This window comes from Pituophis catenifer, unplaced genomic scaffold (genome assembly GCF_029215685.1).
Source record: "Pituophis catenifer annectens isolate HBS135680 unplaced genomic scaffold, rPitCat1.0.hap2 SCAF_1, whole genome shotgun sequence".
Taxonomy (NCBI): domain Eukaryota; kingdom Metazoa; phylum Chordata; class Lepidosauria; order Squamata; family Colubridae; genus Pituophis; species Pituophis catenifer.
In genome coordinates this window covers 299,670,506-299,814,684 of record NW_027256881.1, presented here as the reverse complement: position 1 = coordinate 299,814,684, position 144,179 = coordinate 299,670,506, and the positions used below count along the sequence as shown (strand labels likewise).

At 39.3% G+C, this 144,179-nt stretch overlaps 1 protein-coding gene across 6 annotated transcripts; it reads right to left on the bottom strand.

The window, feature by feature from the left end:
• Positions 1-22,910: 22,910 nt before the first annotated feature.
• On the bottom strand, positions 22,911-141,738 carry ADCK1 (aarF domain containing kinase 1). Of its 6 annotated transcripts, XM_070931445.1 has the most exons (11): positions 141,721-141,738; positions 138,261-138,404; positions 135,392-135,475; positions 88,014-88,217; positions 52,944-53,102; positions 46,388-46,546; positions 38,006-38,122; positions 26,643-26,792; positions 25,863-26,060; positions 24,608-24,801; positions 22,911-23,247 (listed from the first exon to the last, which is right to left on the bottom strand). In XM_070931445.1, exons 2-11 carry the CDS (start codon positions 138,393-138,395, stop codon positions 23,079-23,081), a joined length of 1,569 nt encoding a protein of 522 aa, XP_070787546.1. In that variant the 5' UTR covers positions 138,396-138,404; positions 141,721-141,738; the 3' UTR covers positions 22,911-23,078. The 6 variants fall into 6 exon arrangements, with proteins under 6 accessions (XP_070787546.1, XP_070787543.1, XP_070787540.1 ...); XM_070931442.1 differs by lacking the exons at positions 25,863-26,060; positions 141,721-141,738 and having other exon boundaries at positions 138,261-138,395; XM_070931439.1 differs by lacking the exons at positions 38,006-38,122; positions 141,721-141,738 and having other exon boundaries at positions 138,261-138,395.
• Positions 141,739-144,179: the final 2,441 nt, after the last annotated feature.

Below are 144,179 nucleotides of genomic sequence, written 5' to 3'. Positions count from 1 at the left end.
AAACTATAGCCATTATCTCCCTCCTTGCTGCTGCTTTAGCATTTTTTTTATGAGAAGGAGACAAGGAGTTTTGTCTTTAATGTGATATGCTTGATCAGATAATCTAGATTAGGATATATTGGCTAGACGTCACAGATGAATATAAAAATATTACAATATTGGCTATTTTATTTTCAGTGAATTGCTGTCCAAGGATACAAACAATCCCACATCCTAATAAATTTCAGGCTTGACGATTGCCTGATAATTCCCAGTATGAAATTTAGCCTTGTCACTGGTTGCATACTGAATCAGAAGATTCTTATAAAAGTGATGCATATTTTATTTATATTTATCAGACACATTTACATGGAATTCTCAGTGAATCTTTCTCCAGATGGAGGTCTCAACCTATATCATTTTACCTTAATATTCAGCTGTACATCTCCACCCCAGACCACCCCAACGATGCCCTTGATGTGATGTCTCGCTGCCTGGAGGCCGTGCGGGTCTGGATGGGGAGGAACAGGCTCAGACTCAACCCATCCAAGACCGAGTGGCTGTGGCTGCCAGCGTCCCGATATAGTCAGCAGGTGCCATTGCTGACTATTGGGGGTGAATCTTTGCCCCCCACAGAGAGGGCTCGCAATCTGGGTGTCCTCCTGGATGCACGGCTGTCTTTAGAAGAGCATATGACGGCCGTGGCCAGGGGGGCCTTTTATCAGGTTCGCCTGATCCGCCAGTTGCAGCCCTTTCTGGACCGGGACGCCTTGCGCACGGTCACTCACGCCCTTGTCACCTCCCGGCTGGACTATTGTAATGCTGTCTACATGGGGCTCCCCTTGAAGAGCACTCGGAGGCTCCAACTGGTCCAGAATGCGGCCGCATGGGTGGTTATGGGCGCAACTCGTTGTGCCCGCGTGACACCCCTCCTGCACAAACTGCACTGGCTCCCAGTGGTCTTCCGGGTGCGATTGAAGGTGTTGGTCATCACCTTTAAAGTGCTCCATGGCACAGGACCCGGGTACCTTCGAGACCGACTTCTGCCACCAATAGCCACCCACCAGCCAGTTCGCTCCCACAGAGAGGGTCTCCTCAGGGTGCCATCAGCCAAGTTATGTCGGCTGGCGACACCCAGGGGGAGGGCCTTCTCTGTGGGAGCCCCAGCCCTGTGGAATGAACTGCCCCTGGAAATACGCAAGATCTCCGACCTCCGGGTGTTTCGCTGCGCACTGAAGACCCTGTTGTTCCGCCAGGCCGGGCTATCAATATAATAATTTTAAATTGGGGTATTTTAAATTTTGGGGGTTTTAAACCGGCCAAATCTATTTAATTATTTTAATTTTTAATCATTGTTGTGTCTTGTGTTTTTAAATTGGCTGTACACCGCCCTGAGTCCTTCGGGAGCAGGGCGGTATAGAAATAAAATTATTGTTATTGTTATTGCTATTGCTATTGCTATTGCTATTGCTATTGCTATTGCTATTGCTATTGCTATTGCTATTGTTATTGTAATAGATGTTTCAAGTCATTTCTTGGGCTTTCAGTTTAAATGTGCAAAAAATGGGTCCATTCAGAAGACTATGGGGATAGCAGAAATGTGATCTCCAATAGCGTCAGCATAAGCCTAACTGGTTCTCTCCAAATATGTTAACATCTGTATGTAATACAAAAATATGTAAAACATGTGAAGAATGGCTACAGCAGTGGTGAAATGTAAAATTGGTTACTACTAGTTCTGTGGGCATGGCTTGGTGGGGGGGGAGTAATGTGACTGGATGGGCATGGCCAACTTTTTTTTTTTTTTACTTTTAAAACATTTTTTCTACAACCTCTTCAGCCGAAGAGGTTGTTTAAAAAAATGCTTTTAAAAGTCTCTGACAATCCCAGCTGAGCCGCATGATCATCAGAGGCTTTTTTTTTTAACTTTTAAAAGCATTTTTTCGGCCAAAGAGGTTGTAGAAAAAATGCTTTTAAAAATTAAAAAAAAGCCTCTGATGATTGCGTGGCTCAGCTGGGCATGGTGGGGGGGCAGGGATTTTTGCTACCAGTTCTCCAAACCACCTGCCGCCATCGCTATCAGATCGGGCGATCCGGTCCGAACCAGGAACATTTCATCCCTGGGCTACAGGGGTTGAGTATGGCTAGTCTAGAGAAAAGAAGGACTAAGGCTGACATGATAGTAGTATTCCAGTATTTGAGGGGGTCAACTTATTTTCCAAAATCCCAGAGGGCAGGACAAGAAACAATGGATGGAAATTAATCAAGGAGAGAAGCATCCTGGAATTGAGGAGAAACTTCTAACACTGAGAACAATTAACCAGTGGAACAGCTTGCCTTCAGAAGCTGTAGGTGCTTCATCACTGGAGGTTTTTAAGAAAAGACTGGACAGCCACTTGTCTGAAATGGCATGGGGTCTCCTGCTTGAGCAGGTGGTTGGACTAGAAGACCTCCAAGGTCCCTTCCAACTCTATTCTGAATCAAAAATTCTTGTTCACAGCATGACTCTTCCTCTCTCACATGTATATCAGCCAACAGCTCATTTATTCCTCCTGACCTTGCTTCTCTATAAATATTTTTAGGCGAGAATTTTTGTCATTGCATAGGAAGTATCCAGAATCTTCCTATATTTGTGTGACTTCTCAGCTTGCTTCCAGTCTCTTAGTCATTAACCTAACAGCTCCTCTACTGCTGAGTGCCAACAATTTAGTTGAGGCTAGAACAATCACAATTTCCAGCCAGTGTGGTAGAGCTATTAAGGAAAGTTTCCCTTTGTCCCTCTGCTTTCTAAATCAGGGGTGTCAAATTCAAGGCCCGAGGGCCAGATCTGGCCTGCGGGGTTTTAAATCTGGCCCATAGGGCTGCCCTGGAAACAGCAAAGGACCAGCCTTGGTGGTTCTGCCAGGGAAAATGGAGATGCGGCCCTCCCGAGCTCCGTTTTTGCTGGCAGAGGGTTGCAAGAAGCTGTCACAGCCGAAAACAGAGCTCAGGAGCCTGTTTTCGCTGGCAGAGTGCTCGGGCCACTACCTGCGCCCCAACACGAGTGATGTCCAGCTGGCCATGCCCACCCTGGCCACACCCACCAAGGTCAAGCACAACCCTGATGCGGCCCTCAAAAAAATTGAGTTTGACAACCCTGGTCTAAATTATTAAGCAAGGTTATCTTATTTTTCATCTATTGCTCCCCAAATAAGATGGAAGATGTTCTCTTCTGTCTCAAGTGACTGACAGGCATTTAGTAATAGGCCTATGTAGTGATTCTCCTGTTTTCAGTTCTCATTTACTGAAAATGCCTGTTAAAGAAACAACTAATTCCTTCTTAGTGAGAGTACATAGCTGTTTTATTGAACATTTGCATCTTGCTCACAGTTAGCAAGAATTCAAAGCTTTTTACACTAACTTTTACTATCCAAGGCTAAGTTAAAACTGCCTACCACCTCCTACAGGCCCATCTGGCTCGTTAAAGATGCAATGGTGCACCAAAATAAAACCAGCTACAAAGCTTGGTATCCCTCCCCCAATGTATTTTGTGCAAAGGATGAATGCTTTTTCTGCACTTTCTCTGGAGAAAGTGAAGTTGTGGGACCCTTCTAATTTTGTCTTGTGGGAGATGGTGGGTGAGGGTTAGGGATAAAGAAAGATATGGATCAAAAATGGTGATTTTATCACAGAATGGATATGGGAAATGCAGTTGCTTGTTATGTTTTGAAACGAAAAGTCTCAGAAAAGCAGCCCATGTTTACTAAGTGTCAGGATTTACTTTCAATGTGGTAGATGTTTTAAGCCAAACTGAAGAGCTAGCTAGTACAAATCATGGCCAGAAATATTATTTACCATTCATTCTTTAACAGCAGCAACATAGTCCTGTGCTCCTGTAGGAGAAGGAATGGCAGAACCTGGGAGCAGAGTTAAAACAGAGATAAACCTAGAATTTCTACAGAGCTACAAACTAAGTTTCACCTCCCTTGAATTCCATTGACTCTTATCTGATCCCAAGCAGGTATTAACCATTAGTTGAGAAGTGTCTTGTGCATAGTCACGATTAGCAATAAATCAGTTTAATTGACTCTTCATCTGTTAACCTGATCTTACCCTGTTTCCCCAAAAATAAGATATCCCCTGATAATAAGCCCAATCAGGTTTTAAGCACATGTGCTAAAATAAGCCTCCTCCCAAAAATAAGCCCTCCCCGAAAATATTTAAATGCAGAGCTGGAAATCAGGTAAGATGGCAAGAGGAGCCCCATCTTGCTCCATGCGCCCCAAAATAATAAGACCTCCCTGAAAATAAGGCCAAGTGCTTATTTTGGGGTTCAAAAAAATATAAGACAGGGTCTTATTTTCAGGGAAACATGGTACACGCCTGACAATTCCTGGCATTTAGCTTTGTCTTTCAAAAGCCACTTAGCCACTATTTTAGTCCTACTTTTATTAAAGTTAGAAGCACCATAGGACATCAGCTGCTTTAACACTAGTTTAAGGTAATTACTTCACCCAGTCATAACCTTGGGAGATGTAAATATCTGAACAAAAACACTAAGTGCACAGTTTGCAAGTAAAACATACCCTGGAGCCAGGGGTGGGTTCTACTTATCTTTACTACTGGTTTGCAACGGGGCTGCGCACGTGCTCTTGCTTCGCTTGCGCTCGCACTCTTCTGGGCATGCGCAGAAGCTTCTGCACATGTGCAGAAGCGTCCTGATGACGTTGGTGTCAGTGGGCAGAGCCTCCTGCTGGTTTTACTACCAGTTCTATAGAACCAGTCCGAACCGGGGGTAACCCACCACTGCCTGGAGCATTCATCCATAGGGAAAAACAGTTTTACCACAATCAGGGCAAATAGTGAGCTATTCAAGTGCATTTAAAAATAATCAACTCGTATTCAAAAGTTCTCTTTCCCAAGTAGTTTTAATCTTCAAATTGTGTGTGTGTGTGTGTGTGTGTGTGTGTGTGTGTGTGTGTGAGAGAGAGAGAGAGAGAGAGAGAGAGAGAGAGAGAGAGAGAGAGAGAGAAAGAGAGAATTAATTAATTAATTAATTAATTAGAATAGGTCCTTTATTTGGTTAGCTGACAATTTCAGTACTGATATTTCTGATATCTGTCTTTTACCTCAGATCAATGGACTAGTGCCATTGTAATTTAACACTGGATATGAAATCCAAAAAGTTACTCCATGCTTTGCATGTGGCAAAATTTATAGTGGAGTGCAAATGATCTCTTCTTTCTCAAACTGGTGCTTTCTAATATGATTATGTCTGCGCCTTCCAGATTCCTAGTTAACTCTGTGATAGTTCTGAATGTTGGATCATTCAATCATATACACAGAGAGAAATATACAAACTGGAGATAGATATCAGCATACAATTCTAGTAGCTATTCAATAATACTGAGTAAATAACATTAAAATATAACTGGGGTTTTTGTGTGTGTGTGTGATGATAATAGAACCTTGTATAAAGTGGAAATAATTACATACCTTACCTATTATTTAGCAAGGATTAGCAATCTAATGTCCTTCAAATGTTTTGGATAACAGCTCCTACAAGCTTTCGCCATTGCTCAGGGCTGTGAGAATATCCTTGGGAAATAGAAGGAAGAGCTGTAGTCTGGACAATGATCTGACAAGAGATATTTCAATCCACAAAAAGAATGGGGGTGGCATCTCAGAAAGGACCCTACCTAGGTCTGAGGAATGTAAAAGCAAGAGAATAGAAGTGGTTTTGGACTTGTAAGATTCTGTTACTGTAATCTGTAAACAAAGGTAGTATTAGTACATATGGGTTTGGTTTCCTGTCTGGACTATTTCAAAGGACTGGCATTAGATTTTGAGGGCCAATGACAGCAACAAGCCAAAAAATCTGGTGTAAGGAGTTTCTTAACACATTCAACTGAACATGCTTGGAAACCTCCCCACATCATTGTCCCAAAGGCACTTTTTCAAAAGGCAACCAGACTTTGTTTGTTCTTCCTTGAAGACAAATTTCAGTTGCCTTTTGAAAAAGCACCTTTGGGACAACCATGACTTGGATGACTGAGAATCTCCATAGACACTCCCCACACCATTATCAATAGTGAAGATGCTTCTAAATGTTGCCAGTGGAGTGAATTTAGAATCTCATTTTAGAGATTTATGCTGAATTCATAAGGGTCAAGGTGGAGGTAAGGCACACATGGAAACATGGAGGGCAGAGACAATATATATTAATCCATGTACTGTAAATCTACCTCTGTTTGATATTTTATTCCAAAGCACAGTTCTACTCATCTGGTCTCCTTTCCAGGTGACTTTTTCACTTCTCCAATAGATGTATTATTATCAGTTATAGCAGTGACCCTTGTGAATGCATTGTTGCTGCTTAGATAGATTTCATTTCATGCCAACAAAGTTATTATTACTATTAGATGAGGCTGGATTTCAGCAAATCAGTTTAAGTTCACCATGAACCCAAGCAGAAATGTTCTTCGGTTCTGAACAGAACCCCAAGTGGCCAATGCAGAAGAATCAGAGATTAGAAGAGATAAACGCATATTTGGTTCTTTCAGATTTATTTTTCATGTATATTATTATTATTATTATTATTATTATTATTATTATTATTATTATTATTATATTAGAAGGGGTTGGAACAGAACAGAAAATATACAGTGCAATAAAATAAAATAAAATAAAATAGAATTATATAAGCTGTATTAGTTGGATCTCTTTAAATAAGCTTGAAATTTGATGTAGTGTGGGCATATCATTGAGGCTTAACATGCCATCTTAACTGAACTGCACATACCTTGCTGTAAAATGATTTGCAACACTTTTCAGGGTTCCCATTCATTTTAATGGGCCTTGCATTAAAGGTTACTCTGGGATGGAATCCAATTTTTACGATAGTTAATATGAAAAGGGTGGATAGATGAAAAAGAAGACTGGAATAAGTTGAGTGAGGAAAGACTTGGAATACTGTTAGGTCATATCCTGCAAAAGTAAAATGCAATATATATATATATATATATATTTGTTTGTCTATTTATTGTTTGTCTATTTATCCAAGTGGATATGCTGGGGTCAGACTGGAGTAAATTGAATGGGGTTTATACCTCATTGCATTTCTTACGAATTTCAATTTAACTCTAGTTCAATTCAATTACTTAGGACATTTGTTTCTATTTCTCATTTTATAGGGCTAACATGATTAATGATTGTCAGAATCAGTTGTTGTCCAATTTAGATATTATTCTTGACTTTGCTAAGTATGAGCTTGGCTAGAACCTAGTAAACAACCAGATCGTATCTATTAAAATTTGAATATATTATCTGAAAATCAATGATAGATTATTAAAGGCATTAAGGAATTCTATTGCAGATTGTAAGAGACACTAAATGTAGCATCAATAATTAGAATGCAAAAGTTGGGCAAATGGAAGAAACTAGAATCGTAGGAACTTCTAGATTTTGGAAATACAATATTGTAGAGAAATACAATATTGTATAAGAGAATTGATTTTGATGGACAACATTGGAACCAAAACTTCTATGTAATTCATAGATAGAGGTATGCAATCCAATCAACTAACATATTTCCAAGTGCAGTTTATAGAACATGAATTGCTGGTTCAAATCTATATACTAAACTTGGAATTTTAAAGATGTTTGCAGGATGCAACCTGGGAAACATATCGTTGAAATATACAGTCAGATTAAGCAACTCATTTGTTTTGCTTGTCTTATGCCCAATTTGGGAAACAATGGGAAAAGATATGTCCTAAAAATAAAGCAGGGAGAAAAATTCTTAAAATTTCAAAGAGGAAAAGATTCAAATAGTTTTGAAATCAAAGTTTCATAATATCCAGATTCCAGGGAAAGGCAGAGGACAAAAAACATGAACAATGAGGAGGACATAGGATGACTGAATGTAAATTTTCAATGTTAAGCAAACATGCAATCTGTCTAAAAATGCATTTAAGAAGGAAGGGGAAATGAAGATCAGAGAAACCATAGACATTTACAGCTAAGGTAGGAATATTCAAAAATAAACATAGAAAAAAGAAAGCTGACAGAAGCAATTGAGATCAAATGAAAACAATAGTTAACTGAAACACTTCGTAAACAAGTTTATAGAATGGCAGAAACATTTTTAGAGAATGTTTCTGACTTCATTATAAAGTGAGGCATGGCACACAATGCATAACCCAATCAATCAGCAAAGCAGCAGACACACCAGTCAATCAGCAAAGCAGCAGAGACAAGTAAAATATCCATTGAAGTGCTCAAACCTTCAGGAAATGAGCCAGTTAAAGTGCTAACTCCACCATGTTAACAAATATGGACAAAAACTGTGTGTACTGTATTTGAAAAGATCAGAATATGTACTGGAAAAGATAGATATAAGAGAATTCACAAATTACAACAAGGCTCTGTGGCATAAAGACTGGGAAAACATTGGTGACTATATCAGTATCAAAGAAAGGAGATGCAAAGGAATGAACAATTTATTGAACTACTGTAATAATTCCTGACACAAATGACATTAAGATTAAGAGAGAGAAAAAGATTACCAGAAATCCTTTGACCGTGTAGGTTACATAGGATTGTAGAATACAGTAAGACCAGTGGTAGGTTTCAAAATTTTTTACTTCCGGTTCTGTGGGTGTGGTTTGGTGGGCGTGGCATGGCATGGCATGGCATGGCATGGCATGGCATGGCTTGGTGGGTGTGGCTTGGTGGGTGTGGCAGGGGAAGGATACTGTAAAATCTCCATTCCCTGCCCAATCCAGGGGAAGGTTACTGCAAAATCCCCATTTCCTCCCAATCAGGTGGGACTTGGGAGGCAGAGAATAGATGGGGGTGGGGCCAGTCAGAATTTTTACTACCGGTTCTCCGAACTACTCAAAATTTCTGCTACCAGTTCTCCAGAACTAGTCAGAACCTGCTGAAACCCACCTCTGAGTAAGACTAATAGATACCTAGATTATTTTGCTGAGGAAACTTTACAGTGAGCAAGACACTACCATAAGGACTGAATTGGGAGAAATAAAGTATTTCAGAATAAAGGAAGGGAGCAGATAAGGATTCATATGGCTTCCGTGTCATTTAATATATCCAGCAGATATAAGAATAGAAGGATTGGAAGGAATGACAGTTGTAATCAGAATAAGAGGTTGATTTGACGTAACCTCTTTGTCAAATGAAAGTAAATTACTCTTGTAAGAATTTTACAAAAAACCATTGATATATAATCATTATAAAAATAAAAAGTTTAAGAAAACAGAGTCAATGTTAAATATTAAGAAAATGTAACATCAACTTGTACCTTACAGAATTTACAGTTGATTTTGAGGAAATTAAAATAATAGATAAATTTAAAGTTCATTGGGAAGTATAAAAGAAATCAATCTTCGAGAGGAAGGCAATGACAAACTTAAAGAAGATCATGAAAGTAAGGAGATTTCAGTGTCAATAAAGATCAAAATACTTAAAGCAATGGTCATTCCATTAGTATCCAATAGATTCTCAGAAAGGGTGAGAAAATTTAGACAGACACCTTGAAGTTATTGATTTGGTAGATGGTTACTAAGTGTATCATGAAATGCAATAAGAACCAATCCTTGGATCATATAAAGGCTGATGGCAGGCAGAAACCCATATACTTTGAGCATCTGATACAGATAATGAATTAGAAATAGAAATAGATAATGAATTAGAAATATACAGTATACTATGCTTGGCAAAGTTAAGGATGGCAGAAAAAAAGAAGGAAAAGGCAACAGAGAGGTTGAGTGGCAGGATAAAATAGATTACTATAATATCCTTGGAAGAATTCTAAGATTGTCATCAGAATCAGGAGAAAATGGTGATCATATGTTCTTCTGAACAATTAAAACTTGGACCACATGTTTTCTGAATAGTTTTTATCCCAGAGCTATAATTGCACTCAACAATGAACTAAAGGGCCACCATCAGTGAGCTGTTGGACAGCATTACTTGGTCTGTTGTGTGGATGTTTGGGTGGTTTAGGAGTGGGGAATTGTGGTGGGTGGGAGTGTGTTTGGGGATTGTTATATGGACCTCGTCTTTGGGTGTTAAGTGAATTTTGTTGTATGGATATACTGTGTATACATGTACAATGACAATAAAGTTATTATTATTATTATTATATATTCACCAGGAGTTAAATCCAATTTGATGACATTTGACTCATTAATAACATACTTCTAATGTTAAGTCTGAAAACAATTCTCTGCTTTTTCTATTGAAAGATGTTCTAAATTTTCAGATTCCTCTAAATACCTGCTGTATTTTGATCCCATATTTTCCACTGATTGCACAGAAAATGAATATACTTCTGGGTTTTCCTTACTCTTGTACTTCTTCGTTCTTGCTCAGACAGTGCAGCAAAAAGCAAAAATATCCACTTTGTCAAGACTATTATCCCCTTGCTGTTTTAATACCCTTCTTGTTGATGCCAGTAGAATTGCTGGTAGATTACTCTCAGGGCATAAGAGTAAGAAGAAGCAAGGAACAAATGTGTCTGAAAATAGTGTGGAGATGAGAGAAAGGGTTCAAAGGGACCACAAAAAGGCCAATAAATCAGTCTTTTTCAACCTCCTGCCAAATGTGACAGACTACAATACCCATAGTTCAACATATCTAGGGATCTACTAAGATAGTAGCAATAAATCAGTCTCTTTTCCCAGAATATTAATACTGTACCATAGAATCCATTTTTTCCTGTACAAAATGTATCATATATTAATATAGGATGGAATGGAATGGATTGTCTAAAATATATTTTAGCCTTTGTTTTTATAAATTAATGAGCATATTAATGCCTATACACACACACACACATACTTATCTTCCCTACCGGTTCAGAAGTGCACATGCCACTCGCGCGCACACATCACATGCGTGCGCGGACCCTCTGCACATGCACATACCCTTCTGCGCATGCACAGAGGGTAAAAAACAGGTTAACAGAGGGCAAAAAACAGGTTAAAACCAGGAAGTAACAACGACCAGGCGGGTGGGTGGAGCCTCGCACTGCCATCGCTACCGGTTCTCTGAAGCACCCGCCACCATCTCTACCGGTTCGGTTGAACCAGTCCAAACCGGTAGCATTTCACCCCTGTACGGTATATATAGTGCATCCTCATGTAGAATGCTATGCACTTACTTTTCTTTAAACAGTTCTTAGTACAGACTGATTTCTTTAAAAAGAGCCTTGGTAGTACAGTGGTCTAAGGCACCCTGTTATTAAGCTGGTTATTAAGACCAGCTGCCTGCAATTACTGCAGGTTTGAATCTCGCCAAGGCTCAAGGTTGACTCAGCCTTCCATCCTTTCTAAGGTAGGTAAATTGAGGACCCAGTTGTGGGGGCAATAAACTGACTTTGTATAAATATACAAAAGGATGAAGGCTATTGCTGAACACATTGTAAGCCACCCTGAGTCTCCGGAGAAGGGCAGCATATAAATCAAATTAAAAAAAAAAAGTTACATTTCTGCCAAATCATCTACAGGTAGTTCAAATGCCTGCTTTTAAACAATCTGAAAATAATATCTCAAAATAAAACAACAAATCTAACAGTAAAATAAAATTCAAACTTAAATTCTATGAAGTTTAATTCTTTAATACTGACCCAGAACTTAAAGAGAAGATACCAGGTTTGCTTAGAAAAAAAAAATGTTGAAGAAATTTTGAAGTGCTTCATTATAGAAGAACAGTTTCTGCCCTTAATGGCAAGCATCTTCAATTCTGAAGGCACTTAGCTCACAGTCTCAGACTAAATAAACAGGCAGTTTTATGAGGTCATAAGAACTAAACTAAAATGTTATCTGTTCTCCAAACAAGTTCTAAAACTAGATAAAGAGTTTTACCTAATATGTACCTTTGGATCATTTGGGATCAATAAATGAACAAGTATAATATTTTGACTCATTTGTTTAATTATCTTTATCTATTTTTAGGACTTGTGTTGTTAACATAACACATTTTAGGTAATATTGATGCAGAAATATTAAAAATTTAAAAGGTTTCACAAACCTTTAAGCACAACTGTAGCATTAATCAAATTTGCAATCACCCACAGCCAGAGCTGTGGAGTCGGGAGATAAATGTTCCGACTCCGACTCCGACTCCGACTCCTCAGTTTTTTGTACTTCCGACTCCGACTCCGACTCCGACTCCCCGACTCCGACTCCTCTGTATTAATATGCGAATGTATTTTATACATTCCTTGAAGGAAAGAAAGGCAACATACATGTCATTACCACAGGACTACTGGCTGGGAAGCCAACAGTCTACTGTATTGAACAGTTTAAGCAAAAGACAAACACAATGAAAACAACAAAGTTTTATTAATTTTTTTTTATTAATTTAATTAATCAAGTTGCTGGATAGTAGCAGCAGGCATAAACATCAGGAACAGGAACTTTACCAGTTCAAAAATACAAACCACATTATTTGGTTGTTTTAGAACAAAAACAAAGCTTATCTATATGAACCAAAAACAAAATCTGTAAAACCTAGAAATGGTTTATATTAATCTTGAAATGTAGTTATAGGCTTAGCAAATGCAAATCAATTCAATGTAGAGTTCTAAGGAAGAGAATTGCCTCTGCCAGATCCTCTTTCATAGAGGCTCTTAAGTCAGACTTTATTATTTTTAGGGCTGAAAATAATCTTTCGACACTGACTTGGGTGGGTGGCATTGCAGTAACTATTCTGGCCACATCACTAACGATCTCTGGATAAACAAGGATGGCTTCTTCAACAGTAAGTTTTGATGAGCGATCATACTTTTCAACTTCTTTTAGTGCTTTATAAAACTCCTGTTGGAATTTTTTTATTTGGACATTTACTGGTTCTGTAACGCTTATGCGACGTCGCTTTCCTTTAGCAACTTCCATTTTGTCTAAGAAGGAATCAAAGTCTAATTCTTCGTTTGAAGAAGATGATTCTGAGTTACCACTATTGCTTAAAAGAACTCCATCCTCCTGTGGAGGTATTTCAGGTCGTAATCCCTTCATGCGAACTGCTACATCATAGAGGGCCTTTTTCCCAGTAGCAATCTGTTTACTGTTCAATAAAAGTCGGCTCATTGGGTCGACATAAATAGCCGCTAACAAGATTTCATTTTCCAGCAAAAGACTCTCTCTTTTCATCATTGAAGATGCAATGCCCTCAGCTATTAACCCTCCATTTTTGTTCAGGCGATATAACAGGCTCTTCCATTCCAAGAGGAATTTACCCGGGGTTAGATCATCACATTGCAACCTCTTGGTGACAGTGAAGGGGTGAGAAAGAAGGTTCTCCAGCTCTTTTGTTTGTGTCCACTGGCTTGCAGTTAATGCAAGATTTTCATTGTCCATTTCTTCTATGAAGTCTTTAAGTTCAAGCAAACGCTTCACCATTAAATAAGTGCTTCCCCAGCGAGTTGTTTGATCCAAAATGGCTCCTTTTCCTGCACGTCTTTTCAAAATTGCATCTGTTTTTGGGGCCCTGGCTGCAACAGTTACTTGCCGTAATTTGCCAATTAATGTAGCTGCATGGCGATCTTTTAATCCATCTCTTATGGCAAGTTGCAGTGTATGAACAGCACATCGCATATGATGAATAGTAGCAAGCTTCAATGCTTCTTCAACAAAGTTGTCTAAAAAAATGTCAGCATTCTCTTCAGTTTCTAAACTTTCTCTAATACTTGCAGAGCTGTCTTCCTCTAAGTCTAATATCTGTTTGATACCTTCTTCATCTGCCTTCATCTTCTCAATTGTGCTCAACATGTTAGAAGCGTTATCTGTCACAACACATAAAATCTGTTCCTTTTTAATTTCAAAATCTTCTAGAACACCCTCCACTAACTTCTGAAGGTAATCACTGGTGTGATGTGCCTGAGTGTCCTTTACTCCGAGGGTCCGTGTTATTGTTTTGTTATTTTCATCCACAAATCTAACATTAATAGCGAAATAATTGACTCTGTGACGTGTGCATGCATCCATTTTAAGGAAGACAAAACGTCCTTTCATAACTTTCTGTAGTTCTTCCTTTTTACATTTGGCCTCCTCAATTATAAGTTTCCTTATACTTTCTCTTTCCAGAGAAACACCAAGTTTTTTTGCCATTTCTCCATTTAGGCCTAAAAAGGCTGTCTGTGAAAAGAAGGATAGTGGTACACTATTCTTTACTACCATTTCAATAATGTGGTGTTTGAATTTTTCTGGTGTCATCCTTATGGTAACTTTGTCAGATATAAAGAATTTTCTTATTTGTGATTGTTCTCCAGTAGATTTCTGAACGTTTTTTGTCACAGAAGTAGATGCAATGTTTTCATTGCTATCTTTCTCATTCACGGCTTCTAACACTTTGGGATGAAAACGCTATAAGTGTCTTTTCAAATTTGATGCTCTTGTAGGTGCATTTTTATCAGGCCCACTGAAACTGCTAATTTTTGTATCACATTGTTTTTCACCATCATCATCTTTTCTAATACATTGGCACACGTAATGTTTTCCATCACTTGATAATGCAAAGTGCTCATAAACAGTAGACTTTGTTGTGTTTGTTGTTAGCAGTCTTTTTGCCATTGTTTAGGATGCCTCTTTCCCTAAAATATAAAATATGTTATACTAACTGGCATATAATTAGATTTTTAATATCAACATACACAGTCTTGTAAGTTGTACGTACATGGCTTTATACAAACAAATAAGCTATATATCCCAGCACTAAACCTAGACATGATTTGTCCTATACAATATAAACACTTACAGTTGAATCCAAGAAGCTGTTCCACCAAGTTCTTCTAAGCCAGTGGTTCTCAACCTTCCTAATGCCGCGACCCTTTAATACAGTTCCTCATGTTGTGGTGACCCCCAACCAGGGGTGGGTTCTAAATTTTTTTACTACCGGTTCTGTGGGCGTGGTTTATTTTGTGGGCATGGCTTGGAGGTTATGTGACTGGGTGGGTGTGGCTAGCTGGTCATGTGACCGGGTGGCCATGGCTATGTGTATAGAGGGCTGAAAAAAGTCATTTCTGACAGGTCCTCGCACTTTTGACTGGTCCTCACACTTATGACCATCCTCACATTTATGCCCGTGCAGCATTTTTAACAACCATGTCACTCATTTCACAACTGCTTCTCTTCACCATGGTAACAAGATAGGGCAAAAACGTAAAATGTGAGGACAGTCGTAAGTTCGAGGACTGGTCAAAAGGGAGAGGACCAGTCAGAAATAACTTTTTCAGCCCTCTGAGTAGTCCATATACATAAAAGGATACAGCAATAGAGAGGGATGAAGGAAGGGAAGGGAAATTAGAGTAGGAGTGAGGGTAAGAGAGGGAGGAAGAGAGGAGGAGAAGGAGAAAGGAAGAGGAAGTAGGGAGGAGAAGAAGAGGGTGAGGAAGAGAAAGTAAGAAGGAAAGAAAAGAGAGAGGTGGTAGGTTTGAGGAGAAAGATTGCTGTACAATAAAAAAGATGAAAGGGAAGAAAGCCAACCCCAAACAAATATAAAGATATTAAGATAAAGAATGAATTGTTAAACTTTAAAGAATAAAAGAGAACAAATATGAATAAATAACAATAATTAGAGGCTAGGTTACCCATGGGCGCTGCGTTCCCTGTAACAGCAGAACACAACACTATGGAAAGTATAAGTATTGCCACTCCTAATTGTGTGTTGCGTGCCTTATAGTGAAGCACATGAAAAGCATGCTTCTTCACGGTCACTTAACGTGTTCATTTTGCGGTTACGTGAGGCACTGCATGCATTGGTCTTTATTCTTACAGTAGAGAAGTCATTAATTATAACTTTTTGTGAATTGGGACATTTAAACTTGCTTTTTTTAAAATTCCAATCTAAATTTAGTAGGAGTCGGAGTCGGAGTCGGTGCATTGTTTGCCGACTCCGACTCCGACTCCAGGTACCCAAAATTTCCTCCGACTCCGACTCCTCGACTCTGACTCCGACTCCGACTCCACAGCACTGCCCACAGCTACATTTTACCAAACAACTATAACTTTGGGTGGTTTGGGAGGAGGTTATATATCTCCTATGATTCATTCACTTTGGGCCAGAAGATAGAGTGGATATAATAAATGTTAATTCAAATTATCAATTGGAGGAGGAGGATTATTTATTATGTTTTTCAGGGCTTAATACTTCGGGTCATTCAATGAAAATTCTGGCTGAGAATTCAGGACAAAGAAAAAGGAGTACTTCATATAATTTATGGAATACATTGCTACATGTAATGGTTGAGGTCAGGTATTAGATTAGTTTGAACATGGTGCCAGCAGGAGAACAGAAGTTGTATTTTGTCTGAACTGTTTATTGTTTGATCCACAAATGCTTTATACATTTCAAGGAACTGAAGTGGAAATTGCTACTGCAACAAAATTTGCCTGACTTTGGTACCAGTTTATTTAACATTCTTGTCTAAACTGATTATTTATAGGGGTTTTTTAGTTAGTGCATTGTAAGCATTCCCTTCAAAGCATATACAATGAGAAGTATGATAAACATATGTATGCATGTTACGATTTAAGAATAACATAAAAAGTGTCTTCTATAAAATTTGGCTTTATGAGCTTAATTACTCATAATGCTCCAAGCAGGCCCCCCCAAAAAAGAAAAAAAGACTATGACTCTGCAGAGTGTAATAGGAAGTGTAAGCACTTGCTCCTGTGGTAAAATATAAAAGATTAGATAGAATTATAAAACAGAATGTTTAAATTACTCTTTTTGTAAGTCTCAGTTTTCCTAGAGCCATGCTTGATATATGTTAATGCTTCAATTCCCTGAAATTCTCTTATAGGGCACTTTTTTGCCTAATAAGGCAACAAGGCAGAGAAAGACAGAGGAAAAAGTACCTAGTACATCTATTTAATTCTAGACTTACACTAGATTTTAATACTATGTGTTTTTTAGATTTTGGCTCAACTGAATTCACAGGGATGAAAGCAATAATTCAACAGGCCACAACAATTCCAACTAAGAATTACATGACGTGGCTCTATTAAGCATTTCCATCACCATTATTGATATAAATGTGCTCCAGAAATATTAACTTCTAATATGTCCAGAGAGATAGTTTAGTCCAGAGAATAAATGAAAGCTGTTGTGGGATCCAGAAACATCCAGCTGCTAACTATTCAATTATCAACTATTATCAGATAGTTATGTCTGATCAAAATTGATAGAGAAACTCTACTATGAGAACCTGGAGGCAAGCAAGGGCCACTGATTCATAAGAGTGGACAAAGCATCAAATCCAATCTTGTGCTCAGTGCAAGAATGGAAATTAAAGACTCTCTGACAGATACTTTTTCACCTTTGCTTGAACACAGCCAAGGAAGGAGATTTCACTACTTCTCTAGGTAATTGGTTCCACTATCAAATAGTTAGAAAGTTAGGAACAGTTACAGTTGGGAAGGTTTTTCTAATGTTCAGATAGAATCCGTTTTTCTGTCATTTAAACCCCTTATTCCCCGTGCTGTACTCTGGAATGATAGTAAATGGGTTGTGACCTTCTTCTATGTGCTAATTTCTCTATACACATCTAGAAATGCAATGTGAAAAACTGGAAATAGTAATATTTAATAAAGTATATTAAATCACAAATACATGAAATCATGCATTGCAAAGCGTATATTTTCTCCTGCCATTATATTAATAGAACTCAGGGTCATTCAACAAGGCTGAACAGAGGGAGGTTCAGGACAGATTGCGCTTTGCACAGGATGTAGTTAATCTGTGGGATTATCTATCTACAATTTGGTCCCCAATTTAAACAGTTTTAAGTGGAGATTAAGTGGAAATGGCTATTAGTTATTATGGCTAAACTGTATGTCTAGAATGCCATAGTTAACACAGCCAACTATTTTTCTTCCATTCCCCTTTGTCAGGTTCCCCAAACAAGAAAAACACACAGTAATTCTTCCATGTAGATTTCTTTAATGTTCCACACCTCTAGACAGAATCTTGGCAAACTAACCACACTGTTATCTACACCAGGGGTCCTCAAACTACAGCCTGCCGAAGCCATTAATTCAGACCATAAGGCTGCCCCGCCCACATCGCCCCGCCAACCCACCATCTCCCACCCTTTGGCTAAGCACAGGATTTACCTTCGTGAGCCCCGCAGGCTGGAACTGGAAGGTGAGGCTAACATTTTTGGCTGGCAGAGTGCTTCTGGAGGCAGGGGAGGTCAAAAACAGGCCCGTTTTTGGCCTCCCCCACCTCCAGTAGCACTCTGCTGGCCAAAAAACAGGCCCATTTTTGGCCTCCCCCACCTCCAGAAGCACTCTGCAGGCCAAAAACGGAGTGTGTGGAGGTCTCCTGGAGCATCCACAAGCCCCATTTTTTACCTCCCCCAGCTCCAGTAGCACTCTGCAGGCCAAAAACAGGGCACGTGGAGGCCTCCCAGGGCATCCGTATACCCCATTTTTTACCTCCCCCACCTCCAGAAAATAGACAGAGAAAGAGAGAGACAGAGAGATAGACAGAGAAAGAGAGGGGGGGAGGGAAAGAGAGACAAGAAACACACAGAGAGAAAGAGAGGGAGATAGAGACGGAGGGAAAGAGAGAGAAAGAGCGACGAGAAAGAGAGAGCAACTTGTTGATTGTAAGCTCCTTGGGGCTGAGAAGAATTGCTGTAAAATTGAGTTTCCTGAAGTGGACCACTAGACTCCTAAACAACTTAAAAAACAATATAGTAAAAGAAAAGTCAACCAAAAGAGCAACATGCAAATAAAAGCAAATAAAACACCCCCAGGAGCCAAACAAATTAAAGTTTAATTTGTGTGTATTATTCAATGGACTGCTAAATTGGCCATACCCACCTAATCACACGCCCACCTAGACATGCCCACCCATCCACATGCCCACCTAGACACGCCCAGCCAGCCAGTCTGGGCCCCCAACAGTCTGAGGGACCGTGAATTGGTCTTGTTTAAAAAGTTTGAGGACCCCTGATCTACACCATCTATACTCAAAGAGCTACCGGGGCTGTCTTGACCCCCTCTCATCTGAACTGAGCTGTCTCTTAATCCTCAGGAATACACTCCATCCTCCTGAAAATCCAAACCATAGAATCCACCACACCTTGCAAGTTCTGAAAATATCTGAAAGACTAGAGTCACCAGGCAGCCTACCAAAGAGTTTCACATGGTCTTGCTGCCTTTCTCAGAGATATGAAACAGCAGCCTGAGGCAAACTCTGGAGTTTTGGGTCATATGGAGATAGAAAAGTGGTGATGCTTGCATTGCTACCAGTAGTGAGAAGCCTAACAGACCCCAAGAAAACAAAGGAAGAAAGAGATGCCAAAGAGATGACCCAGCCAAAGAGTTGCCAAAGAGATGGCCCAGCCCAAAGGAAGGAGGGAAATATGAGAAAAAGAGCAATTTTGTCTTAATTATGCTAATTATAAATTGAGTGGAAGAAGTGTTTTCAAGATTCTGTTATACTGCCCTACTAGCAATAAAAACCTTTTCAAAAATGCAAGTGGATCTTGTTTCTTGTGTGCCTCACAGAACTTGATTTTAGTCTTGAAAACCTGTCAAAGCAATTCTCCCACTCAGCTCATACCTGGCATAATTAAGGAAGAGTTTCACTGAGACTCTCTCTGTACACAAGGTGAGAAAAGTTCTGATAAAACTGTCTCTGAGATTTACAGTGTGAGGCAGATTTAGGGAATAAAAAGGAAAAGGAGCCATAAATAAGCAAAGGTCGACTGTGTGATTATTTTACAGATTAGTTACAGTTGGAAAATACTATTAAGAAATGTTCCAAAAGCTCTCTTAAAAATGACTTTTGATGAAAATTTGAATAGCTTAATTTTTTTTTTAAACTGCACTGTCATCAGAAATATGCTTCAAACAAGACTTGCAAGTCATGCTTATTTTTGACATCAGTTGACATAATGTTCTTTGACCAGGAGAGGGAGTTAATAGAGACACAATCTAAATAAAATATTCCCTTGAATTTTAACCTTGGAATTCAAAGGCTTGTGCAAATGACAGATACCTGGAAAGAAATCCTTTGCAAACACGAAGAAATTATTCAAAGACATAGAATAGAAAAAAGTTAATTTTGACTCATCTGACTCAAAACCTGAAGTGGACCAAAGTTATAGAATCAATCACTTTTTAAATATGTAACTGAAAAATAGAAAATTAGAGATTATTGATCAAAATTACACTTATTTCCATACAGTTAGTTAATTTCATACGCATACAAAACAGTTGATAGAAAAATTCTAGTTCAAAAAAATCTTCCTGACATGAAATAAATGTCTAGGAAATATCTCCCTTAGGAGAAATGAGCAATGGTTGACCATTTTACTACTTGTGAGGAATCAATGGACAATTTTAAGGATATGTTCCCTTCTGCCCATTTAGTTCTCCTAGTTTTCCCTACAATATTCCATTCTCCAATTTCCTTCAATGGAATTTCAACATTTAACATACAGATAACTTTCACTAAATGCTAGGTAATAGTTAGAAAAATGGGGTCATATTCTAGGGTGAAGTATGGTCTTGCATTCAAAATTTCCCTGGATCAAGCCCAGTATACATGATAATCCTTCAGGTTTGAAGAAGACACACTGTTGTGCAGTTTATCTGCGGACATGGATGTCTGCTGTGCTAGTCTGGAAGCACTGATTCTAACAACGGGAGAACTGGAAGGATCTATGACAATTCATCGTGGCCAATTTGCCACAGCCAACTTGCCACAGGAGAATTTGCTGCGGGGGCAGGCGTTACACTAATATCAAAGAAATGGTGGAATAAATAATTAAAGAAAGGATGCAAAAGAAGGGACAAAAATAAAACATGAATGACAAAAATCAAAATATTTTTTAATTTATTTTAAATAATTAAATTGAATTGTTAAATTGTCCTATGGCAAGTTATCCCGCGGCAAGTTGACTGCGGTGAGTTGTCCCATGGCATATTGGCCATGGTGAATTGGCAGCCATGAATTGACTGAGGCAAGTTGGCCATGGCGAGTTGTCCCATTCCGAACTGGAAGCCCATTGTTGCAGTAATGGAGGGTGTTATTCTTGACCTCCTAATGATGGCTATCAGTTTTTAGCAGCACCTATTTCAAAGCTGGTGGACACTTCATAATCACAGGGTGCAAAAAGGGATCAGGTCACAAGGGACAGGAAAGGTCTCAGCTGGAGACCCTGGAGAACTGGTGAGAGCAAACATAGAAGCAAATAGTCTGACCTTGTGCAAAGCAGCCTCCTAAGCCTTGTATAAGTGATACACTGTTGTATTATACTCATGAGGACAGAAGGAAAATAAATAATAACTGTGACTGCACGCTGTTCTGTTTGGCAAAACAGTAAGATCAAGCTGAGCCTGGGGCTGTCCCCGTATACCTTTCGTTTGTACAATGAACAAATAAACAGGAGAGATACTTGGCAATGTACACGATGGAACAAAGGATTAATGTTTTGAAGGATTTTATTGAAATTGGCATTATTGAGTAAATAACAAGTTCCACATTCCAGCAGTTATGAATCAGATATTTTATTCTGGAACTGAGTGAGGCAGGATCCAATGAATGCACCAATTAACTTTTAACACATTTTGTTTCATATTTTTGAAAACTAGAAAGGTAACTGGTAGTTAATCTGTTAATTAATGCGCCCATGGTTTGTCAAATAAAATGCTGACATTACAATCAGATATAACTATGCCTAATATTTATATCCAAAGAAATAGTGATTAAAATTTGGTCATGACTTGTACAATTTTAGTATTTGATACATCACTACTTCTGATCCTATGGAAGATTTCACCAAGAACTACTGTACATTTTTAAAAAATGTAACAAGAAATGCCCTGTCACATACATCAAAATAATTAAACATAGATTTCTATGTATAAAGTTTTATTTACATTAGTTGGTTGAAAATAATTAATTAAATGGATGTATCCTTATTAATACAGAAAAAAGGCCACTATTCCCTATAATAAAATAATTCTTACATTTCCATACCACTTTTATAAAAGTTGAAATTTTGCTAATAATTTATGATATCCCAGCCTTGACATAAGTATAAGCCCTGTTATGCAGAGGTTTTTGAGATAATAAGATCAATAACCATGTTACATTTTATATCATATTTACTATGTTTTTACATTTATTTATTTTTTTCTCCATAGGGAAAGTGAAAAGAATGGAATTATTTGGGGAGGAGGGATATTACTTGGATTCTGTGTAAGAAATGAGTGAATATTTCCCCTACATTATGTATTCATACATAATGAATATTTGACTTGGAAATGAATTCTTGAAACAATAAGCTGCTATTTAACATTGCCTTCATTCTCTACATTTCAAACAAGGCTCACATTTCTGTGATTATGACAAAAAGAGCATACAAAAAAAAATGACCCAAACTCACAATCTAAAGGTCAGTTATGAAAATAGATCTTCAACCCTAGGGTTTCCTTCCCAAAACAAATATCTATTCAATAATCCTGACTATAGTTCCTTGTCCATATGATTTCCATTTTATTTTCGTATCTTTCAGGAGAGATGAGAATGTATTAATACGGCTATCATGTAGTACAACAGCTCAAGGAACCCAAAGAATACCCTTACCCAACTTGATACCTTCAACATGGTTTGAACTTCAGCTAATATTTGACTACTGGCCAACTGTAGTTATAGTCTAAAACATAGACTACAAAGTAAAGTAAAACTTGGAGAAGATGACCATAAAGTACTGCTAAAAGCTCACTATTCATTGCAGATTTTAAAGTTGTGTTTCATAATTTAATTGCCCTTTTTTAAAAAAAATGGCCCTATAAAAATTAATTTGGGTCATTTAGATTTTACTGGAGAACTTTCAAAGGCCTATCAATTCCCCTGCACTATATTTGGAAATGCAAGTTTCTGGCTTCTTTTAGTTCTAGCTGCCATTTTGTATTTCCTATTTTTACAAAGATGACCCTGCAAAATACAATGAATCTATAGCACCATGTACAGTATACATGAAGAAACACTACAGGAAAAATAAATAAGAAGTGAATGCTACCAATGGGAAAGGCAAGACAAAATCAAGGCCAGCTTCACCAATACACATTCTTCTGCTACTTAGAACAGTGCATCCACTTCAAGAAAGCAATGACCCAGTTTCCCAGCTGGGACACTTTCAGCCATAGAAATAGTTCATACAGGTTGATCTGCCACAAGCTCAAGGCCTCAGAAAGGGATATCTGGGCCTTTCTGAACAGCGAGTTACTCTTGCTCCTTTGATACCTGAACAAAACACAAAAAGAAATGCATTAATTGCCTTATAAAGTAACAATAACATGCCCAGAGAGGAACAATTTCTAAAATACAAATTATTTCGTAATTTCAGCTGAGTACAATATATGTAGTGTGTACTAATTTACACAGTGGCTCTTCTCATATGGCATGGATTTCCAATCTTAGCAACTTTACAAATTGTGGACTTCAACTCCCAGAATTCCTCAGACAGCATAGCTGCTAAATTGGAGAACCCTCTCATATGGGACTCAAAGTATGTCTCTTCATCTACCGTTGCATTAAGTTCTCCAATTACTCCATGCTTTATAGGAAGAATGAGTGAAACAAAGACATCAATAACAATACAAAGGAGAAGAAGTAAATAAACTATTTAATCTTGTCTAGAAAAATCCGTGAGAAAAAGCATAGACTCTTCAGAATTACTTTGAAGGTGGGGATGGAGAGAAAAGGTAAGAGTGAAAAGGAGAGGAGACAAGACTGATGAAGATGACAGGTAAAACAGAAATATCTCCACAGAAAGAACCAAACACCCTCAAGCCCCATTTTGTATTCTCCACAAGTGATGAATCGTATACTATGTCTACAACTCCGTAAGCAATTTTCTCCACTTTAATTGAATTTCCTTACGCTGTTTCAAGACAACAGCAGATAATAAATATCACAAATGGGCAAATACTTTGAAAGAGGCATTTCACAACAATATGAAAGATATACAAATTAACTGTTGAAATTGGTGAAGCAGCTGTGCTTTTTTCCAAACTCACACCACTATTTTGTAAGCTGGTCCCAGCTGTTTCCATATGCATGGCATGTCCATTTTGTTTCAATTGGGAAAAATGGAAGTGAAATAGCTACATGTTTGTTTAGATAACTGGGAGTAGCTACTTTAATGATTTGGAGAATGCCCACTCATGTAGCAAAATATCTCTGTGAATGTATTTGTATAAAACGAATAAATATTTTTATGACTACTATTGTCTACTGCATCGAAAAAGCACCAAGCTGACTTTTGTAACTTCTGCATTTCAAAGTCATTGCAAACAGGAATCACAAAGTCAATTAACAGTTCAGATTTCTACTTATGGGGGACTGATGGGTAAACTGTTAGAACCACAGAAGATTGTTTTTGTATATGATAATTTTGATTATTACATACACAAAGATGAAAAGATTTGGTAATGGAAGAATGGTTGATGAAGCTAATGGAACTTGCTAAAATGGCTAACTTAACTTGTTTGATTAGAGAAAAAGACAATATCTACATTTATCAATGACAGGAAATCCCTTATGGATTTTTTTCTGTAAAAAGGGGAAAAAAAGAATCCTGCTTATGGGAATGGGGACTTACGCAGCAACAGCTCGTATGCAGCAGCGAGACATGTTGAGGAAGGAGCTGGCATTAGCCCGTGTCTGCAGGGCGGATTCAATCCCCCTTAGCAAATCATTGGTCTTCAGCAGCAACAGCATCTGACGAGGAACATTGCTGAGAAGCTTGGTGATCTGAGGTAAGTAAGTAGCAGCATTGGTCCGGATTTCTACATCCTGGAATAATCAGATTAGAAATGTAGGAGAGTCCAGGAAGGGAGAGATTCTAAGCACTGTCACATTCTAAGCACTGTCTATTATGATCAACAGGAGATTTCCAAGGTAGTAGGCAGGGATATTTCCTAGAGAAGCTAAGGTCTTTTCAAACGGAAATGCAAAATCTGAAAACTTTCTGATTACACAAAGCACATGTTTTGATTTTTAAAAAGAACCTTAGAGTTTCCCATATGATAGTTCTGATGGCATTTGTTTATTTATTTGATTTTAGTGAGCAGCTTATACAGGAGTTCTCCCTTAATTTTATCTGTACAAGGCAATCTCCTGAGGGAAGCTTTGCTCAAAGAGAGCAACTAGTCCAATGTCATGCAATGGGCTGAGTTGAGATTTAGATTTCAATTTCCTTGGTCCAAGCCTGACACCTTAAATACCTACATTATTTTAGTCAGCCATCAATACCCTAATCAACAACTAAAAAGCCACACACAACCAGACACCATATAAATACCACACACAGAATAGCCTGAAGCCCACATTCTGTTAGAGAGAAGTTCCCTGAGGATGGGCTCCAACATGAATCTGAAAGATCGGAAGACTAAACTTCTGGTCCCAGTGACTGACTCAAACTGGATCCTGTAACATTATCCTGGGACACATATATTCGCTTTCATTCATTAAAATATTAATGTAAAACATTAAAAATATTTTTAAAGTATTTATGTGCTATATTAAAATATTACATTAAATATACAGCACAAGACTATATTAAATATTAAATTATTACACTATATACAGTATTATACTTTATTAAAAATATAGCACAAGAGCTGGTTTACACTGGTAACTCAGTGAAAGGCAGCATGCATTTTATGCAGAAAACACCAAGTTCAATTTTGGGAATGGCTGATCCCCAGTCTGAAATCACTGTTGGCCTATTAGAAGAGAGCAGTTTCAGTGTAATGTAATCTGCCAGGCTTATTCTATCTGAGATAGCTGTGAATCTTCAGCATGGCATTTTTGTGTGTCACCTTTTTTTAATCCGTTATCCCAAGAAAATGTACCTCGTTACTTGTGACGGGCAAACGATCAATGCCTTTGTTGACTGATTCCCAGGAACGTGCAGTAAGCATGCAAGCAAATAGGGGGTACAGATCCCCTGCTCCCAGGTGCTGGCTATATTTTTTTATCTGCTTGATGTCTGCCTTGATCAGGGCTTGCCAAAGTCGGCAGTAATCCAAGCGGAAGCTGTCTGTCAGGACCTTAAGAAAAACAATGGCCCAAAGTATTGTTAAACAGTATGTGGACTCAAGTACAGATAGTTCTTGAAAGAATTAAATGGCCTGGGACACTTGTTTCATACCAACACGGACAGTTGATTTAAATTCTGGAACATTGGGTGAGCATGTGTGGCATCTCTTATTTATTTAAAAATGTATTTATTTAAAACATTTATATATATGCCAACCTTATATCAAACTCTGGTTAGCTCCCAATCAACAAACGTCTCAGTCAAGAACATCTCTTATATCCTAGATTTGGCTTCAAACTCCAGGTGAAATATTAACACTGCTTTCTTTCCTGTGCAGTCTAGAGAGTGTTACCTTAGAATCTTAGTCCAGCCCCTCTCTCCAATAGGCTGGTCAGTTACTTTTTGGCTCAGCTGTTCTTGGCATTACTACAATACCCATCTCCTGCAGGTAGAAATGGCACCTCATGGAAATAGCTTGCTGTTTGCTGCCATAATAAAAAAGATTCCTCCCCACAAGTGGTCAAATGTTGCTGCTTACTGACAAAACCGGCCTTAATTATCTCTCCATCTGTTTGACAAGCCAGCTACATACCTGATAGAGTCCATGGTCCAGAAGTATAATGTGTGACTTGCCTGTAGTTGGACACTTCCTCACCAAGACATTGCCAGGATGTGGGTCACAATGCACAAAGCCATTCACAAAGATCATTTCACTGTATATCTTTCCCAGGTTGCGAGAGATCTGAGGAGAGAGAAGGAGATGCAAGGCCCCAATAAGCAACAATACCAGGGAGCATAGGACTATAACCTAGTTCACAGCAGTACCACCTATTGGAATGGCGGAGAAGTAGCTGGCTAATTCCTTTTTTATACAAGAGAAAATGACATCATCCAACCAACATATGTGTGTACATAGAGAAAGCATAACGGTATTCTTCCCACATCTGGGTAGAACTAGAACTATGCCAGCAGAAGTGTAAACATGTTTGTCAAAACTAATCACAAAGAACACTCTTGGTGCCCAGAATATAGACAAGCAATATGTGTGGGGATGAGTGGGTTTCCCAAATATTCATATGAATTTCTTTATTTAGTAAGGAAAGAATGTGTGTTTGTGTAGGCACTTGAATGGGGGAATTATCAGAGAAGATGAAAAATATAATTGTAAAAAATACCTCATTAAGGAAAGTAGTATGTTGTTCTTGTTCAGATATACTGTTGCCTGATCATCTACATACAGTTGTGAATCTGAGTGAGAGCCTATGGGTAAAGTGTTATCTGAAATGAACTGTAAATCTGTGCCTGCCAGAGACTAGAAAATAACATTTTCCATTAAAATATGACTCAAATGTACTTGACTACATTTACTTCTTCTGAGTTCGCCTTCAAGCATGAACAGAATCCAATTGGTTTAAAAAAAAGGATGCATGTCAAAATATTACAGTGTACTAATGAAAGGATGAATGCTCATTTAATTAGGAAATGGCAGATCTAACATTTAATTTTCTGGACCAATTGGCCAATCAGCATGAAGTAAAGAAACCTGAATTTTACATATACTGAAATGAAAGAAAAAGCTGTGAAGTAAGTATAAAGCAATGGAAAAATAAATTGAGTACCTGATTTTTAAAATCTTTTCTACTTCTTCTCCACTACAAACATAATTTGCTTATATATGCAGTTTAATTAGCAGAGCTTCTACCAAGGAATCTACAGTATGATCAGGGTGTATTGAGAATTATCTCTGAGCAATCCATCCCACCTGCTGTCTCACCCCAGGTTTTGTAAGGAAAAAGAGTGTAACTCTTTGAATTTGTACAAATGTTAACACAGGCATTCTTAAACTATGGCCCGCCGGCCCACCAATGCAAAGTATCTGGCCCGCGGAGTAGTGGGATTCAGCCCCACCCCTCACCCCGCCCCTCACCATTGGCCTTATCTTCCAGTGAGCATCCACTCCAGCTCCAGCACTTCTGGTTAGTTATTTCACTGGTTGAGCTGCACTTCTGATCACACCGCTGTGAGGCTGAAGGTTCGGGGAAGGCCAGGGGTGATCTCACCAGTGCAGCCATGTGATCCAGGGCCGGGAGGGTGAGTAGGGCAGGGGTTGCTGCTGGCTTGAAAAGCAGCTGCCAGCTTGTAAAATAGTGCTTTAAAAGTCTTTAAAAACGCTTTAAAAATGTTTTAAAAACAGCCTTTCAGGATGAAAGCTGATCCAGCTTTCAGCCATATGATCCAGGGCTGGTGGGTGAGTAGGGAAGGGGCTGCTTTTAAAGTAGCGCTTTAAAAGTGGGTGGATGGGGGACATGTCTCCATAACCTAGCTTTTTCAAAATCAGCTGAACTTGGTTAACAGTAATTCAAATGCAACCGCAGTATAATGCCTGAAGGAGAATTTACCCACTGCTTTGATTCTTGCCATGTATAAAGTACATCCACCCAATTGGTTGCTGAACAATTTTGGTAGATATTTATGTGCGTGTATACACATGCACAAGTGTGGCAAAAAGCAAATCAGTTTGTGAATTCCCATCCAGGTTTAAAAGACCTTTAGCCCTGTAATCCCAAATAATTCAAAAAAGTAGTCTGGTCTCCTATCCCTTCCCTGGCTGCCTCCCCTGCTGGCAGGCACTCACAGGTCACCTGAAACATATGATCAGGAGTTATTTTGAAGGAAATCCTGTTTTTTTTATTCTTTTTTTAATGGCCTATTTTAAGGAGCCTGAAACTGCTGTTGTAATGGAGTTAGGCAAGTGGCAAGAAAGTTTGCATTCTTTTTCCCTTTGTGGGGGGGAGGGGGGTCTTAAGTAAATAGATTCCTTGGGTTGAGCAAGTACACCAAGGACAAAGACAAAATGGACTGCTAAATTGGCTACACCCACCCAGTCACATGACCATCTCACCACACCCACCCAGCCGGTCCAGCCCCCCAACAGTCTGAGGGACCGTGAATCGGCCCCCTGTTCAAAAAGTTTGAGGACCCCTTGCTAACACATTGACCTCAGAGTATTATTTATTTTATTCTGTATCATTTCAAAATTTACCATATCTTTCCATTGGGCACACGAGATTGGAAATCATTCATTTTCTACCATAGTTATGGTTTATGTACCATCCACGCAATTAGTTAATGACTTTTGTTAAATTTACCATAACTCAGCCATTCTAGAGCAATGATCAAAATGGCCAAAATGGGATATCCTTGATACTTGACTTCAACCTTTCTTCAAACATTGCAATTGTTTTGAGTGCATATATAATTGTTTACCACACCTGCTATATGATTGTGAAATTTCTTAGGTGTTTGTACCTGTTTGCCTCATATCAACATTCCTAACTTTATAACAATGAAAGATATCATAATATAAAATTATCACTATTTCAGTATTTACATGAAACAATGAACAAGCTAGTTAAATGCATTGAGCCACGGTGGCGCAGTTGTCAGAATGCAGCATTTCAGGCTAATTCTGCAAACTGCCAGCGATTTGATTCTCACCGGCTCAATGTTGACTCAGCCTTCCATCCTTCTAAGGTCGGTAAAATGAGGACCCAGATTGTTGGGGGCAATATGCTGACTTTGTAAACCGTTTTGAGAAGGCTGTAAAGCACTATGAAGTGGTATATAAGTCCAAGTGATATTGCTATTGCTATAATGTGTGATATGAACCCAGACCATAGTGTTATTTTGTAGCTCATTGTATAAACCCATAAAAGTAGATTAATAACTGAAATATTGTATGTTGTGTGAATAAAGCCAATGAAATAAGCTATTCTTTTAGTGAATATTTAAAATCAACTAAGATAACTAATGTATAAAAATTGTTTCTAAAGAATAATTGTTCAAAAATTGTATATTAAGTAGTTTGGAATTGCTTTGCATGCTAGTTTCCCTTCTCAGGGGCCAAATAGATGACAATACTAATTCATAGGTATCTCCTTGAAAAGGAAAAGATTAAAAATAGGTAATAGGTCAATTTTAAAATATATTAATAATATTTCAAAACTCTACAGCAAGGATGTCAAACTCAAGGCCCAGGGCCAGATCTGACCTGTGAGTACGTAGATTTGGCCTGTGGGAAACAGCCGAAGGACCATCCCGTGGTGCTTCTGCCAGTGAAAACGGGCTCCCAAGCTCCGTTTTCGGCTGCACGGCCTTTTGCAACCTCTGCCAGTGAAAACAGGGCTCAGGAGGGCCGCACATGGCCACACACAACCCTCCCAAGCTCCGTTTTCAGAGGCAGAGGGTTGCAGGAAGCCATTTTCAGAGGCAGAGGGTTGCAAGAGGCCGTGGCAGTCAAAAATGGAACTTGGGAGCCTGTTTTTGCTGGCAGAGAGCTCGGGCCGCCACAGGCGCACCTGACAGGAATGATGTCGAGCTGGCCATGCCCACCCTGGCCACCCCCCCCCCACCTCCCCGAGGTCAGACACAACCCTGATGCAGCCCTCAATGAAATCAAGTTTGACACCCCTGCTCTACAATGTCCAGATTATTAAGGATTTGCATAGAGTGCTAAATCTTTCTGCCCAAATTATCAACACTAAAATTGTCCTCATTAAGGAAAATAAAAACACACGAAAGCATGCAGTGCTTTCAGGATGATACCATAGGGATGTACTACAAAATTACTACAACAGCAGTGCACTGCTGTTGTCTGAAGCAGTGCACAAATCTTTTAGGCCACAGCTTCTGAAGAGTACAGGAACAATCTTTGCAGGGGAAGGATTGTGTTCAGCTTCTTTTAGCCACCACCCATTTAAAGGGAACCCATCAATGACTTTTAGCATGACTTTTTATATAAGATTTACTAGCTATTACTCCATTCTTTGGCCGAAACCACAGAAACTCGTATTTTGTTTGGGGTTTGAGTTTTTTCCTAAAGGAAATCATGTGAAATATAGAGATATGTTCAGTTTTGACCTGGGGGTATTTCATGTTACTATCTCTGGAATCAAACTGATGTTGTAATGATTTAATCTCCCTGCTGACCATAGAGCAAGTGGTACAAGATGGGATCCAACATGTCTGTTTATTCCTGTCTCTTCCAATTTAGAAAACATGCTAATCATTGGCTCTAATTCACCCATAATATTTGCCAATTATTTTAAGGGATGGCGACACTAACTTCTATTGATCTCATTAAAAGTAAAGGTCATGATGTAGCTCATTTCTTAGGGCTTGATATTACCTCCTCAGGCTAAAAGAACAGTGTGGATTTTAAAACCTTAATCGAAGGTTAATTGGATTAGTAAACATGTTGATTTTTTTAAAAAAAAAAAATCCACCAGTGCAGGCCCCCCAGTCACACTGGTGTGAAATTAGCAAAGGCAGTGAAGGATGTAGCTGACCGAACATGTCAACTTGCTCCCCATCACAACTGGGCTACACCCGGTATTAATATTATAGAATTTTATAGAAAAGTTACTCAGAAAAATCTGAGGGCTTACTCTTTAGGAAAGTTACAATCCAATAGGGTTTCAGGGGAGGGGGTTGGTAAAACATTACATAGATTTGTTGTGCATTTGCAAAAAATTTTGCCTGAGATCTTAGGATACTTTACAGCTAATAATTGCTCACAAATTTGATGGACACTGACAGAGGGGAAAAAAACCCATTTCTAAATTCAAAGCAGCAGAATGTTTGGTGTGGTCAACACTTTCAGTCAAATGAACTGGAAATATTCTGAAATAGCTAAGTGAAATGTAATATTTCAGACTGCAGGGGATAATAGCATTTATATATGCTACTCCAAATAAAATATAAAAAGAAAATTAGGATATCAAGGAGAAAGACTTCCTGGAAAAATAACATCTTATTCTTCTGATGAGACACGACATAAAGCGAATGGCTCTTCCATCTTATTTCTTATGTGTAAGATACTTTAATTTGAATCAAAGTGGTCTTTACATTCTCCATAAGTACATAAAAAGAACTTTGTAGAGTAAACCCAGGAACTAGGCAATCCGGTATTCTGTTACACAGAATGGCCAACCAGATTATCCCTGGAAGCTGACAAAGAATACATGAAGGTAATAGTTTTCTCCCACTAATACAAACGAATAGAAAAAACAAACAACACAACAGTGTAATACAATTTTACAACTTTCCGTATCAGCATGTATATTCTGCTTTTGTAATTCACTATTCAATATTTGCCTTCTCATAGATTCTAACAATTCTAATAATAGTATAATAATTATAATATAATACTGATTATAACCATTCTAATTATACATATATACATTTATCTTTATATTATAGTCAATGATGTTGTTTGTTTTTTCTATTTGTTTGTATTTGCCTTATTATATTTGGGTTTTCTTTTTTTTCCCTCTTTCTTTTTTTTACTTGTGGTTTTTAAAGTTGGAAAATGTTCAATAAACACTTTTTTTTAAAAAAAAAAATAAAGTTTTCTCCCACTATTGCTACACTGTTTATTTCTGTCTTCCGGCACATCAGGCACTATTGCTACCTGCAATAGTGCCTGATGTGCCTGAAGACAGAAATAAACAGTGTACATAGGGTTTCCTACTATCCTCTAGCAAGGCTATTGGAAACCTGTAGTCACTGAATCTGAAAAAAGTTATCTTTCAATATAATTATGTCATTAAAATTGCACAGCTCCATGTCACATGACTGTGCCCTATGTCACCTGCCAAATTTAATCTCATGGAATGCTGAAAAAGAGTTTTATCATTACTAGTTGAGTGGAGTAAGCATACTTTAAATGATTTCTGATAATGAAGAATATGCTGTATTAATGGGAGTGCCAGATCATTTTTCCTCAATTCCAGGTGTGGCTTTCTAAAGGCCAATGGATAAAAATTCCTCCAAACTTAACAAGAAGAATGTTACCCAGCTATTTACCAAAAAACTATTCAGAGCTACTCTGTGGTAAAATGGGCAAAAAAATTTGAAAATAAAAAAATATTAATAATAAATAAAATAAACACTTCATTCATATTTGGAGGGCTGTTTTGAGATTTTAAGAAAGACAGAACAAAGGGTAGGTGACCATTTATTTATAGAGAAAACAAACATGCTTGAAAACATTGCTCTGAAGAATTGACATGCCCAGTTCATAGTCATTACACAGGCAGGCAAGGGAAAAGTGTATGGTTATAAATGCAGATCACATATGGCTGCGCAAATTCAGTTTACTTTTTTTTTTTAACTATTGGTATAATGATTGTTGCTTAGCATGAATAACCCTGAATCCAGCACAAAACATATAAAATTATTTCTAGGATTGTAGAAGCTAACTGATAGCAGCAGAAAATTGTAGGTTTTGGCAATCAAATGAAATTAAACTCATGGGCACTGAAGCTGTCCTAATCAGTAATAATGAATATTTTTCTAAAAGTACAAAACATACACAACAAAATCTAAATGAACAGAGCTACTATCAATGGAGACAGAGATAATGAGATTATATACAGAACAAACTAGAAATTTTGGTAATCAGATCAGATAAGCAAGATCCAGAATGGACTTCTTGCTGCACATATCTAACAACAATAATTTTTTGGCCACATATATGATGGCTGACACAAAACAAAATTTACAATATATTAAAGACTGAATTCTTTGGTTTACTGGCAATGGCAAAGCTTTTGACTGTGTAGATCATGTCAAAGTATAAAATATATTCTACCAAACCCCTTAATTACTTTTCTAAGGAATCTTTACAATGAACTAGAATTATATTAAGAACATAATTTTGACAAATATTGGTGGTGTCAAACCATGGGCTTACTGTTAATTGGTTTACAATTGATGGCAAAGAAGTGAAAATTGTAAATAAATCAGTTTTCCTGAGCTCCAGATTACAAATAGATAAAGGAAGGCAATAGCTAAGGTTGATAAAATCATGAAGATGGAGATGGTTCACTGAGAAGATCAAAATAGTTAAAACAATGGTCTGAGACAGACCAAAGAAAATAATATGAGAGGCCTACAACTTATGAATGTGATGATAGTTATCAAAAGTACCATGTATGCAAGCATACCAATCAAGCAAAGTTGGGCCACATTCAAATATGTCATGGGAATATTCTTGAAAGAGATGTGTATTATTACCAGAAACAAGTCAAAATAATGAGCATTTGCTTATATAGTTATCATCAAATTTGACTCAATGGCACCCAAATAATCAGCTTAAGTTAAACAATGGAAAGTGGACTGGATGCTTTTTCTGTAAATGATCAGCAGGAGGAGCTCAATTCAGATAAGGTTCATGGTTAAGGGGTTGGGATCTTAACCTTTGCCTCTTGTTCTTTTATATATATATATATAACTGGGATCTGTTATTGGTACCAGAAAAATAGCTAGAAATCACTGGCTTTCTTTCCATATTCTCAGTTTGGAATGGGATTGAAAAAAGGGACACAGAGATAAGATCACCACTTCTCACCTAAAACCAAAGTTCCAATCCTGATTGATGTTATTATTTTAAAAAATATTGCTTTAAAATCATATTGTTTGACCATCTCTGGGAGTTTGGGAGTTGCCAAAAGTGTAAGCGTGGAATAGAAAACTGTGAACTTGCTACAGACAGTCTCTCTTCAGAAAACTAATCTTAGAAATCTAGATCTTTTGCACAAACTTCTTCTGTTAACTATAAAACTAGCTGGTAGGTGAACAAGTAAACTCATCTGTTTTATTATGACTCTGCCATTTCCCCCCTTATCATGGTTAAAAACATTGCCAATAGTTCCACTCTTTGGAAAAAGGTAAAAATTGTCAAGTTGCAAGAAATGGAAACATTTCTGTATTTTATGTTAAGGATCAGCAATTTCTTAGCAATTTAAGCACTTAAAATATTGACCTGACATTCCCTCAATCTCACCCCAAATCTGGAGAAAAGAAAACCTAGCTACCTTATGATTTTATTATATGAACCATAGATAATCATAGCAAGTGGCAACTAATAGACAGCCATGGCAGATTTTGAAAAATTAAGTATCATTGATTATAATATATACAAGACCATAGATTAGACTAAGAAAAAGTGTAAGCATACTGGAAGAAGTTAATGGTAAATCATTCCCATATTGATGTCAAGAAAACATAGAGTCCAACTCAATCCAAAGAAAATTTTAACTTTTAGTTCCAACATAGGTTTCTAAAATATTTGACTCCAGTCAGTTCCTTTCCTGAAATATCTCAATCCCTCATATCCTTGGCCTTCTTTTTCCTTTACTTCACTTTCTACATTCAGTCTCTCTACTTTTCCCTTTTTCTTAGTCTCCCAGCTAATTTTCATTCTAGACTGCGTTCATACACATGACCAAGAAACTGTTCCACAGTCAGATATTTCAATGTTTGCACTTGTCTTTAGAAATCAAAAGCTTCTCTGATTAAATGCTATTACAGTCCAGCACTTGGACAGATCCAAACAGATTAATGTGCTTCTGGGGTAGCTTTAATGATAATCTTGCTACAGATGGATAAAATAAATGTCAGTAACCTGGTTTGAAGGGAGTTTTCACCCCAAGGATCCTTTTCATTTACAGTAGAAAGACTGCTTTTTCAAGCATCTGTTGCTTGAAAAAAGCAAAAGAGTATAACGTATAACAGAGATCTGTTTCCATCTCTCCCGATTAAATGAAACAAAACTTTTCTGAAGAAGAGTAGTATGGTTATAGCCATGGGTTCACAGTGACGTGTCATGTTTTCTTTCTCTGACTGGATCCGTTCCAGATATATTGGACTTCAGTGCCCAGAACGGCCTAGGATTCCATAGCTCAACATTAGTACACAAGTTCCCAGTTTAATCCTCAGAACTCTGAGAATACAAAATTAATCTCAATGTGGCTGAGGAAAAATTACTACCAATCCCAGCAGATTGTGCTGCCTGGATAGAAAGATCAATGCTTTGACTTGATAAAAAGCAGCTTCCTATTTTCTACTAGCAAGACCGTAAAAAATCTCTTAGCATGCATAAAGTTAACCTTTATTAATTTACAGCATTTGTTAATCAACTCTAGAGTATAATTGTACAAGCCACACTGAAGACCTATTACAAAGTAAACTTAAAATACAAATGCCGCATATTCTAGTCTAAAGGCTTAAATCAAATGCTAGTTTTAAGAAAAACAATTATGATATAAACATGCGCTAACCCTCATTTTTAATAATGAAAATAATATTTATTATTAATAAAATTGTGCAGTGTTCCAATTCCAAAAGGAAAGGACCCAAGATATATGCTGCAAATCTAGAATTTATACAAGGAAGGTATGAAACATCTTATTAAAAGTTCAGAATAGAGGCAGAAATTTGTTGTGATCCAGGTGTCTGACTACAATTCCAACAATCCCTTAGCATAGAAGAAAGGTTTACAGCAATTTTAAATATTAACAACATATGTGTTCATATAAAACACTGTCCTCTGATGTGAAAATTACCATCTCAGAAAAATAGTACAAAGAATCCAATCTGAAGAATTCTTTTTAAATCAGTTCTATCACAGTTACCTAAGAGCTGCATAGCAATGAACAACCACCACTTATAAGGGATAAAAGAAAATAATTAGGCAAGGACAACACAGAGGTTGTTACTAAACCTGCTCCCTGACACAAGTGGCTTCTGTGATCCCAAATATTGAGACTCAAAATAGAAACACACATGCAAGCAATAAAGGCATAGGGAAGCAGTGAAGCAGTTATTCTGCATGTCAATTCCCCTTTATGTTATTGCCAATTACTGCATTCATGTAATTTGGGAGTGCTTATTTACTTTTGGAAATAATTCCTTCTAGTGGAAAGAAGGAAAAGTATATAGATGTAGGCTTTTAATAGATAATGAATGTGTAATTTGACTTCTCTTCTGAATTTAGGCTGGAATGTATATAAATGAAGTTGAGTGACCTCTGCCACAGCATAAAAAGATGATGGGAAGGGAGCATAGCGGCTTCAGAGACAGACAGATTAAGTACAATTGATTTTATGCTGGAGCACTCTGATAGTTAGTCAGCCAAATGGCATTTTGACGCTCATCAATAGTGCACAGGGGGAAAAGCAGGCAGCACTAATTCAATCAGAATTCACTGACTTGGAGGGCAAGTCTGACAGTCTCAGTTTGCCCTATTTTTTGCATATAAAACTAAGCCTCTTCCCTGAAAAATCACATATACTTTAATCCATAAATAGCCAGGCACGTGCACCCTATAATCAAGAAATGCATCAAGCTATGAAATATGACTGCATCTGGAACAAAGTGTGACATCTCTTAATTTCTAATTAGGGTAAAGGTGCGGAGCATATAATAGAAATGGTATCTGAACATCAAATTTGTATGTAGAACTATGAGGAGTTGCGTACTTCGTGTTATAGGCCAAAAATTGAGTCACAGTGATATAGTACTGAAATAGTTTCTACAACCAATTATACAATTTTCAGTCCCTCCCTCCATTCAGTTTATTTTTTTTTTACCTGCCAATTTTTTTCTGGCTTCTTCCTGAGAATAATTACATCAATATTATAGCCAATCAGGAAACAAACATGACAATCTATCTTAATATAGTCAACTGGTTTTGGCAATGTCACAGCATAATTTAGACTTCATTCTATGACTGCTTGTCTCTACCCCATGGACAATTTGCATAAGGACAGTTAAACCACACTATTGGTTTCAATATATATGTGATAATGATTAGAATTAGTAGTTTCTGTGAATGAGTACAATTACAGCATTGTACTTAAAAGATTAACTCTGTTGCAGGTTAATCTTCTGAATGTATGTTTTAATTCTTTTCAATAATGCAATCCTTAGATAAGCCTTTGTATCATTATTCCCCAAATTTCATTAACTCTTAAGGTCCTAAATTCTGGGAACTCTCAAATTTAAAGAGCTCAACTTAATTAAACCTTTTGGATGTCACCATTGTATATCATAAACAGCACATTTTGGCTCACCTTCACTCGTTGCTGACATAGTCAAAAGGAATATTACCTCACTGACATTGATGCAGTTTCTGTCCATGTAGTCCTTGTCATTCACTTGTCCACCTTCCATGAACTCCATGAAAAGAACACGTCTTGTTGAAAGCTCCCAATAAATTTTTGGAACCTATAACAGAGGACTCTTAAGACTCTGAAGGATATTAAGAATAGAATAGAATAGAATAGAATAGAATAGAATAGAATAGAATAGAATAGAATAGAATAGAATAGAATAGAATAGAATAGAATAGAATAGAATAGAATAGAATTCTTTATTGGCCAAGTGTGATTGGACACACAAGGAATTTGTCTTGGTGCATATGCTCTTGGAGTACATAAAGAAAAAGATACATTCATCAAGAATCATAAGGTACAACACTTAATGATAGTCATAGGGAAACAGTCAATATAAATCTTAAGGATACCAGCAACAAGGTTACAGTCATACAGTCATAAGTGGGAGGAGATGGGTGATAAGAACGATGAGAAGATTAATAGTAATGCAGACTTAGTAACTTAGTAAGGGAAGCAGAGGAAGCTAAAACTAGACAATCTTTTTTTTAGCATGAGATGGGATTGAGCAGACTAGTCCTTTTTGTCTTGGAAATATGAATGTGTAAGTATATTATTCCAGATCCAATTAACTTTTCTTTATCTACTGAGGAGTAGCTACAGGAAATAGTTAAAAGAGTTCAGGATTGGAAATATTTCACTAACAGTAATTGTAAAAAAAAAAAAAACAGTTATAAAATACTGCATATTCCCAGCCACAGACCATTCTGTAAATATACTGCAGTTTGGTAAAGGAAAAACCAAAGCTAATGTTAAGATTTCAGAAACTTGGATTCCAATTCAGATCTGCTTTGGACAACCTATGTTCAGTGGTATAGCATTAGTTCTGCATGTGCAACACCTCACTTCTGTGCATAGCATCCTTGACCCAAAGAATCCAAGACTTAGCCTCAAAAACTGGCAGGTTTCTTAGTCAAAGAAAATATTACTGGCCAAGATTGAACAACAATCTCACTGAAAGGTTGGATTCATATAACGCATTGGGCTAACATGTAGTTGTCTAGTCCTTGGCCCGCTATGTTATAGTTACTTTATAATTTGGTGGTGTAGTAAGATCTGATGCAATTGGATTAATACAATTCACTTAGACACAGAAGAGCATGTTCTATGAACACTGCTATCATAATCACAAACATTAGCAGTAATCCCTGAGATGGGCGGTTCAAAATGTGAAAAATAAATAAAATATCATATGGACTATATTTCATGGAATTATATGCTTAGAAGAGAACTATCAAGGGCAACCCCTTGCTCATTGCAAAAAATGTAAATTAAAGCATTTCTGACAGATGTCTGCCTAGAGAAGGACAGCCCACCTCTTCATTTATCTGTGAGATTGCTCTACAACTTGAATCTGCTTTCCTGAAACTACATCCATTACCACATGCCTTTCCATTTTGGAAGGAGAGAAAAGCTTTCTTGATTTTCTTCTGAATGTCACTCCTTCGGATACTTGAAAAGTGCATCTCCCTGTGTCATTTTTTTCTCAAGGTTAAACAAGCCTAGTTCTATCACATTCACCAGGGCATGATATTATCAAAAGCTTATGTTGTTTTATTTACGGCAGCTGTTAATCAGCAGTCACGTCACAGGCATTTTGGGACTTTAGCTCTTCTGTTTGTATCAAAGACAGAAGAACTATATCTCTTTTGTGCCATGGTGACCTAAGAAATTAGCCATCATACTTCTCCGCAAGCTGCACTGGCTCCCTATTGGTCTCCAGGCACAATTCAAGGTGTTGGTTATTACCTTTAAAGCCCTACATGGCTCAGGGCCAGACTATCTTCGAGACCGCCTTCTACCGCATAGCTCCCAGCAACCGGTAAGATCCCACAGAGTTGGTCTCTTCCGGGTCCCATCAGCTAAACAATGCCGGCTGGCGGGCCCATGGGGGAGGTCCTTCTCTGTGGCTGCCCCAGCTCTCTGGAACCAGTTACCTCCTGAGGTCCGGACTACCCCACCCTATTGGCCTTCCGGAAAGCAGTGAAGACCTGGCTTTTCCGGCAGGCCTGGGGCCATTGATCTCGCTGTTCAATCTTGCGAGATCCAGCCATGGATGGTATGCATGTGTTTTTAATGTTTTTAAAATGCTTTTATAATGGTTTTTTAAAAAATTTTATTCACTGTTTGTATTATTTCTGTTGTAAGCCGCCCAGAGTCCCTTGGGAGTTGCGCGGCATAGAAATATGATTGATTAAATTAAATTAAATTGCCTTACAGCTCTTTTTGTGTGCAGATGTTAGGTAGACATGCTCCTGGCCTCCAGGCTATTACATCACCATCGGCAAAGAGAAGCAAACAACAACATTTTGCAAATAGGATAAGGTGATCAGACGTCCCGCTTTTGGCGGGACAGTCCCGCTTTTCAGCAATTTGTCCCGCGTCCCGCGGCGTTTTAAAAAAGTCCCGATTTTTCATTCTGCCTCCTGAGTCCCCGCTGATGGCTAGAGGGAAAAAAAACTGTTTAAACTCTTGCCGCGGGGCTTCAAAGGGCCGACCTACAGCTGATCAGTGTTAAAAAAAAAATGAGTAGACCCATGCCTGCAAAAATAGAAAAAACAGCCACTACAGCTTCCGCTAGGTTAATTAGCTGCAAAAAGTTCTGGAGCAATTTTTTTCCCCCTAGCTATGCTGAAAACAAAGGCGAAAGCGAAAGTAAAGCTGCAACGTGACAAAATGAGGCAGAGAGAGATTTCTTTCTTTTTCTTTTTCTTCACCAAAAAAGGTAGGTGCAAAAAACCGCAAACAATGGGAAATTTAGGGCAAAAGAGGAGAGTTCAAGATTTTAAAACAAAAAGAAAAAAAGCTCTATTTAACTAGGGAATTGTAATAATTGAGATACTATTAATAATTGTATATAGTGTTGAAAGCAGAAATGGTTAAGTTGTGGTTTGGAGGAATATATGGGGGAAATTATTTGGTTTATTATTATTGGTAAATATAATTAATTGATTTGTAAGAAATTGGATTGCATGGAAATAATTGGAATATTCATGTTCATATTGATTAATATACAAAAAAGATAGTTATATAATTAATTGATTTATATTAAAATGTTGAATTTGTATTAAACAACTGTATTACATAATTACATAATTAACCAATATGAGGATGGATATAAAAATAGATGACAATGGGAAGGGGTATAATATAGAATAGAAGGGAAAAATTGAATTTGATTAAGATTAGAGATGAGGATGAAGGGTAATATTGGTTTTTTTAAAAAATAGATGAGGAATAAATATGGCAAAAAGGAAATATAGAAATTGTAAATTTAATTGAAATGACTAAACGCTGTTTAAATTTGTGAACCAGCCAAATATTCTGTTCAAAGAAAATACATTGTATGTTTGTATGTGTGTTTATAATTATTGCTATTTATTCATATTTGTTCTCTTTTATTCTTTAAAGTTTAACAATTCATTCTTTATCTTAATATCTTTATATTTGCTTGGGGTTGGCTTTCTTCCCTTTCATCTTTTTTATTGTACAGCAATCTTTCTCCTCAAACCTACCACCTCTCTCTTTTCTTTCCTTCTTACTTTCTCTTCCCCCCACCCTCTTTTTCTCCTCCCTACTTCCTCTTCCTTTCTCCTTCTCCTCCTCTCTTCCTCCCTCTCTTACCCTCACTCCTACTCTAATTTCCATTCCTTCATCCCTCTCTATTGCTGTATCCTTTAATGCATATGGACTACTCAGAGGGCTGAAAAAGTTATTTTTGACTGGTCCTCGCACTTTTGACCAGTCCTCGAACTTACGACTGTCCTCACATTTTACGTTTTTGCCCTATCTTGTCACCATGGTGAAGAGAAGCAGTTGTGAAATGAGTGACATGGTTGTTAAGAATGCTGCACGGGCATAAATGTGAGGATGGTCATAAGTGTGAAGACCAGTCAAAAGTGCGAGGACCTGTCAGAAATGACTTTTTTCAGCCCTCTGGTTAGTCCTTTTGTGCATATGGACTACTCAGAGGGCTGAAAAAGTTATTTTTGACTGGTCCTCACACTTTTGACCAGTCCTCGAACTTACGACTGTCCTCACATTTTACATTTTTGCCCTATCTTGTCATCATGGTGAAGAGAAGCAGTTGTGAAATGAGTGACATGGTTGTTAAGAATGCTGCACGGGCATAAATGTGAGGATGGTCATAAGTGTGAGGACCAGTCAAAAGTGCGAGGACCTGTCAGAAATGACTTTTTTCAGCCCTCTGATTAGTCCTTTTGTGCATATGGACTACTCGGAGGGCTGAAAAAGTTATTTTTGACTGGTCCTCGCACTTTTGACCAGTCCTCGAACTTACGACTGTCCTCACATTTTACGTTTTTGCCCTATCTTGTCACCATGGTGAAGAGAAGCAGTTGTGAAATGAGTGACATGGTTGTTAAGAATGCTGCACGGGCATAAATGTGAGGATGGTCATAAGTGTGAGGACCAGTCAAAAGTGTGAGGACCTGTCAGAAATGACTTTTCAGCCCTCTGAGTAGTCCCTATACACATAGCCATGGCCACCCGGTCACATGACCAGCTAGCCACGCCCACCCAGTCACATGGCCTCCAAGCCACGCCCACACAATAAGCCACGCCCACAATGGTGTCCTTCTTACCAATGTTAAAATCTGTTCACCTTACCCTATACACATAGCCACGCCCACCCAGTCACATGACCAGCTAGCCACGCCCACAAAATAAGCTACGCCCACAATGTCCCTCTTTACCAATGTTAAAATCTGGTCACCTTAAAATAGGAGGTTTCTTGGGAGATCATTAAGCCCCTCTCTGAAAATACAATGTCCTTTTTAAGTGTTACTGGAACATCCATCAACAATTTTTTTTAAAAAAAAACAACCACTAAAGCAGGCAAAAACATCTCTTCTATCCTACTGACAAACAAAAAAACCTATTGTCAGAAAGCTGAAAAACTTTCTCTTTTAGAATGGGAGAATGAAATACTGTCAAAACTACATTTTCAATTTTAATATATTATTGCTATCATTAGCTCATCATGTGAGCTATCAGAATAAATTGAATTGTAGTAATATTAGCAACATTAGAATTGCTAGTATATGTTTAAATCAGATAGTCAAACAATATTTTTACAGCTTGTTGGTAGAAGTTTCAAATGTTTCAGAATATAAAACATTTTAAAAGGGTTAGGTTGAAACTGTGACCTCAGTATAAATACTTTATGGATCCCAGACTCATAATGAAAACTTTTTGTTGATAACCGATATATATGCAATTATCTGAATAACAGTGAGGCATCTGGGCCGTTTATATTTTAGGCATTTTAAATTTCACATGCATGCAAAATATAATATGTTATATGCACATTAATACAGAACATATGTTATTTAAAGCATATCGCCTACACATGCCTTTCTGAAATAAATCCTAATGAGTTCAGTGGGTTTTATGCAGCCTTAAAGAAATCGGAAATTTAAGGACTGAGAAAGAAGAAAGAACCACATATATTTCAATTCAGATGTTGGGTTTTGTGTTGTTAATAACTGGTGATAAAATGTGGCTCCAAAATTACAGAAATGATAAATCTGTAATTTAGAATTCTTCCATTTAAATCTCCAAATTGTTTCACAGAAAATTTCCAGAACCTCTAGTGATGGCTAACCTTTTCCCAAAGCGCGAGTGCCCAAAGCACGTGTGTGCGCATGCGAATGCATGCGTGCGCCCGAACCCCCAAATTGCAATGCATGCATGGCTCCCGCACACACACACACACACACACCCCGTGCATGTGCAGCAGAGACCCGATGATCAACTGGCCGGCAGGAGGCATGTGCACATGCACATGCACGTCTGAGCTGAACTGGGGTGACGGCTCGTGTGCCCACAGAGAGGGCGCTGCGTGCCACCTGTGGCACACGTGCCATAGGTTCGCCATCACGGCTCTACAGCATATCCAATAATGCCACATACATTTAGCATAATGTATGTAGAGCCATATGGCATAGTGGTTAGAATGCAGGCTAACTTTGCCCACTGCCAGGAGTTCAATCCTGACTCAAGGTTGACTCAAGCCGCCCATCTTTTCGAGGTCAATAAAATGAAAAGCCAAATTGTCAGGGACAATATGCTGACACTGTAAACTGCTCAGAGAGTGCTGTAAAGCATTGTATAGTGGTATATAAGTCTAAGGGCTATTTCTGTTGCTATAATTCAGAGGCTATAAAGAAAGGTAAGGACTTTTTCTTCTAATCTTGTTTAGAATTATCGCTAAGTTCACTTTTTATGTTTCACTTTTTAAAAAAAGTACATCCTGATTCCTAATGCTAACCAGTTCTTTTTTTAAAAAAAAATCCTGATGTTACTATATACTGGCCCTTAAATCCACTGATCCAAAAGGCATTGCTTATTTTAATCCTAAATCAACACTTATCCTCATTTCAGAATTGACAACAACCGCCAATGACTCTTACTAAGCTTTGTAAGTCTCAGTTGCACAAAATCATAGTCTTTGGCAAGCTTAAATTATGCACAGACATTAGACCCTCATGCCTGTGCATGGAAACAATTTATCTTTGGATTTACAAGCTTAACTGGGTTCACAGTGAGAAATCTACTTCCCTGCTGTGCCGTAGGGTTCCCCATCCCTCAAGGAAAAAAAAAATTACACAGTAACACAACTCCCTTGCTGTCTTTAGTGTTGATGAAAATGTCTTGGAATCGACAAGTTGGACAGGAGAAATCTATTATTAAGCCATTTTTGCAATAATTTGTTATTGTTCCCTGAATCAATACTGCAGCGGCTCTTTCACCCAGCAAGGATGTGATTGGCGGTCTCCATGGGGATTTGTTTCACACTCTCCAAGTTGTTACAGCAGCCATGGACATAGACGCAACATCTGTGATAAACATCCACTTAAAATGAGCCATCAGCTTTCAGCCCTTTCTGCCCCTTTAAAGGCCTCTTTGCTTCAGCATTCGACCTGGAAAAGACTGAGTGGAGCATTCCCAGGGTCTGTTCAAGACTGAAAGTGGCTGGGCCATATATGCAGGTTGAGAAAGGTGGGGCAACTCTATCTAGGCTGTTCAGATGATTACTATCTGGAGCAAACAGTTAGCTAATTTTTTATCTGACTGGTCCTTGGTGCTCTCTGAGCTTAGCTCTTTTGTTTGTTTGTTTGTTTGTTTGTTTGTTTGTTTGTTTGTTTGTTTTTGTTTTTTTATAGATTACCACTGCTGATCTTAACCGAGTTTGGATAAAGAAACGTCTGCAAGAAAACAGTCAGAGAGCACCAAGGACCCCTCATTTCAACCCTGAACTACAAATATTCTTCTCTATTATCTCTTTGCTGCCAGATAGTGGCTGTCCAGATGTATGCAAGTCAGGAATGTGGCCCTACAAGAGGGGCTCCAACCTATTCAATACTAATAGCTCAGTGGTGGGATTCAAAACATTTTACTACCAGTTCTGTGGGCGTGGCATGGCTTGGTGGGCATGGCTTGGTGGGCGTGACAGGGCAAGGGTACTGTAAAATCTCCACCCCACTCCAGGGGAAGGATACTGTAAAATCTCCATTCCCATCCCACTCCAGAGGAAGGTTACTGCAAAATCCCCATTTCCTCCTGATCAGCTGGGACTCGGGAGGCAGCGAATAGATAGGGGTGGGGCCAGTCAGAGTGGTATTTACCGGTTCTCCAAACTACTCAAAATTTCCACTATCGGTTCTCCAGAACTGGTCAGAACCTGCTGAATACCACCTCTGTAATAGCTGCTGTTTAATTCTATAAGATCAGGTGACTTTGGACCTGGCTCAGTGCTTTTCAAAGAAATAGAAAACGGCAAGTCACACAAGTTCTTTGTACACAAACATATATCTTGCCTAAAGATTTGCATTTGCAATCCAGCTATGTGCCCATGGATGTAATGCTCATGGTCATCTGAATGAGTGCTGTAAATATTCAGTACATGCATCTTTGGAAAAAGGACTATTGTGATAGGAAATGTCCATTGCTATCCAAACAATAGATGTTGTGGCCAGCCAGAGGAGCTGGCAGCAGATTTGGACAGTAAGGAGGTTGGGGAGGAATATGGGCCAGTCCTGGAGTCTGGGGAAGGCTTGATGAGGGCTGTGCATTAGTTCATTAAGCAAGTCATGATCAACATAATTTAATCACATTTTTTGTGGTGGTAAAATCAACATAAACCTAACTGTCTCATCTGAATTTGTCCATTATACTAGAGATATTTCATCTGGTTTGATATGTTGTCCATTACATTCCAAACCTACTATATGGGGATCCATTGAATCAAGGTTTTACTGTATATATGACCATCCATACCATCACACATATACCATACCTTTAGGAAGTCAAAGCATCTGAGCATGTAGGCTACCTTCTCGGCATTCTTTCCCTCATTAAGGAAATCAAGTTCAAGAGGCAAGTTCTTCTTAGCTTCGTCCACTAACCACATAAACTCAAAGTCTGGGAATATTTGCTTCACAACCAAGATGAGGATCTGAAATCATAAATCAATAACCTTGTTGGGTACCATGCCACAGGAAATTAGCACTGGGAGAGCTCTCCCTCCCTCCCTCCCTCTCTCTCTCTCTCTCTCTCTGTCTCTCCCTCTCCCTCCCTGTCTCCCTCTTTCCTGTTTGCGCAGGGAGTTGGACTAGAAGACCTCCAAAGTTCCTTCCAACTCTGATAGTTTGTTATAAAGTGTGACATCATGTGACCACATGACAGCAACCCTGGCATTCCCTGTAACTGTTGTTAAGTGAATTCTGCCAATGGTTAGGCAAGGATCCACCCCAATCCAAGCCATACCAAGCTTAGTCTCCTTCAGCCCCAAGCTTCAGTAAGGTAAGGAATTGCCTCCAACTAACCCCAACCACCTACTTCCCCATCTCTGCCCTATACTCCAGGAACCCCCAACAGCAGAGTACAAATACACAGTGTCCTGGGAAGCCCCAAAACTGCCACATCCCAGAAAGCCCGAATAGCATGATGCAAAACCACAGTGCCTCAGGAAGCTCCAACCACCCCAGCTCAGTTCCAGGCGCAGTCACCGTTGCCATTCTACACTCCAAGATTCCTTCTACCCTGCACTCTACTGATCCAGCTAACCTTAGCCATCTTTTTTCACCCACTGCTGACAAGGCATGCCCATCTTGATCTTTCGTGAGGTAGCTGCTAACCATGTGAGGCCATCTTCCCTAGATCTTGTGAGGAAACCACCATGCATGACCTTGGGAAGAAAGTCTCATGTGACCAGCAGCTGCCTCACAAGGTCAAGGCCGAATATGTTTTGTCAGCAGCAGAAACAAGAAGATAGGTGAAGGCCAGCTAGGGTGACAGCAGCTGTGGAGTATGGAGGGCCAAAAGAGCATAGATGAATGGAAATAGGTGGGAGGGAGAGTTGAAGCACCCCTGTAGTTGTAAATGTGGGTAGGCTACCAAGCATCTGAATTTTCACCATGTGACCCTTGGAATGCTGCAATGGCCATAACTTCAGGAACCCATCATAAGTCCCTTCGTTCAGCACCATAACTTGAAACAGTCATGAATGGATAGTCGTAAGTCAAGGACTACTTCTATAGCATACATGGTTCACGATATAGTAAAGGATGAAATTGGCACTGAAGATGGAATTATGCAAAGACTGCCACCTGCTCATTAAGCGGAAATGAAAGTTTAAGCGCATTTCCCAAATTACATATCAGTTCTACCTGGGGAATAACAACTGCATCGAGAACTAAATATGGTAAATCTCTGTGACCAGAAACTCCTTGAAACTACACTCAAACAATGGTTGCTAAAACTAAGTCTTTCATGGTTGGACTATCATTTCCCATGATCAATTCCTACACCTCTACAAGGTCATATGATCTTACCATTCACATCTTTGGCAAATAGGAAAGGAATCCTTATTGTTATAGCTGAACTCTTGAAATTGGAAGGAATCATTTAAACCACTGCATCTAACGTTCTGTCCAGTGCAGGGATCCAAATTAAAGCATTTTAGAGAGATGATTGTCTAGCCTTTGATTGAATATATCGCACAACATTTCTGTATAATTGGTTCCATTTTTGAGCTGCTCTTGCTGTTAAGAAATGTTTTCTAACATTCAACCATATCTGTCTTCCTGTAATTTAAATTATTATTCTGTGCCCTGTACCCTGGGGCAAGAAAGAACATATCTTGTTCTTCTTGTACATGACAGCCTTTCAAGTATTTGAAGAAAGCTATCATATCTCCACTGGGTTGTCTTTTCTCAAGATTAAACATACCTAATTCCTTCACAGGACTTAATTTCTATTCCGCAATCTTCCTTGTTACCCTTTCCTGAATCTGCTTCAGTTTCTCTGAATCATTCTTAAAATGTGGACACAGTACTTGAGATGGGATAAAACCAAATATAGCAGAAGGATTCCTTTCTATTAATTGCAAAATATTTATTTATTTATTTATTTATTTTATTCAATTTGTATACCGCCCTTCTCCTAGTGGACTCAGGGCGGTGCACAGCCAGAACTAAAACACATACCAATACAAAATTTAAAATTTTTAAAAGAATGACATGACTTTGGCCCAAAATTTAAAACATTCAAACTAAAACCCATTGACAATTTAAAAAGCTAAAAAAAAAAGGGGGGGTTCACGCCAGCTCTGCTTGATGGAAAAGAAAAGTTTTTAGGGCACGGCAAAAGGCCCGGAGATCTGATATCCTTCGTATCTCCGGGGGCAAATCGTTCCAGAGGGCAGGAGCTGCCACAGAGAAGGCCCTCCCCCTGGGGGTCGCCAGCCGACATTGCCTGGCTGACGGCACCCTGAGGAGTCCCTCTCTGTGAGAGCATACTGGTCGGTGGAAGGCTATCGGCAGCAGAAGGCGGTCCCGCAAATATATATATTTCTGTTGATACAGCCTGAAACTGAAATTCTTTTCTTTGCGGTCACGCCACCCTGCTGCCTCATATACGGTTTGCAAACAACTATTTCCAAGGTCTTTTGCAGTCTGTTGAAACTTCTATTCTAGACTTCTATTGGGGAACCACCTTTCATCAGCTGAAATGGGGCAATTTGCTACTGCAATTCTTTGACTTTTTCAGAACTACTGTAATCTTGAGTTTGCTGCAAATACTGTATATACCATGTTGTTTTCAGGCAGAGAGGCAAACTTGGACCAACGCTTCAGTTCAGAATTATAGAATCCTGTCCATTCATTTTCAATTTTGCTTCTTAGGATATCATCAGTGGAAAAAACCTATGGCTTCTACTTTAATTCTTAGAGTTCAGGTTAGCATAAATTCTTTACAGTAGTTAGAGGAGATATTTGTTCTGACTCCCTTTTAAATTGCCACAAAATTTGCCTAACAAACTTCTATTCAAAAGTTTTGTGAGCTTGCTCCCTGGAATATGGTTGTCTTATATTCTTCTTACATGAGCCACGGTAACATGAGCCTGCAGTGGCACAGTGATTAGAGTGCAGTGCTGCAGGTTACTTGTGCTGACTGCCAGCTGACTGCAATTTGGCAGTTCAAATCTATTAAATCTCACCTGGCTCAAGGTTGATTCAGCCTTCCATCCTTCCGAGGTCGGTAAAATGAGGAGCCAAATTGTTGGGGGCAATATGCTGACTCTGTAAACCGCTTAGAGAGGGCTGTAAAAGCACTGTGAAGCAGTATATAAGTCTAAGTGCTAGTGCTAGTGCTATTACAGTCTCTGTTTACTCTCTAGGAAGCAGTCATTTAATCAATCTCAAAAGACGGAGCTCTCAACCTAAAGTGGCAGAATCGAAAAGAGATAGGCAGACTTACCTTTGGTCAAATCACTTTTTGGAGATGATTGCATTACATAATAAATGCAAACATAGAGAGAGAAAAACCTTACAATACTAGAAATCCTTTTTCCAAACTGCCACCAAATAGGAAAAAAAATGCTTGTGTTTTGAATTCAAAAAGCAACTTAAAGGAGCAAAATTCATATATCCCATTTTTCAGTTAAGATGTATTAGAAATATTTTAATGTAATGAGGGTAAAAAGAAAAACTATACAGGGGAGGGAGGGGTTCAAGTTTTTACATAAGTGTCATATTAAGGGTTTTTTTGTGTGTGTGTGTTTTTTTTATCTTTCTTTACCAGTTATGAGTATATTATAGGGAAGTCTGGGGGGAGGGGAGGGTTAGGGAGGGTTAGGGAGGTTGGGAAGTTTGGGGGGGGGTGGGGGGGGGAAAGGGGTGAAAATGTAATTGTAAAACTTTTGCAATAAAAAAAAAAAAAGATTGGCTTAAATATCGGCTATTTACACCAATCTCCAAAACTATCTTAAATTAACTAGAGTTTCCACATTGAATGTATTCTAAGATGGAGCAAGATAGTTTATGAACCAAACCAAACCAAACCAACTAAAAAACAGTTCTAAGTCTGCTACCTTATACTTATCCATATTTTTGCAGCCCTGGCGCACAGATGTACCATACATCATATATTTGAGGTACAGGCTGTAACAAAGATGCAACATTTGATGTACTGGATAGCGTACATGTACACTTACATGACTGAAGTGGCATCCACAGAAATGCCCTCCTCTTGCATATGCCCTGTATATACAGCCATGAAATGAATTTTGACTGGAAATGTCTCTAATCACCTAAGATGTTTATGATGTAAATTGTACAGGTCTCTGATTTAAGCAAGATAAAAGAACACATCATTGCTCCACATCAATTTTTTTTTTGCAATGAAACACTCTGTTTAGTTTAATAGGATTGAGAAAGTATGAAAGTGAACAGGCTAATAAGTTCTGCCATCTTTCTATTTTTCAATGCTGAATTACAACATTGTGAGGTTAAACATCTCCAGGGCTAGTTTTTTCAATATGGATTAGTTAATTGTTATCAGAGTTTCACTAGGGCAATGTGCCTTTAATTGGAAGTTTCCTCTTGCTTTTACCCTATAATTGTTCACTATGACAGCAGAAGCTGCTAAAAACAGTCTTTTATTGCTAATTAATTAATCTGGCCCTTTCTGTTCATGCAGAGGATTTTTTCCTTATTAATTCCTTCCATGTTTTTTATAAGAAGAACAGCTCTGTTTTATCAGGCTAAAGTCCATTGTAGTCAACATTTTTCTTTCTTACAATGAACAACTAGATGGCTCTGAGATGCTTCTAAACAGGAGATGGAAACATATCCTTTTGCCACCACTGTTCCCCTTACAAATGGTATTTGACAATATACTGCTCCCAAACTAATATTGAAAATATTCAGTGTGAAAAAACAATAGCCCTTCATAGACCTGTGTTCCATGAGGTTATCCAATTCTTCTTTTAAAGCCAACAATGAAATCTTACTGTTTACTGAAAGAAAAGAGGAAAATAATATAGGAAACTGGCTAATTAGTGGGCAAGAAAGGAACATACATTAGTAATAATAACAACTTGCTGAATAAAAAACAGTAACAAAAGCTAAGAGAAATAAGCTACTAATTAATTTTGCAAGGGGGCTTTGCAAAACAATCAGAGTAAATATATCCAGGATCATTTTAACTATAGCATAGAACTATTGCATGAAATTGCTACTTTAAACCTTGATCCTGGAAACTGAAAAAGCGGTACCTCACCAGAATGGATGCTTTACTATGGAAACACCCATCTTGGAAAAAGAGAGATGGGATGGGAAATAGATGAGAAGAATACATATTTAAAGCACATCTCCTCAAATGTGGTCATATAGTGAAGAAACCACTTTAGTTTGCATTATTGAAATCTAGATAGAGAAACTGGAAGAAACTTAGCTACCTGTTTCTGTTCACAAAAATTCTGATGTATTGACAATACAGGGCTAAGAAGAACACAATTGTCAAGGTGAATATGTGTATTGTCTACAATCTTGGTCTCCCTCACCAAGATTCCAGTTTGGCTGAATATCAAACTGAGGAAAATAAAGGTCTTTATTCTTAGACTTAATAGTCCCCAGAACTGACTTCTTCAGTCATTGCATAACATGTGATATATAATAATGGACATAATCAAATAAACCACTTTGACATTTGACACAATAGCAATAGCATTTAGACTTACCTACCGCTTCATAGTGCTTTACAGCCCTCTCTAAGCGGTTTACAGAGTCAGCATATTGCCCCCAACAATCTGGGTCCTCATTTTACTGATCTCGGAAGAAGGCTGAGAAGGCTTGAGCCGGTGAGGATCGAACTCCTGGCTGTGGGCAGAGTTAGTCTGCAATACTGCATTCTAACCAGTGTGCCATCAAGGCACAACAACAAAACCAAAACTTATGACTTGTAAACCAAACTGAACAGGCTCACATACTGAGTCCAAAGAAAGAAAACACAAGACAATTTAGCATGCTGTGTGATACTGCCCTTGTGGTAGATATATGTATTCTGATTGTGTTACCGTGATACGCACATCTTTTCAGCACCAATGCCATATGTAGAAATAAAAGGCAACAGAAATAGAAGAACATGGGGAATAGTGAGAGGACCAGCAAATTAGAAGATCAAAGCAAACTGGGATATAGTATTAACATATCAACAAAAGCCAATGGTAGCAGTGATAAATCAGAGGCCATTGTGGAGGGGGTTTAAAGGTTTACAGAGTCTCTTAATCTGCAGGATATTGGTTGTCTGGTTATGGTTTAAATAAAATGCTCAGATAAAAGTTATGCAGTCATAGAGCTTGAAAATGCAAACCATCTCTATTCTGTATTTGATTATACACACATATTTAGATATAGTATACACTACTTCTCTTTCAGATACCAGTTGAAACATATGCAGTTTATTTTTGGAAACATTTTAAGAAGCTAAAGACATCTTCAATGAAATAAAAGAATCATGATAAGAATAACAGAAAGCATAGTTAAGGTAGTCACAGAAAGCTACTGATTTACCTCCATCAGTAGAATATCCTTAGAACTCTGTGCTTGGACCTTAGGATGTTGAACCTTCACAGCAACTGTCCTCCCATCTTGTAGCACAGCCTTGTGGACTTGGGCCAACGATGCTGCCCCCAATGGAACATCTTCAAAACTGGCAAACAATTCATTGATCTGTAAGGAGAAAAGATATCTCAGATTTGCTGATGCTTAGGTTGGCCACTATTTTAGCCCTTGAACTTCTGCAGTAACCAAGAATACAATACAGCAATATAGCATACTATTGTAATATTTAGAAAAAACTGTCACAGAAAACTGAAGAATTCATGCAAAAAAACCTCCAAACCATGTAGTTTCTCCATACACTGAACCATAATTAAGAAGCTTGGCTGTTTAATTAAATAATGTTTACATTCAACTTGCTGAACAGTAACTGAAAGTAGCTATACACTGAAGCGTTTTAGCATGACGTACACATTCTAGTACTGGTGAGCTGAACAGCATAAGTAATACTACAAGCACTTCATCCTTATTTACAGTAGTCCATGAAAATAAGATTTAACCCGTTAAATTAATTTTACTTTTTACAATAACATTTCTCTGTTGTTCTTTTACTCAGGAAGGTCAACCTTGAGATCAGTCACTTCAGCCATGGAGAATTGAAGTCTTTTCTCACTGTTTTTAGAATATTATCATTTCAGATAGCAGATGAACCTTGGCTAGTAAGGATAATCTCTTCCATTAGGCAACAACCAACCAGGTTTACCACAAAATGGTTCTTAATCAGTTGGCTGAAATTCATAGTAATAAATAACACTCAGTTTTCTTTGTAATAACACTTTGTGCTGCTAGAATTACTGTTAACACAAATGTTACTTGTTTTTTGCTAGTTAAAATAATGTGCAAAGCTCTAAGAGAAAGCTTAAAAAGGAGAGATTCACAGAGAATGTAACTAGCCATTGATATGCCTCTATGCCTCTGAAAATTGACTGTGTTCTCTGCTTTCCAAAGAAATATAAAAGAGACACTGTTAATTTAAATTTAGAAATATGTAGTGTTTTCTAATGTGGCTAGGATAGATGGTATTGTTTTAATATGTATATTTCTTGTACACTGTCCTTGTAAGACACTAAGGTGACAAAACAATTCTAAAAAGAAATAAACGTAATAGATATGTCCTGCTTGTGATCTTTCCTTATGTATTTATTTGGTTGTTATAAAAACCAAACACAGGTATGATCCAACAATGCTGTTCTTGCAGTAGCAGGGTATTTGGCTTTTCACTAATTGACTGTGTTCATATATAACTATAAACCAATATTTTAAAATCATAATTTGCTAAATAAGTGTTAATGGACATAGCAATTTAACTGGTGGAGTGCATAACTACACTGAGCAAGAACTAAGCAGATCACATTATGGCTTAGTACGCTTTATGAGACCAGAATATGCGTTATCTGGATGATGGTTGAACTCACACATTGTGCTAAGTTACTGCGTTGCTGACTTTGAGTAAGTGTACTGTGTGAACCTAACCAATTATGGTTTATTTAATAATTAAACCAAATATGGTTTAGTTTGATGATTCACCTGACCCTAATTAAGCATAACAGATTCAACCACTGCATATAGTCATAGTTCTGTGCTAACTGAAAGTCCATTCAATGAATGATGGAACAGACATTGAAAAGCTAGACAGATGGAAAGTCAAATATTTGCAGCCCAGACTTGCCAAATCTGGGCTGCAAATATTTGGACGACCATGAAATGGAAGCAAATCTAAACTCTTTCCTGCCGTCTAGCAACTGTCTAGATTTTTTGCTGTTCGGTTAGGGGACTCCTAAAAAGAGGATTAACCAGACAAGTGCATGTGGGAATTGGACTAATCAGAGAGCATGGAGAGAAAATGCAGGAATTTTCCATTGAAGGTTCAACCTTACAATTGGGATTGGCTTCAAAGCTATCTTGAATCCCCTGAGGTTTGGCTAAGCTTGTTTAAAAATCTGGTAGCAGATTTGAAAGAAAGAAGGTTGTTTTCTTTTCCCCTACTTATCTCATATGCACGCATACATACATGCATATACATAGTCACATTTAAACTCATATAACAGAGCCAACAGTCAAGGAGTACATTATATATGCAGAAATTAAAAGAAAACAAATTGAGTGCGAGTGCATTTTATAGCCTACTTTTTAACACAGTAATTAAAGAAGGGAACTGTAGCAAGCCAGCAATTAAATATGAATAAAACACTTTTAAGCAGCCTACATGCAAAGCATCCAACAGAAACCTTTTGTGTTGATGAAAGGGAGGAAAAGAAGCAACCCAGGCCTACATGCAGCTGCTGACAGCAGCTTTCCCTCCCTCCTCCTCCTCCCAGCAAGCACATAGACACACCACTTCTTACCTCGGCCACCCCCTTCTCCATTGCTTCCATAATAAATATTACCAGCAGCTAACTGACACATTTGCAGCAATTAGATTCCCATGGAGTCTCAGCTGCCTCCAGTAATTCACAGGGAGGGCATCTTTTAATTTTTATTTATTTATTTTAATTTTTCTGCCAGCAAAATCAATTAAATAGAACAACTGCATTTGAAAAGAACTAGTTAAAAAAAATTTCATAATTATAGCGGATGCATGATTCATCCTTTTGACATCCTTGCTGCAAGAAAAATTGTCTTCCTTTCATATATTTCACAAGATATTAAGATTACATTTTTTTGTTCCCCACTTTATTAAACTCAAGTTAATGTTTAGTCACAGGTCAGATGGCTTGGAGAAATTACTATCAATAAAACAACTTTACTTGAATAGAGGTTTATATATCATGCAAAAACATAGCTTGGCATGATAGATACACTAAGCCCCAAAGTAGTCTACATATTTTAGTCTAACATGGCATCATATCCTACCCACATAGTTAGTGTACACAGTATGGCAGCTCTTCCAAACCTGGTAGAAATATAGCTCCTATAGAAATTACAGTATTTAGATCAATTACTGGTAATACAAAACAAATTATAGCTTGGTGAATCCAAAAAGTCTCTGAAAATTCCTTTAGGAAACCAATCCTTTTATCTATAGTATGTCAGTCAATCATAAGAAAGGCCATTAGGAATTGTAGTCTTCAAAACCCAATGTCCATTACTATTTGCTACATGCTAAATGAGATTTATTGTTAAAGACTGATTTCGCATCCCTCAAGCTGCATCTTTGAGCTATGTCACATTCCAACATCCATACTACATTTGCCCACATGTCACTGCTAAATCTTATGAGTTTTAGGTCTAAGAATCCATAGCATCATCTTATTATAACTGGCCTTTAGCCATGCAACTATTTATCAGCCCCAGTGCAACCTAGGCTATTATATCTGGGCTGCAAAAATCTACCTGACCACTAGATGATGGGAAAGAAATGCAGTTAAGTCTAAGACTCCTAAGTCTTTGCTGCTACTTATGGCCATGCAGAAGAGTGCAACCCAAATACAGAGCCCTTATTGTACTGCCAGATTGATTTTAAGATGTTGAGATGTGTGGAAACATTTACCTCATTGAATATTGAAATTCAATCTGCACAGCCAGATAATTTACATTATAATGTTTTTCACTGCTGGGGTTGATTTTTAATCATGCAAATAATATATGTAAAGATAGAAATAATGTTTATAATAATCATGATGAGAGTGGTAATACATATTGGGCTGAAATTTGAATCAGTAAAACTCTTTGCTTTAGACATGCATATATTTTATGAGGATGAGAACAGACAGTAAGTCAATGGCACTGATATGCTTTGCCTAAAAAAGATGCAGCTCCAATACCTCTAGTTAAAAAGATCAGGTAGCAGATGACGGGAAGGAAACTTGGCCAGAAACCAAGCAAAGCCACTGCCAGTGGCAATAGATCGGTCATGAGGCAATTGCTCTAGAAGGGAAGCTACGTCTGTCTTATAGCAAAAACAACAGTCTTGTGACATATTAAAGTCATTATACAGCAGAACATTTTAAACTGTATTCCACAAAACCCTACAGGGGGAAAAAAGGTTCACTCAAATACAGGAATGATATTTACAGTGGGAAGGGCATGACTTGTCAGCTGGCCTTCAGAAGCCCTCTCCCCAGATGTTCGTACTCCTGATGACCAACAGTTTTTGAGAGGTGACAGTGGCAGCAGAGTAAAAATGAAGGACACAATTTTTACCTAATAAAATATTTCTCCCTGGTAGCTCTCTCTGCCTCTTGATCCAGAATTCTTTTTTAGAAATTTAAGGTCCATATCCTGACAAAGTTTGAAACCTCTAGTATATAGCAGAGGTTTTCATGTATGTGATATCTGGTCCACAAAACATGATATTATTAATCAATTTAGTTAGTTTTTCTGGGGCCAGATGATTCTTTGCCTTGTCTGACTTGGAGAAAGGAAGCTATATGTTGTTACACCAGCATTCTCAGAAAGCTTCTGAGAAATCCTGTTGAAACAAATCCATTATACACCACCTTATTGCATCCTGCCCCAACTATTTTTAACTATATTTAAAATTAAATAAGATGCTGAATCATTGAAACACAAATCCCATACTTCATTAGCTTTTATTAGACCTATAAGTCTAAGGTCAATCAAATGTTTAACTCAAACAAAAAGCTACTTTACATTTGAAAAGCAAATACAATTCTTTCTTTCTTACATCAATTTATGCATTCTGTGTTCAGAAATCAAGTGTTGAATTGCTCTAGGAGTTATTAAGACAGCAGAAGATGAAAGATTAGATTCATCATAGCAGATAGTGGATTATGAAGAATAATTCATCAAATGTCAGAACAAACCGTTCACAATTTATAGAAACCTATGAAATCTGATTGGACTTCTTCTTGACTAATGAATGCCAAACTTAATTGATGAGACTTTAGCTTGGTTGTCAAAGTCCATATTTATTAAGTATTTCTCATAATAACTTCTGTGCAATATAGTGCCTTTTACTCCAGTCTAAGGCCCAATATCAAATTTCTCTCCCCCAACTGTTAATGGAGATGGAGCATGCCCTTATAATGATTATATATTTGGCCTAGTGGATACTTTGCTGTAGTTATTGCAGAGCCTAAGACAGACAGCAAAAACAATGGGATGGAAAGGGAAGAGAACTGTCCCCTTTTAACTAATGCATTGGTCTCTTCATATTTATAAGATTTTTATACATATCTAGTTAAATTATGTATGAAAATATGATTAGATCGCTTCAGCAATCTCTGCATCTGTCTGAGCACCAGTTGAAGGAAGACCTGCACTGCCAGCCCTATCCACAAAGCTATGGAATTTGTTTGGACCGTTTAAGAATAATTTTGGCAAATTGGTACAGCTTTTGGAAAGGGCCCTTGTGGCGCAGTGGCTGAATGCAATATTGCAGGCTAACTTTGCCCACAGCTCGTTCCTGACCTGCTCAAGATTGACTTAGCCTTCTATTCTTCTGAAGTCGATAAACTGAGGACCCAGATTATTGAGAGTAATAAACTGATATTTGTAAACTGCTCAGACAGTGCATATATACACGTCTATTGCAATTGCTATCCGAGGGGGTAAAAATTGTTTCCTACGAGGAAAAATTGAAGGAACTGAGAATATTTAAGTCTGAGACTGAATTAAGCTTGAATGAATGAACCAAGAATGCTAATACTATAGGTGTTTAATTGAGCTGTTGAGGTGTTTCAATTCTCCCAATTTTCAGTTATACCACTGGGATTATTTTCACAAATGTGAAGTTTCTAAGCAATTAACATTATTAGAAAAAAGCTTCTGAAACTTCATTTAATTTTACCAATTAATTGCAATTTCATTTACAATTGAAAGTTGTATTATAATGGTATTTTTTTCAGTAATTTGGAATGATAAATAAGAATAAATTTTTAACAATAAATATACTGAATTGAACTGAACACACCAGAAAATGATTGGCAAGGTTCAATCTTTATATGCTAATAGTTGTCAGCCAAGAGACCAAGCCAAGAGACAGTGAGATCCAATCAGTAACAGTAACAGAGTTGGAAGGGACCTTGGAGATCATCTAGTCCAACCCTCTGCTCACGCAGGAGACCTGTACTAGGGATTCGAACTGCCAACCTTTCTGATTGACAAGTTCAGTGTCTTGAATCTAATCCTTTTTTTTTTTTTTTTTGCTTACATCTAATAGACGTAACTATTGCCAAACTAAAGCTATAACTTTCAAAGCTACTAGAAATATTAGATATATCCTGAGAGATTCTAGGGTATGGTCATGCTGAACCTCTCCCCCCACCCCACCCCCCCACCCCCGTTCAGCTCGAAACTGCATAGTCAATTGATCCAGGTCTCTTTCTGGGAAAATTCTTAAGTGGCTAAATCCTCCCCCTTTATTGCAACAGGTGCACTTTCCATCACAGAAATGCAGCATGTCAGAAGGAATTCTGCCTCCTGTTTGGGGCCTGTTTTATGTTGGTACTATTTGGTTTAAAATTCTTGTGTAGTGCCAGCTGAAGTATATGCAATAATGACCCTAAGCACACTGACTGATGGTACCACAGTTCACTGGTATTAAGATTTGCATTTTTAGAATGAATTGGAATTCCCCTAAACTTTGGTACCCTAGGTCAGTGCCTACTCAGCCTTAGCCTAAAGCTGGCTGTTTATAGTACTGGAACTTTGGAAAGAAATAAATTAATATCTACGATATATATTTGGGATTTAAGGCTGAAAGATTTGGAATTTCATTCTGGAAATTTGGAATGTATCCAAGAACTTTGTATTTATCATCCATACGGAGTAACTAAGAAGATTATTTTACTCCAGTGGAAACATTCTAGCATATCTAAATTAAAATTCTGGATGGAAGACATGCTTATCCTACCTACCATGAATTGACTTTCTTCCCACACTGGAGGAAAACTGATCTATATAATTTTGTACAGTCAAGCTTTATTTTAATATTTAAAATTTGAGTACTATCATACATTTAATTATTCTAATATATAGCACCTATGTTTTCTTTTTTCTCTACATTTTAATTATTTCTGATTTATTATGCTTTGCTTTTTATATTATCATTGTTTTCTCTTTTCTGATTGATCCAAAAGCCAAACAATTTTCCCAAAAAGAAACAAATGTGGACTTCTCAAAGTTTGGAAAGTAAGAATAACCCAGGATTTTAAGTAACTTTTTTTTTCTCATAATGTTACAAAGCTTTTGACGAGAATTTTAGAAGTAAAGAAAGAAATAGTAAATAACAGACAACTTTCCTTGATTTGTAAAACAATTTTAAGGACAGAAAAAAATAGAATTGTTTGAGATTTCTGGCGTTTTGCAAGTGATCCGTGAAAAAGAAAGCTTGAGAATTGCTGGTATAACCAACAGTGGATACAACCTGATTTTAACAGTCAGGAGGTCTTATATAGACCCTCCTTATTTTCATGATGAGTGGCAAGGGAATAAATTATTCAATAAATTAGACAAATCTTCTACATTTGGGTAATTTATAAAAAATAACGTTACTTGAAAAACCGTTTCTTTCTTTTAAAATGTTATCCTCCACTCAACCCAGCTATTAGTATGAGTGTGGTGAACAGTACAATAATGGTCATTAGCCTAATTCTACTTAAAAAAAGAAAAATAAAGAAATCTGTACAGAGATACTTAAAGGAAAAGCTTTATTATGTCCTAATTTATTCTTGCTTATCATCCATATTCAGACAAATACACATAACATATTTAATTAAAGTCAGAAGTTTAATGAAAGTAACATAAATAAACCTGGATTGATCAAGTATTCTAATATATGAATTTCACCAGAATAAAAAAACTGTAACAAAAGCGGGTGGCCAGAGACTACAGCAAGAGAAGCAACAGTGGAGAAGACTAATGACACTACAGTGGGCAAAATAACAATGCCAAACATTTTGACCACTTCACATACATGTACGATTTAGTTTTTTCTATTTCTAACTTCTGGATTTAGAGATTTAGAGTTTTCATTTTTTTTAAATGCATTTAAGCCTAGTTCAGGAGTTATGCAGCAGTTTGTGTGTATATTTTTGCCTCGCCATTTTAGGAAATTTCACCACTGCAATTGTCAAAAGTCACCGGGGATTGAAAAATGGAGATTGTCACATGTTTTCCCATGCTTGATTATGATCTGCATGTGAAAATTCAGCCTAGTCCTGGATAAGAAGTTCCCTGCCTAACATGAGTTCAGAACTCAATTTCAATATTCTGATTTGTTTTTCTCTGTTCTCCACTAGTTTATATCTATTTTTTTCTTCTTGCCCTTCCCATGCTACTAACATAAATTACCTTTTGTCAGGTTGTTCACACTTAAGTGAATGTTCTTCTTAAAATAAAACCAGTTAATTATGTTTCAGTATGTTATTTCTTCATACAGCATATAATTAACCTGTGAAATTAATTAGATTGGTGATGGCTACTAACTTGTATGACTTGAAAGGGAATTGGATAAACTCATGAAAGGTAAATCTTTTTTTTTTTTTTTTTTTTTTGGAGACTCAGTGTTATTTTGGAGTTAGGAACATTACACCTCCAGATATCAGTTGCAAAGAAAGAGCAGAAAATTCTTGCTTGCTTTCACATACTCTAGAGACATCTGGTTGTTAAATAAGGTGGGTGGGAACTAAACATGCTTTCTAAAAGTTATGGTGAACAGAAAAATAATAAGCAATTTACATGCATTTTATAAAGCTGTAATATTGATTTGTTCTTTCTTCCCTGTTTTTCTATAAAACATATCATCAAGTCAGCCTAAAACAATAGAATTACCAATAATGTCATGGTTTTAAGAAGGACAAAGATTTTTAAAACTTTAAGGAAAGTAATATGCCAGGGAAATTTATTGAAATTAAAACATATGCAAACTGCTTATCTGTGACTGAACAAAAACTGGACCAAAAATGTTCTATATTTTATACTTCCGAATTCTGGATATTAAAACTGCAGAGGCCTTCTATTCAGTAGCTACCCACTATATTTATTATTTAAGCAAACAAATTTTATTTGTTTAACTAATAATACCGTAAATATAGAAAAACACATTCAGATTCAATTATAATGAAATAATAATGTTATCTTTTATGATATTTATTTTTAATATTTATTTATTTATTTGTTTGTTTCAATTTGTATACTGCCCTTCTCCAACAGGACTCAGGGCAGTGAACAGCCAGAATAAAAACAAAACATACAAAATTTAAAAACTTCCGAATTCTGGATATTAAAACTGCAGAGGCCTTCTATTCAGTAGCTACCCACTATATTTATTATTTAAACAAACAAATTTTATTTGTTTAACTAATAATACCGTAAATATAGAAAAACACATTCAGATTCAATTATAATGAAATAATAATGTTATCTTTTATGATATTTATTTTTAATATTTATTTATTTATTTGTTTGTTTCAATTTGTATACTGCCCTTCTCCAACAGGACTCAGGGCGGTGAACAGCCAGAATAAAAACAAAACATACAAAATTTAAAAACAGTTTAAAATAATTAAATATTTTTGGCCGCAATTTAAAACAAACCCAATTTAAAATCAATTAAATTTAACCCAAAACTGTGGGGTCAAGCCAGCCCGGCTAGTTGAAATAAATAAGTTTTCAAGGCCCGACGAAAAATCCGGAGGTCTGACATTGTACGTATCTCTGGGGGGAGGTTGTTCCAGAGGGCGGGCGCCGCCACAGAGAAGGCTCTCCCCCTGAGGGTCGCCAGCCGACAGTTTTCTGGCGGACGGCACCCTGAGGAGGCCCACTCTGTGCGAGCGTACTGGCCGGTGGGAGGCTATTGGTGGCAGAAGGCAGTCTCGTAAATACCCCGGCCCTAAGCCATGGAGCGCTTTAAAGGTGGTCACCAACACCTTGAAGCGCACCCAGAAGACCACCGGGAGCCAGTGCAGCTTGCGCAGGAGAGGTGTCACATGGGAGCGCCCCGTCACTCCCATAATCCCCCGCGCGGCCGCATTCTGGACCAGCTGGAGCCTCCGGGTGCACCCCTGGGGGAGCCCCATGTAGAGAGTGTTGCAGTAGTCCAGGCGGGAGGTGACGAGTGCCTGAGTGACCATGCGTAGGGAGTCCCGATCTAGAAAGGGACGGAACTGGCGTATCAGGCGAACCTGATAAAAAGCCCCCCTGGCCACGGCCGTAAAATGGTCTTCTAAAGACAGCCGTGCATCCAGGAGGACGCCCAAGTTGCGAGCCCTCTCCGTGGGGGCCAGTGATTCGCCCCCAATAGCTAGCGATGGCACCAGCTGGCTATATCGGGGCGCCAGAAGCCACAGCCACTCGGTCTTGGAAGGGTTGAGTCGGAGCCTGTTTCTCCCCATCCAGGCCCGCACGGCCTCCAGGCACTGGGACATCACTTCAAGGGCATCGTTGGGGTGGCCTGGGGTGGAGATGTACAGCTGGGTGTCGTCAGCGTACTGATGGAACTCCACCCTGAAGCCACGGATGATCTCACCCAGCGGCTTCACATAAATGTTGAACAGAAGGGGAGAGAGGACCGACCCTTGTGGCACCCCACAAGCAAGGTGCCTCGGGGTCGACCGCTGTCTCGTCAACACAGATTGCGATCGGTCAGAGAGGTAGGAGGAGAACCACCGCAGAACGGTGCCCCCCACCCCCAGCCCCTTCAACCGGTGCAACACAATACCATGGTCGATGGTATCAAAAGCCGCTGAGAGATCTAACAGGACCAGGATAGAGGAGCAACCCCTATCCCGAACCCTCCAGAGATCATCCACCAATGAGACCAATGCCGTTTCCGTGCTGTTCCCAGGCCAGAAGCCGGACTGGAGCGGGTCTAGATAGACAGCTTCATCCAGGTACCGGGGAAGCTGCTGCACCACCACACTCTCAACAACCTTCGCAACGAAGCGAAGATTGGAGACTGGACGATAGTTAGCCAAAACAGCCGGATCCAGAGAGGGCTTCTTGAGGAGGGGCCTCACCACCGCTTCTTTCAAAGCGGTCGGCAGGACCCCCTCACTCAGAGAAGCGTTAACAATCCTCTGGAGCCAGCCTCGTGTAACCTCCCGGGAAGCCAGTACCAACCAGGAGGGACACGGGTCCAATAAACATGTGGTCGCGTTCAGCCGTCCCAGGATCCTGTCCATGTCCTCGGGAGCCACAGGATCGAACTCCTCCCAGATAACGCTCTCAATACCTGCCTCAGTCATCCCATCCGGACATACCCAGTCAGAGGCCAGCCCTTCCCGAATCTGAGTGATCTTGTCATACAGATACTGCACAAAATCCTCAGCTCGACCCTGCAAGGGGTCATCCTGCGCTTCCAGATGGAGGAGGGAGCAGGTCACCCTAAACAGGGCGGCTGGGCGATTATCTGATGATGCAATAAGAGCGGCAAAATAGCTAGATTTCGCCGCTTTTATCACCACTAGGTAGGTCTTAATATGAGACCTCACCAGTGTTCGGTCAGATTCGGAGCGGCTGGTCCTCCAACTACTCTCCAGGCGTCTTTTCCGACGCTTCATCTCCCTCAGCTCCTCGGAGAACCAAGGAGCTAGGTGAGTTCGGTGACGGGTCAGAAGCCGCAAAGGCATGACACTGTCCAAGGCCCAGGCGGCCACCAGGTCTTCAGCCGAGTCATGAGCCAGAGTCTCAGGGAATGGCCCAAGCTTCATCTGGAACCTATCAGGATCCATCAGGCGCCTGGGGCGGAACCACCTGGTCGGTCCCACCTCCCTGCGGCCGGGTGCAGTGGTTAGAAGGGGCGTTGGTCCTACCTGATACGCTCCTTCTCGTTGAGTGGAGACAGCAGCCAGTGTGGGTACTACTCATCCAATCAGATTGAAGGACTGAGTCAGCCAACAACTTTAAGTCCCGCCTCTGTTGCCGGGCAGACCCAGCTTTGGCGAAGACTCGTAAGACTGACTCGGCGTGTGGGCACAGAAGGCAGTATCTGCCACCAGGTAAGTAAAGAGAAGAGTAAAACAGACAGAGAAAATACAGCCGGAGAAAAAGGGGGGGTCTGGCTGCTGTCTCCACTCAACGAGAAGGAGCGTATCAGGTAGGACCAACGCCCCTTCTCCATTGAGAGTGGAGACAGCAGCCAGTGTGGGACATACCCCAGTTCACTGTCCCGAGTTCAGGGTGGGAACCGGCTGGTCGGCAACAACAGTTTCCCCGGCAACGACACGCTGAAGCACCCGTCGTCCGAAAGCCGCCTCCGCCGATGCAAACTGATCCAATCGATAATGGCGTATGAAGGGCACCGGTGAAGTCCACGTAGCCGCTCTGCAGATCTCCAACAAGGGCGCCTGGGTCGCCCATGCAGCAGTCGTAGCCGCGCTACGGGTGGAATGGGCGGTCACTCGAGCTGGACGCGGAAGGGATCGAAGGTCGTATGCCGAAGCGATGGTAAGTCGAATCCAACGACCGACTACAGCTGAGGAGACCTTGCACCCTTGGGAAACGGGCAAAAAAGAAACAAACAGCGACTCCGAACGACGGAAAACAGATGTCCTCTTAATGTAGATCCGCAAAGCCCGTCGTACGTCGAGCGAGTGCCATCTTCGCTCCCTTGGATGAACAGGGCGCGGGCAGAAATTAGGCAGAATGATTTCCTGCGAGCGGTGGAAAACCGAATTGATTTTCGGGACGAAGGTGGGGTCCAAACGGAGAACTACCCGGTCCGAATGAAAGACACAAAGGTCAGAACGGATGGATAATGCCGCTATCTCTGAAATACGACGGGCTGACGTTATCGCCACAAGGAAGGAGACCTTGCAGGAGAGTAGACGGAGACTAGTAGTTCGCAAAGGTTCGTACGGGGGACCCATAAGCGACTCCAAAACTAAGGGGAGATCCCATGTAGGGTATCTGTGCACTACAGGAGGACACAAATTCGTAGCTCCCCGCAGAAAACGCCGGATTAGGCGATGATGCGATAAGGATGGCAAAGACCCGCAGACCAGGACCGAGGACAACGCGGCCACATGCCTGCGTAACGTGTTGGAAGAGAGGCCTTGTGCCAGGCCCTGCTGCAGAAAACATAAAATGTCCACAATGGATGGCTGAAGAGCGGAAACACCGGACTTGGAACACCAGGAACAGAAGGCACGCCAGGTGGCAGAGTAAATGCGATCCGTAGAAGCGCGGCGCGAGGCTTGCAATGTCTGAATAACGTCCGGCGGGATATGCACCGCTGTCAAAGTGCTCCGCTCAACCGCCAAACGGTCAGGTTGAGCCAGGCGGGGTCCGGGTGTAATAGAGCGCCCTGGGACAGAATGTCGTCCTCGAGGGGGATGCGCCACGATGGGGCCACCGAGAGGGACACAAGGTCCGCATACCAGGGTCTCCGGGGCCAATGAGGTGCTACAAGAACCACCTCCGCCCGCTCGTACAAGATCTTGCGAACCACTCTGGGCAGGAGTGAGGTCGGGGGAAAGGCGTAGAGAAGACCCGCCGGCCATGGAATTCGAAGAGCGTCGACGCCTGCTGCCTGAGGATCTGGGAACCTGGCGAAGAACTGAGGCAGCTGAGCATTCGTGTGCGTTGCAAAGAGGTCGATAAGCGGCATGCCGAACCTCCGAGACAGCTCCTGGAAGATTCGGGGATGGAGGCGCCACTCCGCGTTGTCCACTTGACGACGACTCAGCCAGTCCGCTTGGGAGTTGTCCGCTCCGGAAATATGCTCTGCCCGAAGGGAGCAAAGGTGCCGCTCTGCCCAGAATCCCAGTCGCAGGGCCAGCAGAAGAAGTGACCTCGACCTGGTCCCCCCCAGCTTGTTCAGGTGCGCTTTTGCTGCAACATTGTCCGTCAGAACGAGGACGTGTGAGTGGGAGACCAGGCTTCGGAATGCTCTGAGAGCCAGGAAGATCGCCTGTAGTTCCAGCCAGTTGATCGGGCGACGGGACTCTGCCGGGCTCCAAGTGCCCTGAGCCAACTGACCTTGGCAATGGGCCCCCCAACCGAGGAGGCTGGCATCTGTGGTTACTATCACCCTCTGAGGCTCCAGGAAAAACGACCCCGCAGCTAGGGCCGGGGAACGCCACCACCGCAGGGACCGACGAACCGCCGGAGGGACCGGAACCGGCCTGAATGAAGTGCCTCTGCCCGCCTTCTGCAACGGCAAGAGAAACCATTGAAGTTCCCGAGCGTGCAGTTGCGCCCAGGGAACTATGGAGATGGCAGAAATCATTTTCCCTAACAGTTGGGAGAGGACAAGAGGGGAAACGGCCCTGCAGGCTTCCACCTTGGAAACTAACTGACGGATACCCGCCTGTCTATCAGGGGACAAAAACACCCTACCCTGAACCGTGTCGATCAGGGCTCCCAAATGGACCAAACTGGTGGAAGGAGAGAGGTGACTCTTACCTAAATTAACCGAAAAACCATGGGCCGCCAACGTCTCTACCGTGAGACGAACGTCCGACACTGCCTGAGCAACAGAAGGGGACAGCAAGAGAATATCATCGAGGTAGCATAAAAGTCTAACAGAACGGACACGAAGAAATGCCGCTAAAGCAGCCAGCACCTTCGTAAAGGTACGGGGGGCAGAGGAGAGACCAAAAGGTAACGCCCTATATTGATAATGGACCCCGCCGTAACAAAATCTCAAAAAACGTCTATGGGAGGGGAGGATAGGGATGTGCAAATAAGCCTCTGTAAGGTCTATGGAAGAGAGGAGATCGCCCCTCCGAACACCGGCTAGAATAGTTTGTAAGGATTGCATTTTGAATTTACGGTACACCACGTACCTATTTAAGCGTTTCAGGTCCAAAATAGGGCGCCACCCCCCCTGAAGATTTGGGAACCAGGAAAACCCTGGAATAGAAACCCTGATGCTCCTGGCCCACAGGGACGGGTTGAATAGCTCTAATGGTCAGGAGATGGTGAATTGCTGTGTCCATAAGGGACCTTCTCTCCAAATTACGAGAAATCGGACAACAGACAAAGGAGTCAGGGGGGGTGGAGACAAATTCGATAGCTAGACCCGAACGAAGAGTGGCTAAGACCCACTGATCAGAGGTGGACCGTTCCCAGGCGGCTACGAAAATGGCCAATCTGCCGCCAATGGGAGGATTAGAAATGTAATTAGCGCCGGCGACGGATGAAACGACCTCCTCCCCCTCGAAAGGGCCGCTTAGACCCTGACGACCTACCCCGGAATCCCCTATCTTGCGAGCCCCGCTGTCTGCCAAAATTTGAGTACGGCCGGGGCGAGGGGAAGGAGGAGGAAGAAGGCCCACCAACAGAGTTACCTCGAAGGTGGGGTCGAGGGGGATATGGAGAGAAGCGGGAATCCCCCCTGCGGAAAACCGCCGCCAAAACCTTCCGTTTGTCTCTGGTTTCGGTCAAAAAGGGATCTAAGGCGTCCCCAAACAAACGGGACCCCCCAAATGGGACCGAGGCGAGCTTCCATTTATGCCTGGCGTCCGCCTGCCAATGTCGGAGCCAGGTCAAACGGCGAGCTGTCACAGCAGATGCCAGCGATTTGGCCGCAAAACGAGCAGCGCTGAGAGTGGAGTCCGCTGAAAACTGAACCGCAGCTACAATCTTATTGAGGTCATGCTTAATACGAGCATCCTCCGGTGACAATGTCTCTTGTAACTGGCGGAGCCACAACAACGTGGAGCGGTTAAAGAAAGACGCTGTAGAGGCCGCCTTAATGGCCCATGCTGCCCCCAGATGGGCCCTTTGGAGAACCATATCAGCACGGCGTTCATCAGGTCGTAAGTTCTCAGCAGGATCGCCCGGCACAGCGGCAGAAGAGAGAAGAGCAGCAACGGGAGCATCTATTGACGGGAGCTGCAGAAGAGTGTCCAGGTCAGATGCGACCTGGAAATTAGTACGGTCAGATGAAGAAGGGATAGGAGCTGACGCTGGGGAAGTCCACTGCCGTTTCACGACGTCCAGGAAAAGTGGAGGTGTAGGAATGGTTGTAATCGGTTTGGGTGGCTCAGCGAACATCGGGTCCAAAGTCCCAGACGGCCCAGAAACAGAAGGATGGGAATCAGGGGAGGAAAGCCGAGCCGTATTGACGGCTTTGAACAGAAGAGACCTAAACAAGGCCTGTGGAAAAAGGGCCGTAGACACCGGCTGATCAGGTGGAAGGTTCTCGTCATCCGACAACCCAGAGTCACTGCTGTCACTGATGTCCGCATCCGACAGGGGGGAGAGTTGACCAGCATGGGAGCAAGAAGGAGAGCGAGATGGCCTGGGAGGTGCATGACCAGAAGAACGAGGCTGCTCTGGTGAGGCCGACCGAACAGACCCAGCAACACTGGAGGGACGACGACCCACTGCCAAAGTCTTTTGCACTGCAGCCTCAATCATCTTTTGCAGTTGGTCGGAAGACAGGGAACAACTCACCGCCTCCTGAGGCAAGACAGGAACCAAGGGAACCGCAGAGGTGTCAAGAGGAGGTGGAATATCAGGAATCTCCTCATCCGCAGGCGGTGCAGTGACAAAGTCCGCAGGAACAGAGCCCCACAAATTTGAAGTGGAGATGGAGACCGGGCAGTCCCTGAGAGACAACTGGTCCGGAGTTGCCGGCCGAGAATACTGCAGTGGAGCAGAAGTTGTTGAAGACTGAAGATCAGAGCTCGCCTTGGCGCAAAGTTGGGTGAGGACTCTGTCCCTCCGTTTTTCCACTCTTTCCAGCGCACTGCCATGCTTTCTGCTCTTGTGATGGGCGTGAGAAGAAGGGGCAACAAGTGACTGCGCTGGATCTTGAAACGAGGCAGATTCATCCTCAGACTGCCTCTGAGCAGCAGAGCTGTGCTTACGGCCATGTTTGGATTTGGCCAATGACTTTGGCATAATGACAGATCCGAAGACAAAGGCAGCAGTCACAAAGTGAGGACCCGGTGGGGAGCGCGGCAACTCCACTAATTTCCAGCCCTGAGCACACGATCCAGAGGGCGAACAGCAGGGGGAGCGCAGCCACTCCACAAAATGGCCGCTGCAAGAAGAAAGCAGCAGGCGAACAGCAGGGGGAGCGCAGCCACTCCACAAAATGGTCGCTGCAAGAAGAAAGCAGCAATAGAGGCTGGCAAGGGCAGCGGGGATACAGTAAGTTCAACAGCCAAAGGAAGGGGGCGCGAAGCTCCACAAACACCCGCACAGCCAGCCCAGTCAAGAACAGTCCAGACAGTAGCCCTTTAAATCTGCCCACAGTTTCCAGAAGGAGAAAAACAGCTCAGAGGCAGTCGCTGGGAAGTTGGTGGGGGGGGGGGCGCGAAAACCCCACTCTCCAACTTAATTGGTAAACAGGCAGGAAGCCCCCCAGGAGCTGCAGCAGGGAAGACAACTAGGGAGGCACAGCAGCAGCTAAAAAAATCCCCACTAAATAGCTCCGTTGGAAGCCACAGCTTCTTCAGAGGGAGCCTGCAGCCCCGGCTCAGCTGTTGGTCGGCTATCAGCGCTGCGCTAATTAACTCAGCAGGTGGTGGAGCGGCTTTAAATAAGCGCTAGCAGCAGCGTGGGCAAGCACCAAGAAGAAGCCACCAGGAATCACGAAGGGCAGGCAATCTAGCTTCCAGGGAGGTGGATTCAAGTCCAAAGCAGCAGGCAGCAAGTTCTTTTAAAGTTCAGAAGCTGCGTTTTGGAGCGGAGGGTTTCAAAATGGCCGCCGCCACAGAAACGGCGCGAAAAAACGGCCGATAAGACAATTAGGAGGCCCTGGGGGAAGCGGTCAGCAAGGAGAGTCAGGTCCTGAGGAGGTAGCTGCTAAGCCTGGCAGGGAGCCCCAGGAAGCCCCCCCAGGGGTCCCCAAAGGGAGAAAACAAAAAGCCCTCACAACAGAGGCTTAACAGTTCTTAAGGGGGAAAACACAGGGCAAAAAAACTTACAAAGTCCAAAGGCAACCAAGTCCATAGGGAGAGGCAGAAGAAAAGTCAGAAACAGTCCAGGTTCAAAAATACCAATAATTCCAAAAAGGAGAGATAGTTTGGAGAAAAACAGTCAGAGCTACAGACCCACACGCCAGTCCAACTGAAGGACTGAGCCAAAGCTGGGTCTGCCCGGCAACAGAGGCGGGACTTAAAGTTGTTGGCTGACTCAGTCCTTCAATCTGATTGGATGAGTAGTACCCACACTGGCTGCTGTCTCCACTCTCAATGGAGAAAGTCCAGTCGAAGGAGCAAGTGGTCAGACCATGACAAGGGTTCGATGGCTATATCCCCTATATCAAGGCCACTCAACCACTGATCAGAGACAAAAACTAAGTCCAGAGTGTGTCCGCCTGTGTGAGTTGGGTCATGAATTAACTGAGTAAGGTCCATGGCCGTCATGGAAGCCATGAACTCTCGAGCCACCTCAGACGTTTCGCCAATAGATGGCAGGTTGAAATCCCCCATGACTACAAGTCTGGGGGTATCAACCGCCACCTCGGCTATGACGTTGAGCAGCTCGGGCAGGGCCGTTGCCATGTGGTAGGGAGCCAGGTACGTGATCAACAAGCCCACCTGTACTCCACGACCCCACTTCACAAAAAGGGACTCACATCCGGTTATCTGTGGAACAGTGGTCTCCCTTGGATCCAGACCTTCCTTTATAATAACCACCACCACCCCGCCCCTGCCCTGAGCCCTCGGCTGATGAAATGCATGGAAGCCTGGTGGGCATATATCCACGAGGGGAACTTCCCCCTCCTGGCCCAACCAGGTCTCCGTAATGCCCGCTAGATCCGCTTCCCCCTCCTGAATAAGATCATGGATGAGGGGGGCTTTATTAACAATGGACCTGGCATTGCATAACATCAGCCAAAGGCTCTGGCCCTGAGAATCTGGACAGGCTGGGGAACGAGAAAAGCATTGGGGACCGGAGTGCGCAATCGCTCTAAGATAGCGAGTGCGCATTCCCCGAACATGATGTGGTCCCCGGCTTCCGCCATATTTGCCCCTCCCACTCACTATACTGATGGAACAGCCCTCTCTAAGTTGAACTCCAATAAAGTTTTATTTTAAAATGTATATAATTATTCCAAGTCAAATATGTGATAGATCTGTCACATTTCCTTATATTAATTAATCCTGCTTAACTATGTAACACAAGCTGTGTGTTTATTAAATCTATTCCTTTAAAGTTGCATTCAGGACTGTTACTGGAAATTTAAGAGTTGGAGTATGTGAGGCAGGAATTGGTCCACTGTTAAAATAAAAATGCCCTGCCCCTGGGGTGGGGGTGGGAATCTCAGCCCTTCTATAAACAGCACATTTGTTTCCAGTTTACACAATATACCCTGAATTAGCCCACAATTCTTTATAATAATGCAAATTTAGTGTAACTTTTCCTCCTCCAGTTTTGCGATTTTAAAGAGACATGAAATTGGTTTTATTTCTCAAACAGAGAAGAGCTGTTCTGTCAGTAATGACTTTTCCTATTAATCGATCAAGGCAGTTTTTTCCTCAACTGTCAGAAAAACACTAGGCCATGAAGAACAAATCCATTGAAAAAACTGTTTTTAATTCAAAAATTGTTTTAAATGGCTTGAGATTTATTCAGTGTAACATTTTCCCCGCAAATAAGAATTTATGTAGTGTTCCAGTTAAAAGACAATCTGGGTTTAAATCCCCATTTGGTTTCAATCTAATCTGTATTACAGAGGACGCACTATGGGTGTCATTCTCAGGTTTCTGGAGGAAGAGGAGGAAATAAAATAATCCTAAATGTAAAAGCTGGACTCCTGCTTCATTTCATTAAACCTCTTTTAGGAGCAACAAATCTGCTGCATTTAATCAAACCAGGAATTCACTTCTATTGTGTGGTTGAGGATATTCAAAGCAGCAGCAGCAGCAGATGGAGAACTTCAGGCAAGTAATCCCCTGAGCATATTTCTGACTCCTTTACAATCTAAAAGAAAACTTTGGAGGGCTTGTCAGAATGAAGAATGTGTTTTAAATTCATTTAGAGAAGGGGAGATTTTAAATATATTCACGTATTTTGTGCATCTTCTGTGAACATTTTGATCAGAAGATTATGTTCTGCCAGTTTATACTGATTCTTGATACCTTGCTTCACAAAATGATCTAGAAAACTCTAGAAAGCCATCAGTGTAGACTCCTTCTGTGGATTTTCATTTTGGGAGTGATGGCTGTACCTGGGTTTTGATTGAAATTCTAAAACCAATTCTCAAAAATAACAGGCAGGGATGGGCAAAGGAAGACAAAGGGCCAAAATGAAACATCTAACATTAAGCTTAATTAGGATGACTATAAATATAATTTTTCTCAACTGTTATCAAAGTCACAATTCATCAACTGATTCTTTCTAGATCCTCTGTGTGCATACCTCTGGTATGACAAGTTTACTCCAACCAGGTATTTTCCAAATGCATTGAGTTCCAAAGGTGGCAACTTTTTTGTAACCAACAACTACAAAATTTTACATAATCAAAGGTCCTAGTGGTCATCATGAGATAATGGATGGGGCAGAACTGGAAGCTTTAGCTATTTTTTATATTATTAAGAGGGGTTTTTTAATATAAGAATAAATACAAAATCTATTGGAGACTTAGCTTATCCCAAAAGTGCTTTTTCAAGAGGCAACTGGATTCAAAGAAAAACAAATCCAGTTGTCTCTTGAAAGAGCACCTTTGGGACAACTATGACCTGGATGACTGAGAATCTCCAGAGGCTTAGCTGACTTATATCACTGGATTTTCTGATGAAAATCAGAAAAAGTCAAAAAAGGCATGATTTTGCAATTTACCATTACATTTTTGTGGCACCATGTTTAGGAATCCTGGTAGATGCAAAAAAGGAACTAGGCTACTATCCACAGGCTGCCCATTCTAGATACAGCCCAACACATCACTATGCACTATGTTGGAGAAGGCATTTTTAGGCAATACTGAAACAAGAGATTAATAAACAGACTTGAAATAAATTTAGCTTCCTGTGTTGTTATATTTTAAACGTATACTCATAACAAATCCTCCAACAAATGATAATTATAATTAATGAAATAATAACCCTAAATACATGAAGACATTTTTAATGAATAGAAAATAATTCAACAAAGCATGGAGAAGGGATAAAATGGCACGAAAATCAGCGTTCATTACTTGAGTACAAAAGGCAGAAGGAACTTGAGGTTACATGTTGGCTGTTGGTTTTATACACCGAGAAGATATAGAATGCTTCAGATATCATAAGTTTTTATTGTTTTAATTATTTTTTAAAGTCACTGCCATTCAGTGAAATCAGTTTATTGCACAATATAAGTAGATTGTTCCTGTTTCACATACTTAAGATTACACTTGTGCTGCTTGGATTTTGCATTTTCAAGCTAGATGATGAAGGATTTGCCATGAAAGCAATCAAGAACACACTATCCAGGGGTGTCAACCTGGCGGCCCATGGGCCAGATATGTCACGGCCAGACCACGCCCACCATAGCCCCGCAAATGGGGAAAATATCACAAAAGATCATGTGGCGCAACATGACACGGTAAGTTTGACACACGTGCACTATCCCCCTTCCTCAAATCCATCTGCCTTTGCTTTTTGCATCTCCTTCTTCTTTTTCCCAACTCAGATGCCAGAGGGCTGTTTCAATAATGCAGTTCAGCTGATTTTGCAATCTTAAAGCAGTGTCTGCTGGTATGTTAATCATACTTAGAGCCCAGCCTGTAAAATGGGCTTGTTCACTAAACTCTATGAATAGGGAAATAAGCACAGCTGGCCTATTCATAATCAACATAAAAATAGATTTAGCACTGAACATATTAAACATTATCATTTCAACTATTAACATAAATCAGTTACAGTTATGGGCCCAGAGCTACTGCTACTGCTCTGCAGGGATGTGATCTGCAAGGGAAAGGAAAGATTCTCATATTTCTCAGACTCTCAGGTTTATAGAATGGTTAGGGTATAACAGCTTGTGCACATTTTTCTCCCTTACAGAAAGTCATCAGAAGCTATCTTAGCTACTAATATTGAGTTAGATAGACAATCTGGTTTGATATAAGATATATCAAATCAGATTGTCTATCTAACTCAATATTGCCTACATTGATTTTCATTTGCTCTTCAAGGTCAGTCAAGGCTTATCCAGACCTTCTAGTGATGGTAAGGATTGAACCAATGATCTTCTGCATGCAGCCTTTAAGTTTTCTTACTGTATACTGAACATATGCCAAGAACAAAAGCTTCTACCAGAGCCACTGCTAACGCAATAGCCTTGTTTCCATTCCTATTAAACAACTAAACATTAAATAAAAACTACAATTATTCACGGATTCCAAATGGATATATCCAAGTATCACCACTAGGACAGCATTCTGCCTTTAACCATGACTTCTAAAATTTAAGATACAAAAGCAACAATAAGGTTATAGACACCTGGTCAAAATCATTTTAGAGATTCTGTGTTCCTATGGATGTGGTAACCAGGATGCATAACTAGTGCAGAATAATCTAGTTAAGTATGTGATGGCTAAGTATGGACTAATATAATGATGCACTCCAAAAGCTGATCAGGCATAAGTAAGGATGTTTTTGGTTACAACCTTTCCTCTGCTATAAATTCAGTCAATGACTTTATGCAAATCTCCCAATCTCAGTCCTCATTGGTAACAATAATAATCTGATATCTTTCAATGCTATTGTAAGGATTATAAAATATTAAAAAGTTATGAAGTTATATAGAAAAGTTAAATATTGTTAGTATGTCTCAGCAAGTGTCAAGATGTGGCCAATCTTGTCTGGTCCGCAAATCTATGCAGAGCTAAGTCTTATTTATGCATGGATGGGAGTATTAGAGCTTGTAGACTAGACCAAAAAAGTCTGGGGGGAAATCCTGTAAAAATTTAGAGGCAAACACTATAGACTTGCAGAGAAAACAAAATATTGCCTCTCTATATTTTAGTAGTTATACTATTAAAACTGATACTACTTTCTTCGAGAACTAGCACTGATGATGTTACCTAATTTGGGTAATGAAACGTCTGCAAGAAAACAACCAAACTCAGGAAGCACCAAAACCCCTCATTTCAACCCTGAGCTATAAATATTCTCCTAAATTACAATTCTCATTCTGACACTTTCCGGGGATATTTTGGCATCTAAATATAACATCAAACTGTATTAGGATGTGGGATCTATTTTGATCACATTTCCATCTCACATGGATCAAAAATAATTATTTTAGTAAAAAAAAAAGTATCCCGCCATTAGGTAAACCACAGTAGATACTGGGGTTTTCAAGAGATATATGTTGATAGCTTCTCTCTAAGCTACTCACCCAGATAACTTCTTATCAGATAAGTGGCCATATCTGAAAGCAAGCCACAGAATTGTTTCTCTATAAGTTGGAAGTTCATATTGAAAGTACCTATAAGGCTTTAACTTCAACGGTCATACCTGTGCTACTAGGTATGTATTGGTTTCTGCATTTGCTGGAAACAATGTTAACTCAATGTTCGTTGATAGGAATGCCCTCAAATGATCTCTCCTTTTTAAGGTGCAGCATTAGGAAAAAAAATAGGGACATCACTTGAAATCTAGGCGACAGCAGTGGCAGCACAACTTTTCATTTGACTAATGTAGTCCCATTTGTTATAGCTGACATTAATGCTCTATGCCATCCATCTCCGACTCTTTAAATTATCATTTTATGGCTGAAATCTTTTTCATAATTGATAAAAATCTGCTTTTTATATCCTAGGTTATTAAAAAAAATATGGAGTTTTTCTTTTCATTCGTTTTAGTTTTAATATAAATGTAGTTTTTATTGATATGTACTTGAAAATCTCACTGAGAGATTAACAAAGAAAGTGAAAAGAGCAGTCCTATCCTACCTGTTTTAAACTTCCATCCTCATCTTCATCATCTTGAGCAGTTAAATTAAATGCCCAGCCTTTTTAGGACTCCCAGCACAAAGAAAGGATTATCAGTAAACACACACACACACACATGTATATTCCACACATGTGGAATAGCAGGATGGATACAGATCTCCAAGATTTGTAAGTCAGCCTTCCCAAATATTTCAGTCTACACCTTACATTATCCCTGTCCATGCTCTTCCTCTATACCAGTGATTCCCAACGTGGGGCCCACGCCCCACAGGGGGGCAATTTGATTTTTAATGGGAGCAATTGGAACCTTGTTTAAACCAAGTTAATGGCCTTTTTGCCTTCCTCTGCGTGAGTAGGAATCACTTTTTGAATAGTAAGAATTATATGTCACGGGGAGGGGTGGCATCAGGATTTTAGAGATGGTTAGGTGGGGCATGGCCAAAAAAAGGTTGGGAACCACTGCTCTATACCCTGAAACTCAGCTGATTTCAAGTGAGAATTCAGGGCATTCATGAGCATCTGTGGTGCATTCATCAGCATCATAGCTTCAAAGTACAAGCTCTACTCCTTTCAGAGCTGTGTGTGACACAATGCATCTACAGAACATTTTGGGCTTGCATTGCAACACCAAAGTACCCCTTTCATCATGTCCCAAAGGGCATTCTTTTCCTGCAACTTAGATTTACTCAATATGGGGATCACCAAATACTGCCTGTTGGATTTCATTGCCATCATCCTCTGCGCACCACATCCAAGGCTATTGCAGAAAATGTTGTTCATATTTATAGGAGCATTTGTGACATCACATGTTTAGCTAGTCAATGTTGCCACTAATGATAGAAAAATTGCAGGACTGCTTTCTATTCTTCCCTCAGGACTCAATAATACAGAAAAAGAGAGATTGATTGATTTATCAAGTGATTGGTTGATTTTCCATATTTTTATCCTTCTACAATCCAAAGACTTCAGCAGTTTACAGGGTGTATAAAAATAAATAAATATACACAATTTAGCAACTATAAAAATCATAAAACAACATTACCCAAACTGAAAACTACAAGCAATAAAAATAGAAAATGAAGGTGGTAGGATAAATCCAAGAAAAGGTTCTCAGGAACGATTTCATCTTTAAAGCTTCCAAAATAACGTTATTGTTGTTAACAATAACTTTGTTGTTATTTTGGAGGGGCTAGACTGATTCCAATCACATCTTGATAACTTCCAGACATTGGGAAATTAATGAAATTCCTTCACAGCTGTGAAGTCCATACTGATGATACTATACCCTGAACATCAGATGGCGTCTCCCAAAGGCTTCTTATAACTATTACAGAGCAGGGAAGACATGATCAATCCCTGTGGCACCCCACATATCAGGGACCACTGAGCGGCTCTCTCCTCCCCCAGCATCACAGATTGGAACTGATTGCCGTGGAAAATGTGGAACTATTGGAGAACAGCATCTCCTATCCCCAGCTTCTGCATTCAGCTCAATAAGATATGAAATCTGATGGTAACAAAAGATACCGAGAGGGCCAGGAAAACCAGAGATCCAGTAAAATTCCCATCTAGGTCTCAACATAGGTCACCTAAGAGATCAGTGCTGTCTCGATCACAAATTCAAGCCTAAATCTTGACTAAAAGATCGATTTCCTTTAGAGTACTAAAAGTTGATCCACCAGCAGCAACTCAACAACTGTTCTATTAAAGGGAAGGCTGGAGACCAGCCAATAAGTTGAATTCAATGTAATTGGGCTATTTCCAGACTAGCCCAATTGCTCCCAAATGTTACACTTCTATTCATCCTTTGGCTTGGCTTAAACTAAGAATTTGAGTGCACTAACGGCAAACCTACAAGATTGTCAATCCTTGATGGTTTAAAACCATAGGCATGCAGAAATTTGAAGTTTCATCTCCAATTTAAGAAGGAACAATATTTTTTTTTATCTTTGGAAGCATCTAATCAATGCATAAAGTGATATTTTGTTAAATTAATATTGTTTTCAGATTGCATGGAATACATTATATTTCTCTTATTTTATATTATCCATATTTTTGTAATAAAAACTAATTTAAATATTGATAATTCTGAATTTAACCTCTTAAAAATCCCTATTCTGTTGATTCAGAGTTAGAAATGGTTTGGAGGCAGCCTGGGCATCTCAACCAAATGAAGAACATAACGTATACTTTAACATTTTTGTCTGTTTCTGGTAAATTATATTAATACTGTAATGCTTCAAAAGTGCATATATAATTAATAGTTAAATAATGCATTTTACATCATTTTCCATGTCACAAACATTTTCTTCCACAATTTTTCATTGTGGATTACTTCAACTGTCAAGGTAAGTGCTTAAATATTATTCTATGAGGTAAGGAACAAAGTGTTATAGTTCACATTCCTATTACTTGCTGATAAGAATTTGTTGTTGCTCTTTGATTGTTTTAAGAACTACCCCTACTCAAGTCTTCATTGCACTTATCTCAGGGGTGAAATCTACTTACCTTCCCAACCGGTTCGGAAGTACATGCACTCCACATGCTTGCTTCACATGCGCAAACCCTTCTGCACATGTGCAGAGAGTAAAAAACAGGATACTTCCTGGTTAAAACCAGGAAGTAACGACGACCGGGAGTGTGGGCGGAGCCTCACACTGCCATCGCTACGGGTTCTCCGAACCGGCCATCACTACCAGTTTGGCTGAACCGGTCCGAACCGGGAGCATTTCATCCCTGACTTATCTGATTTTTTTTAATGCTATAATTATTTTTTGTGGATGCAGTATTACCCTTACTTGTTTGGTATTAAGTTACATTGAGCATAATGGGCCCTCCTCATTAGTAAATATGTATATAATGACACTGTACGTATTCATACTCTATTCACCGAAAGATCAACCAGGGAAATTGTCTAATATCTTACTACACAGAACATTGCAGAGTCTGATAAATTGCTGTTTAATGCAAATAAGCAACCTCCTATGATTGTGCTCTGAGATATGAGTCATTCTGCAAGGGTCACAAATATCCTTGTGAAAATATTATTTTAAAATAGTATCTTCCTACCACTTAAAATCTCTTTTTAATACTTATGTAGCATATTGATTCCACTATTTAAATAAAATGCTGATCTTTTCAAATTTCAACATATGCACAAAATTGTCAGGTTCAGTTCATAAATAAAATTGACTAAAGATTGCTTTGGATAGCTACATTCAGATTACAAGAGGAGATTTGTAATATGTTTCCTTCCCACGCTTCCAGATAAAACATGGAAAGCAAAATGCAACGGAGAGCATTTCTGATGGCCCCGCTTGTTAATAAGTGAGTTCTAAAAATAAATTGATTCATGCTGGCATGCATATTAATAAATACTATGTAAATTAAATTTAAAAAGACAGGAAAGTGATAAAAACAGGAAACATATATAATCTGTATAATTTATATTGCTCTGAGTAAAAGACATACATGTATGCAAATATCTGTAGACTCTCACAGGCACCAAGCCAAGTTTAAGCAACGGAAGCTATTGTGATTATAAGGTCTTATTTTACAGACAATTAATTTTAACCCCTACTTATTATAGGGGTATAGAAATTTAAACAAATAAATAAATAAAATAAATTAATTCAATTAATATTAATTTAATGTTCTTGGAGTAGAGCATCTAGGACATTTATATCTTATATATGCATGCAAGTGGGTTATATACAGGCATTTGAGGGGTGATCTCCAGAATGGTTTCATTTGGAGATGGCAGCCTTTTGAGGTTGACAAGATGGAGAAACTGGGCATTGTACAGAATTTTCTTTGGGGATTGGTAATCTTGTATTCAGGGTCATCTGTATTTGGTTAAGTATATAAAGAGAAGACATCTGCCTGTCAAGTAAAACAATAAAGTAAAATCATATTATAAAGCCATGTTCGTTAGTTTAAAAATCTTTTTGTATCATACAAACGTAATAGACAGTAAAAATCTGTTCAGATTCCACAATAGGACATCACTGCCAGTGTCAATAAAGAGTCAATATAATATGGGTAAAAGTGATACTTTTAATTAGTTATTGTTAACTTTGCTTTGTTGCAAGACAGTTCACTTAGAAATACAATTCGTGAATATATATTTGAATATTGTTGAACATATTTATTTGCATATTCAATATTATATTTCCCAATGCATTGATTTATTTTCTTCAAGCCTGGAACTTCATGGCTAAAATAATGAGCCATTTGACCCTCGTGTATCTTTCTCAAAAGAGATAAATCAACTCTACTTTTTTTCACTCCTTGGATTTTCTCATAAGATATCTGAGTTTCAATCCACATATAAGTTTGATTTGCTTGGTACTGAGCTACTCTTTATTTTGTTCCCATCATTAACCAGTTACCATCAGATTCTTGCCAATTAAATTACTGGAAAAGCCAAGAGATTACCAGTACAAAGCAGGATTACAAAAACAGTTATATATTAACATATACAATGCCTACTCAGCTGAAACCTAGATGACACTAGATCATTAACATTCTATTAAACATTCCATAGTAAAATTGTTCCCAAGTCTACCAAATAATCTCCTTGAAAACTTTTTCTAAATGATCTCTTTATCTTAACTGCAAATTTATAATTTCAAAGATTAATTTTGTTTTAAACAAAAAACCAGCAATTTAGTACACAGTATTTTTATATTTTTGACAATACATGTCAAATTATAGGTTTTGTAAATTGTTATTGTGAATGTCATCTACTATATATATTTTAACCTTAAATAACTCCATTTTATATTCCAATTTATTACTTTCTCTAAAAAAAATAAAGCAAAAGAAATTTATCCCCATATCTTACCTGTTATTTAGAAAGCTTTGTCATTCAGTCTTATTTTTTTTAAAGTTTCATTAATAACTATTGGAAAGCACAACATCTATATTTTAACCCTGATCACTTTATATTATTTTTAAACAGCTTGATCTTTCATTCCTTCAAATAATGTCTCAGAAGCAGATTTCTTATCATTTTCTCTTTGTCTCTGGAACTTCTTCATTAGTTTAAATCCAAGATAAGAAACCTTTCCAAGTCACTCTTCTAATTTATTTTTTGTATGTCCCCTTTAATTGTTAATACATCAGTTTCATCTGTAAATCAGTTGTAGCAATTTTTCCACATTGCTCTTGCAGTCTGTCATTTTAAAATCTATTTTCAGATCCACATTCAGATCAGCCTTAGTCTCTATTTTATCTAGTAAAATCTGTTCCTCTTCTGTAGCCTCTGTTAACTCCATTTCTAGAGTGCTAGATAATCTGAGGAATAAAGTCTGAGATTTGTTTCCAAATTTCTTCTATATATTATTTTATAGCTCCATTGGGTTACTTCTTCAACTGTAATATTTAGTTCTCTTTGATTCAACCTTCAAAGTCCTCTCTTATCATGTATTTATTTTCCAATCAGTAAAACGTTCCACAGGAGATTTTATTACAATTAATTTCAAAATCTTCATATACATTTTAATAAAATTTTAAATAACCCACAAGAAATATTGTTTCAAGTCCATTTGGTCTCTTAGCTTCTAGTTCTAGATTTGCCTTCCTTCTGAAGGTTCCTTCAGAACCTTCTAGTTCTGAATTTGCTGTTACTCAAGAAACATTTTTTTCTTTTTAAATTCACACAAAACGGCTTTCATTAGGCATAGAAGGAAATTCTCCCGGCAGAATAAAATTGAAGGTTCTTAACATCCAAATAGCCAGTAGTAAGCTATTTCCTAAGATTGTTAAGAAAGAAAATGGGCAAACCCAGTGTCCAACTGAAGGTGTCGAACCACAGTTTAGGCAAGATAATTTTAACTCCATCTCCCAAGTCCTAAAACCTGCTGGAGCTCACTATTTTAGAATCTCTTCACAGGGAACCTCTGTATGGAGCAAACTTGTGGTCGATCCTAGTCTTCTCTTTGTTCCAGAGAAGAGTTTTGAGAAGCCAATCTATTCACCAGCTTCTCTTTCCACCATGACGGTTTTCAGTCCACCATTAATTTCCCAGGAGTGACAATTTTAAGTAGTAAATTGTGCAACAAAATGGAACTGGCCTGACTATTATGGCTTTTTTGACAAGAACAATTATATCTCCAAATATAATCATGTTTTTTGGAAAAAGAGAAGAATATATTTTGTTTTGGGAAGTTGCCATATGTCCCTAATAGCAGATTGTTTCAATTTTATAAAAAATAATTACTACAGTGCACCTTAGTTTCAACATCACAGATTCAGAGTATCTCTTTGTTTTAAACTGTAGAGGCTACAAGCACTTGATCTTCTAAATATATCTTAAAACTCCCTTTTTCCTACATGACAGTATTAATGATGCTAATTTAGTGATAAGGTAATTGAATTGACTTTCACTGAAGAACAGAGTCTTGATCGAACAAGGAAGATCCATGTGACGGAGTCTTTTTACATACCTGATAAGGACCCAATAAACATTTATCATAGTCTGTCCCAAACTGACACTCTCTAGATGTATTCCACATCAACTCCCATTATCCCCCAACTAAAATATTATACCTATTCATGCTGTACTGAATTGGATAGAGAGAATATTTGATAAGAATGAAGATTTGCATTCACATCAGAATCAGGAACTGGTTTGGGGTTTTTTATGAATAAAAGTTTGAGCCAAGAAGTTTCTCCTTAATATCTACATCTATATTTGTATAAAAGTTTGTTCATTTTGAAAAGAATCCCTAATCTGACTTTTCTATCTGACCCCATAGAAAGGTTTACTTTGAATGTTGAGATATATTTGCATACATATGGCTTTATTTATTTTTATCCTTATGGTGCTATTGTCATCATGATGAGCCAGTTTGGTCTAGTAGTTAAAGTACCAGGCATTCAGCCTTTGACATTCCTGTCTGGAAACACTTCAGCTTTCAGGTGAAAAATATATTCAGTAGATAGGTGTTAAAAACACTGGAAATAATATCAAAACATTAGGAGATACAGCCAGTTATTTTCAGGAAACTAAGCTCCATCAACAATAGCAATTTTGATACCATGTGCCCAAAAAAGTCTTACTTGAGGACTGCTACTACAGCAGGTATCTGAATTATATTTTTGAAATAATTTATGATTCAGATGATCTTCCCCCCAAAATTGAAGTGTATTGAAATATTTTATGATCCAGATTATCAAAAAACATTATTGAGGTGTATTCAATGATCAACAGATAGGAAATACTTTGCATTTCATCTTCCAAACAAAAACTGTCAGAGAAATACCAAAGTCATTTCAGTTTATAACAATTCAAAACCATAATCCATCTCCTTTGTGCCTTGTCTCTTTTTACTTATTCATTCTTTCCTTTCCCATTTATTTTCTTCCCGATCTTTTATTGTTTTCTTTCCATTTCTTTAAAACTAAATATCTACCTGGCATGGACCATGAGAGTGAAGGAATGCTAAGAAGAAAATTTATGGCTGAGAAGAGATTCAGGCTTCCTTACTGGGAACTAATGAGGCATGGAGGGCTCTTTTTGGTTCTTGAAATGCTGAAAAAGACTGGGATGGCTCAATGGCAGCTGAAAATGTATTCATCCCAGAAGGAAAAGGTCCCTGTTCAGTCAAAGGCCTATGAGCAGAGCTAAACAAAACTAAACGCTGCTTGCTAATATAGCTGCTTTCTTTATGTACCATCATAGGTTAAGATGGAAGCCATTTGGTGGGTGGCCTGAATAATACAAGTTGTGTTTACACAACATACTTATCCATGGTCATCTCCACTATAGGATGACTCTGGGTGGCTTACAAAGTTATGGAAGTAACTCAATTTCTTGAGCTGCATGACAACTAAACCAGAAGGCTAGGATTGCCCAGCAGGAGGGCTAGAACATGGTTGACTTATTTGAGATTTATATATTATGGGATAGAGCCACTGAATGAAGTTTCACTTGCATTGCATATTTTAATGCATGAATTCAGTGCACACAAATGTCTTCTAATTATCACACAAACTGTATTCCTCCAAATATAGAAAATGCTTCCACTTTTGGGCACTTACTCCGGTTCTCTTTAGTTATTCCTGCTGCTGGTTTATGTACAACCTTTCCTAAACTGTATTAAAGACTTGGAATATGACCCTCACTGAAGAGGAGAATAGAGGAAGAAAAGAGTGCCTGAAAGCCAATGTAATTCCCAGTTCCAAAGAGTTAACAATGACACAGCTTTTTTGACACCAAATGGCTTCAGTGTGAAAGGCAGCAACGATTTATGTTGTTATTACAGGGATTTATTTATTTTTCACTTAGGGGTTAATTAAGGAGCGTGCAAATGTAAAGGGCTGACAATGCTTATCTGGAAATGGTAAAGTGCAGTGAGAAGCAGCACAAACTGCCCATGAATAGCTTTCTGCCAACAGCAACTTTTCTGCTGCTTTTAGCTGAAGCTGCTCTTCATGGGGAAGAAAGCTCAATGGCTTTGTCAGAGATAATACGTGTTGCCCGACTGCTGCTCCTTATTCCCATGTTTTATGAGTCTAGAATTTCATCTGCATTTGCTCTGTTTTCTGATGGGATGTGGAGAAAGTCCTGAAGGAAACAACCTTCAGTAGGAGTCATTTGGCAAAACTGAGATGAGATGAGGCTTGTGCAGAAGATGGCAGCCAATTTGTTCAGGGTCTAAAACACTTTCTCTGGAAAAAGAGCTAGAAGTTTGAGAAGTTTAACTTAGAATTGAGATAGGGACATGACTGAGGCAGTAGTGGGTTGCCCCCGGTTCGCACCGGTTCTATAGAACCGGTAGTAAAACCAGCGGGAAGCTCCGCCCACCGACTCCAATTTCATCAAAATGCTTCTGTGAATGCGCAGAAGAGCACGCGTGCGTGCGAGCGAAGCGAGCGTGGCCCCGCTGCGAACCTGTAGTAAAGGTAAGTAGAACCCATCTCTGGACTGAGGTATATAAAATTATGCATGCTTAGAACATGTAGATATGGAAAAGTTTTTCTCTCACATTCTAGGCTGAGATATCATCCAAAATGATTGGAAGTAGGTTTAGAAGAGGCAACAGAAAGAAATTCTTCACACAATATATAATTAATCTGTGGAATTTGTTACCACAAAGTGTAGTGATAGCAACTTACTTCATGACTTAAACAGGGATAAGTTTCTGAAGGACAGGACTATTGGGCTGGAAGACCCAATGTTACCTCTTAGTTAAAGACAGCATAATACTGTTTGCAAGGAAACAGTGATGGGAAGCTGTTGATCACATAAGAAGCAAAAACTTGGACTATGGTAAGTTTGGCAAGAACCAGCAGAGTTATTTCTACGATCTTCTGCTTATAAATTCTAGGTCAGAGGTACATAAAATGAGAGTACTTTCCAAAAAGATGTATTTCTCTCTGCAAAAGAACTTTCCAAACACTGAAAGTCAGGAATCTGAACTGACAGTGATTGAGCAAAATAGGCATGCTTGTCAAATGTCCAAGCCATGACGGTCTCTTAGCTAACAGGTATTTAAAAGGGAGATCACTGTCTCTTTGAAGAGTTTATAAGGAAGCAAGGGCTTCACCTGCATTTTCTACTTCCTCTATGAGAAATCTGTCTTGAACTTTATGAGCTGCCAGATCTGAAAATCACTTCAGCCAAAGTGTTTTCCCCAGTGAGGTCGCTAACATTTTGGAGGCCTGTTCTGTCTGCGCTGTACTAATTTATTTATTTACTACATTTGTAAGGACTGTCTGATTCCAAAAAGAATCTGTGCAGTTTACACAATGTCATACACATAAGTAAAACACAATTAAAAATATAACAAAACATAACTGCCTGGACATTTAAAAAAAACATGACAGAGGCTTCACATGCACCTTAACTCCAGGCCTGAGAGCAGAGAACTTCTGGAACACTTGGAAAGGGAAGATAATATGGTGATGATGATATGATAGGAGTAATAAATGTCAGTGTCTCTGAATCCTGCTTTGTTGCAACTATGTCCCTTTCTAAAATAGTTGCTTCTGGGATTCGAACTGCTCTCAGCCAGAATCCTGCTGTAGCAAAAGAAAGCTTGGCAGCTCAGTCTTAAAGGGCCACAAGCCATTCTGTGCTAGTTAGGCAGAAGGTCTGCCATGATTAGCCAGGCCAAATCATTTTTACTGCATTGCAGCCTGTGAGATTGTTTTGCCTACCTTTTGTATATCTCTCAATGATCTTCCTATGCCTCTAAATCTGTTTTTCTTATTTTGCCTTTATTATTTAAAATAACTCCAGGTGGCAAACAAATCTAGTGCTCCTTCATCCTCTTATTTTCTCCACAACAGTCCTGTGAGATGAGTTGGGCTGAGAGAGAATGATTGACCCAAAGTCACCCAGCCAGCTTTCATGTCTAAAGTGGGACTAGAAATCACAGTGCCTTGGTTTCTAGATCAACACTTTAACCACTAGATCAAGCTGGCTCACTTGTCCCAGATCTGCATTAAACACATTCTACAGCCTATGAACTATGCTCTCATTCAATTCACTGTGGGACAATTGTTAAAACTGCTGCCAATCAGATCACTTCTTTGGATTTAACTTAAGGACACAATGTGACCCCAAATTGGCATCAGTCTTATCAAGTAATTGGATTCCTGACAGTCTTTCCTTTTTTGTTCTATTTATGCCACTCATCTATTCTACATTCCAGATTCAGCAATTCACTCCTGGATCCTTTTCAACTAACTGGACTTTTACAATACATGCTTTAATACCACTGTTTGCAGTAAATACTGTTGATCTTGAACAGAAAACTCATACAGCTAGCCTTAATAAGACATGCCCCCCTGACCTCCTGAAATGAATGTTGGGGGGTGGGAGAAACCCCACTAAGTTAATATATACAAAATAATGCAGTCAGTTTACCCTGTCGCTGACAATTGTGCAAGCTTTAACAGATTTTCTGTGACAATCACCCACTGAACACAATACAAGCAATCAAAACAGAAGAGAACTAGAAAAAAGAACCGGCGTTTTAAAAGACCCGATAGTTCATTTTGAGCACTAAAGAGAAAAAAAAAAAAAAAAAGACACAACACACACACAAAAACAATATGGGAGTATTTCTGCAGCGGAAGTACTATTTTGTGTTGAGGAAAATGCTTGTAACCTGCAGGGGGTGAAAAGGAGCAGAAAATGTATAACTGTTATGTATAACTGTGTCTTTTTTAATAGAAAACCACTAAGCAGGCCCCTAAGACTAATCAAACTACATTCTGCTGTCTTGCTTGAATGACAGCCAACAAAGGCCGATTGCCTGACATACCCCTTTGCCTAGGTCCTCCTGGATCACTTGCTCGATTTCCTGCCTGCTGCTCTGAGGAGCTTGGCTGTGCAAAATCTTGAGGGTGCGGGTGTACTCCTCAGGCAAGAGGTAATCAAGAGCCCCCAGATGCTGTCCTACTTTGATGAAGGTACCTCGGTTGGCACAGCATAAATCTCGGAGACGTTCTGCAGAACGCAGATGCACCTGCAGAGAGAAAAGAGGGGGGGGGTTGAAACCGTCTGAAACTTTGCTTGAAACCTTTTCTCCAAATTGTATACTGCATCCTTCCATATATCCTCTTCCAAGTCTTTGAGATATAATGGTGTAATCAGGAAGCTTCCTGAATTGGATCATTAGGATAGAAAGCACATTTCAGAAAAAAAGCAGGCAGCTCTCCCCACTAGAAGAACCCCAGGTCAATGTTCTTGTTTGCAATGTCTGCACTGCACCTGCATCATCCCTAAAAACATATCGGTAGGGGCTGACACCTACAGCATGTGCAGACTTTAAAATGTTTGGTTAGTCATGAGTGTTTCCAGTTCCCCCGACATATTCCTTAAGGCTATTCAAAAATATGCAGCAAAAAGAAGTGGACGCAAGGCCCACCCCTCAAAACCTGATGCTTGACAGCTGTTCAGTTTCTGTTTGGACCCTCCATTTTACAAAACTCTGTGAGCTTTCTTGGTATGGACTGAGCCATGGCATGCCAAAGGGCAAGGACACCACCAGGACTCTCAGAACAAGTAGTACGCTTCCATCAGGGATGAAATTCAGCAGGTTCTGACAGGTCCTGGAGAACTGGTAGTGGAAATTTTGAGTAGTTCAGAGAACCGGCAAATACCACCTCTGGCTGGCCCCAGAGTGGGGTGGGAATGGAGATTTTGCAATATCCTTCCCCCAGGAGTGGGGAGGGAATGGGGATTTTGCAGTATCCTTCTCCCAGGAGTGGGGAGGGAATGGGGATTTTGCAGTATCCTTTCCCTGGAGTGGGGTGGGAATGGAGATTTTGCAGTATCCTTTCCCTGCCACGCCCACCAAGCCACACTCACAGAACTAGTAGTAAAAAAAAATTTGAATTCCACTACTGGCTTTCATCATGAAAAAGCCCAACCACCTGTAGTATGATTTAAGGAGGATGAAAAGAGCCTGTTTTATGCATTTTAACTCCTTGACTGGACTGTTTATCCCTTTCCTCTCGCTAAATAGCAGAGGTGCAAAAGGGGAAGGAAAAAGAAGACACACATACACAAAAAAATGGAATGGAAAAGGTGCAGATGGAGGTAGAAAAAAGAAGGGATGAAGTCACAGCAGCTGGGCAGTTTGTCACAGTACAAAGAGTTCAACTCATTACAGGGAAACAGTTTTTATGCAGCTTGGATAATTGTCCTCGATACTGTCTCCAACAGAGGAGAAGGGAGGGAGTGCAATCAGCAGCCAGCCCAAATAGGGGAGGTCTATCTATAGCTTTCCAGAGTTAACCTGTATTTAGGGGAAAGGCAAGGCAATATGAGTGTATTTGAGAAGAAAAGAGGCCATCTTAGCCCCAATTCTTTATATTCTTAATAGCTCATGTTACTAAGCAAAAATATATTCCTTGTAGCTCTACAAAATATACATGAAGGCAAGAAAATCACAACCCACATCATTGCAAAGAGGCAGTAAAGTACTAGCAGCCAACAACTCTGTCTAATTAGAGACAAGTGAATACATGCATACTAGTCCCATAAGTATCCTAGTTGAACAATAATGGTCAGCAATGTGTTTAGAAGAGGCACATTGATTTCTTAAATGCTGAGACAGAAGGAGAAACCGTACAACACTTTAGAGATTATTTCAAAAGATGGTGTGTGGAAATGTTTTTGATCCTTGAAGGTCGCTGCATTTGCAAGTGATGGCTGTAAAAAATCAAAATGTGTGCACAATTACAGGTACAAGTGTGCCAATTGTGACCTGCTTCTGATTTCAGCAATGATTATTCACAGCACATCTTGATTACTGCAGTGCATTTCTCATATCACTCGGTGCAAACGGTGACACCTGGCATGTTCAGAATGCAAGGGATAGGGATCATATGTTGCCTGTTATTGAAAGATCTACACTGGCTGCCATTTGCTTACTGGCCACAGTTTAAAGTGCTTCTGTTGACTTTTGAAGTCCTAAATGGCTTAGAGCCCAATTACCTAAGGGACTGCCTTTACTACTCCAAAGCTCTCTAATTCCTCAGATCAGCAGAGATCTTTTTCAACATATCTCTGCCAGATGGCCTACTTCTTGGATAGACAGGAGGGAGTCTTCCCTTGTATATCTCCCAGGCTATAGAATATCTCCCCAAGAAAGTATAATAACTTGAACTGAAGTTCAACACATGCCAAATAACTGCACAAAATACAGCAAAAGAGTAGTGAATGGATGTCCTTGTTGAAAATTACCATGAAGATTATTTCAAGGTTGCATGATTTTCCTTGGTATGGCTTACACTACTTTCAGTGGGGTGGGAAATCCTATTGCTCTTCAAAGACTGAACTAATCAGAACAAACTGTATAAAAATAAAAGAATGGAACTGTACAATTAAGCCTGTTACACACTGAAAGTATGGAAAAAAACAAAGATATTAAAGAAGTCAACTATAAGAAGATATTGAATAAGGAAAAAAATCCAAGTATAATAGTTGTTAAGGTCTTGAATGGATACCATTATCATCATCATCACTATCATCAATCATCATCATCATCATCATCATCATCATCAAAACTTCCTTGAAACTGGCCAAAATATAGAATTTTGGCTTGAATGGATGATTTGTAAATTCTTGTATGTAATGAAGTACAAAGCATATTATCATGAAGTGCATGCACTAATATTGCTTATGAAACATACAGAGGGCCCCACTGGCATCATAGTTAGAGATGAATCATCATGAAGTCTACACAGAAGTTGAATAGTTATTACATCATTTAAATGATGCATCTAGGAAAAGAGATCAAGTTAACAAAGATTTGTTTGTTCGTTTAATATATCACCCATCTCACTGTTTGCAGGGACATTATATTTGCAATACAGTAAAAAGCCTGTTATAAAATTTAGGCAAAAAGAATGAGAAGATATCATTAAAAAACAGAACTCAACTATGCAGTTCCAAGAACATTCAGAAGCTTATTGCAACAGCTCTGAGGAGGGAACAAAAGCGATTCTCCAATATGACCCTCTATTCTGGACCTTGCAACTTGTCCCATGTATCCTAGGTAGAAGCTGTTCTTTGAGTTCAAGGAATGGGCTTGGGATTCGTCCAATGAACTGAGAGAGTTGCCCTCCACAATTTCCACTCTTAAGAGCTGAGCCTTTCTTGTAAGAGACTATAAACCAAACTAATTATTTCAAAATCCTGAATGGGATTTGTGAGATTAAACTACTGGAAGAATTTGCATTAACCACCCAATATTATATGTATTGTGGCAACCCAGCTTCACTTTGTAATGTGATTTCTTTTAGCAAAGCATGTTATTTGAATTTATTTATTTATTTATTCAACTTCTATGCAGCCTGTCTCTCCTGGAGGTGACTCTAGGCATCTAACAATAATTAATAACCAATAAGAAGTTAAAATATTAAAGCCGAAAATAGTAACATCAAAATAATTTAAAATGGACAAAGATTGGGTGGAAGGGAACAAGATGCACCTGGGAGGAAGATGGGACTTTATTTTGGTCTATTAACTATCTCCAGAATGATGCACCCCCATTGGGTGCATCTCCTCTAGGTCAGTTGGCAGAGCCAGGTCTTCAACTCCTTTTGAAGGTCAAAAGGGTGGGTGTGGATCTCACCTTGTTCCAAAGGGCAGGAACCACAGCAGAAAAGGCTCTTCTCCTGGACCATGGCTGCCTAAATTCTGTGATTGATAGGGTCCTCCATCCACCAGTTCTAAACATTTGGGGAATCATCCCCTTTAATGGACTGCCCTCTGGCTCTCGTGGCAACCCATGCCTGTCATCACTTTTATAAATTGTTCCACCCTTAGTCTCCAGAGGTGATCTTCCTCCACCGATCCTGACCTCTCAGAGCAAAGAGCTCTGCCATCCCCCTCCGGCCACTCTCATTCACTCCTTCAGACGTCCTTGGGAGACAGATGAGGAAGGGAGTCCTCACAGCACTTAAGCTCAAGGTCTCAGCACCGACATGGCTCTCACCTCTCCACTCCCCCTCCCTCCGCCTCAGATATGCCCAGCTTCCTCCCTCCTAAACTGGTCCTTCTCACTGGCCCGCTGGAGGAAGGTCAACTCATCTAACCCCTCCATTTGACTCTCACTCTGGGTGGAGGACCCCAAGCATTCATCACTGGCCCAGTAACCACTCCCAGGCTCTCAATCAAGGACTTTCATTCAGTAATTCTTTAGCCCAAATTTAGGATTAAAATATTATGAGAACTTGCAATCGTTAGAAATAGAAACAAGTGAACACAAAGGGGTAAGAGGCAGGATTGCTTTAGATAGTGATCTTAAATAAATATGGGGGGGAAGGCAATAACTCTTGTTCTCCAAAAGATATCAGCCTTTTGCAGCAAAAACAGCAGTTATAATGCTACTTAAATACCTATTCTTCTCATAGAAAAAAATAAGATAGATTCATTCCTTCTGTTCCCACCTCAGGGAATATAATTCTGAATCTCTCCTCTGTTTATACACTGAAACCTCATCATGTTTTCCTCCTGCCTGAAGCTCAGTTTGCTGATCTGAATCCTAAATGGGGGTGGGGGGAGATGAATGAGGAATTACTCTCTCCACACAACTTCCTCCGTGCAGGTTGATTCAGTCTGAGAGAATGAAATGGCCAGATTACTCTGCACAAATGCATTCTTCTCTATCCAAATCCGGTTGTGCCAGCTCCACACTTGGAAGGCTAGCCAGAATACAATTCAGCTCAGCAAGAACACTTACAGAAATAATTTCTCCACTCTCTCTCCATCACTATCATCGTAGCCCTAGCCTACAAAGAAGCTACTTCACAGGCTGGAAATATTTACCTATGAAAAATGCTTGGCAAGAAAAATAAGTCCCATTAGATAGTTCTCCAGCATTAGTGAATACTATACAATTGAGGAACAGGCTGACAGGAGCAAATCTCAGAAGTTGAGCACACAACTCAACTTCTATGGTCAAAAGAAATAGGCTAGAAGTATCTACACTTTAAAGAAATTCCAACTCTTTATGCAAATGGATAAAAAGCATTCACTTAGATCAGGAGTAGGCAAGTTGCAGCACAACAGATGGTGCTGAATTACTACTTCTAGCCAATATGGTCAGCGAGAAGGGATTTTAGGAGTTGTACTTCAGCAACATCTGGAATGCTGCCAACTGTTTATCCGGACTAGACAAAATGAACGTTCCTCTTGTCTGTATTGACTCTTAGTTTATTTTTTATCTGAGCAGATCAGAGTGAGATAAACTGGTTTTAACTTTCAGAGTCGCAAAATACCCTAAGAATGTCATGCCATCTGCTATAAATAATATTTCAACAACCATCCACCTCTTAGCAGAAGCTGTTTCATTAGCCCTTCATCACAGCCATCTAGGCAAAACAAACCCAAGTAAATTTAAGTTTAAAATTTAAGTTCATATATTCAAAATCCCAACAACCAAGTGTCGACGGTCAATGTGGCAAATATCACTTTCTTTTTGTGTCAGCCTATGCAGTGGCAACTTTCTTCTGATCTAGTAATTACAAACTAAAGATTCAGTGGCATAAAACATGCTATTACATTAGAATTTGAAGAATTGCTGCAACATGCACTTAGAATTAACTTTCGTGCTAAAATTCACAAGGGCGTATAATAATGTAGTGCAGATAGATCACCTTTATATATGAGGATAATCCTTCTTTTCTTTTTTCCAAAGTGATTGTGCAACCTTTAACATCAGATTTCCAACATGAACCTAAACTGAAAATATCATGAAGATCAGAGGGAATAACATTCAGGAATGCAATGGGCACCTACCTACCTGCATCAGAAGCTTAAAGAATGAAAGAAAGCCATGCTCACTTTGGCCTGTATTGTATTCCATTGTAGCTTAATATATACACAGCTTGTGCCACATGCCATCTTCATTTTGCTCCAAGCTTGGTCATTTGTGCTCTGATCAATTCTTATTTACTAAAGACCAAGCAATGTTAATCTGCCTTTTACTAATTAAAAACATTTTCATTAGCTAACTCGGTTTTGGCTAAATAACTAATATAAGTATCTGGGCTGCAATTATTTATTAAGGGAAAGATTTAATGTGTATAGAAAGAAGCTGGTCTTTAAATACCAGTAAAACACAATAGGTTCTTCACAGAAGGCATTTTTTAGAAAAACTTGGTTAAGTTTTATTTTTTTAAAATTATACTTAAAAAACAATTTCTTGAGAAATTTTCCGAAGTGGGACTCTCTCATGGCATTCTTGAGCATTTCATCCATTTAGTATATGCAATGTGAGTAATTTTGTGGTCAATGGTTTCCTCTGGCATATGAACCACTGGAGCCAATCCAGAAAAAGTCAATTGAATTTGGAACATCTCACCTATTTTCGCTTATCAATGTAATTCAACCACTAAAACACTGGACTTGAATTAGGAAATTTCTGATTAAATTCCAGTTGCACAGAAATAACCTGCAACTAAATAAAAGGAACACACATTTTCTCATCTTTAAATTCTTAATCCATATTAAAGCAACATTTTCATTAGTTCAACTAAAAGTTTACGAAATATGTCAGCTTTCAAATTTCTAGAAAACATTTCAACTTGGGGGAATTGCCTTAGTAAGGATTTTTTTTCCTTCCTTCTTGGGCAAAATGGATCCTTTCTTTTTTCATTTATATATACTTTCTAATATCTCTAAAATTTAACTTAGAATCTCACTCAAGGCACAAATGACCAGACTCAATGTCTGGTCATTTTGGTTATATTTTGCAAAAACCTAACTCTCTAGGGAGGAGTGTGTTGCTGGAACAGGTGGGAGAAAAGAGATGAAGAATATATTCAGAAAGAAACAAGATGGATGGACCCAATGAGTAGGTGCATGGCTTGACGGACCAGACTGAGGACAGATCATTCTAGAGAAAGCCTACTGCTGAGATTGATAAGAGTCAACACCAATTTTATGTTACATAATCACTCAATTCCCTTTACTGAGGGCTATTTAGGATAGTTAATTTACAAAACTACAATAATGGTTACAATAAATCCTAATCATATCACTCTTTCATATTATTAAATCAAAAGCATGGTGAGCGATATAAAAACAGCTAATGATATGCTTCATCCCCAAATTTCTACATTTGTTGTGACACATACCGTATACATATACTGTACAAATGGGGAAGAACTTGCGTTGTTCATTGTGACAAAAATTTGCATCCTGGTGATGGCTCCATCCGTCCCTGAGAAATTTGGAGGATTCTGTTCATCTCTCCACCAAAAGAGTATAAAATTTCAAGAAGCAATTTTCATTAACGGCACAAATTATCCTGTCTGTTATTAATTCTTTTTCAGTCTAATAAAAAAACTTGGTTTTAAAATGTCTTCCAAAGAAAAGAGTAATTCAATAGTATTGGTTCAAAATGATTTTGCATTAGTTTAGGCATGAGTAACCAAGGGTATGTAAGGATGTTTGTCTTCATTGTACTATTATCTAGGTGGTTGGCAGTCTCTAACTTCCTATGCTTTAATTAAATTGCAAGAGAAGACATTATGAGGTTGGGAACTCCTCCCAGTAAGCTTTTTCAGATTCAGAAGTGTGGGTGGCTACAAAAGCTTCAGAATGATGGAAGGATCTGTAACAGAAAACAGCAGCATCAGTAGCACTTTCTGCTAACTCCATTAGTAAAGTCAAGAGCAATTCAGAATAAATACCTAAACACCAAAACACCAACTAAGATAACATAAGCTTCTTTTGGAAAGGGAAGAAAACCTTGAACAAACTGCAATAATATTTTGTTGTACTTTCAAGCAACAATCAACTAGCGTTTGAGCTGAATGTTTAGGGTCACTTTTTATGGGGAATATGTTTTTAAAACAACAAGTGCCAACTCACAAAAAGTCACTTGTTTAAGTCACTTATACTGATGTTCTGAAGAATACTATTATGATGTGATAAATGTTGCTAATTTCATTTGGAAAAAAATAATCAGCAGTGACATCATCTGAAGTTCCTTCCTTGTTTCCGCTCATAATAAGATCCCCTCAAATTGTTAACAATCATACAATTTGGCACATTCTAATTTGGTCAGACTTAATAGACAATAGTAGTCAACCTTTTATTAAAGCTTCCTGTTCCATAAAGCTGAAGACAATTCTTTCTCTATCTGAAATCTAAAGTGATAGGTATATACTGTATTTATAGCCTTGTCCTCAGTTGCACCTAGCCCCCCCCCAAAAAAAAACCATGTTCTGCCAACATCATTTGCTAGCTGTATCCTAAAAACATTATCTTCATCCCTGATCCAGAGATGAGACAGACTTAAGTAATTCATAACTGGAGAAATGTTAAAGTAATATTTCCCAACATCATTCAAGGTATATAAATTTTGTAGGGTTTTGTCATCCTTTATCTTGGAGGAAAGTCAGGTGACTAATAGTAGTGATGAGGAATAGCAATGTAGACAGTAAATGCCATGCCTGCATAGTTTCCTGCCCACTCAACACTGAGTGGATAGCACTTCTTAGTTGTAAAGAAAGGCCCTATGTTTATAGAAGTCTCTCTCCCACCCATGACACTGATGGTTCAACATAGCATAGTCACAGATTGGCATTGTTATTCTGTCACTATCCTGAACAAGATACTCTCTATTTACCTGCATTGGTAAAATGAGGTGGGTAAAATGAGGACCCAGATTGTTGGGGGCAATATGCTGACTCTTAGAATACACCGCTTAGAGAGGGCTATAAAGCACTGTGAAGCAGTACACAAGTCTAAGTGCTATTGCTATTGCTATTGCTGTTGCAAGTGAATATTTTGTGAAATCATCATGCCTGGCACAATATACTGGACACTCTGCTGATCATCACCAGAAATAAATTTCTGGTCATCACTGCTGACCTTGTTAGTCTCTGGTTTGAAAGGCTGGCTGTGAAGGGCAGGCTTCACAAAAGAATTACCGCATACTTGGGTGCATTTGGTGTTTTTGAACTTATGTAACCCCATCACTACAGCAATTTTTTGGCCTTATCTACAATGGCCAAACATTCCTTTTTTTCCTTCCTTCCTTCCTTCCTTTTCTTTTCTTCTTTTCTTTTCTTTTCTTTTCTTTTCTTTTCTTTTCTTTTCTTTTCTTTTCTTCTTTTCTCTTCTCTTCTCTTCTCTTCTCTTCTCTTCTCTTTTCTTTTCTTTTCTTTTCTTTTCTTTTCTACTCTTATCATAGCCTTTCAAATATTCTGACCTCCAACAATGCTCCTAAAACTTAGCCAACCTTACAGGTATATATACATATCTTGCCTTCAAAACCCATTATCTTTATTGCTGTCCTTGTCCCAGAAAGGCATAAAAGGTTGGAACATTTGACCTCAGCTGCTCACCAAACAGAAATCTGTCTGTCATTATAAAAACTGCCAACTGGTTCAAGCTCGGCTAAAATTAATGGGGCTGAAAGGTTAGAGAGTACAACACTAGATTATTTGCACATTTTTTTTTTCAATTAAGGGCAAACCATTAACAAATGCCATGAACAAATGAAACGAAGATTTCCAAAAAGTGTGATTCCATGACTACATATTAGAAAGGCAGCACCTAATGTCAATTGTCAAATTTAGCAAAGAATAATACTGAAAGCTGAATAAGTCCATATGACAAGCGACTGCTAAATCAAACTGAACATTTTAGTCAGCTGAATTCTGACTGCAGGATTTGACTCAAGGCACTTAAAAACAGTAGTAAATGTGATATACTGACCCAAATCAATCATAGCCAAATAAATAAATAAATAAATTTTGAAAAAGCAAAAATAATATTAAAATATAACACTGAGAAGGCCATTTTAAAGCCAGAGCAAAAAATGCACCCCTAGCAAAGCCAGTTTAATAAGAAACAGAATTCTGTCAATGATACAAACCCTTCAAGGGTTCTTTAGTATTTAGTCTAATACTTCATGTTTGCTCTAGCGCAGGGCTGTCAAACTCACAGCCCTCAGGCCGGATGTGTCACACGCTGGCTACTCCCACATTCGGTTTGGCGAAGGAGAAAAAAGTTGTGATATGTTACGTGATGACGCCGTGATGATGCAAGTTTGACTCTAGCGCATAGACCCAACTTCTACAGAAACAGCTGGTTGGAAATTATGCTATCCATGTCAGACCAGTTTTTATTTTAAGGCATTATTTGATATTGTATCATTCTGTTTCTCAGCATTAAAGTAAATTAATGCTGCTGCGCTTGAATGTGAGGTCAGTCTGCTCCTCCATCCATCATGTAATTGGGTAATGAAGGGGGATTTCCCAACTCAGAAATATACTTAGTTGAGTTTCTGGTGCAGCATCCGCCAAGACTCCAGGGCAGAGGTGGTAATGTAGCCATCATTATTCAGGAAACTCTGGAGGCTTCCAGGGTTGCTGTTCCGTAGATAGGATAACAGATCTGAAATCCTATTTGTGAACCTGGCCTATAGGGCTCAGATGGAATTGTTGCCTATATAAATTTGCTAAATAAATATATAAATACAATAGGGTTAAATTAAGTATACTACATTTAGCTGTATATAAAACACCATTGGCCAGGTCACAAAACAAACTGCATTATAAATCATATTTAAAAGCCATAGCTAATTGATTAATGTGACACAGTGAGCCAAAGCCAAATAAAACTAATTACAGCCTCAATGTAATATATAAATCCAGCCAGTGTTTGTGCCGACCAGAACTCTTAGTGTCCCTTGAAATGTTCAGTTGCAACCCTCCAGCACCAAAATATTGCCCAATCTTGACACAGATGAATCTGCTGGGGCCCTAAGATTTGCTTGTGAGCCTGATGTTACAAGCATCAGCTTTTGTAGGGGAGTCAATAAAGGCTTGCAATAGTACAATCAAAGCTCTGTTCCTTTGCATATGTTTTTTATATGACACATATGCAAAAGGGGTGAGGCTTTGACTGTGCTATCAAGACTGCCATTTTGTTTCTTTTGATCATATCAGCATGAACAACTATTTTCTGGAAGTCCTTCAAAATCAAACCATGACATGCTTCTACATACCTGTGTTGTGAAGATTAGACATCGACTGATGGATGGATTTGATTTGGTCTGCCATCTATTTCATCTAGAGGTGATTTTGATAGTAATACTTAGAATTCTGCTCTTTAAATAAGTTAAGACCTCCCACACTCACACCTAATTATTGCCTCATTGATTGAAACACCTGGCTCTTTATTTTTTAAAAAAATGATAATCCTAGAGGTTCACATACTTTCATTCAAATATGTAGCTTGGGATCATTTTTCTCAATAAATAAATAAACTATTTCTCTCTGACTAATTTGCTTATTTGGGTTCTCTTTATCTAGTTTTAGGAGTTGTGTGAATATAGATCATATTTAGGTCATATTAATGCAAAATATTGAAAATTGAGGAGTTCACAAACTTTCAAGCATTACTGTATAATTACAGAATCTGTGCATAAAAATATTTTGTAAAAAGAGGATGGTATACAAATGCCCTTTTAAAAAAGAATGGAAATAATTTACCTAGAAAAATGTCAGTCCATTTGGATGTACTTTAATTCCTATTTGCAGTTTACCCTTGGCAATAAATTTATGTAGATAATATGCATTACATCAGACATCTGGGAGAAATTTTATTTGTAGTACATCAACGCCTAACACAATGCCTGCCAAAACATGAAGAAAGATGAGAAGAAATATATTCTACCACCTTATTAATTTACCATAACAAGATACTTCTTAATTAATTTGTGCCTAACAGTTTCATATAATAGCAGTAACAAAATACTTTAGGATGGCAATTACCTCCAATGTCAAAAAGATGAGGAAAACAAATGCTTAACTATCAAGAAAAATATCAACACTATCCACACTTCCCCTTTTCTATCATGGGTGACAGAGTTGCACAGGAATTACTGTGCAATTAATTACAGTGCATGTTATGATTGAAACTACATTTTCCATCTAAAGATAAACTAGCCTAGGTGGAAAGATTCATCTGTCAGTAGATGCGGGAAGGGAAAGAAATTGGTGCAGGGATGATCAAAACTATGCATTATTTTTTAATTAGCTGCACAAATGTTCCACCATTTATAAGCAGTCATATATTTATGGAACTGTTATTAAAGGCACACATGCTCCACTATTATTCTACTTGAAGCAAGTGTTTTGCTTTAAGAAGAATGCAATTACTGATAGATTTTTTTATACTGCCTTTATCATTTTTATAAGTAAATCAAGGCAGTAAATAATACCTAACACTTCTTTCTCTTCCTGCTTTCCCCACAACAACCCTGTAAAGTGGACCAGGATGAGAGAGAAGGATTAGCCAAAAGTCACCCAGCCAGCTTTCATATCTAAGGCAGGATTAAACCTCATAATTTCCTTGCTTCTAGACTGGTGCCTTAAAAATTAAATCAAAGTGGCTTGAATTAACTAATAATTATTCTGAAATATTTCAATAATCTCTTGAAATATTTCCACGTTTCTACTTGTTCCGGCTGCAATCTGAGTTTATATTTACCACATACATACCAACATTCCAGCTGTCCAATCATGGTCTGGCTATTACACTACACCCTCAAATTCTTTTTGTGATTGTCTATGGCTTGGGTTTATTTAATGTTCTGCAAATCATCAAGTTTGCTTGTAAAGTCAAGTGAAATATTCCTACCTGGATTGTTCCAATCCTTCAAGACTTCAGAATGTATTTATTGTAAAGCGAACTTTTTGTAGTGCAAAGTTGCACCCCCTATTTTACCTAACCACATATACTTCTGAAAGATTTGTTGTAGTAACCATTTGTAATTGGATTTTAAGATACTCCAATATGATTTTCCAGTTTACAGAATCAGAGCATCAGACAAAAACTGATAATGAGTTAATACCAGACAATAATCAATAACTACCAAAGGCTACAAATAACACTATTGCATAACTCCATTTCTATTTTTACTGATTTCAGTTAAAACCAGGAGCTGCTGTCTTTAGTAAAGTCAGACCATTATATCATAGTTGAACTAAAGCCCCAGAGTAAACTCCAGATTTTTGAAAGTTGATTCACATAATCCAGTTGACTAGCCATCTGTAAAAAAATGTCCATATCATTTCTCTACCAGTGGTCATCCAATAATAAGCACTGACTTCCTCCTTTGAGAATAAATCTCTTGCACACCATTTACAGACTTAACATTTTGAGCATTTACATTAAGAACAACAAAACATAGACCTACATGTGTCCTCAGCTGCACACAAATAATAGGTTATGGTCAGGGTCTTATTTTTCCTTCTTCAGGTATCAGAAACTAAAAGCACATATTTATTTACTATTTCTAGGCTACCAGAAGGCTTTCAAAGCAGTTATCAATCCAACAAGTCATATTAATCAACCTTAAGATCTTTTTATAATTTGAAGAGCTAACCCCAAGCCAATACCAATTTCAGTTATCCCTTGACACTGACAGAGTAGGGTAAAATGAAGATGTTGAATTGACAGGTAAGCTAATTGTACGTTAGCCTCAAGCACATTTCTTCATCTGATGCACCTTAGGGAAATTTTGATAAGGTCACTGATTTATCAGAGAAAGTCTCCAGGTTTTATAAATCTCATCCTCAGCCTTTGTAAAGATCCTTTACTTGATCTATATATTTTTCTGTAACCGGTATAATGCTCTGTTTGTATTTTGCAAGCTAGAAAAATAATTATTTTTTTTCTCTTCATATGAGACCACTTACGTATCAGATGGGACTCATCAATAGTTCCCTAAACTTCCATCAGCAATTCCTTGGAATCACTGAAATTTGTCCATGCTTCTTAAATTATGTTTTATTTTTTCTATTAAAAAAAGTAAAGCTAAATGTTTTGTGTGTGTATGTATACATACATACATACATACATACATACATACATGTGTGTGTATTTATGTATATGTATGTGTATAAAATGTATATATTTATTTATTATAACCCAGCTTTTGCACAGGAGCTCAAAGTAGCATACATGGTATTTCCTCTTCCTATTTGTCCCCACAAGAGTAGCTCTGTGAAGTAAATTGCCTGAGGGAAAACAATTGACCTGACATCGCCTGGTAAACTCCATGGTTGAGGATGAAAATGAAGGTGGTTTTCCCCACTCCTGACTGTCTCCTAAAATCATACTCAAAAAAGAAAAAAAAATAGATTCTGCTCTTTCTTTGCAGATGAAAACTGCATTTAATGTCTCACCAGTAATATAATCACGATCCCTAGTCTACTGGGTTACAGCAGCCAAGTTAAATACTTAAGCATTTTGAGACTCTCTACTGTATTATTAAAGCCTAAAAAAGGGGAAATTATTGAAAAAATAGAAAGGAATTAACATATTTCATAAAATTTTATTTTCATGAGATATAAAATGATTTTTAAACTACTGATATATTTTTCACTCTTTTCTCCTCTATTTTTAAAAATACTTTATATGATAAATACACAATGTTATATAATTTACAGTATCAGGTCATTCCAATATGTATACATACTAGATCAGGGGTGTCAAACTGGAGGTCCATGGGCCAGATGCGTCATGTGCAGGCTGCACCCACCCCAGCTCCGTGAATGGGAATGGGTGTTGACTTACCTGAACGCCCCTTCTGGGGACTGGGAAGACAGCGGTCAGGAAAGGGTTATCTGCTCCTAATCCAGCAAAGATCGGGTCAGGAAGTTGAAAGGCTCCTCCTCCTGTTGCTTCCCCAGCTTTCGGACGAGGATGTGATGTCTTCCTGACGACGCAATAGCCCACCTAGAGAAGATTGAGAAAAAGATGGCCGGGCCGAGACTAGGCCGGAGATGTGGACTGCTCGCAGGGATCGCAAGTTGGTCTCCGCCCAGGTCCCCAAGCGCTCCGCTTCGTCCATGAGGGGCCGGGACCGAGTCCCCCCCAGACGATTGACATTGGCCTTGGCTGCCACGTTGTCCGTCCGGACAATTACGTGTCGGTCCTTGACGATGTCCTTGAAAACCCTGAGTGCCAGAAAAATGGCCCGGAGCTCCAGCCAGTTTATGTTGTGCGATCTGTCCTCCGAAGTCCAGGAGCCCTGGGCCATGTGTGAGTGAACGTGGGCCCCCCAGCCCAGAAGACTGGCGTCCGTTGTCAGGACGACCGGATTGGGCTCCCTGAACTCCCTCCCCTTGAACAGGGACCTGGAAGACCACCAACGGAGGGACTGAAGGACAGAGTGGTTAAGGTGAACAATTTGAGAAGAAGCCGAATGGTGGGACTTCAGATACGGGAGAAGAAACCACTGCAGAGCCCTGCAGTGGAGACGGGCCCATGGCACGATGCCGATGCACGAGACCATTTTTCCGAGGAGCTGGGAAAGGGTCGCCAAGGGAACGGGGGCTCCCTGAGAGACTGAACTGACCAGAGACCGCAAGCTGGACAGTCGCTCCTCGGAAAGGAAGACCCTGTTCTCAACCGTATCGATGATAGCCCCTAGGTGTTGAATCCGGGTCGTAGGTACCAGATGGCTCTTGGCCCTATTGATGGAGAAACCGTGGGCCGTCAGGATCCGGAGGGTGGTGTCCAGATCCTGAAGCGCCCTATCCTCCAAGCTCGACAGGATGAGAAGGTCGTCTAGATAACAGAGAATCTGAATCGGAAGAGCTCGAAGGTGTGCCGCAACGGCGGCCATCAATTTAGTGAACACTCGGGGAGCCGAGGAAAGGCCGAATGGAAGGGCGCGGTACTGGTAATGACGACCCGCATGGCAAAACCGAAGAAATTTGACATATGCCGGATGAATAGGGACATGCAGGTAAGCCTCAGTCAAGTCAATTGACGTGAGGAAGTCCCCGACCCTAATGCTGTCTAGGATTGAGGAAAGGGACTGCATTTTGAACCGCCGGTAGGGAACCCAGCGGTTCAAGGACTTAAGATCCAGAATTGCCCTCCAACCTCCCGAAGATTTCCGAATGAGGAACAGGCGGGAATAAAAGCCCTGTCCCTGCTGCTCCTACGGCACCGGCTCGATTGCCCGAATGTCAAGGAGATGTTTGCTAGCCGAGGCCAGAAGGAGCCGTTTCTCGCGATCCCGAGAAATAGGACATCGCAGAAACCTTTCGGGAGGAGTGGAGAGGAATTCGAGGGAGAGGCCCCACCTAACCGTCTCCCGGACCCAAGCATCGGAGGAAGAACTCTCCCACTGGCTGGCAAAGAGAGCCAGGCGGCCCCCAATGGGAGGAGAGGAAGGGGAATTATCTGGACCTGCAGAAAGGACGACCCCGGGGACCCCAGGGGGGACGTCTGGAGAATCCCCTTTGATTTTGGTATCCCTGGTGTTCTGGGATCCTGGGACGGGGAAAGGAGGCCCTGAGAAACCTACCCCCCGAGTAGGGAAACTCAGGCTGCCGAAAGGAGCGAAAATTAGCCGGGGAAGGGCGATGTTCAGAACGCCTCGAGACTGGTGCAAGGATACGTTTCTTGTCTTTCGTTTCAATTAAAAGAGGTTCTAATGGTGCCCCAAATAGGAGGGGACCCTCAAAAGCTGCAGAAGCAAGGCGCCACTTTGATTTGGCATCTGCCTGCCAATTCCGCAGCCAGAGCAACCGCCGGGAGGTTATGGCTGATCCAATTGCCTTAGCTGAGAAACAGGACGCATTAAGCGTCGCGTCGGCGGAAAATTCCAGGGCCGCTAAGATTTTATTAAGGTCCTGATGGGTTCTGGAATCCGACACTGGAAGCCTATCCTGCAGTTGTCGAATCCATAAAATGGACGCCCTATTAAAAAACGACGAGGCCATAGCAGATTTAGCTGCCCAGGCCGAAGCCAAATGAGATTTAACTAGTGACTGTTCCAGTCGTTTGTCCTCCGGCCGGAGGTTTTCCTCAGGGGGGCCAGTAGCATTAGAGGGAGCCGGAAGGGCTGCTACCGGAGGGTCCACAGTCGGGAGTTGGAGGAGGGAAGCCAACTCCGGGGCCATGTTATAAAAGCGCCTGTCCAGTTGATTAGGGTTAGGTCCCGAAGCAGGCGCTGACCATTGTTTCTTAAGGACGTCTCTAAAAAGCTTGGGACCTGGAATCTCCTCAGTTTCAATCTCTGGGACCTCAAATAGGGGAACAGAGCTCTGATTTTCCCCACTAGAAGGAGGGGCGGCCTGAGGGGTACCCAGGCGGGTAGTCAACTTGGCTTTATGTAAGAGGGACCTAAAAAGATGAGGCTTAAATAAGCCTATGAAGGATGGCTGATCAGGGGCGAGGTCCTCATCATCAGAGAGTTCCCTCTCCCTAGCATCCTCATCATGGTAAGATAGATGCTCAGATGGCGCCCCCGAAGTGGCATCAATTATAGGGGGGACCTGGCCCTCTTGCGAGAGGGAACCCTCAATGTCCAGATTCGAGCAAGCAGAGTCGGCCACCCAGGAGGATGTTCTGCGTAGCTTTATTAATTCAGCCTGAACCCCTTTTTGAATAGCAGATTGAATGAAAGCCAGGGTTTCAGGGGTAATCGAGGGTCCCGATGGTACATTGCTCCCCAAATTAGATGGTACAATCCCCAACGGGGTAGAAGAGGCTGGGGCCTGGCCCTGGGGAGGAGTATCTGGCTGAGCTCCAAAGAGGGCTTCACAAATCTGCCCTTGAGGAAGAGCCGGCGGTTGACCCCCATCCGGAGATAAAGGGCGTGATTCCTGGGCCGGAGCCTCCGTTGGCTCAGGTGGAGAGGCCAAAGGAGCCTGGGGGGCCAGAGGGGTCAGTGTGGCAATCGCCCCTTGATGGACTGGGGCCTCTCTAACAGAGGCCTCTTTGATGGCTTTCTGTATGGAGCGTTCAATCGCCTGGTGCAGGCAAAGCTCCTCTTTGGCCCTGGCTGCCGCCTTCTTTTCCTCCCTAGAGGCCTGGGATTTCTTCGATTTTTTTGGTGGCTCAGCTGATGAAGGCCCGGGAGCCGGGTCCTCAGAGGCCTGGCGCTTACTCGCCTTAGAAGTACGCGATGCCATGCTGTCAGGACTAGGCCTCTACTGCCATGAGGTAAGCCAAAATGGCGGCCGTTAAGGCAAGGTACAGTGGTGACCGAGGGTGATAAAATGGCGGCCGCTATAATTAGCACCCCAATTGCCGTCCAAAGTCAAGAGAGGAAGGCCCCAATTAATAAACAAATGCCTGCTTTACAATACCGCTTCTTCGCTCCGTCAATTTGGAGCCGGGAAGGTTCCAGCAGCGAGCGCGGGCGATAACGGGCGGCCGGAGGCAGAGCGGCTCAAAGGCGGCAGCGGGCGCGAAGCGGCTGCTAGCGGCGGCGATTTAACCGCCGAGAGGTGCCTTCGGCGAGGAAGAAGTCGACTCGCCGGAAAACAAAGCAAACAGCCGCTAGAAAGAGGCAGAGAGCCTCGACTCCAAGAGGAGGCTCTCAGCGGCGGAATCGGGCGTGAACCGTTCGCGCCAATTGGGAGAGACCCAGCCAGGGGGTCTCAATCCCCAAAGACCGCAAGCGGTCGCAGCGGAGTTGGACCAAAGCAGCCCTTCTCGCTGTGCACCTCAAATATTTAGAAAAATTTAGAAATCAAAGAAATCAATTAGAATCAAATTAGAATCAAATTTAGGACTGCAAAGGCAGGGAAAGGCTATATGCATCCGATCCAGCACAGATCGAGTCAGAAAGCTGGGGAAGCAACAGGAGGAGGAGCCTTTCAACTTCCTGACCCGATCTTTGCTGGATTAGGAGCAGATAACCCTTTCCTGACCGCTGTCTTCCCCACTTCCCTAGAAAAACATTGTGAAACATTACTTGACGGCAACATAACGTGGCGAGTTTGACACCCGTGGAATAGACACACTACACTAAAGGTGTAAAACTCACATCGTCACAGCTGCGTCACGTGACGTATCAGGACTTTTTTCCCCTTCACTAAATCGGGCGGGGGCATGGCCAGCACGTAACGCATCCTGCCCGCGGGCTGGGAGTTTGACAGCCCTGCATTACACAATAGATCTCACAAATCATTCCATGAAATATATCAGAATCCACTGTCAAAGCCAGAGATTCTCAAAATCCCAATCTGGCTATTAAGGTCTCTGGAGATCATCCAGGCACATGTATGCATATGCAGGAGACTCTTCCACCAGGATAGCCAACACTGTTGTGGCTGCTTTACAAATTAGATCCAAAGATGTGTTTCACTTGCTGAGTGATTTGCAAGTGATTTACATAGCAGAACTCTGAATTGCAAAGAGAAGACATATCGACATATCTTTTCACAGGAGAAGGAAGAATGCTTTTATCTATAGCATCAGGACTTCATAATCTAATCTGGCACTGACCTCCAGTGATCTTTATTTTAACCAACATCAAACTTGCGATTCAATATGTATATCACCATAATCTACAACAGAGTTTTTAATATCATAAAATCTTAAAATAAAAACATATAAAACTCATACAAGCATAACAGCCTTCTGCTGCATAGCTCCCAGCTACCGGTAAGATCCCACAGAGTTGGTCTCCTCCGGGTCCCATCAGCTAAACAATGCCGGCCGGTGGGCCCGCAGGGAGAGTCTTCTCTGTGGCTGCCCCAAATCTCTGGAACCAGTTACCTCCTGAGGTCCTGACCATCCCCACCCTATTGGACTTCCGAAAAGCGGTGAAAACCTGGCTTTTCCGGGAGGCCTGGGGCTGTTAATCTCGCTCCTGTGATCTGGCGAGATCCAGCCATGAATGGCGTGAATGAGTTTTTAATGTTTTTAATGTTTTTAATTTTTCAATGGTTTTTTATAATTATTTTTTAAAATGTATTGTGAGCCACCCTGAGTCTTCGGAGAAGGGCGGCATATAAATTTAATTAATTAAATTAAATTAAACAGCAGTCAATCAATAATAATCACACAATACCATAGTCTAAAAATTCATTGTTACTCAATTTTGGCAAAGTTATCAGGGTAAGCACTGGATAGGAGCTATTGTGAAAAAAAATTCCAGGTATCAACCTTAAACATCTCTCAGAAAATGTGGAGCTACAGATAATTTTTCCTGGGAAAAATATGTTAATTCCTTGAAGAAGAGACAATTCTGGAGATATCTACTGCTCAAATCATATAGGAATTTATAGGCTACAATCAATATTTTGAATATCATTCAGAAACCTACTGGAAGCCAAGAAGGAATGTGTAACACAGATTTAGTTAATTATAACACAGATAAACTTATTTTTGTACCAATTGGAGTTTCTAAGTAGTCATCAAAGGCTGCCAGTGTACAGCATGACAATTGTCAACTATACTGTATTTTTCCTATTTCAATAAGCTGCTTAGGGAACACATACAATATTGGTAAGCAGCCATATAAATAGTACATTATAAATAAATTAAAATATGACATGGACATTTATCCCTTTATTTGTTGCCTTGTTTATTAAAAAAAAAGCAGGGGAAGGTTTGAAAAAACTCCAACTTACATATTTTGCTAACTTTGGAGTTCTTGTTTTATTTTTTTCAAATAAGGTGTTTTAAGTATTTGGAGCCAAAAATTGGTATACAAATCTTTACAGATAAATATACCTATTACTGAATTTTAAAATAAATAAATGAATGAAGTTTCAACCATTTTCAAGAATTCCAACATATTAAAAGCTAAAGTATTTCAACTCCCAGAATTCCCAAGCTAGCTTGGAAAGTTGAAGTCCACACATCTTAAAGTTGCCAAGGCTGAAAAACCCTGCATGACTGAAGAAATCAATTTTCATTAAGAATGTTTATATTACAACACAGCAATATTCAAGTTTTCTGGAAAAACCATTGATTTCTACTCTAGAATTAGTTTAAGGCAATTTATAATTTAAAATTAAATACAGATTTAACAGCTACACAATGCCTAATGTATTGCATTGTTCCTGTTCTGATAAACTGCTATGGGGAACACATATTGGTGAATAACCATATATAAAACTTTATTAATCAATAAATGAAAATATGATTTGAAACTTTAATGCTTTCATTGTTGTTTTGACCACAGAAAAAGCAGAGGAAAGATTGAAATCCTTTTTTGAAGTTAGTCTTGCAATCATTATATTACATTATATTTCAATTGGAAATTGTGACTATTCCCATCTTAGACAGTGCTCCCCAAAATCCAAATTCTAAAATAAGCTTTATGGCTTCTGTCACATGTGACACTTGCCCCAAACATGTATCTAGCTTTTTTTTTTTAAAAAAAAAGGGGGGGGGAATGTCACTTTTTCTAGAAAATGAGTGACAGGTGACTATTTTTCCTTTCTTTCTCACTCTTGCCTCTCGTTCTTGGCTTCTTCCATGGTTTTCCCGTCTTCTTCAGAAGCCTTTATTCAGACTCTTCTTTTTGTATTACCTCCTTTCCATCTCTGCAGCTACACACACACACACACACACACACACACACACACACACAAAACATACAAGTCCCAACTACCTTCTATTTTGTTGCCTAGGTAACCTGCTTCCTCCCTAACATCACCTTCTAATATATCTGCCTAACCTTTGGGGGTTAGCGGGCAAGTTTGACATTTTCAGAGAACATCGTAAGCACTCAAAGAAAAACAGCACCACAAAAGGAAAGCCATTCCCATTCAAAAACGGCTGTTCCAGAGGGCAATGCCAACACAAAATGTCAATACCAGAAGGCAAATTGAAGAAGGCAAATCAGATTACTTTCTCCAATTCCTCATGTTAGTGATATTGACTAGTAGCTCACAATCTCTCCCTCCCTCCCTTTCTCTCTCTCACACACACACAAATACAGACAAAGCACTGGACTGCACCCACCAATATTTTCATTTATTTTTTTAAGTTTTCTTAACGTAAACTATTTTTTTAGTTTTCTTAACTAAATCTAAAGGCATTTTGGGGAATTTTAGGAATCTATAATTAAATCTAAAGACATTTGGGATAAAATTATCTATTTTACAGATAATTCTGAAATCTCATGCTTTATTCTTGAGCAGCCAATTCATTAATATTTTGTTTCACGTTTTAATTAAAACCGTATTTAAATTTTACTGAAAATAATAGGTTTAGATTTTAAAGTAAAGTGAGTCAGAGGACTTGATGGACATCAAGGAGATCACTGCAGTCAGATTATGTCTTTCCTTGTCATATTGGATCCTCCAAGCTTAGATGTTTCATTTTCAGCTTTCTAATATCCAGTATGCAGGCTCATTAAAAAGAACTAAGACATTTGGTTTGCAATCTAAGAGACATCCTATGGCCTCAGAAATCTTCTGAGGATCTTTTTAAAAACATTGTGCTGTTTTGATCCCCCCCTTATTAATAATCATTGATCTACATCAGAGATCTTCAAACTTGGCAGCTTTAAGATTTGTGGACTTCAACACCCAGAATTCTCCAGCCAGCATAGCTGCCAAGTTTGAAGACCTCTGATCTACGTCATCAAGGAGGATCCTGCAAAGTGTTCAAAGGAAGTGAAAAAGACTGTTGTATATGGCAGCTCATGATGCAGAAACGAATCTGCATTCCTGCTTCAGAATGATAAACCCTATTATCTTTTCACTTAGCACAAAAAAAAAATAACCTCAGAATCGCAGGAAGAAATGGTGGGTCAGTGATATAAGTCCTTTCACAGGTTTGTGTAACAGGCAGAAATGTGCCACAGATTCCAAACCCACCTTTTTGTATCCAGCCTCCATGCAAAATTTTGTTTGCACATCACTTTGAAAAGTCATACTAATTCTTAAAAATCCTTTTTCCTAACCAACTCCCTTCCCCCCAAACACACAAAACCCCCTCAATGACACATGTGCATCACTGTCTTGTTCACTGCAGCCCTCAGTCCCCTCAAAAATGTTTGATGCAATTACCAATCATGTAAAAGTTGCTCATCTACCATAGAGGTACTGATGAAACTAGAAGATCAACTCTAGCTGGTGCTGTTAAATGTCAGGTTAGGATATAATAAGACTCCCCTCATCCATTATTGTGGATCAGTGATGAAATTCAATTTTTCTACTACAGGTTCTGCGGGCGTGGCTTGGTGGGCGTGGCTTGGTGGGCGTGGTAGGGGAAAGATACTGCAAAATCTCCATTCCCACCTCACTCCAGGGAAAGGATCCTGCAAAATCCTCATTCCGTCCCCACTCCTGGGGGAAGGATATTGCGAAATCTCCATTCCCATCCCACTCTGGGGCCAGCCAGAGGTGGTATTTGCCGGTTCTCCGAATTACTCAAAATTTCCGCTACCGTTTCTTCAGAACCTGTCAGAACCTGCTGAATTTCACCCCTGTTGTGGATGAACCAGCCAACCTAGCAGCCAAAAATGGGTGGCCTCAGAGGGAGTGTCACTTTTTCTGAGGTGTACTCACCTACCTTTTGGGATTGGTACCAGCTTCAATCCCAAGGCAGGGGAGATTGACTGGCAGTTGTCATTTGGAAAGCCCTAGTGGTTTTCAGGGGCTCTCTATCTCAGATAACCAAACATAAGACACTGTGGTTGAAAATCGGTTCGAGAGAGCAATTGGGTTTGTTGCCCCTCTACTGTCCAGTGATAGACCTGTTGGAGCTGCTCAACTGTTGCTGAGCTGGCAGCAATCCACCAATGTGGATAATTCTGGGAGACTTTAACTTGGCTCATGTGGCACAGAATCTGGGCTTGTTCGTAGCCACTATGGACATGAGCTAGTTTATTGAGGCCCCAACTCATGGACGTAATCACTTTTCCAATCACAGAGAATCAGGATCTATTCAATTTTTCTACCCCAGGCAATTAATGGACCTGGATGAGTTTCAAGGAGAGCTTGGGTTTTTTTCTTCTGGATCTGATAGGCAGTTCAATTGAGACTTTAGTCTCCTCTAAAATGGAGGCACAATGAGAACTGTGGACAGGAGTCTTCCTATGTGGCCTCTCCCTGTTCAGTCAGCCTTTCAAGTTCTCTGGATTTCCAAGGGAAGAATCGGTATGTAACAGGGTTCACTGTGGTTGACGCAGCTGGTTTGGCATGTATAAACAAGAATGGATAGGCTTTGAGATATAACAAAGATATCTAAAATGTTGTTAAAGAAAGAACAAATCCAACCAAGGATGTGTAAAAGCTCATATTAGGGATCATATCATGGTCATAAGAGTGGCAAAATACAGTTATTTTTCTACTTTTACCAAATCTGCAGAAAAGCCAGTTGACAGCTCTGTTTACAGAAATGCATTCTTATAGACAAAATTGTTCAAATCTGCTTTGGATGAGCAAGTCCTACCAAATACTCCAAGGGCATGGTCTTGTCGTGTTATCCAGGAAATGTTTGATCCTATGACTTCTTAGGAAGTAGGTAAGATTCTCAAAACTATTAATCTGTCCACCTGTTTATTAGACCTATGTCCGCTCTTGTAAGTTAAGGCTCCCAAAAGGTGGCATAGGATTAAATCCACTGATGGCAAAATCATTCATGAAAAAGGGGTTGTGGGCTTCCAAGGGAGAAGTGGTGAACTATAAAAGTAAAGCAAACAACCTCGGCAAAAGACCAGAGAACCAATGAATAGACCAGTTCTTCAGAAACTCTCCAGATAAAGAGATGGACGGTGATGGTTAACCTTTTCGGCACTGAGTGTTGAAACTGGAGCGTGCGCCGGAGCGCCGGAACCCGGAAGAGAGCAGCTGTCTAGCGCGCATGCGTGACATGGAACCCGGAAGAGCAGCTGGCGATGGCGCGCATGCCCACAGAGAGGGCTCCGTGTGCCACCTCTGGCACGCGTGCCATAGGTTCGCCATCATGGGTATAGGATATCACCCATATGTGCTCTGAACAGCTGTTTCTTGAGAGGAGACCACAGGACAATAGTCTTCTGCAAGTTTGAGCTCCAATAGACAGGATTAACCATCTTGCTCACAACCACAATACAGCTTTTTAAAGGAACTAAGTTAGCAAACCTCACTTTGTAATCATTTTTGGAAATTGCCTATTAACTATCTTAAAGCTATTAGGGCAACAACTTTGAAAAGTCACCAAGAGAGTTTAATTTCAACTCTGAACAAAAGAAAAATTAATTATAAGCTTAAAAAAATGGATCACAAGTCCAGATAAAATTGAAATCTTTGGCTATAAGATTTTGGGACTTCCGGTGGCTCTGCCGGTGCCGAAAGACGCTCCTTTGTGAACGCCAGCCCCGGGATTCCAGGATTTTCGCTAGACAGCGAAAATCAGCTGTCTAGCAGCTTGAAAACTTTCCCCCTGGGAGAAGGGGGGAAAGAGAGCCGATGGGTGTGGGTAGAGCTCCCCAAGAACCCCAGGTTTCTTTTTAAATCTGGGGCTTAAAGGGTGAGAGCTCCCCAGAAAGCCCGTCATTGCTCCGGACCCGGGATGTTTCTCCTTCAAGCAGAACTAGACGCCACGACCACCCCAGCAACTCAATTTTAAAAAAGATTTTGGACTTGAAAGCTGACAGAGCAAATACAGGAGAAACTAAAATTGCAAGTACTAAACTTTAACTCCAAAAAGTCTATCACTTCCCTCTGAATTTCTATGGGAGAAAAGGAAAGTAAGATGGCGTTTGATTCTAACGGGGCGTGAAGAAGTGAAAGTTAGATACAAAGTATTATGTTGTGTTGAAAGCCCCTGTTTAAAAGAAGAGGATTTTATCTTAAAAGGAGAAGGATTTAAAAATTATTTCTAAAAAAAGACTTGTACCACTTAAGGATTGGAATAATTGATTTAGTTGCTAGAAAAGTATAAAGTGAAAGTTTGGCTTTTTTGAAAGTGATGAAGGCTTACCATTATATACATCAGTAAATACACAAATACTGACTGTGGATCTTTTTAAAGAAACTTTAGAATCATTTACCTCCGCGTTAGTGGAAAGAATGGAAGGGTTTTTCAAGAAGGATTTTACTCAAATTCGCAACAAAGATACAAGTGAAGATACTGTATCAGTATTTCAGATGCCAAATAATAGTGAGCTGCTGAATGAAGAGGTGGGAGAAACAATCCAGTTTAATGTGCCTTTGGAAAATGGAATGGATGTTTTTCAAATTAAGAAGGAAAGGCTGAGAGGTTTGAAGGAGCGTAACCAGGAAATACTGAGAGACATTTCTCCAGAGGCTTTGATACAGTCAACTGGAAAATTGTCAGGAGGTGTTGGGATTTCTAATATAAGAGGAGGATTCGAAGTGGAACTTTACAACTTTTTTACAAAAATGGACTCTCAATCACAGTCAAAGAGGTGTGTTTACTGAAAGGAACTACTTTGCGAAGAGAACAAGATTGTAAGGTACAGCAACTTCAGTTGAAAATTCAAGAATTTATAAAAATAAAAGAAGGCGGAGGAATAAGACTGAAGAAGAAGGTTCGCAAAAAAGTCAGGAAAAAATGGAGATGGAAAAATTATAACCCTCCTTGTTGGGAAGGATAGTAATAGTGAAAATGAATGACTATACCTGTATTTAGGGATATGATTTGTTTTGAAAAGTTATATTATAGTGAAAATGAATGATTTACTTATATTTAGGGACATGATTTGTTCTGAAAAGTTATATTAAGTAATGTTATGTTTGAATTGTTATGGGCCACTGACCAAACTTTCACTTTTGTCTTGAAGTATATTTCAAGGAATGCTTTGTTGAATAATTTATATAAGCTGATGGGTTAAAAGAAAAATATTGTGGATGTAAAAATTATGGACAGTGTAGATCATTTAATATAAATTTATGGGTTAGAAGAAGGATATTACTTAAAACTTTATACTTTGTTTTAAATTACATTAATGCTATATTAAAGAATGTTTTGTTGAAGAATAAATATAAACTTGTGGGTTATAGGGAAAGTATAAGTGGTGCAAGGGTTGAGGGAAGGTTTTTACAATATTTTTTATAGATATTAAATAGTGAAGATGGTATCTGATTATACGTAGTGGATTTGTAGAGAATAAGATGAATAAGTTTATGCAAAGCTATTAAGTAAGGAATGTTTCCAGGAAGAATCAATATAAGTTTATGAGGTAAAAAGTAAAAATAAGGTTTTTACAATATATTTTATTTGAGATTGGTTAAAATATTTTGTTAATATGTTAATATATGTAAGGGTTGGAGATGTGATGGTTAATTGTAACTGGGCTCTGATCGTGTAATACTGAAGACTTGCTTATTATTGAAGAACGGACAAGTTGGATTGAGTACTTTCAAGCAATAATGGGTTTAAATAGTTATATTTAGATATGAACAAGGGGAGTTAAAGTGCAAGAGGGAGATAAATCTATAGATAGTTAGCGTATGTTTTTTTTTATGTTTGTTAAATGCTATACCCTGTATTTGCTCTGGGAAGTCCGGGGGGCGGGGAGGGTTGGGGCAGGAAAATATGTGTAAAATTTTTTAAAACTTTTCAATTAAAAAAAAAAGATTTTGGATTTAATTATAAAAAATAGTTTCTTGTTGTTTCTCATCATTTCTTTTAAAAAAAAAACCCTTTTGTTTCTATGCACAGAAGCAAACAACACTATTGATATTATTAATATTACCTTCTAATTACATTTTTCAAAAGTATCTTTCAGTATTTCCAATGTTATAATATTAGGATTGCTAGGTAAGGTTTGCATTTTTGCTGATGATACAAAAGAGTGTAATAAATGTTGATAGACCTGGAGGTATCTGTAACATGGAAAACAATTTGCCATTGCTGGAAAATTGGTCAAATATGCGGAGACTGAATTCAATGTCTCTAAATGTGAGATCATGAATCTGGGGAAAAAGTATCCTCTTGCAGGGCACAGTATTTGGGGTACAGAACAGAAGAAAAAAATGAGGTGTGCCCATAGCAGGTGATTGCAAACTGTGGCCAAATAGCTGTCAAGGCAACCAAATTATGGGATGCATCACTAGCATCCCACCAGCAGGGAAAAGGAGGTCCTAATCCCCTTTAGTCAGACTCCATTTGGAATACTGTACCAAGTTCTGGAGACCTCATTTTAAAAAAGATATTGATAAGATTGAGCGAGTTCAGAAAGGCAACAAAAATCGTGCAACATCTGAGGGACAAAACATATCAAGAGAGATTGAAGGAACCGAATCTGTACAGCATGGAAGACAGAAGAGAAAAGGGTGACATAATTGAAACCTTTACATATATTAAGTTTATGAATAAGATTCTAGAAGGCAATATTTTCAATGAGGACCCAGTTTGTGGGGACAATAAGCTGACTTTGTATAAAAAAGAACACTGCTTGGGGGGGGGGGCGAAAGCCCTACTAAGCAGGTATATACAAAAGTATGAAGGCTATTGCTTAATGCATTGTAAGCCGTCCTGAGTCTCCGGAAAAGGGCGGCATATAAATCGAACCAATAAATAAATAAATAAATATTAAGTAAACATCTAGAACACAGGGGCATAACCTCACACTGACAGGAGAGAAGTTCAAAAGTAATGCTAGAAAGTACTGTATTACTTCATAGAAAGAGTAGTGGAAGCTTGGAACCAACTTCCAGCAGAGGTAGTGGGTCATTCACCACTGAGTTTAAACATGCTTGGGATAAATACATGTCCATCATCTGATAATTTTTTAAAAAAAAATAAAAATAGTTAAAAAATAACGGTTTGAAGTAGATGGTATGAATGGTTGAAACATAAGGAAATAAGTTAAATGAATGAAGAAAGGAGGGGGAAAATGTGTATGATCTTTTGTTAGTAAAGAAGAAATGATATAAAGTAGAAAATGAACGCCAAATAAGTTTATACTTAAATATTTGTAAATATTGATCTATAGAAAGAGTAGACCGCTGTGTATAGCTGAAAAGAAAAGTGATATTTTTCTTTTTTGTGTAACTTTTTGTTATATGTACATGTTTGATTTTTAATGTTTTTAATGTATTTAAAATAAAAAACATTTTTAAAAAAAGTCAAGGAAATTAAAGATTTTAATTAAAAAGAAAAAACACAAGCCAGTTTTTAGTGATGGTTAGCTAGTACATACAAAATGACACAAAAGTATAACAGTGGAAATGTTAAAAGAGATATTTGAAGAATGGAGTCAGAAATTAATAGCTACAATATCAACAGTGTCAGTAATGATGTCTGATTATATGGATAATGTCCAAAAGATGACAATGAGAGAATGACAGATATGGAGCATATTTTGTCGGATCAGACAGAAAAAATACCAAAAGTAGAACCACAAATAACAGGAGAAGAGAATGATTTTGAAAAAGATGCTGTACTGGATATACAAAAGAAACCCATTGGAGTTTTAAAAATTAAAGTGGAAATACAAATAACAAACCAAGAATGACCTAGAAAATGTTTTTATAAAAGTGCTTGTTAAAGTCCTTGAAGAATCTATATGATGGGATAAAGAAGAATTGAAGAGAAATCAAAAATTATAAGAATATTTGAATGAACTAAAGATTAAGACTGTTAGAAATAAAAGGATGGTATATAAAATTGGTTTATTTGATGAAGGTAAAATAAGATATTTGCAAAATTCTGGCAACCTTTACAGACTTTTTTCTGACCGGGATTGAAAAATTGAAGTTTTGTCAATTTGCTTACAGTTAGGGATGAGATATGGAATGAAGAGATAGCTGTCTGTAACCTTATAGAGGGTGAAAAGTTTGTCTACATTTGTCTACATTTTGCAATTAAGGTTAGAAGTCATTTCTTTATATATTTCTTTTTCTTTATCATAGTTTTTTTCTTGCACTTTTTATTCTTTCTTACTATTCTTTCTTACTTCTTTCAGTTTACTTTGTATTAGTTTTTACTATCGTATTCAAAATTCTTAATAAAAAATTATATGAAAAAAGAGAGAGGGGAGTCACCTACCTTAAAAGAGGCAATGGTCTAGCCTTCGTCAAGAAGCCATCATTGAGCCCAACAATTCTGGACAATTTTTGTCCAGTCTCCAAGTTTCCCTTTTCAGTAAGGATGTTGAGAAAGTGATCAGACTATAGCTCCAGAAGACCCTAGAAGAAGTAGATTAACCGTACTCATTTCAGTTGTGTTTCAGGTTGGAAACAGTATGAGACAGAATTGATGGCCTTTGGTGCAGCCCGGCTAAGGCTGGTGTGACTGTCCTGCTTCTTCTTGATCAATCTTAGTATCATTTTGGACTGATAACAGTGTCTAGGAATGGAGATATGGTATTGCAATAGTTCTCCTTTCTCTGTGGCTGGTTGTTAAGGGGAGGAGGGTTCCAGTTTGGAGCCCTGAGTTTGTAGAGCCCCTTGAGACTCAATGACCTTACTTCTCTAGCTCAACATTATATGAAAACGTTGAGATAATCTGTTGCGTGATCAGGTATCATCAGTATACTAATGATACTCAGTTGCATACTTCCATCTGGTCAATAAAATGATATTGCTGAGAACTTCTCAGAACTTTCAATGCCTGAAGGCTGTTTGATCTGGATGGGAAGATAGAGGTTTAAATTCTGTTCTGTTATTCTGTTACTCAACCATAACAAGACAAGTGGTTCTGGTTTTTTCTGATGTCAGAAAGTCTCCATTTTTGGTTCTGAATGGGGGGATACTTCTCTACTTAGAACTGGTACACAATTTGGAGGTCCTTATGAAGAGCATTTTAAATGGCAATGGTGGCCAGGAAGAATTTCAAAGTTTTAACTATCCAGTTTAATGGTATTTATTCCCATCCAAGTACAAACTAGTCCAACTCTACTTTGTTTCCAAGCTTATCTTGATTTTAATAAACATAGAGTAAAATAGCATTTCCTTACAGCAAGGCTACATACATCTTTGAACCTTCCATCTATTATATCTGAATGAGATAAAACAATACTGAATGAGATAAAACAATTGAATTAAAAGGATTAATATGACAAAATATTTTGAAATGGAAGAGAATTTGTTTTGTTTATAATTGACTATAAAAGGGTCCTTTAAGCTAATAAATCAATTGGCCTTTCGGATCCAACAACAAAGGAACAGCCCCACCTGGAGTTGAGAAATGGAAATACATATAAAATCAGACTAAAAGAAAAAGAAGAGGAATGGCATGCAGATTCAAAACCCTTCTGGAGATAAATATTTTTTGCTTATGAATGTTACATAGCCTAGCTGTATATTCCAAATTGAATTAAATGTTATTTAAAGGTTCTTAATTCTACTAATTTGATGCAGGACAATGACATGTAAGGTGCTAGCTAATACACAAGTTATTTTCCTTACCAGAAGTCATGTTAATCCAAGTCACTAAACAAATCCTTTAAACAATTGCAATCATGGCTGCCATGAAATAAATTTGCCTAGTTTGCATAATTCAGAACTTAAGACCACAACAGATACAGCCAGAAGGTAAAATGGATTCCAGAGAAATATAGTGCTAAAACTTCCAGATCAGGGATTGGGGGGGAGGGGGGGGAGGGGAGAGAATTTAGGTTCTAGTCTACCTTTAGCCACAGAATCTCATTATAGCACTCTCACCCTCTCCCTCAATCCTACACATCTCACCTGGTGTGATTCCAGGGTAAAATATAAGGGGAAGACATTAAGGTGAGATGCACTGTAAATCTAATTTTAAAAATACCACTTGATTTTATAAATTGCTATATTCTTGAAGGGAATTATTTATCTCTTCCCTCCAGTTCTGCCTAAGTGATAGTGGTAGCAGAGTCCACAGTTTTAGGAACAGAATGAGGTTTAGTTTCCCCTAATTAGCGATCAAATACAAATCTGATATGAGGAGAGAGCAGTTCAGCAAGATTAGCTTGGCTCTGGGACACATTTCCCGAACACTGAAAAACAAAACAAAATCACTGCTGCTCCTCATATCACACCAGACCAAATTAATCAATGATCTTCAATACTTTAAAAAATACCTTTCAGGGGCAGATACCATCCAGCCCTCTGAATCAAGAGAAAAAAGGTGATTAAATTCTTTGTTCTTGACAAAGAAGAACTGAAGCCAGCAGTGTTAATAGGAAGAATGATGTTGGTTAGTATTTCTTGAGACTCCATACAAGCAGGTTTGTTTCCTTTTTCTTACAGAGAAAAGTAAATAGTCCCCCAATTTGCTGCCCATAAAGAGATGTTAGGAACTGCCTGGCTGTGAGCATTAGCAGCATGAGTAGTTCATATATGAAAGGAAAAATGGAGAGGAACCAGAAATGTTTCTTTGAAGCTAAGTAGGAGCCTGCCTAGGAGTCCACAGGGAGCCCATTTCCTTCTTAATCTGCTCAGTCTGTAATTGTTTCCTAATGACAATGTCCTTGTTTGGCCCCAGCAGACTCAGGGAAAAGGCTGACACTGACATCTTCCATCTCCTCACAACTATTATGTCTATTCCATTAAGCAGTGCATCCTATTAATTGTTGCATGTTGTCCACATTCACAGCAAAGAATCTTCAGAGGTAAAGCAACAGCTATCCAGGGCACCTGCATTTTCTCTTCTAAAGAAGCCATTAAAACGATGGCTCAGTGATTTTCATATTTCAGAAAGAATTCTGTAAGGAAAATGAAATGCACATAAAGCTTCAATGACAGAAGATCTAGCTGTAACAAATATGAGGCAGCCACTACGTTTCAGTGTCAAATCCTTAAGAATAATATGCCCTGATCACTTCAAATATGGACCACTACAATGTGCTTTATATAGAAGTCCCAGAAAAATCACTTGGAATCTACTAGTCCAACATGTGGTAGCATGTGAAGTAATGGGCATGCCACCGTATGCTTAGGTCACACCATTGTCCAAGAGTTCACTGATTTTCATTTGGCTTCTCTTCCAATTCAGGGTGTTGATTACTATCTGTAAAGCCTTTCATGACACAAAGCTTGGCTATCTAAGGGTACACCTATCTCCAGTAGTTTATGACTGTACAGTAAGATATGGCAGAGTGGGTACATTTCAGGTCCCTCAATTAAATAATGTCAGCTATTAAGGCTTTGGAGATGGATCTTCTCTGCATGACACCTGTTCTTTGGAACAATACTCCCCCAGGGATCCATACATATGGCTGATCTACTGGTGATGTTCTAGAAGTTGCTGAAAACCTGGCTATTCTTCCAGGATTTAGGGCAGCATGGTGAATGTGCCTTTGTATGACTTTTATGTTGAGATGGAAATGGAGACAGAGACAGAGATGTTCTGGATATATTATATATCTTCTACTTCAACGTTATTGTTCTGGTGTTTTAAGATACAATAAATAGAGAAGGATGGATATATGGATGGATTTGGAGACCATAAAACACACATATTCCAAAAAGCTCTACCAAACCAAGTAGAGAAGATTCCAAAAGAATCAGAACAATATGGGGAAAAAAATCTGAAAAGCTGATTTTGTGGTCTAACCAAGATTCTGGAAGAACAAGTCATAATCCAACCAAGCAGTAACTCCATCCCAGTTCTTTGACATCAGAGTTCTGGAATCAAAGAAAACAAAATTCTCCAATTGTTTCAGACAAATTTACATTCCAAGTCAAGGCAGAGATAGAAAAAAACCCTTGATCAGAACAGATGCCAATCTGATTCATCTTTTCTTTTTTATAATGACGTTGTTCTTTAAAAAAGAGCTTATAAATACGGTAGTTGTTCTTCAGTAGCTGGGAATGAATGACAGGCTGAGTCTGATTTTGGACACCTATGTACCCATCATTGGAATAACAGAAAACATATGTTTGGAAAGGATCTTAGAGGTCTTCTTGTTTAACTTCTGCCCTGAATCCTCAGGCCCTTGCAGACAAATAATTGTCTGACCAGTCAATCAATCAATTTCGATGGCTGCCCATCTCAGTCAATGACTTATTTGCTCCATTAATAGACTACCCACAATTTCAAGAGGTAGACTATTCCAGTGCTTAATAGCTCTCATGGTGAGAAAATTCCTTTTTATTTCAACTTTGGCTGTCCCTCTGTAAATTTCCATTCATTAGTTCTTGTGCTACCTTCAGACATCAGGAAAAATAAATGCATATCCTCTTCCCTGTGACAGTCCTTTACATATTGTCCCTGCTTAGCCCTCTCTTTTTTAACCTAAACATATTCAATTCATTTAATTGATCTTCATTTAACCTCCAAGCCCCTAACATCTTTGTTGCTTTTCTTTGCACTCTTTCCAATTCACCCTTCTTGTATTATGGAAATCAAAATTTGACATAGTATTCCATATACTATATAAAGTATTCCAGTATTCCATATTCCATATAAAGATAAAGATTTTCCCTGTCCAGTCATGTCCAACTCTAGGGGGTGGTGCTCATCTCTGTTTTTTAACCAACAGAGCCAGCATTGTCCAAAGACATTTCTATGGTCATGTGACTAAACGCTGTTATTTTCCCAGTATTCCATGTACAGTCTGATTAGCACAGTATATAACAGAATATTATTTTTTCTTGATCTCAACATATTTCTTTTGATTCAATCTAAGATTGCATTGGCTCTTTACCAACCACAGCACACTGCTGACTCATGCTTAATTTCTGGCCTACCAAGATTCCCAGATACTTCTCACAAATACTACTTTGAAGAAAGGCACTTTTCATCTTTTATCTGTACATCTAGTTTTTTTCTGCCCTAACACAGAATCTTACATTTAATTGCATAATATTGGATTGGGCTCAATATTCAAGTCTATCAAGATTCTTTTGAATCATGAGCCTGCCTTTTGAGGTTCAAGGTTCAAAAGAATCTGAGCAATTTTTCTCAGCTTTGTGCTGTCTGCAAACATGATGAGCCTTTTTTCTATCCACTCCTCTGATTAAATTTATGAAAATGTTGCAGATCACTGTACCTAAGGCAGAATGCTGGGATACCTTACTGCAGACATCTCTCTATGCACGTAAGATCCATGAAGGACATAGCTTTCAACCAACTATATAACTATCTGATAGCAGGACCATCAAAATAGCAATAGCTATTTTATAGCACTTAGACTTATATACCGCTTAACAGTGCTTTACAGCCCTCTCTAAGCAGTTTACAGAGTCAGCATATTGCCCCCAATAATCTGGGTCCTCCTTTTACCCACCTCAGAAGGCTGGAAGACTGGGTCAACCTTGAGTCAACCTGGCCAAATTGCAGGCAGCCGGCAGTCAGCAGAAGTAGCCTGCAGTACTACACTCTAACCACTGAGCTACTGAGGCTCTTAACATTGTTCCATTATATCAAAAAGGACAAAGTGAATTTAATCAAAAGCCTTATTAAGAGTAAGTGCTACACATCCACAGCATGCCTTTGGCATATTTTATTTTTTTATTATAGGAAACCATCTGGAATATTTGGATTCTGGCAGTGTAGGAGAAATATATAAATGAATAAAATTTATCAACATCCATAACTTTATCCCATCTTCATCCAAATCTGTCACATCCTTCCCCTTTCTCTTAGTTTCACAACAAAACACAACTATTTTTTATACTTCATTTGTTCATTCATGCTCTTTATCGTTTACTCATCTTACATTATTAGTTCTATCTTCCATATGACCTGGTCATCATCAAATGGCCCACAGGTATTGACCTCCACCAGACATCATCAATTGGGGTTTTCACAAAATGTTTTTTAATGAGATGAAGATTAGATTACCAGTTCTTAGTTTTACCCATGTCCCATTGCTTGATAACCATCATTTGTGGTGTATTTGCCCGGTAGATGACAAGGACAATCAAAGAGTAAATTTACCCCAACCATTCCCACACCAGTCTATTCAAACTATATTCATAAGAACCTGTATGGCAAGGGTGTCAAACTCGCAGCCCACGAGCCAGATGTGTCATGCACTGGCCACCCTCACCCCCATTTTAGCAAAGGATGGGAAAGTTGCAATACGTCATGTTATGACAATGTGTCATCGCGAGTATGACACCACTGCTATAATAATAATAATAATAATAATAATAATAATAATAATAATAATAATAATAATAATAATAATAATAATAATAATAATAATTTTATTTCTATATCGCCCTTCTCCCGAAGGACTCAGCACAAGACAAACATCAATTAAAATAATTTAAAATTATTAAATAATTCGGCTCAATTTAAAACCCCAGAAATTTAAAACACCTAATTTAAAATTATTATGTTGATAGCCCGGCCTGGCGGAACAACAGGGTCTTGAGTGCACAGCGAAATACCCGGAGATTGGAGATCTTACGCATTTCCAGGGGCAGTTCATTCCACAGGGCTGGGGCTCCCACAGAGAAGGCCCTCCCCCTGGGTGTCACCAACCGACATAACTTGGTCGATGGCACCCTGAGGAGACCCTCTCTGTGAGAGCGAACTGGCTAGTGGGAGGCTATTGGTGGCAGAAGTCGGTCTCGGAGGTACCCGAGTCCTATGCCATGGAGCGCTTTAAAGGTGGTGACCAACACCTTGAATCGCACTCGGAAGACCACTGGGAACCAGTGCAACTCGCGCAGGAGGGGTGTCACGTGGGCACGAGTTGCGCCCATAACCACCCGCGCGGCCGCATTCTGGACCAGTTGGAGCCTCCGAGTGCTCTTCAAGGGGAGCCCCATGTAGAGAGCATTACAATAGTCCAGCCGGGAGGTGACAAGGGCATGAGTGACCGTGCGCCCCCCTGGCCACGGCCGTCATATGCTCTTCTAAAGACAGCCATGCATCCAGGAGGACACCCAGATTGTGAGCCCTCTCTGTGGGGGGCAAAGATTCACCCCCAATAGTCAGCGATGGCACCTGCTGACTATATCGGCACGCCGGAAGCCACAGCCACTCGGTCTTGGAAGGGTATGCTGTATTACCAGCTAAGAGATATATGAAATATACTGATACATCCTCAGGATATGCCAAATTTAATACATCATCATTCATACTGCACATTGTGAAATGATAAATTTCACAATTTGTAGCTTTTCTCACAAGGAAGAAACTCACAGGAGCTGCTACTGATAATTTTTGGTTATCATGTTTTTGGATGCATGTGTGGTAAATATACTAGACCTCAGCTTCCATACTATCTTTTTAATTGCTCAATATTTGTACAACCTTGGTTTAAAAAGCCATATCAATCAGTTAAATAAGACCAGTAATGATGGCAGATACTGTTGAATACCATTATCAAAGACTAGTGGAGTTTGTAATTATTTTAATATTGTGCCCTGAATTTTAATCCTGGAAAGTTACTGAAATTCAAGATTGAATCTGTTCACAACTTCCAGAATCACTGCCCTTGCTAGCTGGGAATTCTGTATATTATGCTGTAGTCTTAATGCCGGAATGGGACTTTTCGCCTCAGTCTTTTCGACTTGCCTGTTTCATCTTAAGGTTTTTACCTCTGCGTTGTTAATCACAAACGTTTCTCCTCGGCTGACCCACCTCCAGTCTTTCACCCCGGCACATCGGCCACGGCCCCTACGTCCCAGTCCCTTTGCCGGGGCCCATTCGTCGAAGTACATTTCGCATCGGGCTTTTGGCCTCCCAGGACAATTCGCAGCCAGCCAATCGGTGAAGGGACTTGGGGGAATGGAAGAGCGGGGGCTGCAGTTCAGATGGAAGCTCAGGAGGGCCAACAACACCCCCCCTTTGCTCACCTGTCATTTTGGAGCCTCCCGAGGCTGCTGGGGTGGGGGAGGGGGCTGTAAAGGATGAGGGATCAATCACCCCGAATGGGAAGAGAAGAGTGGGGGGTAGAAAAAGAAAAAGAAAGAAAAGAAAGGGGAGAGAGAAAGAAAGAAAGAAAGAAAGAAAGAAAGAAAGAAAGAAAGAAAGAAAGAAAGAAAGAAAGAAGAAAGAAAGAGAAAGAAAGAGAGACATCCCCCCCCCTTTGTCCAAAGTGTTGCTGGCTGTGAATTGTCCGGGAGGCCAAAAGCCTGATGCGAAATGTACTTCAATGAATGGGCCCCGGCAAAGGGACTGGGACGTAGGGGCTGTGGCCGATGTGCCGGGGCGAAAGACTGGGGCAGGTCAGCCGAGGAGAAAAGTTTGTGGCTAATAACGCAGAGGCGAAAACCTTAAGGTGAAACAGCGAAGGCGAAGAGACCGAGGCGAAAAGTCCTAGACCCTCTTAATGCTACTGGATGTTCTCAGCTAGAAAAGGCTAGTTTAGCACTACAGGTTACAACACAAGCATAAAAAATTGTGTACATCTTGCAGTACAGTAACATACTGAATTAATGAAGCCTTCACCTTGACTAGGCTTTAATGCTGAATCATGACAGCTAGGCTGCCAATTAAAAGGAAGCAAATGAAACAAAGTGGGCTTCCCCCCTCTTCCCATGCATTAACTGAAAATTATCCGCCAATGTCTGACAGAGGTTAATGAGGCCATAGAAACATAAGGCCAAGGGTCAAAACTTTGTAGGGGCTATTGACAACAGCTATCAAGCCACAAAAATGACTACAGTATAAGAACAACCCCAACAGCAGTTCCTAGGTAGACAGAAGATATTAGGGTCACCCTTTCTTCCAGCCAATTTTGATAGGACCAAAGAAGATTCTAGAAAACAATCAATCAGAAAAAGAACTTTCGATCTTAACAAGTTTTGCATTTTGAAACACCTACACTCCTTTCAACAAAGAGCCTACTTTCTCTTTTTATCAAGGCTCATGGATTAAGTCAGCTATACTCAATTTCCTGAAGGCAAGAGCTGCCCTCAGCTTTGGAATATAGTGTCAAGTATGGTACACTCTATAAGGTAAGTGGATTCAGGCAGTGAGGTGCAGACAAAAACTAAATCTGATTTTATATGATTAAATTGTAAAACTATTTCAAATTGAATTACTATCAATATGATTATACCACATAAATGTAATAAATTTTCCACTTTGTTGCATTAGTTATAAGCCATCGTATAAGCCATTCACGCATTGCAGTAAGTCATATCACTGCAACCAGTACATTACAACTATCTGATCTAGGCTGCAAAACACTAGATGGCAACAAAGAGATTCAGAAGATTGTCTAAGAAAGAAATGTTTTTGCCCTTTTACATTGCATTTATCACAAAGGGAGACTGGAAGTTAACATGGGTTAAGTTGCCTGGTGAAAACTGGAGGGCAAGAAGACATGGCTCACAAAACATGGCTAATCAGGCCATTGTGAAGCAGCTGGAGTTTTGCTTACTCTGGGGCAGCCCAAGAAGGCTGAAACATTCCAGAGTGATCTAGACCAGGGGTCTCCAACCTTGGCAACTGTAAGACTTGTGGACTTCAACTCTCAGAATTCCTCTGGGAGTTGAACTCCACAAGTCTTAAAGTTGCCAAGGTTGGAGGCCCCTGATCTAGACCACAGCAAGAAGGCGAGGTCAAAGAATCATTGGATCATGTTCCAGAAGAAGATATTCTGCCAGTGTGGGAAATTGCCAGCCAGATATAATTAAAATCCTAATCTCTAAATAGGAAGGAACAACGAAAACTACCCACAGAGACAGCCATAAACTTAAACTAAGCACATGTCAACTAGAAAAGAGTTAATCTAGAAACACAAGTTTACTAGCACAAGTAACAATAAATCAGTGTTGCCTCTTATCCCTTTATGACCAAAGAAGAAAAGGAAGATGGAAATACACTAAATGCGTAATTGAAGAATGCATAATTACCTTTGCACTCTTGAAATTGAAACTAACAAACTTCAAATTACCTCCTTCCATTTCTTTTCCTGAATTGTTCTGTTTCCTTTGAGAGAACCACACTGCTATATACAGCCCCCAAATAAAACAAGTGCCCAAGATAAGGTGCTGATTAAGTTCAAATCCTGATTGCACACAGATTACAGTAATAACCTTTGAGTTCCCAATTTCCATTCTCTGTGCTTAGCAGGAACTGTTGGTTTTCAAGCCAATAGGGATGCTCAAGCAGGGAATATACAGCGCTTGGGAATCTGCTATCAAAAGGCAAGTCAGGAACAATCATACTTTCTGAGTAAGCTTTAATTAGTTTTTCCTACTCTTTTGGCTTCTTTCCTGAAGCCTCCTTGCTGCTCTCTTTTTTTTTTTTCTGTGAAGTAATCAGAGTCTAAAGAAGCCTGGCTCTCAGTTTTAAATTCTACTTTGAATTCATAACCAAAATGTTGAAAGCAGCATATACACACAGTGAATGTTGAGCTGTTGATATCCATCCAAAAGAGATGTCATTTGAATTTCATGTACAATAATACCTTCTTATGGTCTAGTTCTTTCTCTCATCCACATCTAACCACATTGTTTGAAGATCCCTATCTCACAAGTTTCATCAGGGCTCAAACTCTCCCAGCACAAAGATTATCAAATCTCTATTTTGTTTTTCTTTATTTGTTTTGTATAGCCCAGGGGTCTGCAACCTTAAACACTCAAAGAGCCATTTGGACCCGTTTCCCACAGAAAAAAAACAAAACACCGGGAGCAACAAAACGTTTCCCGTGCCTGACTATTTCTTGAGCGGCCACAAAATTAGCTTATGTAGTTGAATTAAATTTTATTTTTTCTTCTGAAACTTTTCTTTTCTTGGATTTATCCATTGTTGGCCTACCAGAGGTTGAAAAGCTCAATAAATCGCATGCCAGTGGGTGTCGTACATTGACGGTTGTGACGCATATTTTGAGTGACAGGGAGCTGCAGCAGAGGGGTGAAAGAGCCACATGCGGCTCCAGAGCCGCAGGTTGCTGAGCCCTGGTATAGCCAATCTCACATTTATGACTTATTTTCATAATGCCTCATCCCACTTCTAATGCTGCTTTTTTAATCCATTGCTGCCTTTTTCTATTTGTTAGGATTATTAGAAACTGGCATACAGCACTATGCTGTTTGATATCCTAGAAGACTGGTGGTCTTCTAAGCACGTAGTTTTCTTCTTTTAGAGCATATGTAGGTATACTGAATGCTGAAAAAATGTCAAAATTGTAAGTGATTATTTGAGCTATTTCTCTCAGTGCAGAAGAGATAATTGGCACTTTCTTGAATCTGTTGAAAGAATCCCTGTAAGTGTTCCTATAGCCTTTTTCACATATGTTATATTTGCAAATACATGTACATAACTGAACCAAGAATGCACAGTACTGACCATGGATTGCACATTTCATGATAAAGCTATTCAACCCTGAGATGTTGATTATTTATTTACAGGATTTATAGGCTGCCTATATAGCAATAGCAATAACACTTAGACTTATACACTGCTTCATAGTGCTTTTACAGCCCTCTCTAAGCAGTTTACAGACTCAGCATATTGCCCCCAACAATCTGGGTCCTCATTTTACCGACCTTGGAAGGATGGATGGCTGAGTCAACCTTGAGCCTGGTGAGATTCAATTTGCCAAACCGTTGGCAGTTGGTGATCAGCAGAAGTAGCTTGCAGTACTGCACTCGAACCACTGCGGCTCTATATCATACAATTACTCTAGGAGACTCACCCTAATCTATAAAACATAGTTAAAACATACTCTTCCTCCCCTAAATATCCTCATAGCTCTCTCCCCATCATAACCCAATGCTTGCAGAAGAGACAGATCTTCAGAACGCTCCGGAAGGCTAAAAGCATAGGATCCCTCTGATCTCCAGGACTGGGGCAGCACCAAGCAGGCATGCCTCCTAGGTCTTATCAGATGGCAACATTTAAGGAAAGGGACCCAGAGCATCCACCCTATTTAACCTTGTAGGACAAGCAGATATCCTCAGGGATTTATGAGAGGATGAACGCTCTATTTTAATTTAAGGTTGGCTTTAAATTAGGGGTTGACAATTTCTAATAGCCAAGGGATCACTTATGGAGAGGAAATGGGAGTTGGGATTATTTTTTACCCCAACTGTTTTCTACTATTTTTCTAATAGATTAAAAACATAGTAGTTTTCATTGTTTTTCTCATCGTTCCCGTCACCCATCTCCTCCCACTTATGACTATATGACTGTAGCCTTGTTGCTGGTATCCTTGTGATTTATATTGATATTGTTTCCTGATTGCTTATTTATAACCTGTGACTATCATTGAGTGTTGTACTTTGTGATTCTTGATGAACGTATCTTTTATTTTATGTACACTGAGAGCATATGCACCAAGACAAATTCCCTGGGTGTCCAATCACACTTGGCCAATAAAAATTCTATTCTAGTCTAGTCTAGTCTAGTCTAGTCTAGTTTATTCTACCCCAAAGTATGGAAACCTGTAATCTGGATCAGAAAGGATTGTAGAGGGCCACAAAAAAAGTAAACTGTGGCTCTTGGGACTCAGATTGCGAATCCATTTAAATATACTGCTTAAATTCATGCTTAGCTGCATTTCTATTTATCATTCATAATAACACAAGCGGTCTCCTGGATTAGGTCAATGGTTTCATTAGCCTCTCATTCTACATCCCACCCGGGTTAGCCCAATACTTCTGGGATATTTAGAAGGATTAATTTACATGAAGGCAAGAGCCTATTCTTAAGAGTTTTAACTTCCAACATTTAAAAAATATGTTGCCTTTAAATTCAGCTATCATTTTAATATATGATTGATAAGGATGTGTAGGTGTTTGGTTTTGAACTGAGAAATGTGTCTTGGATCTGTCATGGATATTTTTGATGTTTTTCTCAGCAGCATCTTAAATCAACTGCATTTTTTTTGTCTCAAAGAACATGGCTGCTTTCAGGTGTTACTGACAAGTTTATAACAATGATGAATCCACATACAGACGGGAGGTTGAACAACTAGCCTCGTGGTGCAACCAGAACAATCTGGAACTGAACACACTCAAAACCGTAGAAATGGTGGTGGACTTCAGGAGAAACCCTCCCATACTTCCACCTATCACAATACTAGACAACACAGTATCAACAGTAGAGACCTTCAAATTTCTAGGTTCTACCATATCTCAAGACCTAAAATGGACACCTAACATCAAAAACGTCATCAAAAAAGCACAACAAAGAATATTCTTTCTGCGCCAACTCAGAAAACTTAAACTGCCCAAGGAGCTGCTGATACAGTTCTACAGAGGAATTATTGAGTCTGTCATCTTCACCTCTATAACTGTCTGGTTTGGTTCTGCAACCCAACAAGACAGTCACAGACTTCAGAGGATAATTAGAACTTCAGAAAAAACAACTACCACCAACCTGCCTTCCATTGAGGACCTGTATACTGCACGAGTCAAAAGAGGGCTGTGAAAATATTTACAGACCCCGCGCATCCTGGACATAAACTGTTTCAGCTCCTCAAAACGACGCTATAGAGCACTGCACACCAGAATAACTAGACACAAGAACAGTTTTTTCCTGAACGCCATCACTCTGCTAAAAAAATAATTCTCTCAACACTGTCAAACTAGTTACTAAGTCTGCATTGCTGTTAATCTTCTCATCGTTCCCATCACCCATCTCCTCCCAGTTATGACTGTATGACTGTAACCTTGTTGCTGGTATCCTTAAGATTTATATTGACTGTTTCCTAATACGGTTTGATTGCTTATTTGTTACCTATGACTATCATTAAGTGTTGTACCATATGATTCCTGACTAATGTTTTTATTGTTATAAGTACAAACCCTTTAAGTAGACTGCATGGAAGGCTCCATGAAATCACCTGGAGCTGAATTTGACCTGAAGGAATTAAAAGTGTTTTCACATAATTTATAGCTGGCCTTTTTTGGTTTTAGCTGGCTTCACGAATTTGATGCCTTTTAATTTTTATATTATTATGATTATTTTGGATTGCAGCTTTCCATTTTATTTTTATGATTGTTCAGATTTCATATCCTCATCATATGCATTACTGAGCAAACATTTTCATTTCCATTACAAACTGGAGTAAAAAGTTTCAGAATCCAGTTCTTTTTGCCATTTCATTTTACCATTTGAATTTTAGCAGTATTATAGGTTTCTTGTTTTATTCAAGGATACTTGAATATGGTGAATATTTGGTTAGAAATAATGTTTTGTTCTTTACATTCACTAAAACTTAAATTATGGGAAAACTCAAAATGGTTTATAAAAAAAATAGGGGACTAAACTGGGCATCCCTTAATATAATAATCTTATTTAAGTTGAAAAGTTTTTAAAACTTTTCTGAAATGTAACTCTGAATTTAATTTAACTTAAGAAAACTTTTTGCAACTTTTTCTATAAATATTTGTTAAACTGTAAAGTTTATTAAAAGTTAGGGTATACATTTAGGCAAGAAAAACCAAATGCACCGGTATGATATAGGTGGTACCTGGCTCAATAGTAAACTGTGAGAGGGACCTTGGGAGCCCTAGTGACAATCATTTAAATATGAGCCAGCAGTGTGCTGCAACTGCCAAGAAAGACAACACAGTCCTAGGCTGCAAAAACAGAGGGATAGAATCAAGATTGTGTGAAGTGTTAATATCACTTTATAATGCCTTACTGGAACACTGGAACATTGGAACACTGCATCTAGTTTTGGTCGCCACAATGTAAAAAAGATGTTGAGACTCTAGAAAGAGTGCAGAGAAGAGCAACAAAGATGAATACGGGACTTGAGGCTAAAACATATAAAGAATGGTTGCTGGAATTGGTTATGTCTAGTTTAATTAAAAGAAGGTCTAGTGACATGATAGCACTGTTCCAATATCTCAGAGGTTGTCCACAAAGAAGAGGGAGTCAAGTTATTCTCCAAAGCACGTAAAGGCAGGACAAGAAGCAATGGATGGAAACTAATCAAGGAGAGAAGCAACCTAGAACCAAGGAGAAATTTCCTGACAGCTAGAACAATTAATCAGTGAAACAACTTGCCTCTAGAGCAGTGATGGCGAATCTTTTTTACCTCAGGTGCCGAAAGCGAGCGCTGACACCCATAACGCAATGCCCCCCGCAGCCCTCTGCGCATGCATGCGGGATCTCCGTGCTCCCCCGCCCCACTGCATGCACGCATGACCCCTCCGCGCTCCCCTCACCCATGTCCCCCCCACGGGGGCGCATGTGCACGCAACCCCCGTTTTGGTGCTAGCAGGCCTCCTTGAAGCCTCCTAGTACCAAAATCGGGGCACAGAGGAGGCGCTGCACCCCACCCCACCCCCCGCGTGTGCACACACGGGCCCCCCACCCTTTGTGCATGCGCCTCCTGGCAGGGACCCAAAAATCAGCTGGCCGGTGGGAGGCACACAGACATGCACAGTGGAGCTGACCTGAGCATCAGCTCGCGTGCCCGCAGAGATGGCTCCACGTGCCACCTATGGCATGCGTGCCATAGGTTCGCCATCACGGCTCTAGAGGGTATGACTGCTTCAACACTGGAACTTTTTAAGAAGAGATTGGACAACTATTTGTCTGAAATGGTATAGTGTTTCCTGCCTGAGCAGAGAGTTGGACTAGAAGACCTCCAGGGTCCCTTCCAACTCTGTCATTCTATTCTTTATTACATTTTTAAAAAAATAGATATTATTTATATTTATATGGAATAACATAAACACCGGTGTCAAATTGTTTTAAATACTGTGAAAAGACTGTATTGTACTTAAAATGTACTTAATACAGCAACAACAAAATTCACACTTAGTAAACATCTCAGATAATATTTAAAGGCTTGGTTGCGTTCTTTTCATTGATAAGACCACTATTCATTAGTTGGAACATCATTCATATTGCCTGTTTTTCTAATGTCTTGAAGTAAAAATTCTAGAATGCTTGAAATTATTTTTAATAGCTAGTAGTGCTTACCAAGCATGTACAGAATGTAGCATATGGAATTTATCTACAATCTAAGTATATAAATATATCATACGTGTAGAGGCAAGTAGCCAAGAGTAGTAATTTAAAACACTGGGAGAACAAAGCTATTCCAAACTTGTAGAAATATATTGCATATTTTTGTAAATATCCAAAATAGCTTTTTTTCTTAAGGCACAACAGATTTTTTTTTAGCAATTTAGTAAATTTCCTTGATCTCTTTTATCTACAATTATGGCTTTCCTTTCGTTTTGGTTTTTTAAAAGTAATTTTTGTATAACATGTATGTAATGCGCTTGGTGGCGCAGCAGACTAAAGTGCTGTTAAGTAGCACCAGCTGCCTGCAATTACTGCAAGTTCAAATCTCACCAGGCTCAAGGTTGACTCAGCCTTCCATCCTTTCGAGGTAGATAAAATGAGGACCCGGATTGTAGGGGCAATAAACTGACTTTGTATATAAAAAAAAAAAAAAGAACACCGCTGGGGGGGGCCGAAAGCCCTACTAAGCAGGTATCTACAAAAGTATGAAGGCTATTGCTTAACGCATTGTAAGCCGCCCTGAGTCTCCGGAGAAGGGCGGCATATAAATCGAACCAATAAAATAAAATAATAAATAATTATTGTGTCAGTTCAGATTATATAAAACAGTTGGATCTGAAATCTAATAAATAAGTTTATATTTTTGTCATTTTTTTATTTTAATTATTTAAATATTCAGATTTCAGTATATTTGTTGGATTTAATAGAATACATCGCGTTTTAATTGAAAGGCAATATGTTTAGAAAAAAATAATGAAGAAAACACACTTTAATTTATTCCTTTTTGAAAATTGTATATTATAGGTTTTGTCAATCAAAACAATTAAGGAGTGCCTATTTGATAAATTCAGATCATTATTCATGATAAATCCAGGGCAAATGAATTACCCTGTTTCCCTGAAAATAAGACATCCCCTGATAATAAGCCCAATTGGGCTTTTGAGCACGTGCACTAAAATAAGCCCCCCCCCTTGAAAATAAGCCCTCCCCGAAAATATTTAAACGTATGTGCAGCCGGTCCCCGCCATTTCCTCTGGTTTCCTCCACATGCCCCAAAATAATAAGACCTCCACGAAAATAAGGCCAAGCGCTTATTTCAGAGTTCAAAAAAATATAAGACAGGGTCTTATTTTCGGGGAATCACGGTAGGCTTGACAGGTTCACTAGAAAAATGTTGAAAACTTGGCATTACTTCAACTTCTGCAAGAGCAGAAGCAAATCTGACTGAGAAATGAAGGACATCATTACAAATACTGTGAATATCTACCCTGATATCATGGCAGATGTTATTTTTAATTGGGCTATTCAGTACTATCCGAATAGCTACAACAGCTGCTGTTGTTAGTTTGTTTTGTTATTTTTCATTTCTTTAGATACATTAATCATCCAGGCAAGCTTTTTTACCACCACACCCGATTTAGGCCTATTAATTTGTTCCAACCTTCATCCATTGTTCTCTACTGATCTTTATCCAATGAAATCAAGATTCTTACTGCTAACCCTATCAATAAGTTTTATAATTGCCATAGCTACCATATATGACACCTGGGCTATCAAAAGTTTTGTGAAAGATGGGAGTTAAATCCAAATTAGATTGCTAAATTAGAGATTCCATTGATTATTTAAAAATGCCTTGTATTAATCTCTGTCCCTCCACTACTGACTCTTTACCTGTGATTTGACATAGTCATACTCTTCTGTCCCACGTGGAAAATTTCGAAGAGAAGTGAGGTAGTCAAAAGTAATCACTGCTGTCTATAAAACAACCCAGACACAAAATCATAAGCCACATTCTCTGTTTCCTAGTATTCTGTAAAAAGCATTTTGACACTTCTGATTCCACATATAGAAGTATAGCCCTTTAGTCAGAACTTGCACTATGTTCCCCTACTCTCAATGAACAGTAAAATCCACCCATGGTTCAACACACTACACATTTTTCTACCTTGGTTAGACATCCCATGTTCAGTAATGTGTTAATTTCTGGACACAATGAATAGTTTAAGGATTTAGATACACTGAAATAGGTTTAAAGCAGGGGTGTCAAACTCAAGGTCCAGGGGCCGGATCCGGCCCGCAGGGCTACCCTGGAACCAGCGAAGGACTGGCCCGCGGTGCCTCTGCCAGTGAAAATGAAGCTCAGGAGGGCTGCGTGCGGCCCTCCTGAGCTCCATTTTCACTGGCAGAGGGTTGCAGGTCATCGCAGTCGAAAACGGAGCTTGCAAGGGCCACAGGCGGTACTCCCAAGCTCCATTTTCATTGGCAGAGTGCTCAGGCCACCACAAGCACTCCAGACACGAGTGATGCCGAGCTGGCCACGTTCACCCTGGCCCCCCAAGGTCAAACACAACCCTGATGTGGCCCTCAATTAAATTGAGTTCGACACCCGATTTAGAAAAATGCAAGAAGGACGAACAAAGCAGTAGAAACAAAATTTTATGAAGAGAACATATTTTAGCCTTGTGAATAAGTATATGTAATGGCGCATATGTCAAAGGATGTTCCAAAGAAGATCAACATTTGTTCTCCTTCTCTCCAAAGGGACTAATGGAAATAGATTTCCAGAAGGCCAATGCCAATTAAATGTTTGGGAAAAACTTTCTAATAGTAGTATCAGTTTGACAATGGAATCAGTTACTCACAGAAGTGGTGGGCATGTGTTCAAAAATAATATAACCATCTCTCAGAGATATCTGAGATTAGATACCCATACTAAATAGGGAATTTATTTATTTTATTTGTTTTAATTTGTATACCGCCCTTCTCCAGCAGGACTCAGGGCGGTGAACAGCCAGAATAAAACAGAACATACAATATTTAAAAACAGTTTAAAAATAATTAAATATTTTTGGCCTAAGTATCCCTCTCCAACTCTATAACTATATTGCTATTGCTATATTATTCTAAGCACAGTCCAATCTACATACTTGCCTTTGTGCTAAACTCTTTGGCAAAGTTTTTTTTTTCAATATCAGCTTCCACATTCAGTTTTAGTTTAAAATGCACAGCAAAAATAAAGCCTTAAGTATTCATGGGGACCTTTCAAATAACAAGACTTTCTACAAAGTAGACTAAGGATTTCTATTTCAGACATTCAGAATTAGAGAGGAAATAACAGGAGATCTGTGGAGATTCATAGTCATCCAAGTCATGGTTGTCCCAAGGATGCTTTTTCAAGAGGCAACTGGACTTCGTTTTTTCTTTTGAAGATATGTCGCTTCTCGTCCAAGAAGCTTCTTCACCTCTGAGCTGAAGAAAGTCCAGTTGCTTCCAGTAGCTTCTGGAAAAAGCACCCTTGGGACAAGTAAGAGAAGGATTTATTTAGTTAGAATTCATCCACAAACGCAGGATGAAAATCCAAGCAATAGGGCCTTGCTTAGCCCAATTTCTACTTCATAGAATCATGACAGAACAAAACTAAACTTTGTTGTCCAATCCCTTGAATTTTCCTTTTACCTATCTTTTAGAACTGCATCATAATTCATAATACTGGCATCATATCTATTTTCACAGTGACTAAATCTTACTTGTTAGGGTATTGGTATGTATCATACATCAGAACAATGTAGAGATGAAGAGAGAAGAGTTCATACGATGGATCAAATGTCATCTGGAGCAAATGTCTTTTCTATAGTACTTTTTCTTTTTGGGTGTCAAACTCAAGGCCCGGGGGCCAAATCTGGCCCACGGGGTGCTTAGATCTGGCCTGTGGGACCACCCTGGAAACAGCGAAGGACCGGCCCATGATGCCTCTGCTAGTGAAAATGGAGCTCATGAGGGGCACAGGTGGCCCTCCCGAGCTCCATTTTCACTGGCAGAGGGTTGCAGGAGGCCATCGCAGTCGAAAACGGAGCTTGAGAGCCCATTTTCGCTAGCAAACTGTTTGGGCTGCCACAGGCGCCCCCGACACGAGTAACGCCAAGCTGGCCACCCTAACTATACCTACTCCAGCCCCACAAGGTCAAACAGAACCCTGATGCGGCCCTCAATGAAATCGAGTTTTACACCACTCTATTAGACCATCTCACCAACATGATACTTCAAATGTGTCAGTCTCCATGCCTATCATTGGAAAGTCTAACACACTTGGAAAATACCAGGCCAGGAAAGGGGACTAAAAAATCAGTCAGTCACATAATTAAGAATGTTTTGTAATATGATTTTATGACAAAGATTTTGGAGCTTTAACAATGTCATGACAAACAGAATCCCCAAACACTGCCCTTTCACTACCATGGAAAAAGAGTGGTGTAAAAAAACGAGACTGCAGTTAAAAGCAAAGACTATTAAGAAAAAAAATGAGTAGTATTGTAATTCTAAATTTAGAGGGGGAGGGGGAGGCAAGAAATGTTTTTGTATTTTTTACCAAATATGCCAGCATTGAAAATATGCTTTTCAATTACTGACATCAACTGTAAATTATAAAAATCCACATTAAATATATAATGTTAGCAAATATACTCTCACAAATCAATTTCCTCTTTTTTAAATGATTCATCATTTTTAACCCTAAATGTTTTGTATTAAGCATGAAACTTACTGTGGCAACAGCTCTGCCTACTCGAACAATTCCAAAATCATTGGGATCCAGATGCTTGTTGCTGTACATGTATAAACCAGCAGTGGCCCCTACTCCACTGACAAGTGACGCTAGTTTTAAAGCTCTTCTGGCCATGGTGGCAAACTGCATGGAAATAAAAACAGGGGAAACATGAACCTGCAGCATAGATGCCACAGATGGCAAAAAGGCAGATAGGCCACATGTGCATAAATTAGATCTGTGCACTTCCTTTATTTGTCCAAGTAGATTAAAACAACTGTAAAGCAACCATACCAGTAGTGGGTTCCTCCTGGTTCCACCCAGTTCCGCCGAGCCGATAGCAGTGACGATATGATATCACCGAACCGGTTCTGCCCCACCCCCCCCCACACCCCGTATTATTCTTACCTTTTATTTGGCCCCACCCCCAATCTATTGCTGCCTCCTGAGTCCCAGCTGATCAGCTAGAGGGAAAAAAACTGTTTAAACTCTTGCCGCGGGGCTTCAAAAGGCCACCCTACAGCTGATCAGTGTTAAAAGAAAACAAATGAGTAGACCGGTGCCTGCAAAAATAAATGGGTAGACCAGTGCTTGCAAAAATACATGAGTAGACCAGTGCCTGCAAAAATAAATGGGTAGATTGGTACAGCTCTGCAAGCAGTTAAAAGCCTGGTAGACCAGTACCTCTGTTAAATCCTAAATAATTGTCACATGACCATCAAGCCACGCCCACAAAACAAGCCACGCCCACAGAACCGGTAGTAAAAAAATTTAGAACCCACTCCTGAACCATACCACTTAAAAGTACTTTCTCAGGATGACAGTCATTAGTTCACCAGAAATGTAAACAATCTTCTTCTAAAATAACAGAAATGCAGAGGCCAAGGGTATTAGGTGGGGGGAAAAGAGAACTATATTTTCAACTACAAATCTTCAATTCAAATAAATAACATAGATGGCTGCACAATCTTCCACTGAGTCTTTCTACTTAGCTAAGGGAAGAGATTTCTGGGTTGATAATTGTTATTTAATTGAAATGACTAATATTTTATGCCTGATTTGTTCTAAGGTTTTCTGTTTGAGGGTTTTTCAACAGCAATTCAGACATCTCTCTTATTCTCTCTTTTTTCCTATATTTTCTTTTGTTATTATTTTTTTTAAAAAAACGTGTGCCTTGAAAACTCCATCTGGCGTTCTACTTTATTCTCACCTGAAGTCAAATGGGGCCATCTGTATTACTGTTATTATTGAGGTTCTCAAATTACTGCAATACTTAGCCCAGGATGGTACCTTCAGTGGGGAACCTGAGCTATTGAAAGACACCTGCTTTGTGTGTGTGAAGGAGGGGGTTGCGATAAAGTGAGTGTTATTAAACTATAAGGTAAAAGGAATCATTAGAATAAATTGCTCTGGCAATTTTCTATGTGGCATTGGTATAGCTGTAGCATGTCAAAGAGCGTAGGAAAAGCTTAAAACCTTATCAGCTTCAGAATATGTTTCCAGTATCCAGATGCTCAGCATGACAAAACCCTCTGATTTCATGGGAATGACAAGGTAGTTCAACAGACTAGTGTAACCAAAACTTTTTGGAGGTCAATTATAAACAGTTTTCTACTTATTTGGATGAATGTTTATGATTTCTCTATGTCTAGCTTTTAGCATTATATTTAATGTGATGTAGTATAGGCAATGAAATGACAACTCTGCCAAAAAGCAGGAGTGGGTATTGTTTTCAAAATTCAAATAAACTGTAGTAAAGATCTTTAAGTCATTGCTCTGATTATCCAGGCTATTCACTATTTAAATTGCTCATTTGCTGCTGTCAAAAGTAACTCACATCACCTTTGCAAAGATATAAGGATAGTTTAAATCTTTATTATATCTCTTTAAGTTTTCTAAAATTAAAAATAGTTCTTTACAGACATTCAATAATCTCTTGGGAATAGAGTCAATCTTAATTAGTAAAATTTGCAAATACTGAAAAGGTATTCAGAAAAGGTGTTTTCTGAATTGACATTTTAACAAGCACACATCAACCTAATCCTAATGGCAAGCTTAAATAGTGGCAGAAAATACTACAAAGAAAACTTTGTAGTTAATGTAGCCAAGGGAAATAATTCTTTATGAGAGAAATACATACACATCGGTGGTGGGATTCAAATTTTTTTACTACCGGTTCTGTGGGCATGGCTTGGTGGGCTTGGCTTGGTGGGCGTGGCAGGGGAAGGATACTATAAAATCTCCATTCCCTCCCCACTCCAGGGGAAGGTTACTGCAAAATCCCCATTTCCTCCCGATCAGCTGGGACTCGGGAGGCAGAGAATAGATGGAGGCAGGGCCAGTCAGAGGTGGTATTTACCGGTTCTCCGAACTACTCAAAATTTCCGCTACCGGTTCTCCAGAACTGGTCAGAACCTGCTGAATACCACCTCTGATACACATACTGCAAAGGGTGTCTTTCCCCGTTTCAAGCTTCTTCCCACTGCTGAGTGCTATCCACTCATCCCTGAGTCAGCAGAAAATGACATTTGCTGTTCCTACCGTTGACTACTATACCTACATTGCCTTTATTTTGAGTCACTGCTGTCTGCTGTCCAAGATTTTAAGTTACTTGTAGTTTCTCTTAGTCTGTGTTGAATGGGGGTTGGGGAAGAAACACTTTTAACACTGATACAGTAAGAACCTAAGCCTATTTTACCCTTAGGCAGGGGACAAGATGAAGACATCATAGAAACACAACCCCCCAAAAAATCTACATTGGTGGGACATGTTGGCAGTATGGTTAGGTGCAAATGGCAAAAAAATGTTAATTCAATTCTCAGACAAAATGTATCCTTGAGTCATCCGCAAATCTTCAAATAGCACTTTTTTATGTGTACGCTTATTAAGAACATACATAGGGGAACCCCATAACTCAGTGTAAGGAAACTACATTATGACAGAAGTAGGCAAAATTATAACTACTTTTGATAGAATATTGTATCTGATAAATATAAGTATTTTACCAGAAAAAAATGTCTGTTGTTCAAGTCTGCCTCTTAAAAATACCGAAGAATATGAACACTGAAATATTCTGAAAACAAGTAGTCTACAAGCTTTTCTTGCAATGACAACCATCAATAACTTCAAAAGTAAGTCCAACTGAATTCAGCATGATTGTGCTCCATGATAAAAGATAGAATTGGGGGAAGAGAGAAATATGCTCCACTGATTTTCATGCAGTTGATTCCTGAGTAGATACAGCATTGTTTATTCATTTCTTTTTATTTGATTTGTGCACCGCCCATCTCAGAGGTGACTCTGAGCAGCTTACAAATATTAAAAACCAGTAAACATTAAAATGATAAAGCAATAAATGATAAGTTAAAAGTACATTCTTGATAATATTGCTGTACTATTATGTTGTAAATTTTTAAAGTTTAATATTACTAAATTCCTAACTCATCATTCACACACATACTACATGGTTACTTTTCCACAGAATTTACTGAGCTGGTCTCAACGTATACAGAAAAATCATGTTTCTTTAAAATGAGTCAGAAAGATCATTGAATAGATTTTCTTCCAAGCATGATAGAATCTTCAAGAGGAATCTTTATGTTCAGTTCCCTGAATCATATTTAGTATGTTCTAATGTAATTGATATTCTCTTTTCCTCTTTCACATTTACCTTTTGAGCACAACATACAAGAAATATTGTATTGAGGGTTCCTTGTCCATTAAGAGTTATGTCATAATAAATGTTCATCTTAAAAATTGTTAAAATATCCTGGATCGTATTAGTCACTCATTACAAGTGAGAACACTTTTAACATTAGCCGCCTTATGAAGTAAGAATTGGAAGTAGGTCGAGTGAGAAAATTTATAATAGGAAATATTCAGGTAGATTTTCTTTGGGACGAAGTCCAGTGAAATTACAGAGGTCAATAAATTACTGAGTTTTATAGAAATGAGAAGTGACCGATTGGCATTGCGAATAAAGGATTGCCTGTATTTTGAGGTTTAAGGGCAGATTACACCGATCGGGTGGTGAAAAAAAATCAACTCTGTGATAGATTATTGAAGCAGTAGATTCCATGCAGCAGGTAGAGAGAGCGGAAGCGAAATCCTCGAATCACATTAATAACTGGATGGGAGAAACTGGCGTAAACGAGTCTATTCCAATCCAATTCATTAGAATCCTCTGTTCTTATGCAACGTTCTACATTCCACAAAGGTTTTGATATCCGCAGAAATCATTTCAAAGGCGTTCGCTCCTCCTCCTCTTCCCCCCCTTATCCGCCCCTCCGGCCACCTCCAGTAAAAGTCAGACCGACCCCTCCACTCCGCCTCCCGCACTTACCGGCTTCCTGGGCACAATTTACCAGGGCAATTTTAATTGGCGGAAAATAAAGGTTCCCCCCCCCTTCTCTTCCCACGTGGTACAGACTTTTCTCTGTAGAGGATGCTGGGACTTGTATTGTGGTGGGGAGGGGAGAACTAATTGGTTGTACATATAAGAAGCAAGAGTCCAGAAGAATGAGGGCAGTGGCGTTTTTCGGTGACTGTTAATCACGAAAACGAGACCAAAACGTCCTCAATATTAGTGTCTATAGAATAGCCTTAAATCTTTAGGTACATAACTAGCAGAGCTTGTTCTGTGACTCTTGTGTGCTGCACCCTAATGTGAAGCTTGTTTAGACAATAAGTCAAACTATTTTGAATATCTTTAGGGTGTGTGGGTATAATATATTCGTTGAACTGAAAATCCTCATATTCCTTATACAACCAACACTAAAAGACTACTCATGAAAAGAGAAATTAATGTCCTATCAATTACATTTAGGCATCCCATCTGCAATATTAAAGAAATGAAAATCCATGTGTGGCTTAGGAATTAAAGTTAAAAATTAAAAAAATTAAGTTGAAAACACATTAATTTGAAGATAATGGGTGCAAATCATTTACCAGTAATGATAGCTTTATTACAGATGTTAGTCTTATTAAATCATTGAAACACCACATTTAAGGCAATCTGGTAGCACCAACCAACTCTGGGAAACTGTTTTACCTTGTTAGTTGGATGGGATACTATCAGAAAATATCAGGGCTGTAGGCTAGAATGAAAGGTGAAAAAATATGGTCCAAAAAGACAATGACAAATCTCACTAAATCACCAAGCTGAACTCAAATGCATTTTGAGTTCATTACATACATTACCATTTCTGGTCTTTATTCACAACATTTCAGAGGGAATCCAGATGTCTTCTAACTAACAAGTTTCCTCCTCTAACTGTTTCCACTGTTGTTTGTATCACAAATGAAAAGAATAAAGAAAAAGACAATAGTTGTGTAATGTTTTTTGACTGCTAATATTCATAACTATAATATTCATAACAGTAATATTCATAACTGAAGTAACCTAGTTAAATTACCATTGCATGTGAAAGGTTTATTGGAAGAAATACCATATTTCCTCATATTCCTGATGCTATTTTGCTACTCTGAGCTTCTAATATAGGAAAAGATCCAACAATTTTCAAAGCCCTTCTTTTTACATACCATGAGTTATAAAAGTTGCAGTAGCAGGAGTTGACTGGATCCTTTCTAATGCCATCCCAACTGTGTCCATGGAGTTTCAAGGGAAAACTAGAAATGGAACTTAATCTGAAATGCACATTTTAAGAGCCTGTGGCAATATATAATTCAAAACTTGAACTCAGGTCTCCATGTGTTTACACTAAATTTGTTTTCTTTCCTCCATTATTGGCAACACCACCACGTCTGTCCCCATATAGTTTATCAAGATTCTCAATAAACTGGAACATTTCCTGTACATCACCACTATTGCTGTCAATAATCAAAGATAAATATGCTCATTAGAAACAATGGAAGTGTTGATGACAAGGGGAAAATGCTTGCAGGTGTGAGAGATGAAAC

What these genes read in the sequence shown, in the direction of transcription:
- ADCK1 (XM_070931445.1), bottom strand. Translation starts at nt 138,395, where the DNA reads ATGGCCAGAAGAGCTTTAAAACTAGCGTCACTTGTCAGTGGAGTAGGG. An exon ending in AGGAGGACCTAGGCAAAGGG is followed by an intron (nt 53,103 to 88,013) that starts GTATGTCAGGCA and finishes TTCTCCTTACAG; the next exon opens with ATCAATGAATTGTTTGCCAG. An exon ending in TGGACCATGGACTCTATCAG is followed by an intron (nt 26,061 to 26,642) that starts GTATGTAGCTGG and finishes GTTTTTCTTAAG; the next exon opens with GTCCTGACAGACAGCTTCCG.